We start from the raw sequence: 136,838 nt of genomic DNA on the forward strand, positions 1-136,838 counted from the left end.
CCACATCCCAGGAAGCATATCTTTGGCTCGCATTCTTTGCTTGCATCCTTGTCCTGTTATAGAAAAAAGTGATCCTTATATTTCCTTGGTTATTAAATAACTCACTATTTTTAAAGGTTTCAACAAATTGAGACAAATATGTCAGTGGACCCTGTGTCCTCTGTGCTTCGATGCTGTGGCACGCTGGTCATTTGAACATGCACGACAACAGGAGGCTGACTCTTGGCCTCCATCCCTGTGGCAATCATTTCATCTACTCCACAGTGTTGTCTACAAGAGAGTTGGTTACACGTGGACCTTTAAGGATGTGGTCTCACTGTACAAAACTGAACAATCTTTTCAACTTCCAATGCTTTATAAACAATATATGTGTAGATAGCTGAGCTTGCAAGAGGTGACTTCTCAGCGAGCTTTATTTTGATTTTATTTCACACGCAGGATAGCACACATCCTGATTTGTACCTTAGGAAGACATGTTTCAGGGGTGGCAGAAAATACCGGTAAATGTTAGAACAGATTGCTGTGCTGGTATCTGTAGATGCCCAAGGCTGAAGTTCCTTTTGTAATTATTTTTAAACGGCTTTGAATTCCCAACCTCCCATCATCCCCATATCTGGCAAGTTCTTAATGGTGCTGTTTCACAAGAAATCCATGATTGTGATGCCGTGTGTATTTGTGAGTGTGTTAGGAAAGGAAAGGAATATATAAAGACAAGAGAAACAACTTATCGTAAAAGATCTTTATTTGTTCTGAAACTATATTTGGGTATAAATAGAAGTAATACATCAATCTATTTTTCTTCCAATCAAAATGAATCATTCTTCCCTGTTGTTTACTGTACTTTATTAAACCTCTGTTATACTTACTATCTTAGTTGGATTTGAAATATTGTTGTGTGTGTGTCTTTCTTTCCAGCTCGCTGAACAGTGATTCCTTGGGAAGTAGGGACCAGGTTCTGTGTTTCCCCCTCTGCACCCGTGGGCTACTCACCGTGTACACAGTAGATGCTCAGCTATTGTCGCTTTAATTGAATCCAGCATTTCAGACCTTTTGGAGAAACCCAGCTGCTCGGTAAGACCATTTCATTTTGTTTCTCTATGAAGGGCTGCACTCAGGAAACTGAGATCAGAGCCACAGCGGGAAACTTTCTGTGTTTTGAGACATTTTTGTGTTCACAATGTAAATGAAACAACATGGTTGCAGCGGTCCTTTCACTCTCTGAGGACACATCAGAGAGGCATTTGATTTCTCTTCTAAACCCATGGTGACGCTCATCTCACAGGCACACCAGAGGCTGCCGTCAGCAGGTGGACCCTGCAGTGGCCACGGCCCCAGAACGGATTGCACAGGCTGAGGCTGTGGATGGAGGGAGGGGTGGGAGTGGAGAGGTAGAAACAGGTAAGGAGGAGGGCAGCCAAGGTGTTAAGTGTTCCCAATACTAACTCTTTCATTGTTGTGTCAAGTGGGGCTGCTGGCAATTGTTCCATAAATTCTAGTTTGTGAAATGGCTGGATGCAATGCTATATGGTAAACACATCTCATATGCTGAAGAGTCTTTAAGAAGTAATGTCTGGGGAATTCAACTACTCTCTTTAGAAGAGGGTCAACAGTGATTTGAAGTGTGGGGATATTTTCAAATCTGCACACCGTAGCCAGGCATCAAGAGTATGTGCTATAAGCTGTGACAAAAGCAAACCCCATCTGGAGATCGTATTGGTCATCCTTTTTGAGTGGAGCCCAGAGGCGGGAAAGCTTCTGAGCCAGACTTTCTCTGGAGTTTGCTCAGAACTCACTGTGGAGTGCTTTGGTGTTTCACTTCCTCACGTGGGTAGTGCTACGGGTCATCCTGATTCTTCGCCCCCTCCCCCCAAATGATAGCTCCCTGGAGCCATTAAGTAAAGCAGGGAAAGCCCACAGTGCAGTCAATCCAGGCTGCACCAGCATCCCGCGGGGAGCTTAAAACCCTGCACGCTGATGCCTGAGTTCCACCCCCAAGGGTTCTGATGAACTGGTCTGGGGTGGGGCCTGGACGTCTGTATTTTGTAAAAGCAATGCAGGTGATTCTAGCAGAGCTAAGGGGTCCAAGGTTGAGAAGCTCTATGCCAGAGGATTAAGAAGAACAGGAGAAGCTCAAGTGCATCGGTATAGCCGAGTGGGGCAGTGCAGACACCAGTGCGGGGGCATCTGTAACGACCACCACAGTCACCCCAACAGCAACAGAGGCAAAAATAGAGGAGCCACGCTGGGCTGGGAGAATGCCAGAAAAGGAAGAGGCCGCTCTCATATCCTAGCTCCGCCAGGCACTGAAGCATGCAATCACGCCAGCAGTGCACGCCACGCTCCCGGCACAGGGCTGGGGACCGCGCACACGGAGTGAACAAGACTCAGTCTGTGCCTTTGAGCAGGACAGACGGACATTACAGGTGCACGACGGAGTACCCAGGGGACGCAAAGTTGGGAGTCTCGTTCCACCTGGGGCGGGAGCTGTGTGACAGGAAGACAAAGCATTATCCTCGAGTCCATCAGGCTTGGGCGATCGGGTGTAGGGTGTGACAAGGTGATGATGGTGGTGGCCCGGGGGGTTGGCCTGGAGGCAGGAAGAACAGCTTGGTGTGTCGACAGAACTGCAAGCACTTAGCGTAATGAGGCTGGAGGGGGGTCGGGGCCAGGTGAGAAAGGGCCTGAGTGTCCCCTTCAGGAGCACCAGCTTTCCCAGTGTGCAGAGGGGCCACAGAAAAGGAATTCAGCGAGGGAGTCACATGGTCAGGGTTTTGTTCTGGAGAAATCATTCCGGTAGATCATTCTGGCAGCAGGATGGCACTGGGCAGGGAGGGGGGGGGGGCGTGATGGGAAGTTCGGGAGCAGCTGCAGTTGTCCGAATGAGAGAAAGCTAGTGTCTGAATAAAAGCAGGAACTGAAGGTCAGAGAGGAGGGAGATGGTCAGAGAGAAGACATCGAGCCCTTCCCTTTCCTAAGTGGCTTATCAACTCCTCACATTGTCCTGATGGCCAAGGTGCCTGTAAGTACACTTAACCCAATAAGCAAGGAACGGCAAAATGTTCTTCCTCCTTGTTTAATGGTCTTAATGTTCGTGAGTTAATCACTAAAAATGTACATAGAGCACAATCTCTACCCTCCACCAGTTATATCCCAGGATGTTATCATAGGCCACACCCCTAAATACCCAGTCACCCAGACTAAAGAATGCTATCCCCTCTCTCTGAAAACCAAGCATTGATTGGGTCAGATACAATATGGGGTCAGTTAGGATTAGATTATTTCCTGCAAAAATCCACACAGGAGATATAGAGTGCTGGATTAATTTCACTGCTCTACCCACTAAGTATATGGAGTGGGAAGCAGTGGGGGAGGGCACTAGATGGCGGGGCTTGGGGGCAGGTGGAAGATACGAAGGACTTTGCCAGATACCCACTCCTAGCTGTCTTCACTCTCCGGATCCCTCCAGGTGCTCTGGTTCCTGGGCTTCCTCATCTCAGTCCCAGCAGGTCTGTGTGCTGGCTCACAGAGGGCAGGCTCGCTGCAGAGGTATCTACCACCACCCGGAGGGCAGCGCCCACAGCGTGAGCTGTCCAGGCTCCAGCTGCCATGGTCTGGTTATTAGCAAAACCTCGGCTCCTTTCCAGAACTCCAATGCTCCCCTCCCCCTGCCAGGTCTAGGCACAGTGTAACCGTAGCCACCCTTTAAGAACATCCTTGGGATCTGAAACATTGTCAGGTATAAAGAAAACTATGGCTTGATTCTCTGAGTTGTTGTTTCCTCTCCAGGGGAAGGAGCAGTCAAGGTTGTATCATCAGCAGGATATCATTTCAGGAAAATCTTTCAATTTCGCAGGAGAAAAGATGTAGGAAAAAAAATGCTAGAGGGTATATAGGATAACTCTCATTTAGCAAGATAAAAGCCAGCCTGCTAAATGGAAAATAACACATTCTGAAGACCGCAAGGGACAGCACTGGATTTGGGCGATGGCTGTGAAAGGATGCGTTATCCTGGTGATGTTGTTCATGGCAGGAGAAGTGGCAATGGCTGGGTATTGAGCACAGATCTGGGAACCTGAGATGGGCGACTCTTACTGGACAAATGATTCATTCTATTAGACCACAATCTCGGTTTCTCTGCTTGTAAAAGTTATGTGGTACTTGCTTAGGAATAAACTTATGGACTATAGAATTAGAAATTATAAATATTTTTATCAAGTTTCTCCCAACCCCTTAACTTTTAGGGATCCACTGTTCCCTTTGAAAACCAGAAATGGTGGAATGAAGAAGTGCTGTGATTTTAATAGTACTTGTCTTTACCAACAATGTTAATTTCTCTCTAAGGAGCTGGGCAGTTTACATTGTATATATGTTTCCTGACTACAGTCTCTAAGCGGACCATTCAAACTGTTAGACTAAATTCATTACATTGTTGGAAATTTCCAACCAATCCATCATTCAGTAACCTTAGCTGGGTGGGTTCTTAATTTCCTGATCTTACACCACACCCTGAATACAGATTTAATGAGGGAATGAATGTAGCAATTCTTTTATTTGATTTAAAGCTTGTGTTTTGGTTTCCCTTGCAAGAGAAAATATTTTATCATACAGTGGAAACAAGTGATAACAATTTTGAGAGGGACAAGCTTAACACACAGAATATAGACTTCCTGTATTCATGTAGGGGAGATAGAAGTAGCTGAAGGTATGATTTCTAACGATAACCTGGTTTGATTTGTGATCTGACTGCATCAGTGGCAGTTCAAAGAGTGGTTTCCAGCACTTTGCATCCATACAGTAACTCTGGGATCTTGAAAAAACTCACATTTGCCATCTAAGACAGGAAAAGTCGAAGAATATGGATACCCCTAAGCTAAGTATATTCATTGTAAAAAATGAGTTGGCTCACTGCAGCATTGTTTGCTATAGGAAAAATTGGAAACAAAATATTTTAAATAGTTAAACAATGGTGTATTCATTCAATCCAATGTTATTCAGTATTTAAAAACTGAGGAAGTTTGAGGTATTGACTTAGAAAAATGTCCATGTTGTAGAGAGTGGGAATAACTACAGAATGATATGCAAATCATAATTTTACCTTGGTAAAAACAAACAACTCAATCTATGTATATACTGTATGTTAGTACATGTACACAGACATATATATGTCTACAAGGTGTGGCAGTGTGGTATGTGCATGTGTGCAGGGATGAGTAACTGTGGAAGTGGAACGTGGGAAGACAGGCATTGCATGTTTTTCTTTATTAATTTTTAAAATTTTTTACACAATTTTATTTATTTATTTATTTATTTATAATTTTTAATTTTTATTATTTATTTTTATTATTTATTAACTATATTATCGTTAACATACAATATTATGTTAGTTACACGTGTACCACAAGTGATTTGACATTACATACACAAAAAAATGATCTCTACAATGTCTAATAACCATCTGTCCCCATCAGAATTATTACAGCATTATTGATGATATTCCTTATGCTGTATAACACAGCCCATGACATTTATCTTCTAGCATGTTTTCTTTTCCTTCTTATATCACTGAAGAAATATATATATATATTAAAAAATAAACATCTAATGAAAACACTACCAACCTAATAGATGGGTTTCATCAAATTAAATGTGTTATATTTTAAAACCACCATCAAGTTAAGACCTTTTATTTAAGGCCACTATGAAAACATAACGTGTTTCTGAGTCAGGTCAGAGAGCCTGGCAATGATGACTTGCTGTTTTTAAGATCTTTGTGCTTGTAACTCCAGTTATTTTTAATCATTTAAAGGAATATACCTCAGCAATCTATCTGGGTGGTCTAGAGATTGAAGTAATGTATTGTAGCAGTCTGGAATAACTGTTATCAAGCAATCAGGATTTTGCAGACTATTACATTCTAAGCATGTTTTCATTGCCCTGTGTAAATATTTTGATGATTGCCTATGTGCACTAATAGCACTTTGCATAACAAAGAATAACAGGTGCAGCGGAAAGGGAATCAAGTTCGAGGATGCATTTTTAATTTATCGTGTGTGTCTTGACTTTTCTAAATGTATAATAATAATAATAGCAGCTATCGTGGTGTAATTAGTTGCTATGGATAACCTATGACAATGAAAACCTTCTTTTGGGGACTTCCCTGGTGGTCCAGCGGTTAAGACTCTGTGCTTCCACTGCAGGGGACATGGGTTCCATCCCTGATGATCCCTGGTCAGGGAACTAAGATCCTGCATACTGTGCTGTGTGGCTAAAAAATTTTGAAGAAGAAGAAAAAAAGAAACCTTCTTTTGGAGTAAAGTAAGAAATCTCCCCAGATGAGTTCAGAAGATCATGGAGAGGCACTCTGATCAAAACCTCTGCTTCCCAGGGGTGCAGCCCTCTCACCACCTGGGGTGATCATTCCCTGGGCTTTGTTGAGCCTGCGTGATTAATGGGCAGGAAGAAGTAAGGACAGTGTCAGGAAAACACAAACTCAGGTTTGTCCATCCAATGCTCAGAGGCAGTGATAACAAGCAGCTGAGCTCGCCACCACCCACGCAGATGGAGGAGATGTGAGCACTGGCTAATTTAGAAAGGATGAATAAGGCCTGCCGCCAGCCAGGGCCAAGGACCAGGCAAACTCTTTGTGGCAGGTAGAATTTTTTTCCTTTTAATGGATATATTTGGAAATCTAGTTTAACGTGCACTTGTGGTTAGAAGAAAAACTGTCAAACGGCTTTCCTACCGTGATAAAGTTTTTTGGAATTCAAGGAAGGTGAATTCCCCCTCCCTCCAGAATTGTCCGACTACAATTTCCTATATGTAAACTAAACCCATATATTTCATGCTATTCTCATCATGTGAAGTCAGCCTGAAAATAGAATTTAAAGAAAAATCAAGACTAATACAAAAAGGTACAATCCAAAGTCCTTTTCAGCTGTCTTGGCATTAAAATCATGGGCAGAAAGCAGCGTCTCTGTTGTAAAATGGAATAAAAATTGCTGGAAAATTAATACAATAATACTTCTGTGAATATCTACAGAGAAAAAAAATCCAAATTCATTCATCCAACATAAATTAAATACATTGGTTCTCCCTCCCCCAACTTTTGAGGTTACTTTTGGGGATGTTCGATTTACATAGTTTTATGAACATGAGATTAATATAGCTTTCTGATGAGATGCAGGCTTATGGTTCTCTCTCTGTCTCTGTCTCTCCCTCTCTGTTTCTCTCGCTCTTTCTCTCCCTCTTTCTTGGTATAAATCACTTTGTCTCAGTTACCCTAAATAAGAACTTTTTAATCTTCTCAAACACTAATTTTTAAATCCTAGTCTGAAACCAAGTGAAAAGCTGGCACTTTAAAAATACCTATCAATCTAATCTCTCTCCCTATGTAATTCTAGTTCATCTATACTGGAGAGTGCAAGGCAAGTTATTAAACACTAGTATTTCATTCATTCACTGAATCCTCTCTTATAATAGACATGAATGTTCTATTTCATGGCTTTCATTACTAGGTTCATAGGCTCTTATAATTGTTTAATAAAATTTTAAAGTGTAACACAGTTTGCTGTAAAAAATACCCCATATTTCTCCTGGCTGTTGGGTTATGGATCCTTAGCTCTGATTTAGACCACTCTCGCCCTTCAACATTCCTGTATTATTGGTGAAACAAGAGTAATGGAAACTCCAACAAGAAGATAAAATGGCAAACAGCATATCAGTGGCTGACTGAGAACACAGCACTACACATAGACTGAGTTCATTACATATTGAATTAATGGGGACAAGTATTTAGGGTTTTTGGATTTCAGTTCTATGGAGTGTGTACTCAGTTACACCAGGTTTAGTGAGGCTGAAAGAGAAGTCAGTTTCAGGGGAACTAAGTCATCTCTGTAATAAAGAGAGCAGTAGTATGTACCCATTTGGCAAGGAAGGTTACTATTAATACATTTCATCGATTTAAGAGAAATCTATTAATAAAACACTATGTTTCAGGCAAGTGAGGGCTTACAAAGTGAGTATGACATAGGCATTTTCCCCAAGCTGTTAACATCAAAAGAGGGAGACAGACTTCTGAATATCTTATCATAACACAACATAATCCGTGCTACAATCAAGGTCAAATTGAGGGATGGAGAGAGAAAATAATTCATCTTAGATTTATAAAAATTTTCCATTTTCAAAAACAAGATTCTTTCCTAGTCTAGCATATGTTAAATTTTTGGATAAAGTATATTTTTTAAAATGTTACTTTAATGCAATTTTTACTGGTAAGAAAATATGGGAATTCCTTGAAGGCCAGTAAAACATCTACAGGGTTATAGAAGTTGACTTTTGTGGGGTTATTGGCATGAAACTTACAGTTTTTAAACACACATGGGACATTTTTGGAAGTCAACTGGATACATTTGGCCTTAAAGATCTCAATTTTTTTTGAAAGATTGGTAACATACCTATCACATTTTCTTACTATAATGCAATAAAAAGATCACTGAAAATGTTCTATACACTCAGAAAGGTTAAAACACACTTCTAAACCAGTCAAGGAAGAATTAATTAATAGAAATTAGGCAATTCTTAGAAATGAATAATAAATAAAATACTATATGTCAAAACTTGTGGGATGTAGTAAGAGATAAATTTGTAGCCCTAAATGCTTATTTTAACAAAGAAGAAATGCAAAAAAAAAAAAAAATTGAGCTAAGCATCCAATTTAAGAAATCAGAGGGAAGAACAAACTCACTTAATAACCCAAAGAAAGTTGAAGAGACAGAAATAAATGAAACAGAAATCAAAGATACAAATGAGATTATCAAAAAAGTCTGCTTTTAAAAGAGTAATAAAAATGGCAACTACTGTCAGGCTTTGTCAAGGAAAAAAAAAAGAGAGAAAAGAACGTTACTATATACGTAACATTACACGATTAGATAAGTGAGAGAAGACAAGTTTATGCCCCCAAATTTAAAAACTTATAAGAAATAGATGTGTTCCTAGGAAAATAAAAATGATCAGAACTGACTCAAATAAAATAAAACCTGACATGTGCTATCACCATGAAAGGGATTGAATAAAAATTTAAAATCTTTCTGTCAGCAAAATCCTAGGCCCAGAGTATTTTTATTGATGAGTTCAAGGTGTTAGTAATTCCAAACTTAAACTCCTTCAGAGAAGAGAAAAAGATGAAGCACTCTTCAACTCATTTTTTAAGTCCATTACAACCTTGATACCAAAACCAGACAAGAATGGTATGAGAAAAGAAACTTATTAAAAGAAATTATTAAACATAGAGGCAATTTTCTGAAACAAAATACCAGCAACCAAAATTTAGCCATCGATTAGAAAAAAATCACAGCCAAGCTAACAAATCTAGGGCCAACTTAGTTAGCAGGTTAAGGGGGTGTGGGAGGGGAGAGAGGAATATGGTTACTTTTACAGTGGTAGAACAAACATTTGATAAAATTACACACCTAATCATGATTTAACAAGTAAGCAAATACAGCTTCTGGCAATAGGAAGATCATCACTACCTTAACTGGAAGAAGTGAATCTAAAAAATTGTATTTATTTTTCAGAGATCTGGAAGGTAACTAAAAATTAGCTTTCTCCCTCCATAGAAAGATGAGGAAAGGCTGTTAATATTTAAACCATTTTTTTGCCCCATTACATATATAAACGTGTGTGTATGTTTGTACAAATATAAATATACACAACCACACAGAGATTTATTGCATAGTAATTAAGAAGGTGAGTTCTGGAGGAAAATTGCTAAATTAAAATCCTAGGATTGTATATTTTGGGGCCAATTTTCTAACCTCCCTATGCCTCAGTTTTCTCATCTGTAAAATGGGTGAGGAAAACACCTCATTGGTTTGTTGTGAGAGTTAAATAAATAAATACATGTGAAGCATATAGGACAATGCCTGACAGATTGTAAGCACTCAGTATAAGTATTAGTGGCTATGGAGATTTTCTTTTTTGGTACTAAAATGTTTCCTTTATATTTTTTCTGTATTTTCCAAATATTCTACAATATTTTACTTTTGTAAAAAGAGCTATTTTAAACACACACACACACACACACACACACACACACACACACACACACCCCTATACTACTCACATACACCCCCTGCAAAAGCCCTTTGATCTGAGTTGCCTCATACGCTTCCCTGGAAGGTTGAGTTGTGGCGAAACATCACTTCTGAGGGCTCTGCCCTCACCTGTCAGGGCACCTCTATGTTCACTGTTTCTCCTAAGGCAGGATGGTTGAAGCACTGCTGTGACCACGTGTTACCAACCCCGTGACAGTCCACTGTGAGCCCTGGTGACTCCAGAGGCAAAGGAAAGGCTCTTTCTGATCATGCTGAGACAAAGATGCAGCAGAATCACCCATGGGACTTCCTAATCAAGGATGTTCACACTCTGCCCCTGAAGACTGTGATTTGGCAGGTCAGAGGGTACTTGCAGATTTATGACGCTGATGGGCACCTGGGTTGTGATCAGCTGCTTTATCCTGTTTTCACTCAACCTTTCCCCACATCCTGACACAGGCAACCCTGGGTTGGTGGGTTTGAATAGTATGCAGTACTTCCCAATGAATTTTAATTAATTTTCAGAATTGTTCAGGAAATATTCTAGATTAGAAAAAGGGGATGTGAAGGAGAAACTAACAACATTCCTCATTCTCAGAAGTTTAAATTTTCATATAGGAAGACAGAAGTAGACATATAGGATAATTGCAGAGCATAATAAGAGGTCTTAAAGGAGAAAATGAATGGGGTGATATGGCAGAGTGATGGGAGAGGGGCCTTGAGGCAGGTGCCCAGGGACGGCTGTGCTGAACAGGTGATGTTATAGTGGAGAGTTTGAGATGAGAGGGAGCAGGTTATGCTCAGAAGAGCAGTGAATGCTTTCTAGGCAGAGGCAACAACCACTGCAATAGGAAAGAACTCAGCATGTTCAAGGTTGGTGTCTGGAATATCATGTGTAGGAGGAGATGATGGGGAGGTCAGTGCATGGAGACTTGTTCAGGCCAAGGACTTTAGGTTTTATTCTAAGTGCAGTAGAAGAGCACAGGCTCTTCAATGGAGTATGGCGGAGGTGACGTAGGAAATCGATGTTTTCAAGGATTACACTGGTTTATATATGGAGATAGATTGGTGGAAAATAATAGCAGAAGCAAGGAAGCTTTCGGGAGACTATTGCAATAACCTAGGTGAGAGATGATGACGGCTTGGATTTGGGGGGGGTAGCAGAGGGATGGCGAGGGGTGAATCTAGTTGGGGTCTCTTTGGATGTAGATGGCAACTAGGGTATTTGTGGCAGATTCATGGTTCTGATTGGCTATATGACAGTTGGAGATCAGGCCATTGGGTCAAAAGCCACTGCAAGGCCTCCTTCCCATGAAGGTAAATGGAGAGAATGCTGACTGGTCTCACAGGTTCAAAATCCAAGTTCCCATTTGTCCTTTTGGACCATTAGAATAGTTACACTGTGGCTATTGTAAATGCCTTACTGTGTCAAAAGGGTGAGACGCTGCTTTTGCCGAGGGATCAGTTTTCAGCTGCAGAACTCCATATTCTGGGCAACATTTGGGGCTCACTCAATTACCCTCCTATGTCAGAGGTAGAATAAGTCTAGGCTTCAGTCCTAAGAGTACCAAGATGTAGGGCAGGCCCCAGGCATCTAGTTCCATGCTGCACCGAGGAATCCCTGAGGAGTTCCAACCTCATCTGAACCTTTGGGACCTCCCTCTTGAGAGGGCCGGAGCTTCTCGGAGGCTGATTCTGAGCTGGAGCCAGTCCAAGTGCAGGACAGCGTCCTCCCATTCTCTACACTCTCACGCAACGTGACTGTGGTCTCCGTGAGTTCACCCCAGCCCTGCTCAGCCCCTGGGCCGGCTCCAGAGAGTCTAAGGCTGCTCATGAATTGGGGGATGGGATGGGAAGGAAAGCGTTACTTGCTAGCCATTGTGGGCAAAAGCAGAAATGGAGTTAGCAAATGCCTTACTTCCCCATTTCCTATCATGAGAAAATGGTGAGATGTTGCAAAACCCACAATTCTCAGATGGGTTATGTACGTGTGACACGGTGGAACATTCCCAAAGACACAGCTTAAAGAAAATATAAATAAACCAGTGTGTAAGTCAAATGACACACTGATTGCCCTCAGCATGAGGAAAGAGTTTTGTATGCATATTAGCTACAGGTTACAAGGGTGTTCCCAAGAGTATGATCCAAATTCTTTATCTCATCCCCAAACAAATTTTATAAAGGACTTGGACCCTTATGTTTATGGCACTGTGTGAGGGGTCAGGAGTAAATTTAGAAGCAATTTGAAGACATGAGAGCTATAACCATATATTTTACAGCTTAAAAATAGCAAACAGTAATATGGATATAAATGCAGTAAGAGTGGTAAATATTGTGTCAAGAAATTATTTAGGTTCTCTTGAAAAACAAGTTTCAAAACAATACATCAAACATGAACCATTTAATTGAAAACTGAAAAACTGAGGGTTTCATTGAATCTAAGAAGCTATCAAAGGTAAGCCAGCTCAATTTCAGAAATGTTAATATGTGAGCACATACACATTTTAAAGTCAAAAAAGGTTTTTATAAATGCTTTTTATAATTGTTTTTAAATAAATGTTTTCAAAGGCATAAAGAGTGTCAGAACAATATATTCTAAAATGTTAACAGAGAAATATTATACTTTAAGATGTTCAAAATATACCTCTGGGGGAGGGGAGTGGGATAAAGGACCCTATATATTATTCTATACACTTTTACATTATTTGAACTTTTTATAATGAGTATGTATTGGAGAATGTGTGTGTGTGTGTGTGTGTGTGTGTGTGTGTGTGTATAAATGACACTGATTCATATGGGTAAAGCTACATGTAAATTTGCCAGTCAAAAAATTTTGTGTGTGGAGCAAGTAGGCTAATAGATCCTGATTTTATTAAGCATGGCAAACGCTCACATAATTCAGGGAAGGTCAAAGAAATTTTCTGTTTGTGCTTCAACTGCACATTCCTACCTGCTGTGAAATAAACCCAGCCTTCCTGCCAGGGTCTGTTGATTCAGCTTTGCCGTCTGGAGCAGTCTAGCATTCACAGTCTGAATGGAATAATGCTGCTTTGGTCAGAGGCTCTGCTGGGAGCAAAGTTTGCGGTAGGTGGTGTTAATTACATTCTTTCCATAAAATAGCAGGGCTCTAAGCATGGAGCCGGGTAGAAACTGTGGAGCACGTGTGGCAGCCGAGATTTAGGATATAGGCAAAGGTTTGTGGGTGAGAACACCAGGCAGGCAAGGCCATAAAGTCAGAGAAGTGGCTGCCTCATTATTCATGAGTCCTGTTGCTTCTGAGAACATTCTGTACCATGTGCACCGTAGGCTTAGGGCACATTCCAAAGCCATTTTTTATTATCGTTTAGAATCTCATTTTCAGAGTAGGTAGATAAATAAGCTGATAGTTAAACATTTGTAAACCAATACATTCCAACAGGATCTACCCGTTGACCATGGGACCAAAGGACATCACAGTGCTTTAGAGTCAGTGCAGAAAGCAACCTTCTCAGGTCTACTGGAAAAGAATATTCATTCATTTCTTCATTCATTCATTCATTCATTCAAGAAATGACTTGTTGAGTGCCTTCCACGTGCTGGAAATACACACTGATGAAAACAGAGTTCTTGCCCTTGTAGAGTTTACATTCTGGTGAAGGTGACAGATAACGAACAAACAAGACAGAAATAATTACAGAGGTGACAGTGCTATGAGGAGCATGAACAGAGTGACATGACAGAGAGTAAGTGGGAGTGAGAGTGAGTGAGGGGCTCTTCATACGGCTTAGGGTGCAAACGAGGCCTTGCTGGGGAGGCATCACTGGAACTTATTGCTGAAGGATGCAAAGGCAGCAGTCGAAGCTTCAAGAAGAATCCTTCCCTGAGCATCAGGAGACCTGAGTCTAGGTGGGCAATATATTCCTCAAGGAGCCGCCTGGCAGTGAATCTAAATAATCACCAAGCTGTTAACTGAAGAAGAATAATTTTTATGTGAAAATACTTTATAAACTGTAAAGAATGTTATAACATTACTTCCATTCAATGTTCATAATAGCTCTTCTAAGTAGGTCAGATAAGGATTAAAATTAGTTGGATGCTGGCAAGTCCAGCTACATAATTGGCAGTGCCCAGTGCAAAATAAAAAAGCAGGACCTCCTGTTCAAAAATGATTAAGAATTTCAAGGCGGCAACAGCAGAGCTTTAAACCATGAAACTTCTGAGTGCAGGACCCTGTGTGACTGAACAGGTTGCCTGCTAGTGAAGGGTTGCCCTGGACACTTTGCTGTCATCAGATTTGGTGGTGAAGGGGAGGGGAGGGGGTAATTTTTTGCTACATTTATATCCAGGGTTACATATATTTGCAAGATACTAAATTGTCAAATACTAGTTTTTATTTTTTTATTTTTATTTATTTATTTATTTTTTCTCCTTCAGTGCTTTTTTTTTTTTTTTTTTAATTTTATTTTATGGCTATGTTGGGTCTTCGTTTCTGTGCGAGGGCTTTCTCTAGTTGTGGCAAGCGGGGGCCACTCTTCATCGCGATGCGCGGGCCTCTCACCATCGAGGACTCTCTTGTTGCGGAGCACAGGCTCCAGATGCGCAGGCTCAGCAATTGTGGCTCACGGGCCTAGTTGCTCCGCGGCATGTGGGATCTTCCCAGACCAGGGCTCGAACCCGTGTCCCCTGCATTGGCAGGCAGATTCTCAACCACTGCGCCACCAGGGAAGCCCACTAGTTTTTATTAATGTAACTGTACCATTGAGCTTATTCCAAGAAATCTGGTCTGTTTCTTTATTTGATATTTTCTACCCTTTTCTTTCAATAATTTAAATATCTGAGAGAATGCTTAGAGGGCCAATATCTTTTCCAAAAATCTGTAGCAGTTGAGTTGTTTAGATGTAAGTTGTCTGGAGAAGAACGACTTTTGTGCAGTAAAGAGATCTTGGTTTGCAATAAGAATTCCTGAAGGTGAGCCCTGCTTCTGCCATTTAATGTTTATGTGAGCCTGAGTAAATTGCCTAGTCTCACTGAACTTTAGTTTCTTCTGCAAAATGGAAGAAATTTCCCTTTACAAATGAGTCCAAATTGTTGGTAAGGAGTCAGTGAGATCATGCTTGCTGACCTGCAACGCGTGGCTCCTAGAGAAAATGATCCTTCAGTGGTTTTCTGCTTGAAGGCCAAGAAGGGCTGACAGTCAGCTGGCTTGGACTAATTGTTAACGGGAGGTGTCATTTCTGATTGGGGGCGTGTGTTCCTTGCTGGTCATTAAATATCTTGAACATCACCCTTGTATGATAGGATGTGTGCCGTACTGATTTGCAGAAGAATGCTAAGTTTATAATTTTATTTCGTGTATTAATAATATCTCAATGGGAAGACATGCAATTTTTGAAAATTGAGGTCAAATTCACATAACATAAAGTTAACTATTTTAAAGTGAACGACTCAGTGGCAGTTAGTACATTTGTAATCTCATCTAATCATCATCTTTATCTAGTTCCCAAGCATCTTCATTGCCTTAAAAGGAAACCTGGTACTCATTAGCAGTCACTCCCCCATTTCTCCTTTCCCTTAGCCCCTGGCTACCATTAATATGTTTTCTGTTTCTATGGATTTACCTATTCTGGATGTTTTGTATAAATGGAGCTACACAATATGTGGCCTTTTGTGTCTGGTTTCTTTCACTTAGCGTGTGTTTTCAAGGTTCACTGTATTGTAGTGTGTAACAGTACTCACTTCTTTTTATGACTGAATAACATTCGACTCTGCATATATGTCACGGTTTGCTTATCCATTTATCTGTTGTTGGACATTGGGCTTTTTCCATGTTTTAGTTACTGGGGATAGTGCTGCTTTGAAAATGCAAGTGCATGTATTGATTTCAATACCTGTTTTCAGTTCTTTAGGTACATACCTAGGAGTGAAATTGCTGGGTCATATGGTAATTCTATGTTTAACTTTTTGAGGAACAAATCTTACAATTTAAAGCCAAATAGGTAATCAAACAGACTATTTATTATAAAATATAATAATAGAAAGAAAACACTTCCATTGCTTTTCTTGCTTTTCTATCCCAGCTGCTGGTTCTTAAACTACTGCTACCATGAGAATGACCAAAATTGAGGACTTGGATTCCAGAGCCCCTGCTTTTGACCGAGACACCTCCCAGGTAAGAGCTTGAATTAATAAGAATGTGTTAGATCTCGGTGCTAGAACATATGAGCCAAATTGCATTTCGTGTCTCCATCTTCCACTGTCTATTTTGTAAGCCTGTTGCTTTTAACAACACCTGAGTCAGTCTAGTGAAGAGAACTATTAGCCAAGGTTAATTATCTTCACTGAAATGTGAGTAAATGAAAGAAAGTGAGTCATGCACTAAGGTGATTTTATGGCAGTTTATGAGAGAAGGGTAAATCAAATGTTCAAATCTAAACTACTGGGAACATTTGAGTGGGGCTGAATCATACGTTTGAGTGGATATATATTTTATAGCACACGCCTGTAGATCCTTAAGGTGATTTTCCCACTGCTGTGGTCAGACTGTTCTCTTCCTGGAGGCCTAGCGGTGACCTCTCCAAACCCATCAAGTGAAGCCCAGAACGCCTCACATGGGGACCACCCATATTGGGCAAAAAGAAAACAGAAGGGGAAGAAAGAGAGCGGCAAAGTCACATTTCTTCTTCACAGTTTCATCAAGAGCTAGCTCTCATCCTGCAATTGTTTATTTCCCCTAAAATTCAGACATTTTAACAAATTTTAGCACAGCAGCCTAAGGAAAGTAGCACGCGGGGAGTACATGGGAATGAAATGACCAAAGAGAAAGGACTGTGTTTCTCCAGCCCCATCACCACCAATGTGTGTATCACAGATGCATTTTTGCTGTCTAAGCCTAGATGCCCTCATGCCTTCTTCACCTATTTGTTATTCATTTATTTAGTTAATGATTTGACTTCTAAGTCTGCCCCAGGCACTATTTTAAATGTTCTCTGGAATATATGCATGACTCAGAGTGAAATCTGCTCTCAGTAAGCTTGTGGGTAGAAGACAATGTTGGGCGTGGAAGCCTCCAGCCTTAACATGGTAGAAGGGGTGTAGGGGAGGGGTTAGAGCATGGACTGTGGTCCCAGCTCGCCTTGATTTGAATCCTGTTCCACCTGGGCAGAGTGGCCTCCTATCTCTGTCCCTTAGATCCCCATCTATAAAGTGAGGGTAATACTAGGACATGTCACACGGGCTTGTTTTGAGGAAAGCACTGGAACACTGTTGGCACTAGGTAAGTGCTACAAAAAAATAAGTGACAAATACACTAAGAGAGAAATGACTGAAGTGCCCTGGGATTCAGAGGCAGACATGTGCTGGGAGACTAAGAAGGCTAAGGGCAGAGACTGCATTTGATCTAGGCCTTGAAGGCTCAGCTGAATTCTCTATCTGATGTTCTTTATTTACCTGTCCATCTGAGTCAGTGCTCTCAGCATTAGATAAGCAGAACTTTGCTCAAATTTCTCTGTGCATATCTATTAGCATGTAATATACACCTGGCTCTTGAAACATGCTTTCTGAGGGCACTGAGAAAGCAAATTTTTTCCTACATAAGAGTTAGTTATTTGTCCTTCAAATAATCAGACCACTATTTGCTTGATTTTGAGTTAGTCATCTCACCTCTCTGGGACTCAGTTACCCCATTTGGAGTAGTAAAGGTCTAGACTCAGGAAGCACTATGGCTTTTAAAAAAAACTAACTCTAAATATTATGATTATTAACAATATTGTTGTGAGTTTTAGCCTTGTACCTCATTCACATTTTTTGTGAAGAGTTGACTACAAATCTTGTAAGCCCTGGGCCTGAGTTTTTTAGTGATTGATTTGTCTCTGAAGTTTTATATGACAGAATCTCCAAAACCACAAGACTGCCAAAAATTTTATTTGACTAACAAAATTTACAATGTTTACACCCATATTTATAAATTCCATCCTTATCCACCCCACCCCTCTCTCTGTTTCCCCTCATTTTACCTAGTTAAGGGAAACCAGCTAGCTTACTACTGCAATAAGGTCAGTGTTCTTCCTACAAATACAGAAATCTCTAGAAGGAATAGACTTGTTGTTTTTTTTTTTTTTTAGTTTGTGATGTAATTTCAATTAGACCTACTACCTAATTTCACTCTGCTTTGGTTTATTCATACTTGTTATAGATCCACGTACTGTATTGCCCAAGAGAACATAGAATTTTGGTTTGTCTTCTGTGGGCTAGAATCACTTTGGGGTGTAATGGTTTCCTATAGTCAGGATAGTTAACAGAATCCACTGGACCTAGTTTAAGAAAAAGGGACTTAATTCAAGGAATGGGAAGTCAGAAGCAGGTTCTAGACTGCACTTTCAGGAACCACCACTGAATTGGCCTACCTAAGTAGCTGCTGCCTTTAAAAGGAGAAGGAAGGAAATTTTAAAAACCTGAAGTTGTGACTGCTAGCTCTGGGAATAGTCCACTATGCTGTAAAGTGCATCATCAATATGGATGCACCCCTCTCCCCATTCCCTGACTCTCAACACCCACAAAACTAGGAACCAGACCGGGGATCTGTACTATTTTTCTACAGCTGCTATAACAAAGTGCCACAAACTGTTTGGCTTGAACAAGAGAAAGGTATTGTGTCACAGTTCTGACAGCTAGGAGTCCAAGAGCAAGCTGTCAGCGGTGCTGGCTCCTCCTGAGAGCTGTGAGGGAGAATCTGTGCCATGTCTCGCTCCTAATTTTTGGTGGTTTGCCAGCAACTTTTGACATTCCTTGGCTTGTAGATACATCAGTCTGATCTTTACTTTCATGTTCACATGCGTCTGTCTCTGTGCCCAATTTCCCCCTTTCATAAGAGCACTAATCATATTGGATTGGACGCACCCTAATGACCTCATCTTAATTGATTATCTGCAAAAACCCTATTTCCATATAAAGGTCACATTCACAGGTACTGGCGGCTAGGATTTCAACATTTTTCAGGAACACAATTCAACCTATGACAAGACCTCTGCAACTATTGTTGCAGAAAAGACAAGAAAACCAAATGCTACCACTGCAATGATGCTACTAGAAGTAGCAGGGGTGGCAGAATGGCCTCTGCCTTCCAAATCCTGAGTGGTTAGGTTTGCTTGGTGGAAGTTCGACCTTGGAAGGAAACTAGAGCTGTAAGGAAATCTGGCAAATGACAAAAGGTCTGTAGCTCTTCAGCCTCTGGGATGCTAAGTGGGGTGGAATGGAGATGGATGGGCTACAGTAGAGTTGGATGAGCCGATCTGCATTACCTTCCACTTAGGGAAGTGGAGACCTGTAAGAGACACTGTGTAGACTAATGAGGTGATGAGTGATGGAGTTAAACAATAGCATCATTCGTTAGTAGTGAATCACTACTTTCAGTCCCAGGACACGATTTATTAAATCTCTTTTTCAACCACTACAAGCTATTTATTCTTGGACTGGAAATTGTAAGTATTTAAAAAGGCAAGTGATTTATTTTCTTCTGACCAGCAGGATTATCTTTAGGCCCAATATCTTTGAAACCTGTCAGAGCCTAGGGGGCATGTAGTATATAAGTACAAAGGAAAGAACAAGGAACAAAGGAAAACTTTGACTTTTGCTGGGCTGGTTAATAATGTCTACCCACCTGTTCTTCTCAGTTAGAAATCTTAGGGACATCTTCATGCTTCCCTTTCTCTCACATCCTAACCCAATTTTTTCATTGCCGAATCCTAGAAATTTTGCCCTAAAATGAATTTCAAATTTGACCATCCCACTTCATTCCTGTGGCCACTCTCTGAATTTGGTCCCTCACCGCCTCCGGATGGATGTCTACAGTAACCTAGTATTCCCACCTCTATATTCTTTTCCATTCCTTCTTTCATGGTACTGTCAGAGTTATTCTTCCTAAAAAGAGTCTGGCTATGTCCAACCCATTTTTCAAGTCGCTGCTCTCCTAATGATTGTTATTAATAACTATAGTAGAAGCAACAAACTTGTTCTTTTGATTTTGTAATTTTCTTGAACTTTTCCATGAGCTACATTATATTTTTAACTGTTTGCTTGATAGCTCCCGCTGTATATCCTATGAGTGTCTCAAGCCCTGAAGTGACATGCTCTGAACTGAATTATCATCTACTAATCTCCTCTCTGGAGGTCAGGGTGCTAGCATGGTAGAGCTCTTGTGAAGGTCCTCTTCCATATTGCAGATGGCTGACTTCTCCCTGTGTTCTCACATGGTGGAAGGCGCTAGGGAGCTCTGTGGGGTCTCTTTTATAAAAACACTGATCCCATTCATGAAAGCTCCACCCTTGTGACCTAATCACTCCCCAAATGCCCCACCTCCTAATACCATAGCATTGGGCATAGGATTTCAACATGTGAGTTTTGTGGGGAGACAAACATTCAGACCATAGCAATAACACTGTAAGCCTATCCCAAAGGCTGGAAGCTTGAGGAGACCACAGGAGCTCCGGTTCACCTTGACCTGGCATCCTGTCATCTAGCATCTCTTCTAAAATCTGTATTCTTGTGTGAATCTCAGTGTAACGTGGCAAGTACTCATCCCCTTGTACTTGCTGGTCTAAATCTTTTTTTTCTTTTCTTCCAAAGCCCATACCGTCTCCCCCCTCTTCCAGATATCATTGTGAACATTACGCCTTCAATCTAGACCAGCTTCTTCACAATCTTGAGAGTTTCACTTTAGAATAAACTGATAACATTGGTCTTGTGTTGATTATAAAAAAACACAGGTAGTAGATGCAGGACCTTAAGTTTTATTTAGCCCAGAAGACCAAGGGAAGGGTTCAGAATCTGCTTGTGTATATGTCCGTGAGAATGCACATATCCTTGAGAAATGTGGAAAAACAAGCCCAATTCCTATTAATTGCCCCTGGTTTGGTTTTATTGTTTGGAATAGCATCTATATGTAATTTTTTATAACTAAGAAATATGAATTATTTTATTTCCTGGTTGCATAACATGCAGTAAAATAAGAAAAAAAACCCTGCAGGCTAGTCTTTTTGGTCTTTACTTTCAATGCTTCATTATGCATATATTCAAGGACTGAGTCCTCAAAGGGTCATTATTCTGATCTCTTGCTCACAGATAGCATGACCTTAAAAAGTAAAAGCTGAATTAAATTCTCTAGCTACTGAATGTGAGATGTGTTTTTAAAATTTTTTTCCTTCCCTTTTCTTTTCCTTTCCCTCCCTCCCTCCCTTTCTTTCTCTCTCTCTCTCTCTCTCCCTCCCTCCCTCTTTCTCTTTTTCCTTTCTTTCTTTCTTTCTTCCTTCCTTCCTTTCCTTCTTTCTTTCTCTCTCTCTTTCTCTCTCTCTTTCTTTCTTTCTTTCTCTCTTTCTTTCTTTCTTTCTTCTTTTTTTCTTTTCTTTTCTTTTCTTACTGGTGTCAGTGTCCAGACCACCATTCTTAAATTATAAGGCATGTGATACGAACTTAACACCTTCCTTGTAATTCTAGTTCATTTTCTTTACATGGTATCAGTAAAGATGAAAAGCCTTTATACTCTCGTAGGATAATAAATCATAAGTTTGAAGAATGATAATAATTTTTATCTACCTAAAGTTAGAGGAAAGAATGGAATTTGCAGTCCAACGTGCATTTCAGGCCATAGTTTAGAGGTTTTTATCATACTTCCCCCATCTCCACTTGCTGACATTCTACTTTTTTCAGCCTGTTTCAAATGCCTCAGTCTTCACAAAGGCTTGCCTGGTCCCAGGTAACCAGCCAGGATTGCTTTCTTTTCCCACCCTTTTCAGGTCTTTGTTTTGCTGTTATCACACTTTGATATTTTAATCTGTATTGTAGTTACTGGGGGCACACGTGGTATAAAAGGGAGAGCACAGACTCTGGAGGCGGACAGATGGAAGCTCGACTGTGTTTATGTCTCCTGGGCTGTCTGGCTCAGATATGTTGCCTCCCTCTCCGAGTCTCAGTCTCCTCGTCTTTAAAATGAGGCTGAGTAGCTGTTTTGCAGAACTGCCTTGAGAGTTAGAGAGAATGCCCTGCTGGGAGCCCTCCCCGCTGCGCCTGTGCGTGGTAGCGGTGGAGAGCCTGGCCTAACCTGCAGCGGCAGCACATTTGCCTCTCCTGTAAGTCACCGACTCTGTCCTCTTCTGTGGATACTTTGCAGGGGCTGGAAGCACCTGGAACACAGGGGCTGGAAGAATCTTTGTGGAATTGGGAAAAACTGGTCTTTTCTCCAAAACAAACATTATTCCAGCTTTTCCTGTAACTCCTTTTTTTTTTTTTAACTACACATTTATTTATTATGGCTATGTGCATTGAGCAGCATTGTTAATTATATTCTGAAATTTGAATATTTGGGATCATGAAATCAGATGATCAGTATCTTTTACAAGATACTTAAAAGTAAATCAAATCTGCAGATAGTTCGAAGCAGAATGTGTATGGTATGGTATGTATGAATATGTGTGGGTATTTCCGTGGGTATTTACCCAGAATTGGGAGAAAGTTTGCTGTCCCTTAGTCCTCAGGGTCTGAGTCTGCAGGCCGATGGCCTCTGAAACAGCCATGCAGAATAGAGTCTTGTAAACAAACTGTATAAAAGAATTTAAACTTTTCAGTGCTCATCCTACATGAAGATGAAGCCTCATCTACATAAATATGGGTTTCCCTGACTGTATATCTTCCCTGGGTATCTTTTGGTCAAATTTCTCTATAGGAGAAAGAAAACCAAAAACATTTGCTATGCTGTACTGTAAAGTATATGATTGGCTCTTTGTAAGTGGAAGGTCATGAGTCCTCCCCTCATACACCTCCTTTCCTCTTGGGAACCTACAGGCTCACTCATGCTTCTCTTCTGCTGTTTGAGTTACAAAACTGTGAAACGGGACAGATCCTTGTTCCCACCCAGCCTTCCTGGGCTCCCGCGCTCAGCATCAGTGCTTCACTGGCTGCTCTTTTCTCCCACAAGCGTGTCAACAGAGAATAAACACCAGCAGCAGATTTTTAGGAGGACACTGAGTACTATATTTAAGAATTCTTACTTGCCTTGAATTTTTCAAAAACAAAACCAGTAGAAATAAAAACAAAGACTCTTTGGTCAAGGTCCTGAGGGCCAGAGTGCCAAAGGGCAACATTAAGAGAGTTCAGAAACAAGGGGACCAGCCTTCTGAATAAAATCTAGGTTTCTGGAAGATTGTGGGTATTCTTTTATGGGCTCTGACTGTTACTAACACATTTTGGGGAAGGGGAAAATGTCAGAAAGCTGTACTGTGTGTTCAGCCATTTGTTTGTTCGTTCATTCAGAACATCTTCCTTTTTCTCTGCTAAGAATGTGACATATTTTCTAACAAAGGCCACAGGCCGTTATAAAACATTCATCATGTGACAAAGACCCACTACTATCACAGTAGTTCTCCTTCCATCTCACTGTCAAAACCACATAGTGAGAATTTACTGCTGGCTCTCTCCTTGATCCTTTGTTTTGGGAGTGCAGTATCTGATCCGGCAGTCCCTCATAGAAGGTGGGACCTATAGCTCTCAGCACTAGTGCCCTTCTATGCATATGCATGCAGTTATGCTTCATATAATCAAAGAATTTAGGACTGAAGGTCATGAGGTCCTTACCACCGAAGAAATTTTCAAATTTCTCAAAGCCACGAGGTCTAGGTTATTTCCTAGAACCTAAGTGTACCTTTTCATTGATCCCTATTAACATTTAGACCTATAATTTCAGCATTTCAAGATCTTTTTAAATCTTGATCTGTCTTTTGACATATTGTTTATTCTTCTTTGTCTCATGTGCAAATGTGATTAATCAATATTTATCAATTCTCTGTGAATTATTCAATTTATTATGAATTCACTAACTGCACTATCATGTAGCTGATTCTATGAAGATATTAAAGAAAAAGTTGCCAAGTACCTTTAGAAATGAATATATACCACATTTATAGCATTTCTAAACTTATACTCTAATAACTTCATCATGAAGCTAGTTGACCTTGACTTATTCTTGGTCAACCAATGGGAGCTCTCTTTGGTTGGCACTTCCTTCGGTAAGTTCTACATATCATCTGTTTAACCAACCTAACCTTTGTAGAACTTTGTTAAAGGTTGATGTCAAATATTCGTCAGTAATTTTTGGAAACTGCCTTTTAAAAAAATTGGGACATTTGTCTATCTCTAGGTTTCCAGCATTTCTTTAGTTTCTATAAATGCTGAAATTATAGAAATAGGCCATATGATCACGATATGGATCCTTTCAGAAACTCGAGGTAGTTCATCTGAGCCTGGGAACTTGACCCTGGATAAATAGGGCAGATTTTTAAATGCATTTATTATTTCCTCCACTATTTTGATCTCAAAGCCTTACTATGTTCTATACTTTCCAGTTGAAAGATACTCTCTTTCTAAGGCAGAAAGAAAATAGGAGAGAATTCGTTCATCCTTTCTTGTCTGTTAATTTTATGCCATCTGTCAAGCAGTGGGCCCACCTCTTCTCTGTTTTTAAAAAAGTCTTTACTTGCCCTTGGCAATTTGTGCAAGTGCTTCTGGGCTTTTAGCCTTTTATTTCAACCTATGCTGTATTTTCTCCTCTCCAACCTCCCCGCCACACCCCAACCCTTTCTATTTGACTTACTTGCACTTTTTTTCTTGTATATTACATACTTGTACTTTTAATACCAAACCCCTCAGCTTATTGTGAGGCTTGAGTGTGAGCAAAATTCCATTGCTAGCAAATCTTGTGACTGACTCGCTTGATCTCTCAGAGATTTGGTTCCTTCATCTGTAAAACTGCAAGATGAAAATATATGACTTACAAAATAGTTGTGAAGGTCAAGTAGAATGGTAACTTCAAAAGCTTTTGGTAAACTCTAAAGCACTATCAAAAATGTAAGGTTTTATAATCTAGGGAACCAAGTTGTATTATATAGAAACATATGTACATAGACTATTAATACTGGAAAGGACCTGGGAGTTCATCTAGTCCAACCCTCTCAATGAACAGATAAGGAAACAGATCAGGAGGGGCGATGGAACTCGCCAAAGCTCCCAGCTGGAGGCCGCATGGTAGAGAGTTTAGCCAACTGTGGATGGTGACTCATGATCTCAGATGCTGCTGTCCAAATCTGATGACCCTGGTTCTAGTTCTGGCTCTGTTGCTAAATAGTTCTGACTTCCTTAGAGCTGAACTTGAAATTACCCGGACTTATCCCCCACTCCCCATTGCATTCCATTACCTTACCTTTCTTCTCAACACAGACAGTCAAGACCAACCTTCCCAAGACAGCCTGGCCTGCTTTAGATTCTTCTTTTATTTTCTGCTGAGGCTCATTTGTTGTTCTATGGTCAGAGTGGTTTTTGTTGCTGTTTTGCTCTTTGCCGTTTAGTGGCAAACTGCTTCCAAAGATGTCAATGAAATTAATAAATAAAGCACGGGAAATGGAAGCTCTGGGGAAAAGCTGGCATAACGTCTTTGTTTTGAAGAAAATATATAATTAAACAAATTAACAAGTATTTATTTAGTGCCTGCTAGATATGAGGTCTGACAGTTTACACAAGGCAATATATTAAAACTCAAGCTCCAGGAGTTTAAAATATTCTAAAGGATATTTTATGTATCCATTATATAAATAATGCTGCTTTCCCCCAGGACTCCTGATAATAGCTACCACTTTTGAAGTATCTACAGGTTGTGTGTGGACTTGATGACATATTTTGTCTTATTTAGCACTGCAAAGAAGCACTATTATTCCCATTTTATGGATGAGGAGACTGAGACTCAGAGAGTTTAAGTTCCTTGCCCTGGGGCACATAGGCCAAATGACATAATCAAAATTTGAACTTACATTGTCCTGACTTTGTTTGTGCTTTTTATGAAAGTTTCAGAGATGTACTTCCTGTTGTAAATTACATGTCTGACTACACCCAGTATTATGAAGTCTGAGATGACATGCTTATTTTCAATCAAATTTGATTCATCCAAATAATTAGGGATAGAAGCAAGGAACACTTAATTTTAGAAAATAAGTCAATGGCCAGATGGAATTCTGCCAAGAACCATTTCTAGCCTGGCAGTTTCCTATCCCAGATCTGGGCCTTTCCGTCCTCAAAATATACAGATCAAACACTTGCTTTAAATGTACTTTTAAGGTACTAAAGAACAATAGAATAATTAACTAAACCAGAATCTATATAACTTTATTGAAAATTTACATATACAACTAGTTCCTACATTTCCTTTTTTTCTTGCCAGTCAACAGATGTAATTTATTTTATATGGAATGCACTGACTTGGCCAGATTTTCTGAACTAGGCACTCTTTATTCTGTCGTGCTTTAGCTATTAGTTCTTTTTTGAATAAAGGCCTCTCCCCTTAGGCCTTTTCCAGAAGTATTCAGATTGCAATATCATTGTAATTCTTTTAATGGGAACTGGGAGCAGTAGTATAAACATTCATCCCAAAGCTTAGTCTTGAGGTTGTACTGTCCTGACCTGTGTCCTAAAGAGGAGAAGGGGCCGGAAAACACTTAGAACATCCATCGTGTCCCTGAAGGCCAATAATGAAAGAAGATGTTAGTATGTGTGGGTGACCTGGGTTTAGTCTGAGAGGTTTGTTTGTTTACTTGTAGATAGTAGCATTCCATCGATGTTCTTTTACCGTCAGAGGAATTAGCAGATTTTTTTTCTTTAAAGAACTAGTATCCATTCACTGTTTATAAAGATAAAATTATTTCTGATGCTGCTAAATCTAAACAGCTGCTAACGTAGGATCTCCTCCAGTATCCCTGCCGCTTAAATCCAACACGTGCGAATTCATGTACCTCTGTTCAAACAAGTCAGGGGTTTTTAGTTGACTGTGTTGATCGAGCAAGTGATAATAAAACAAGACTGGGCATCCATTAGCCTCATCCTCTTTGTGGTTTTGTTCACAGACATACTATGAGAATTTGACCTTTGGATCTATTTACCTGTCTGAAAAATAACAATGATAGGCACTTTGGTACTACCTACTTGTCTCCTTTTTTGGTGTACTGAGGATTTAACAGTTAAGCTCCCTTAGTTATCCAAATGAAGGGTTTGGCATCATCACCAACTGTGATTAAGGAAATGAGTAAAGTGACAAGCATTCTACCACCAGAAGGTATTTCTGGAGTGAACTAATTTTACGCCTTGGTTCTCCATCATCAAATCCATACTGGGATATGATTTAATATAAAGCAGGTGGAATAAATTGCTTTTACTGTTCAGGCTCTACTGACAAGTTTTACTTAATTAGGATTTGGTTTGGAACAAGGGGGTAAAGAGGTATTATCAGTGATTACTTCTGACACTTTAAAATAGTTTTTTAGTTCTTAAAATGCACCTAATCCTGAATTTCAAGGAAGAGGAGGAATGATGGGGTAAAGGTAAATCAGAAGGGATTATGGTCTTCTTGTAATTGCAATGTATTGTGCTTTAATAAAACTCTTTACTCTTTCCCTGGCTCCTGAGTTAACTTTTAATCTTTTTATTGGAAAAAAAAATGCAAGTAAGATTTGTTTAATTTTTTCCTACTTGTTCATGGTATGTCAGAGGAGGGGTAATCCTAGGAAGTTTACACTAAAGTAAAACACTGTGGAAAATAAGGGGAAAAGATAGGGAGCACTTATAAATAAATGTTCCTCACAACGTTTCCTATGGAAGAATTTTGCACTAAGATGTATCTTTATGAAGAGCAACAATAATTGGTTCTTCAGCTCTAGTCCTCTGTAACTTTAATACAAGAAACATGGACCATCTACTTTGTGTAGACACTGAAAACACCATGTAGACACTCAGGAAACATGGAAATGAATAAGCCATAGACATTACCTTCAGTGTTCCTTCTGTCTAATGGAGGAGAGTGAGGTGTAAGCACTAAGTAGAAGATGGATTCAAGAGTCTGAACAGAAGTAGGACAAATGATATACATGGAGAGAATAGGGGAAGAAAAGATTAAATGTGACCTGGGTTGTCAGAGAGAGATTTCGAGACGGCTTTGCACTTGGTTGGAGTTTTGGGCAGATCTGGGGAGACAGCATTTCATGCTAAGTACCAACAAAGAAATGGGGACACAGAAGAGCCTGTTTGGGAAGTGATGAGAAGACTGATGGGGCTGGAGAGGAGGATGTAGTGGGAGAAGAATTTGGATGGTAGTTTGGGGTCAGGTTCTGGGGGAAGATGAATGCTCTTCTCTGACTACCAATTTCTTTTGGAACAAAATCTCACATGAAAGTGCAGAGACTCTTCTTCAATTGCCTTTCTTCAAATGCACCTGCTGTTTTGAACAAACAATACCTGTAAACTGTCTCGTCAAACAATGTTTTTATTTAAAAAAACAAAGAAACACAAACAGAAAACAAGATCTGTTAAGGCACCCAGGTGTTGCAAAGTCTGGGTCACTTAGCAATGGGTCATAGCTATGAAGTAGCAATTAAAGTTAGAAGCAGCCATAAAACTCACCTAGTGCAACCTTGTATTAGTTTCTTATGGTTGCTATAACAAATTACCACAAACTCAGTGGCTTTAAGCAACACAGATTTACTCTCTTACCGTTCTGTAGGCCAGAAGTCCAAAATCAGTTTCACTTTGCTAAAGTCAAGGTGGCCGTAGGGTTGGTTCATTCTGGAGAACATGAGGGGAGATTTCGTTTCTGCTTCTTTTCCAGCTTCTATTGGACACCTGTATTCATTGGCTTGTGAACACTTCCTTCATCTTCAAATCGCATCACTCCAATCTATGTTTCCATTATCACCTTGGCTTCTCCTCTGACTGACTCCTTCTGGGTCCCTTGGATAAGAACAGTTGTGATTATCTCAGGTCCACCTGTATAATGCAAGATAATCTCCCCATCTCAAGTTCTTTAACCATCACATCTGCAAAGTCCCTTTTGCCATATAAGGTAACACTCATAGGTTTCAGGGACTAAGATGTAGACATATTTGCAGGGGGAGGGGGCATTATTTAGCCTGCCACAAACCTCCACATTTTATAGATAAGAATGTTCAGACCCAGCTTGGTATAAGGCCATACAAGTAGCTGTTGACAGAGCTGAGCTTATAACTCATGGTGCTTGACTCCCAGTTCTTTCTATTGCACCATGATGTCAGTCTTTCATGCTCTCAGGGAGGAATTGCTGGTGCTTTTGGAAGGCAGAGACCCCAGCTAGCTGAGACTGGGACTGAACAGGAGTACCCAGAGTAGCTATTTAGGAGTGGAGAAGCCTCTTCATCCTGGGCAAGGACCAACTTGAGAAAAGAGTAAATGCTCTTTTTAGGACCAGAAAAGGCTGGGGAATTGTTCTTTCATTGAGTGGAGAAGAGATTGGGGGAAGGAAAAGAGAAATGTGCAAGGAAAGAGAAGAAAAGAGAGGGTGGTATGCAGAGAAAGAGAAGCTATATTTGAAGTGGAGTCAAAAGGAAAAGAGATCATCATGTGTATCCCATAATAAAGCCACCCTTCTGTGTATATGGTCTCTGAAACCAAGTGTATCCTGCAACACTTTCTCTTCATTAATGCCTAGAATTTATTTTCCATAACAACTGTATTATTTTGTTTATGTATTTTTTGCTCACAAATTATGTCCTTTACTGATTCATCCTCCTCAGTATTAGATTCTCTAGAGAATAGCAATAATTTCCATTTCTCTGTACACCACTGAGCACAAAAATGTGCTTTATAACAGCTTTAATCATTTTAATGATGATATACAGAGTACATCACACTAATGCTATCATAGCATTTTTCTTTGAAAAAGTTCTGGAAAAATTCCAAACTAATTTTGTACTTTAACTGAAAGAAGAGCTTGAGGCTAATATAAAGGGCATATTGTTTTTGAAACTAATAAAGAAAGTGAAGATTACCAAGAAATAGCAAAGACATATTGCAATAAAATTGGAAAAGCAATGCAAGAGATGAAATGAGACCTTTGAGAGGAAAGAGAAAGTTTAAAAATGATTTTTAACTATAAATGGGATGAGGAAATGAGAGTATAAAATGTTTCCCTGTTATTACAGGAGGAAGCATTGATGATTGATGATACTAAAATAAAAGCTTAAAAAATGTTCATCTTTATCCAAAAAGTGATCTACAAGAAGAGTCAGTCTACATGTTAATTAGCAGAGAGGTGCATCAAGTTGAAAGAATATGGAAGATTATCAATATATTTACTAATAAATATTGAGTATTTTTAAGTTAATGTTTCTATGTCTTATAATTTCCTAGCTTCCCCGAGGTAGACAAGTTTTATGCTATTGTTGTAATTTGTCCTATATCAGTTAATAGATTTCAATAGACAATGGGTACTTAGTAAATATGTGATAATGATTACTAATATGAATTAAAGCTGTTGACAATATCCAAAAACTTAAATATTTGACTTGGAATATTTATTTACGCTCATCAACACAGAATATATAAAAATGAAAATAAATCTAGTACGACATAATTTTTATTTTGAGCACTTTCTTTTGGGAAAATGCCTGAAAAACCTACTCAAATGCTCTTCACTCCTGCCCATGGAAATCTCACCTATTCTTCAAAGCCCAACTGAGTGACCACCTCCTTACAAGACTTTCCCTGGTCCCCTCTAAGTCATTTATGACTCTTTCAAATGTCTACAATACTTCAGGTGATTCACATTGTCCTCATAATTGCACTTTGACTTTAATTAAAATTCTTTCTGTTAAGTCTATATCATCTACTAAATAATAATTCTTCGGAGGCAAAGACTGTCTGTTCATATTTATATGCCTAGTGCACTGGTTATCTGCAAATGAACAATATAGATAAGTATGAATAAATCAATGAAAGGACTGTTCTATCATAGTAACTCAGAATTACCTTCATGAAATCCTATGTACTCTACCTATTGAGTCACTTCTTCTAGGCATGGGGGTGGGATCTTCAATTTTATTATTTTTAACAGACTGCCAAAGTTATTCACATATAGCCAGCTAGGCACCTGGCACCAGTAGCATTTAGGGATCATTCATCAATAATTCAGTCGGATAAAGTGCATCTTACTGTGTACCTCTGAGGTATGGTCACCATGAGTATGGGTAATTACCAGAGGATGGGCAAACTTTTTTGGAGGAGAGATAAGAGTAATGGAAGGTATCCAAAAGCAAGTAATGGAAGGTATCAACTGGAGGTGAGATGGGTTGGTAATTCAGGTAAAGCTAATCTTCTGAAGACAATCTGGGTTTGCTCTGCCTAGTTAGTCCAGTCCCATTCATACCCAATGGACAGTTAAATTAAGACCACTAACTAGGCTCTAGAATACTCTTTCCTGTTCTCCAAGAGCTATCAGAATGACTATGAGTCATTCTTTTACATCAAGACCTGTTACAATAACTTTATCTATATGTCTACTCATTTAATTTTACAGTAAATATAAAGGCTACCCTTCTAAGTACAAAGTCTTCACTTTTCATACTGTCAATAGTTACCTAAAGGGAGTTTTTATTAAAGATGACTACTTAAATTATTCTCAACTGCATAATAATATGCTAGTAAAGAGAAGACTACAAAGCCTCAAAGGCAAAGAAAACAGAAGAAAAATCAGGAGACGAAAGATCTCGACCTTTTTATGAGACACAAAGAAGATGAAGAAGTGATAAGTGGCTCAAAAGAGAGGAGGAAGCTATAACTTACAGGACCTCCAAAGTAAAGTACTAATGAAAAGTGAGCTTATTGCCGTCACAGAATCCCTAAGAGACTAGAACTAGAGTGACTGGACTCTTACATCTCTTTCTGCACCAAAGATAGCCTATGGTTAACCTACACTCTTGCCAGGGGCAGGAGATTTGAGATTTAGTCTCAAGCAGCATTGAATGGGGAAAACTTCAGGCATGGAGGCATGAAGAAGATGTATGAGACATGGGCTGATCATAGAGGGGTTGAAAGAGTCTGCATTTGAATAGTAGGACCCCTGTCCCTTTTCTGCTCTGTGTTTATCTTCCAGATATTTATTTCTCAGGCAGAAGACTCTTCTTTGAAGAAATGAATGTCACCTGAGAAGAGATTTCCACATCCCGATGTTTGAGAGTCTCACCCAAAGTATTTGACTTCCATCCTGATTATTTCACAATGAGTCTCATCAGTTGATAACCTCTGTGCCTGCACACAGAGCTTTCAGTGCCTTGTTCTTCAACGTTGATTGGTGGCCAAGGATCATCAGATGTTCTAGGAAAGCCTCCAACACAAAGGAGAGATCAAATATACTAACAGAAAAGAAGAAACTCAGATATTCAGATCGTTTAGGGTATGGCTTAATTTTTCCACTTCCTTTCATTTACTGAATTCCTCTGACTGCTATCCCTGCCCCAGTTCTAATAAATGGATTTTTGCCTCTTTTTTTTTTATGACCAAGCTCTCATCTTGTACCTCTTCTGGGGGTCCCTGCCTTGTTCCTATGCCCAAGACAGCCTTGATACCCCACCCAGTACTTATTCCTGCCCAGCCTTATGGTCTTCCCTGCTCTTATTCCTAGCCACTCAAAGGTCACTTCTCACCAGTGTACTCAACTCAGCGCTTGTAGGTTTAGTCTTGTTCCCAGCCCACCAGTCGTTTCTGACCTGCCCATCTGCTTGCCTGCTTGTGAGAGTTTAGACTTCCCATTGCCTTGCTCTGCCCACCTGCTGTAATACTTGAACTTCTCTGGCCCTGCTGATGTCTACTGGTTGCCTATGCCTTCCCCACTTTCCAGTCTCTAACCTGTGGGACAAACTGGTCTTCTCCCATTGCCTACAGCTGCATCTGCCCCCTAACAACCTAACCCACTTAGATGGATATGTGTTCTTTTCAATTCTTGGTCCCTCTAAGGCTGAGCCCTCCTAGTGAATCCTTAACTAAGTACCAAAATAGATTCGGCACTTAAGAGTCATCTACTGCACCCTAGCCCAGGGAGTAAGTTGGTCCAAAGTTGCCCATGAAAAGGACACTGTGCTTTGGTTGAAAGAAGAAGAAACCTCTATTATTCTTAATTCCTTTACTGGAAGCTGAAATCCTGATTGCTTGTGTCACTCTGTGACATAGATTAGCGGTGGTAGAGACCTGCCCTTACTATCTGCCTCTACCAAGTAAACTGTGCTCTACCATCCCAGCTTCCACAGCTGTAAAGCCCTGGCCACATGGGCTTTACCTGGTGCTGCCTTCTTCCAGCCCACCTGGGTGCTGAGTAAAAGTTCCAGAATTCCATAGTTGAATTGCTGCAGCTCTGAATACCCTCTAAACAAAGAAAGTTTTTTGGAGATGAATTTTTGAACTTGAAAAATCTCAGAATGATTTAAATGAAGGCTGATGCATGAAAATACACTCCCAAGAGATATCTTCAAGTAAGAGTCTTTAATTCTTTTTTAGGTTCTGGAGGAAATAAAGGAGGTAAAAAACACTTAATTTTTTATACTTCTTTCAGAAGTAAGCCTTCTATTTGATGCACCATTAAATGCCCAATAAGAGAAATGCTCTTAAGGTGTGAATTGAAATAGGGAAATCTTCTAAATTCACTTACATTTTTTCATTGTGCTTTCTTCCAAAGTCTTATTCAAGTGTAACTTGCTTTCTCATAAAATTGAGTTTCAGATTTTAGCTCCTGAATATTACCCACTTAGTCAAATATGATAAATCCTTCAAAAATGGTAAAGTATTGTCTTTAGCAAAATACATTGTAATCATGCAAAACACATGATCATAAACCAGAACACTGCTTTAAAAACTTTAATTTTAATCCACCAGTTAATTGTTTTAGTTATGGTTTTATTTCCCAAATGCAAGCTGGTGTCACTCATGGTATGGAGGTGATTTTCAGAGGGGCATAGTAACAAGGAATAGTATTAAGTGAATTACATAGAGGGAAGGCTATGTGTTATTAAAATTCTTTTCAGTCCTTCTCCTTAGTCTGGCATTTTTTTCAATTCTTTACTTTTGTTAATTGCCCATCTTGAAAAAAGAAAGCAGGCCTCAGAAACTGAGGCTTTCCTACATTCCAGGTAGAGTTACAATCACATTGTTATGTTTTATTGCTTTTTTAAAATAATTACCTCTTGTTTGTGACAAATGATGTTGGTATTAAATTTATGATTGTTTTATTCCAAGAATTATTAATTTTGCTACAATGTAGGCAGTACGCAGATATGGTACATGGGCAGTTGGTATGTGAACAATAGAATCTTAGGAAACATTGGTTTCTGGGAAGTTTGAGTGTTTCTCAAGCTTGATTAGTGGGTTGATTTTTTCATCACTGAATCAACCAAGTCAGTTGGTTGTTTGATGTAAGACAGACATAATCACTGGTGACTACAAACTTGCCACATATTAATAAAATGCAACTGTGTTTAGATCTAATGGTGGTTTTTAAAGGAGATCAATTCTTTCAGCACCCTCTGAAATAAACATCCGTTGGTAGCTCGTCTACCTTTAACTTGAGAGAAGTCTCTGAAAATTGAAATAGATTTGTTGACCTCAACAAGATCACAAACACAGTGCCATTGAGAGCAAGGAATCTTGTGATAAGACTTGGTAAAAAAAAAAAAAATCATAAGCACTAAGGATGTCTGTATATTTTCAAAAGTCATAAACACCAAGGATGTTTGTATATTATCTAAAAACTATTTTCAAAAATTCTTATAGAACTTCTAGAGCTAACCACAGAATACGTACAAGATCCCCCTTCACCTAGGATATTTGAGAAATATTTGGCTTCTCAAACACATTTGTTTAACTATTTTTTTTCTAACTAACTTCCTACTCTCTAAAGCTAAGAATCCACAAATAATATGACCCTAAAGCTGAAATGAAAGAGAAACAACTAATTATATACATACACATACTAGCAAAGCACACTGGGATTTGGTGCCACACTGTGAATTGGAACAGAGCCACAGAATAGTGAAACACAGGCTTTACCAAAGGAGCCCACAGGCTAGTTGGGCAGAGAGGGCCGTAGAGGGCAACAGTAAGACAAGACAGGATATGAATGACTTAATTGCACAAATCAAAGTTATGGGGATTTGAATGAAGGAAACTTCTCATCAGTAGGGAATAACAACAAAGCCCTAGAAGAGATAGACCCTGAAGAGTGAGCAGAATTCAGACAGAGTGGGTATTCTAGATAGATCACCCTCCAACTTTTATTGAGAATATTCTCTGTACTAGGGCTGAGAGCACAAAGAATAATATAATAATGATGTTGATGATGATGATGATAATAATAATAATCTATTATAGAAAAACACCTCAGTGGAAGACATGGGTGCAAATTTTTACCACACAGTGTATTAACTAATGTAATAGAACTCTTTAGAAGCAACCAGGGAGGAAGAAATTATTTCTACCTGGGGAATTGAGAAAGCATTTATAAAGGAAATGAACTTTAATCTGGGCTTTGAATGATGAGTGGAGATTTACCAGATGGAAAAAGATGAGAAATATATTCCAGACAATGAGCACAACATATGATAAACCATGAAGGCATAAAAGAACATAATGTGTTTGGGAAGGGTGAGACCTCCTATGTGGTTAGAGTGTCAGGGGAGGGGGTGAGGATGGACATAGTGATTAATAGAGAAAGTACCTGGAAAGACATGTAGAATCTAGTTTGTGAAAGGCTATGTATGCCATGCAATGGAATTTAAACGTCATTAAGACATTGTTTTAAGTAAGACAGTGTAGTTCAGATCTCTGTTTTTAGAAGTATCATTTTGGGGACAGGATAGAGGTGATACAGGAGAAGTGGTGCAGGGGAGGTAAGAGGAGGTGCCCTGAAAAGACAGAGTCTTGCATGGGAATATGGCCTAAGAGTAGGGGAGTTTGGAGTGAATTGTAGAGTGTCTTGGAGGCCATATTGAGGTGTTGGCACTGAGTTCTGTAACAACAGAAAACCGCCAATGCTGTACTTTATGAAGACTGATCTGGAAAGTGTCTATGGAACCTATTACCATGGAGAGACTTGAGGGCCCAGCTCGGGCATAAGATGTGGCACATACCACTGGTTGCTGATCGAGCACCTGTTCTGTCCCTGCTTCTTCCTTCCTAACTGAATCCTGGTTTTGTTCCATTATCTTCTCTCCTCTTCCTAGCCATGGTCTTCAGAAGATGAGGCCCTATTCCCTGCCCAGAGGATGAATCTGCTCTAGGATCAGACTATGGAGTCCATTTCTAGCCAATGACATGGGAAGAAAATCCTCTAGGGGCCCCTAGGAAATGTCTTCTTTTTTTGAAAAAGGGAAACACAGGAAGAGACAGTCTCTTTTGCTGAAAGTTGTCTCCATGTGGCACTTGGAACTGCCAGGCCACCATTTTGCTGTGATAAGAGGAACTAGTCCATGGACAAAGCAAATATTCAAGGAACCTGATTCCTTGATGATGTTAAGAGCCACTGATTTAAACAAACTTGGAACTGCCTTCCCTTCAGACATCTTAAAAGATGAGCTGATTTAAGAAAAAAGCTAATAAGCCAGATTTTATACATTCATATTGAGCGTGAGGTGAAGATGTCTACAGAGGAAGTTCAAGGTTGGCATGTTGGGGAAAGAAACCAAAAGCCAAATACAGTTCTTTCCCTTGCCATAGGCCTGGAAGAATTATAAATACTTACTCCTTGCTACATTGTCTACTATTAATTATTTCTGTCTTCATAAGTATAATTAATGCAATTTATATCAATAGCAGTAATGGATAACACATAATGTACTGAACAATTTCCTATTTGGGAAATTCCATTAGTGCTTTCACAACACTAATGTTGGTGAAAGGCTTCTGCTATTACTTCAATTCACAGGAATATGTACGTGTGCAGTGTGGCAGAAAGGAAGGAACATATATCTGGGCTCAAATAGCTGCTCCTCCACTACGTTACCATCTGGCCCTGGCCAAATGGTTTAATTACCGTAAACCTCAATTTGATTTCATTTTAAATAGATTTCATAAAACTTACTTTGCAGGGTTTGTGCTTAGTAATGGTGATACAGTATGCACCCACATTTTCAAAATTGCATTTTTAAAAATTGAAGTACAGTTGTTTTAGAATGTTGTATTAATTTCTGCTATACAGCAAAGTGATTCAGTTATACATATAGATACATTCTTTTTTAAATTGCATTTCCCTTTGTTCTTAAAATTCTTAAAACTGTCAGTTATAGATTATGATCACCTATTCTTGATTTCCATTTTAGTTTTCCCCCTATCAAGGTCACTGCTAGTTCAAGAACCCTCAGGTCCCAGGAAGGAGGAGTTACATATCTGTTTGTGGAACTCAAGGACACAGATGCAGGCATGCCAATTGTCTGGCAGGATCACTGCGTCAAAAGTGCAGGCCCAGTCATTTTGCTTCCTCTCTTATTGTAGCATGAACTTTCAGCACTCAGGAGAACTCATCTCCTTGGACTCCACAGTCAGCCTGTGGAAAGACTGGGATTTAGAAGTGGAGCTGGGCTCATGGCGGGCTTGAGCCTACAACATGGGCTCCAGTTCAGCCGGACAGAGAGGCCATTATTGGGATATGAGGATCTCTTGCAACTAATATTAAATATGTATTTTTATTGTTCACTTGTCCTTGTTCCTTGTATGCATAGCTCTCTCGGGAACCACAGTAAGAGTGGATCAGGCCAACCCAGGATTTAGATATTTTTATTGTTGTCAGCCACTGGCGGGGTTTAATGCGTTTTGACTAAGCACCAATCTTGACAGTGTCCCTGGATAATCTGAACACTTGGGTTCATTCCTTTTTAATTTAGTGACCACTTAGCCCTAGTTAGGACATGTTCTTCTTTACCTTTTATTGTGTGTGTGAGAGTTACCTGATAATTATGGATGTCAGTTTCCCTTTGATAATTGGGAACAAAAATGTTTCCACTTCACTTGTGAAACTCAGACGTTTGCTTTTATGGCAATACATTCATTATATAAACTCCAAAATCCATCAGAAATATTTGGTCATTAAATGATTCACTACTTTTTTTTTTATAACCACTCCCCCAGGGGCAGGACTTGGGGAGGGGAGAACATAGTTTATTTTCCTCTTCCTGGGAGTAGCCCAGTAAAAAAAATATATGTAGTGGACACACTCATGTATAATGAAGGAAAAAAAAACTTCATTGTTTATCTCCCAAGCTGCACTTTGTACTTTCTAGGTGAACTTGAGTTTGCCTGCCTTCCCTATTACACATACAATCGGAGTTCGAACTTGAGTAAAGTAGAAGAAGATGAAACTGAGATATACATCTGATTTATATGAGTTCATTCTCTGTCCACCTGTGTTCCTCCCCCTTATAAAAAACCTATATATAAACACCACAGCTACTATATGAAAGTAAACAAGTTTAATAAATGCATATCCCATTAGCATAGAGATATTCTGAGCTGAGTGGGATTCTTTGCATTTTTTAAGCTAGGGTTTCATAATGAATGTTGATATTTTGGAGCAGTGCCTGGAAAACTGCACAGAAGCAAATCTGCTCCGATATTTTATAGAAAATTTGTATTTCTATAAAATCCTAAATTCTTCCTCTAGTCTACAAGGTCCTGTATGAGCAGGCCTAGCATCTCCCACTCACTCTTTTCTCCAGGCACACTGGCTTTCTGCCTTTCTTTTCTAACTCACCAAACTGGTTTCCACCTCAGGTTCTCTGCATTCCCTTTGCCCCACCAGACCTTCACATGACCTTCAACCGCTACGTGTATTATCACCTCCTTAGACAGCCTTCCCTGCCCACGTTGTTGACACGGGGCTGCCCAGTAGACACATCAGGTGAGACAAATGGGAGTCAGACATGTAATTGTACAATTCCTAGTAGCTACATTAAACAAATTAAAAAGAGGTAAAATTAATTTTAATAGTGTTTTGATTTAATCCAGTATCTCTAACATATCATCATTTCAACATACAATTTGTATAAAAAATTAATGAGATATTTTATATTCTTTTTCTCATACTACATCTTTGAAATCTGGCACTTTTCTTCAGAACATCTCAATTTGGACCAGCTACATTGTGACCGGTGGCTACTGTATTGGACCACACAGACTTAAAATAACACCCCACCTCCAGCCACTCTCTACAACATTACTCTGATTTATCATTATTGGAAGATTTTTTTTTTAATGTTTATTTATTTATTTATTTATTTATTTATTTATTTTTGGCTGTGTTGGGTCTTCGTTTCTGTGCGAGGGCTTTCTCTAGTTGCGGCAAGCGGGGGCCACGCTTCATCGCGGTGCGCGGGCCTCTCACTATTGCGGCCTCTCTAGTTGCGGAGCACAGGCTCCAGACGCGCAGGCTCAGTAGTTGTGGCACACGGGCTTAGTTGCTCCATGGCATGTGGGATCTTCCCAGACCAGGGCTCGAACCCGAGTCCCCTGCATTGGCAGGCAGATTCTCAACCACTGCGCCACCAGGGAAGCCCCTGGAAGATTTATTTGTGTTTGAAATCATCCTCTTTGTTTATTTACTTGTATATTATCTCTCCCTCCATCCCTTATGAACACCCTGCCCTGAAATGAAAAGTCTAAAGGACCAGGGGCTTCTTTTTATTCTTCGCTGTATCCACAGAGCTTAGTATATTGCCAGTTTTCAGTAAGTATTTGTTGGAAGTTTGATGAATAAGAAACTGATGTGCTGTTAAAACAATGAGTCCGTGTGGCTTTTGCTTTTTGAGTCTTCCCTCCCTCGTGCTAGGTTTCAGGTCAGTGGAATAAATAATGACCACACCTTGCTGTCCCTTTTCCCCTTCCCCATCCATGTCCTCCTGTAACTATCCTGTGTTGTCTGTATCCCACCAATTTTCTGATACAGGACTGTTTCCTTAAGAGAAAGCACTTTCCAGTCCACCGTTAAAGCTGCTCTCAAGTTAGCATTCAACTCATACTAAGCAGGAGAAAAAAAAAAGCAAACATCTGGACTTTCTCTTCTTTCCCCTACTAACCATTACAAGATTTTCTCAGAAGGTAGTCAGGCTGTAACTTGTATTTATTATACTTTTAGTCAATGGGAGGAAACCCTGGATCTGTGATTAGCTGTAGGCCTTGTGGAAACTGCCCTGAGGCCCGGAGTTCTGGAGGTTTCCTTCCACTGCTCCTCTAGATGTGACCCAGTCTTGCCTGTGTGACAGTGGTCAAGGGCTCCAGATTTGCCTGTGCTCATTTCCTCCATCTGTCAAAGGAAAGTCATAATCATTGCTTATTTCCAGTATAAGATAATAGAGAAAAATCAATTAAAAAAAAATTTTTTTAAAAGGCTATAGAGAAAAAAACCAGAAAGTATATTATGCCCAGTAATGAAAAGCATTGTTGCTGTTCATACAAGGTAATGGGCACTGACCTGGTACCTAGGATTCTGTTCTAAACGCAGGTATCACAATAAAAATGGCTAGAGTCTTAGAGACTGGGTCAGTATGTGAGGTAAATGGTAAAATGGAAGTGGGGTTTGAAAAGCATTCTTACCCTTTCTACAATTAGAGAAGGTCGTGGAAAGAGAAAAGTTTCTGCAAGCTTGTTTTGGCATTTAATTACCTTGGCATACTTAAATGCCAAAACAAGCTTGCAGAAACTTTTCTCTTGGCATACAACTACTCCTGGGTGAAACATAATGAAGAGAAAGTTGACCCAATTCAGCCCATCCTCTACACACCTTTTTCTCTCTCCCTCCCCTGGGTTATTGAAATTGTGCTCCGGAATAAACTTGGCTATGGTTTATTCACAAAACCTAAATAAGTGTTGTCGCATTTAAGAATGTTGAGTTCTCAATTCAGAATTCACTCATTCATTTTAAAAAATATATACTGTGCACCTACTATGTATAAAAAAAAGTTGAAATGCAAACATAAATAAGACCCTCAGGGGGCTTCCATTTTAGCAGATAATACATTCATTAAACAGCAATTTCTGCAATTAATTATTCAATTGCAATCATAATGAGTACCTTGAAGGTGGTGTGAGAAGATTTAATGGAGTCCTGATTTAGTCTTCCCCCAAAGTGTCTGGTCAGATAAGTCCTGAGAGGAGGGTTTAGCGGGCGAAGGGGGTTAGGGAGATTTTCAGGCGGAGGGAGCAGCAGGTGTCAATGTACTGAGGTAGGAGGAACCTGGCAGAGGCACCAGAATAAGCAATGGCCAGCTTATTAATAAGCAATGCTCCCCCAAAGGGCTCCCCAGTGAGGGGCTAAGAGAGCAGCAAGGCCCAGAGCCCAGAGTCTCTTCTGTTCTCCCCAGCAGGGCTGACTATAACCGATTGAGTGATCCTCTCTATTCATTGACCTGATACTTAGCTTTTTAGCACCTTCCTCTTATGTTAAGCCCTCAAAGGTTGTGGCTTTCCCATGCGCCATGAGCAGATGTACAAATCCCTCTATACTCCTGTCTGGAGGATTCCTGTGCTGAGTCATCTGCTGCAGTAGCAGACGAGAAGCACCAGGGCACAGAAAGCCTTCTCCTCTGTTTGCTTTGGTAGAACACAGCATGATGAAAATGTACACTAATTTGATCTAAAGTGTTGAATGAATTAGCAAGTGTGGCTACTACCAGGTTCTGAGCTCACTGCCTCTCTAATCTTGGCTGAGCATCACACAAACAAACAAGCAAAATTATTAGTGAGTTTACTGAGTATGATTTAATTTGCTCAGAATTAAGCCAGGAAGCTTAACTAACATGTCTTAATGACACTGTGGCAGACAGATGATGATGGTGAAAAAACAAACAATCAAAGGCCATTTGAGGGGACTTCTCAAAACCTGATACCAGGAAGCAAAAAAGGTCAGTTTTCAGCTCTCTTTCAAGACTGCTTCTACATCGGAATTAGGGTTGGGAGGAGACCTTAAGAGAGATGTAGAAGGTTTTAAATGTGCAATTGGTTGGGCCATTGCAATTCGAGAGTTGCTATGCTGTTAATAGGAACACAATGCACCTTCCACTGGATGGAAGTTATATTCAATCTCACCAGGTTTATGCTAAACTTCTGGCAGCTATGTTTCCAACACATGATACCTATGGGGAAAACAGAAAAATAGACAAGGGTACTCATCACTACAAATAGGTCATGGACTGGGTAGCATTAGCCTCACGCTGATCATGTCTTCCTGATTGCTGCAGATGGAAGTCTCATGCCAGCCACGAGTCAAACCAAATAATTAGCAGATATCACCAATGGTAATCTCTTGATGTTTAAAAATGGAACAAGTGAATCAGCAAAATATTTAGGAAGGGAAGCCCACGTCAACCATTCCATCCTCAAAAGTCTTGTATGGATGAGACGGTCTCTGTATAATCAAGGCTCCTCAGCATGACCATGGAAAAGAAAATGGAAACCTATAGCTCAAGCATAACTATAAACGCTGACTGTGTTATAGATAACATATTATGTAGAGAGTAAAAAAAAAACCCTCAAAACAATATTTAAAACTAATCACTAGGGCAATTCCTCCCTGTTATTATTATCATTGCCAGTTATTCAAAAGCAAACGGCACTGTTGAAAGTGAGGCATGATCTCTTTTCTCTGGAAGAACACACTTTGGTAATAGAATACTAATATGCATGGATCTAAGAAACATACCACAAGTATGTTTATACATGCAACTAATATGGAAAAGCCTAACACTGGCACAATTGAAATTAGAAAGAATAGTATGATTTAGGGAAAGTTAATAGACATGCTTAGTATGTGACAGACATTGTCCTGGGCACCTGTTAAGCATTACAATGTGTATACTTCAAACTAACCCTGTTGTGTTGGGTTTACTATTATCTCCATTCTTATAAGAGATTTGGGGGAGGGAAGTAGTTCTCTTCACAAGGAACAGGGTCAGGTGTGGAAACAGCTCTGTCGAATCTGTGGTGGACCTTTGTTGATGGATTACCCAGCATCCATCCCCTCTTCCTATCAGCATCTCTGTTTCCTTTGGGGGATTTACTTCCCACCCATAGTGGGTCATCTTGTTAGGTCAGAAAATTCAGATAAGCTCTTCTTTAATGGAGGCAAAGAGGTTCCAGAAACATCCTTTGGCCACATTCTTCCTCTGGGAAGGATTTGAAGGGAAGGCCTTCTAAGATCTAAGCCTGGTCAGCTGGACTTCCTCTCTTTGATTTTTCTTTTAGCCTCACTTTGCGGCATGCGGAACTTCCCTGACCAGGGATTGAACCCATGCCCCCTGCAGTGGAAGCACAAAGTCTTAAGCACTGGACCACGAGGGAAGTCCTCTCTCTTCGATTCTGATGCAAAGAGGGAAGAAACTGCCCCTGCCAGGAGGCCCTCCTGATTTCTGTCCCATCTCTAAACCTGCTTCTTCAGACTTCCGTCAGCTTGGTCCGTTGTGCTCACCAATATCCTTATAATAAATTGAACCAGAGTTGGCATTTGTTGCCTGTAACCAAAGAACCTAACTAATGCCTCAAGGAAAGTGCACTTGTAATTCCTCCAACCCCCAACTCTGTCAAGAAAATACAGTTTTATCTTTATTTCAAGTACTGAAATAACTTCACAAATAAAAGATTAGGTAGAAGTTCTTATCATAAATAGAATAATATGCAAATCAAAACAATGTTGACTTTTATTTTTATTCCAATTGGTATTTATACATAAATTCAACATACGGAATTCGTTATCTCTATGTAAACGCAGCTCACCTTCTGGGTAGATTAGAATTATATTCTTTTTTTAAAAAATTTATTTATTTTATTTATTTATTTTTGGCTGCATTAGGTCTTTGTTGCTGCACGCGGGCTTTCTCTAGTTGCAGCGAGCAGGGTCTACTCTTTGTTGTAGTGCTCAAGCTTCTCATTGCAGTGGCTTCTCTTGTTGTGGAGCACAGGCTCTAGGCACGCAGGCTTCAGTAGTTGTGGCTCGTGGGCTCAGTAGTTGTGGCTCACAGGCTCTAGAGCGCAGGCTCAGTAGTTGTGGCACACAGGCTTAGTTGCTCCGTGGTATGTGGGATCTTCCCAGACCAGGGCTCGAACCCGTGTCCCCTGCATTGGCAGGCAGATTCTTAACCACTGAGCCACCAGGGAAGCCCCTAGAATTATATTCTTACATTGCCATTTGAACTCTTTTCTAGCAAGACCACTTCCCTTTGTCACATAAAAGTAAACTCCAGCTGATGTGCCCAGATCAGGTGAATTTTGAATTTGTGGGTAATGCACAGTAATTATGCTTATTAACTGGATCCTTACCAAGTGCTGTGAACTCCGCTCAACTCTTTACAAGGAGTAATTGTGTGCGGTAAAGGTTATCATTCCCATCTCACAAATGAAGAAGCCACGGTGTGGAGAAATGAAGTGAAGTTCAAACAGCAACATATCTAAGAAACCACGAAACCAGCCCTTGAACTTGGTCTGCCTGAGGCCAAAGCTTCACATATTCCTGCTAGGGGAGACTTCTCCACTGCTCAGTGGAAAGCCCGGGTCCCTCCTCCTCCCCCTAACCCTTCAAGGTGGCCTTCTTTGTCACCAAGTCACAGAGAAGGAAACTGAGACTAAGAGAAATTAAGTGCCTGCCATAGTTCACAGAGAAGAGGGCTTTGTCATTCTAAAGCCATCACTGCCCTGAGCTACCCCCTGGGAGGCTTCATGGTGTATAGCTTAAGGAAAAGCAGAGTCACCACATGTTTATAAAATGAGTACAATTCTCCCAGTGCATTGTGTGTTTCCAAGAATGCAAAGCACTTTTACCAACCACCTGGATTCTCTTAAACCAGTAGGACTTAATAGCAGATAGTTTGAGAAATCTGTGCTGAGTCACTGGAGCCAACCTGTTAAAACATTAGTCCTCATCCAATGATTTTTGGCAAAACACAGAATCCTGGAGTGGAAAGGGAATTAAGAAGTGACTTAGCCTAATTTATTTTATCTCAGTGGGGAATCTGAGGGCTAAATAAGTTCAGAGACCTGCCCTCAGGCCCAGAGTTTCTGTGCTGCAAACTGGAAACTAGGGAGCTGGTCTCTAGATGCCCAGGGGAGTGTTCTTTCCACGATGAGCTATTTCCTCCCCTGGGTACTATTTAAAGGTAAAGTACAAACTAGCTTAAGAGAACATCAAGAGCCTGATTAGATAGTCAAGTTTCCATTCTTTAAAAACCTTTTCCATGCTTGGGCATTTGCCTACGGAACAGATCCTAGCTAGATGGAACCAGATGTATTTTCGTTAGCCTAATTCGGAACATGAATGCTTCACGGTGAAATAATGGATTTTTGCAGGCAAGGAGATAGTGTGGTGGTAGGTGCAGAAGAAATGCAGGCTGCCCACTCACACTTCCACCTCTCAACATTCTCTAAAACTGCAAGATATTCCCCTAGTGCTCAGCGCGCTAAGTGCTCGCCCCCTCTCCTCTCCCTCTTCCTGCTGAATCATCTGAAGGAGATTTCGATTGGCAGCTTGCTCCAGTCTTCCCACACAGTATGTGGGGCTCCCACCTCCAGCCCTAAAATACAGTCGCTCAGCTCTTGTGTTCAATATCTCTTATTTTTCATTGCTTGCTCCCACTGAGATAGGAGTTTTGTCAATTCCGAAAGGTCCGTGTCTTTGTTCTCTTCCTTGTACAACATCTAAACATTGTGACAATCAGAAGCTGAGGATGAAGGGAAAGCAGCAGGACACAGGCCCATACAACAGCCTAAGCATCAAAATTCAGTCTTCACTTTTGAAAATGTGACTACCGTTAAATATGTCAGGTAACATGGAAGGACTACCTGTTATTTTCTTTCTCCCTAACATTTTTTTCCAAAGTGGGAGGCCCGTGAAATGCAGTCCGTAACCCACTGCAGGATGGATGGGGACTTGGACTGGCCAGATACAGGCTGCGTGTGCTCTTTAGACCTGGGACACGCACACAGCAGCTGGATGGGGAACTCCCTGGATGACAGCCAGCTGGTTATTTTTGCTGATGCTATCGGTAACGCGGACCCTCGTGAGTGCCTGTCCTTGTGTTTTCCTGCCCTTTCTTCCCTGCCCATTTTGGAATTAAGATACAGTCTTTGGCTATTCTGGCTCTTCCTTCCTTACTTTTCTCAACCATCACATAGGATATAATGACAATCAGATGGCACTGGCTCGCCACCTATGTAGAATTGCCTCTGGCTTTATGCCCAGACCAAGAGAACCTTAGAACTGGAATTTGGGGATGATGGTTGTTGTTCTGTGCTGCCCAATAGCACTCACTAGAGACTAGAGACAGATGGTTTGCAACTTAGCACTGCAAGCAAAAGTTGCCTGGTTTTGCATTTTGGCCATTGACTATCAGGGCTTGGGTTGAGCCAAGAATTCTGAGCTGGCTGTTGGGGCTGATTTGGTTCTCAGAGGTCTCCTAATAACTGTGGAGCTATGGACTCAACTTCAATGACTAAGTCCTGGAAAAGTGGCCCCCAATTCCCAAGTTCTGCAGTGGGAGAGGGGGAAATGCTCATCACACCAATCTTCGATGCAATGTTAATTAATTGTTTTGCATCCAGATGTTTTCGTTCTCAACGCCAGAGGTGAAGAGTCCTGAGCGATCGTGTTACGGATGTTAAGGAATTGTCCAAGTTCATATAGCAAGTGAGTAGCAGAGCGGGAGATTACTGCCACATCCAAGCTCTACTCACTATACCACTTTCATTCCACTCCTTTCAAAAAATAAATATCAACTAGCCAACTCTGTTCCCAGCATGAAAACACTAATCTTTTCATGTGATTAGATCTTATGTCCCCAGTTAGATTATCGGCCCTCTGGTAGGTAGTAAGTCTAATATTTTGTTCTCATTCTTGCAAACAATAAATACTCCAGGAATAATTGCTGATTAATATTAACAGTAAAGTGGTTTTAAGGATATGTTTTCATCCCCGGCCACCTTGTAACTTTTTTCTTTATTTTTTCTACTTTAAAAAATGACTTGACTAAGGCAATACCTGCTCATGGTAAAAAGATACGGTATATAAAATAATCACTTCCCCATCTCAACTCCATTTCATTTATCTGAAATAATCAATATTGTTAAGTAGGTAGCCTTTCCCATCTATTTCCACGCACATATAAACACATGCAAACATATGGACAGACATACCGTTTTCCTCTTCCTTATCTTTAAAGCAAAATAGCATTGTTATCCTATATATTACTCTGCAGCCTTGTTTTTTCAGTTAAGTGTATATCACAAATATCTTCCCAAATCAGTAAATATAAAGCTTACTCATTCATTCTAATAGCTGCACAATAGTCCCTCTAATGAGTGGATCATAATTTACTCATGGTTATTCAAGTTCCCACTGTCTCCTAAATAGCTTCCAATCTGACCACTGTGCTGTGTGGCATCTCACGCTCACGCTCCTGATTTTATAGCTGAGGTCAATTCATGTCTAAAATTACGTCATTTACTCCTTGGGCAAATGCCTCCAAAGCTCTAGAGAATTTGTTTTCTATGAATTAAAATAACCATATTAAGGTATCCCTTCTGTTCCATAATTGAGGGGAGAGTATGCCTTTTCCATACACTATTATTTAGGTAATGTATAGTATATAGAGAATATATGATTCCCATTAGAAAATGGAATATTTTGAGTTTACAAAAGAATCTTACATCTTTTGTGATAGCTTCAAATATACATGTGTTTGTAGCATATAATTTCTACTCCACTTTAGTTGTAACAGCAGCAACAAAAAGGCTTTGAGGCTGTTTTCTTGACTTTTAAAAATTGTTAGTCTATCGAAATGTAAGCTCCACAAGAAAGAAACTAAACAAAACGTAGAGTCCAATGTATCCACAGTGTGTAGTGTGACGCCTGATGCACAGAGCAGGGACTGTTTCTGCATTAGTTGAATGAATGAAAATCTGTTTTAAATTTCACACACTCTGAATCACCCTCTGTTTGGTCAGAAAAAAAAGTCATGTTCTAACTCATGCTGTAGTTTTCCTTTTCCAAAGGACGACAGGGTACTTAGGTCCCTGAGCTCTATTACTTTCTGACTCAATTAACTACCAGAAGTTGACTCCTGGAGACTGTGAGTTGGCCGGGGGCAGAAGCACACATTCAGACACCAGCTGAGAATACAATTTCCAAGACAACTTAGAAGGGGAAAGGTGGTTTAAAAGCTCAAGCTCTAAAGGCATTATTTATCCTGTATATCCATACATATATGCCTCTATTGGTTAAATAAATCATAATACAGGGGAGTACTGTGCTGTCATTAGAAATAACCATGTAGGAGAACACTGAATGCCATGGGGAAATGGGATATATAACATCAAAGAGAGTATGATCCCATTTTAGCTAAAGAAAATATAGCCAGAAAGAATACAGCCACCCTGAGAGACCATTTCTGATAGCTGACATCCTGCTAGAGTGGCCCTAACTGCATCCTTTGGGCGTGGTATAAAGAACACTGGGGCCTGCACAGCTGCACTGAGATGAACACCAGCACCGAGAAGAGGAAGAGTGACCACACCGACGCCAAGGTGACCACCAGAGGGCTATCGGTTACCAGGGTGTAGTAATTCTCTACAGATGGCTTCAGGACGAAGGGGAGATCATCTTGGATGGAGCACACCGCCTTTGCATTCTTCCCTGAATCTCTGTCTCAGATCCTAAAAACAGCTGACTGTCTCAGATACATATAGATTTTTCCTTCTTTTTTTGTGAGTGTGTGTGTGTATGCTTCTTTGAGTGATTTTGTCTGTATAGCTTTGCTTTAACCATTTGTCCTAAGGTTCTGTGTCTGTTTTTGTTTGTTTGTTTGTTTGTTTTTAGTATAGTTTTTAGCACTTGTTGTCACTGGTGGATTTGTTTATTGGTTTGGTTGCTCTCTTCTTTCTATTTTTATGACTTTTAATTTTTTTTATTTTTAATAATATATATTTTTTACTTTAATAACTATTTTATTATTATTTTTTTCTTTCTTTCTTTTCCTCCCTTTTCTTCTGAGCTGTGTGGCTGACAGGGTCTTGGTGCTCCAGCCAGTGTCAGACCTGTGCCTCTGAGATGGGAGAGCCTAGTTCAGGACGTTGGTCCATCAGAGACCTCCCAGCTCCATGTAATATCAAACAGCGAAAGCTCTCCCAGAGATCTCCATCTCAACACTAAGACCCAGCTCCACTCAACGACCAGCAAGCTATAGTGCTGGACACCCTATGCCAAACAACTGGCAGGACAGGAACACACCCCCACCCATTAGCAGAGAGGCTGCCTAAAATCATAATAAGGTCACGGACACCCCAGAACACACCACCGGATCCGGTCCTGCCCACCAGAAAGACAAGATCCAGCCTCATCCACCAGAACACAGGCACCAGTCCCCTCCACCAGGAAGACTGCACAACCCACTAAAACAACCTTAGCCACTGGGGGCAGACACCAAAAACAAGTGGAACTACAAACCTGCAGCCTGAGAAAGGAGACCCCAAAAACAGTAAGTTAAGCAAAGTGAGAAGACAGAAAAATACACAGAAGATGAAGGAGCAAGGTAAAAACCCATCAGACCAAACAAATGAAGAGGAAATAGGCAGTCTACCTGAAAAAGAATTCAGAGAAATGATAGTAAAGATGATCCAAAATCTTGGAAATAGAATGGAGAAAATAAAAGAAATGTTTAACAAGGACCTAGAAGAACTAAAGAGCAAACAGTGATGAACAACACAATAAATGAAATTAAAAATTCTCTAGAAGGAATCAAGAGCAGAATAACTGACGCAGAAGAACGGATAAATGACCTGGAAGATAAAATAGTGGAAATAACTACTACAGAGCAGAATAAAGAAAAAAGAATGAGAAGAATTGAGGACAGTCTCAGAGACCTATGGAGCAGCATTAAACACACCAGCATTCGAATTATAGGGGTCCCAGAAGAAGAAGAGAAAAACAAGGGGACTGAGAAAATATTTGAAGAGATTACAGTTGAAAACTTCCCTAATATGGGAAGGAAATAGTCAGTCAAGTCCAGGAAGCTCAGAGAGTCCCATACAGGATAAATCCAAGGAGAAACATGCCAAGACACATATTAATCAAACTATCAAAAATTAAATACAAAGAAAAAGTATTAAAAGCAGCAAGGGAAAAACAGCAAATAGTATACAAGGGAATCCCCATGAGGTTAACAGCTGATCTTTCAGCAGAAACTCTGCAAGCCAGAAGGGAGTGGCAGGACATATTTAAGGCGATGAAAGGGAAAAACCTACAACCAAGATTACTCTAGCCAGCAAGGATCTCATTCAGATTCGACAGAGAAATTAAAAGCTTTACAGACAAGCAAAAGCTAAGAGAATTCAGCACCACCAAACCAGCTTTACAACAAATGCTAAAGGAACTTCTCTAGGCAGGAAACACAAGAAAAGGAAAAGACCTACAATAACAAACCCAAATCAATTAAGAAAATGGTAATAGGAACATACATATCAATAACTACCTTAAATGTAAATGGATTAAATGCTCCAACTAAAAGACATAGATTGGCTGAATGGATACAAAAACAAGACCCATATATATGCTGTCTACAAGAGACCCACTTCAGACCTAGGGACATATACAGACTGAAAGTGAGGGGATGGAAAAAGATATTCCATGCAAGTGGAAATCAAAAGAAAGCTGGAGTAACAATTCTCATATCAGACAAAATAGACTTTAAAATAAAGACTATTACAAGAGACAAAGGAGGGCACTACATAATGATCAAGGGATCAATCCAAGAAAAAGATATAACAATTGTAAATAGTTATGCATCCAACATAGGAGCACCTCAATATATAAGGCAAATGCTAACAGCCATAAAAGGGGAAATCGACAGTAACACAATCATAGTAGGGGACTTTAACACCCCCAATTTCACCAATGGACAGATCATCCAAAATGAAAATAAATAAGGAAACACAAGCTTTAAATGATACATTAAACAAAATGGACTTAATTGATATTTATAGGGCATTCCATCCAAAAAAACAGAATACACTTTCTTCTCAAGTGCTCATGGAACATTCTCCCGGGTAGATTATATCTTGGGTCACAAATCAAGCCTTGGTAAATTTAAGAAAATTGAAATCTCAAGTATCTTTTCTAACCACAGTGCTATGAGACTAGATATCAATTACAGGAAAATATCTGTAAAAAATATAAACACATGGAGGCTAAACAATAAACTACGAAATAACCAAGAGATCACTGAAGAAATCAAAGAGGAAATCAAAAGATACCTAGAAACAAAAGACAATGAAAACACGACAACCCAAAACCTATGGGATGCAGCAAAAGCAGTTCTAAGAGGGAAGTTTATAGCAATACAATCCTACCTCAAGAAGCAAGAAACATCTCAAATAAACAACCTAACCTTACACCTAAAGCAATTAGAGAAAGAAGAACAAAAAACCCCCAAAGTTAGCAGAAGGAAAGAAATCATAAAGATCAGATCAGAAGTAAAGGAAAAAGAAATGAAGGAAACAATAGCAAAGATCAATAAAACTAAAAGCCAGTTCTTTGAGAAGATAAACAAGATTGATAAATCATTAACCAGACTCATCAAGAAAAAAAGGGAGAAGACTCAAATCAATAGAATTAGAAATGAAAAAGGAGAAGTAACAACTGACATGGCAGAAATACAAAGGATCATAAGAAATTACTACAAGCAACTCTATGCCAATAAAATGGACAATCTGGAAGAAATGGACAAATTCTTAGAAAAGCACAACCTTCTGAGACTGAACCAGGAAGAAATAGAAAATATAAACAGACCAATCACAAGCACTGAAATTGAGACAGCGATTAAAAATCTTCCAACAAACAAAAGCCCAGGACCAGATATCTTCACAGGCAAATTCTATCAAACATTTAGAGAAGAGCTAACACCTATCCTTCTCAAACTCTTCCAAAATATAGAAGAGGGAAGAACACTCCCAAACTCATTCTATGAGGCCACCATCACCCTGATACCAAAACCAGACAAAGATGTCACAAAGAAAGAAAACGACAGGCCAATAACACTGATGAACATAGATGCAAAAATCCTCAACAAAATACTAGCAAACACAATCCAACAGCACATTAAAAGGATCATACACCATGATCAAGTGGGGTTTATCCCAGCAATGCAAGAATTCTTCAATATATGCAGATCAATCAATGTGATAAGCCATATTAACAAATTGAAGGAGAAAAACCATATGATCATCTCTGCGTCTTAGAAGCAGAAGAACTTTTGACAAAATTCAATACCCATTTATGATAAACACCCTCCAGAAAGTAGGCATAGAGGGAACTTTCCTCAACATAATAAAGGCCATATATGACAAACCCACAGCCAACATCGTCCTCAATGGTGAAAAAATGAAACCATTTCCTCTAAGATCAGGAACAAGACAAGGTTGTCCATTCTCACTACTATTATTCAACATAGTTTTGGAAGTTTTAACCACAGCAATCAGAGAAGAAAAAGAAATAAAAGGAATCCAAATTGGAAAAGAAGAAATAAAGCTGTCACTGTTTGCAGATGACATGATACTATACATAGAGAATCCTAAAACTGCTACCAGAAAGCTACTAGAGCTAATCAATGAATTTGGTAAAGCAGCAGGACAAAAAATTAATGCACAGAAATCTCTTGCTTTCCTATACACTAATGGCAAAAAATCTGAAAGAGAAATTAAGGAAACACTCCCATTTACCACTGCAACAAAAGGAATAAAATACCTAGGAATAAACCTACCTAAGGAGACAAAAGACCTGTATGCAGAAAACTATAAGACACTGATGAAAGAAATTAAAGATGATACAAACAGATGGAGAGATATACCATGTTCTTGGATTGGAAGAATCAACATTGTGAAAATGACTATACTACCCAAAGCAATCTACAGATTAAATGCAATCCTTATCAAACTACCAATGGCATTTTTCACAGAACTAGAACAAAAAATTGCACAAATTGTATGGAAACACAAAAGACCCTGAATAGCCAAAGCAATCTTGAGAAAGAAAAACAGAGCTGGAGGAATCAAGCTCCCAGACTTCAGACTATACTACAAAGCTACGGTAATCAAGACAGTATGGTACTGGCACAAATACAGAAATATAGATCAATGGAACAGGATAGAAAGCCCAGAGATAAACTCATGCACATATGGTCACCTTATTTGATAAAGGAGGCAAGAATATACAATGGGGAAAAGACAGCCTCTTCAATAGTGGTGCTGGGAAAACTGGACAGCTACATGTAAAAGAATGAAATTAGAACACTCCCTAACACCATACACAAAAATAAACTCAAAATGGATTAAAGGCCTAAATGTAAGGCCAGACAGTATGAAACTCTTAGAGGAAAACATAGGCAGAACACTCTATGACATAAATCACAGCAAGATCCTCTTTGACCCACCTCCTAGATAAATGCAAATAAAAACAAAAATAAACAAATGGCACCTAATGAAATTTAAGAGCTTTTGCACAGCAAAGGAATCCATAAAAAAGACGAAAAGACAACCCTCAGAATGGGAGAAAATATTTGCAAATGAAGCAACTGACAAAGGATTAATCTCCAAAATTTACAAGCAGCTCATGTAGCTCAATATCAAAAAAACGAACAACCCAATCCAACAATGGGCGGAAGACCTAAATAGACATTTCTCCAAAGAAGATATACAGATTGCCAACAAACACATGAAAGGATGCTCAACATCACTAATCATTAGAGAAATGCAAATCAAAAGTACAATGAGGTATCACCTCACACCAGTCAAAATGGCCATCATCAAAAAATTTACAAACAATAAATGCTGGAGAGGGTGTGGAGGAAAGGGAACACTCTTGCACTGTTGGTGGGAATGTAAATTGTTACAGCCACTATGGAGAACAGTATGGTGGTTCCTTAAAAAACTAAAAATAGAACTACCATATGACCCAGCAATCCCACTACTGGGCATATACCCTGAGAAAACCATAATTCAAAAAGAGTCATGCACCACAATGTACATTGCAGCTCTATTTACAATAGGCAGGACATGGAAGCAACCTAAGTGTCCATCGGCAGATTAATGGATAAAGAAGATGTGGCACATATATACAATGGTATGTTACTCAGCCATAAAAAGAAACGAAATTGAGTTATTTGTAGTGAGGTGGATGGACCTAGAGTGTGTCATATAGAGTGAAGTAAGTCAAAAAGAGAAAAACAAATTCCGTATGCTAACACATAGATATGGAATCTAACAACAACAACAAAAAAAGTTTCTGAAGAACCTAGGGACAGGACAGGAATAAAGACGCCAATGTAGAGAATGGACTTGAGGACACGGGGAGGGGGAAGGGTAAGCTGGGACGAAGTGGGAGAGTGGCGTGGACATATATACACTACCAAATGTAAAATAGATAGCTAGTGGGAAGCAGCAGCATAGCACAGGGAGATCAGCTCAGAGCTCTGTGTCCACCTACAGGGCTGGGATAGGGAGGGTGGGAGGGAGACGCAAGAGGGAGGGGATATGGGGATATATGTATACATGTAGCTGATTCACTTTGTTATGAAGCAAAAACTAACACACCACTGTAAAGCAATTATACTCCAATAAAGATGTTAAAAAAAAAAAGAGAAAATATATAGATATCTATTTGTACATGTACGGAACCAGAGGATATACACTAAAGTGCTAGCAGTATCTCTAGGTGAAGTGATTATGAATATATTTTAAAAATTTTCTTCTCTTTGCTTATTTTTTTGTCAAAAAATATTTAAAAGATAAACAAGAATTGGAAGAATTGTTTCTGTGAATATTACGTAACTCTTATTTGCCATCTTATCAAATCAAAGCAGTTGTTTTCCTTTAACTAAAACTTTTTCTACAACACAATGCTTTAAAAAAAAGAGGGAAGGGGTAATCTATGTTCCCAAAGCCAGAGAACTAGCAAACAAGACTCTCATTACCAAAGGAACTAGAAAAATAAACCAGGTAGATTTTCTCTCCGTGAAAATGTTGAAAACTGGGATCTACCTGGCTATTATGCTGACAAGCTCTAGTTGCAGAGAAATAGGTGTAATTATAAGAATTTTTGACAATTGTAGTTTCCTTCACAGAACTGACCAGTTTTGTGTAGAAATATTTTACTTTGCTTAGAAATCTCCGGCTGGTATAGAGGAGTAGCTGCATATTGCATGAGCATTTAGATCAGGGACAAGCAACATGGGAACGAATTTTGCAGCATTGAAATCACACGTATCTTAAACTGGTCACGCGTACTTTAAGTTGCTTTCCTAGGAGCAGCAAAATACAGTTTGCTGAAGTGCTTCATGGTCTGCCGTTCTTACTGCTTTGTAAAAGTAACTAAACTTTTAGTTGTTACTTCTGGCTCCTGATCATTACAAATTATGAAGAATTATAGTCTGGAACTTCTGGTTTGGTGTAAAGGGTCAGATTTGCCCCAAAGGGTGACATTTAATTGGAAATAGCAGGAGAGGAGCTAGAAAATGACTGGGTTTTTGCAGCTCTAGCTTAGGAGACCACGTGCAATTAGTGACTTGAGAAAAATCCACGTCCCTAGCACAGAATTGGCAGCTGGACATAGCACAATCCCAGCACAAAAAAGTTCCCAGTAAATATTTGTTAAATGAGTGAATTTGTTGTATAGATGTCCAGACAGAGGACCACACTGCAAACTCACACTTTCAATCTCCCCTAGCCCATTTGCTTCATGTAAATTAACTAAAATTAAGCCATCTTTCCAGGTAGTTTCTATATAGTTCTGCCGAAGATAAGTCTCAAGTTTCTGTTGATCTCTAGAAAAATGCCTAAGAATTTAGTCTCCAGATATTATTTCCTTAATTCTAGTAGCAAAATAAAAACGAATACACAACAGTCGACACAGCACACATGCACACAATCTTTTGCAGTTAAACAGCTTAAGAGCATAATTCTTGTAAAAAGGTACACACACGCTTAAGAGCATAATTCTTGTAAAAAGGTACACACACACACACACACACACACACACACACACACACAGCATCTGAGCATAAATAGCAAACCTCTAGAGTCTGTAATAACCTGTCATGTCTTTGGGGATTTTTAAATTATGTCTGAACTTACTAAAATAATTTTCTTTGTTCTCCTCCTCCTCTGCTTTCTCACTATTTTTAAGCAACTACTAAATAAAACTTATACCTAGAGAAGGTGGTAAAAGAGGGCAAGTAGAAAGAACCTATTATTAAACATCTCTTGTGTGCCAGACATTACTTTAGGCATTTTACATATAATATTTCTTTTAATCCTCAAAAAGCCCTTGCCAAGTAGATATCATTAACACTATTTTATGCGACAGGAAACATATTCAGACAGAATAAGAGACTTGCACAAACGCAAGCAACTAATAAATGATTGAGCCAGCCTGGAACTCAAGTCTTTCTGTCTGACAGGCTTTTGGAGTTTTCCCTGCACCACTGTCAATAGTATGGAAATATTCCTGCTCCCTAACAGAAGATTACTGATGACTTGGAAGGCCAAAGGTAGTAGTCATTTTAACCTGTGATGTCTTCCCCAGCCTCCTCCTATTTGACTGTGGTGTCTAATTTTGAGCAAGTGACCCCCGGAGCTTGAACAAGAAAAGGACTGTGGTGTGGAAATCGCACTGGTTGACTCAACCCTTGTCTGGGGCAGCATTCTTATTTAGTTCCCTTCCTCTTCTCAGTTTCAGGTCCCAGCCTGTGTCTGTGTCCTTTGCACAAGGAATAGGTGGCCTTCCATGCTTTCATGAGATGACAGTCCACGATGTTTATGGTGATTCGTCTCACGCTGTCCAGTACATTTTTTATTGCACCAGAGATCAACAGGAACTTGAGTTTTACACACAGAGGTGAAAGATCTCTCTGACAAGAGCTGGGCACACTCTCAGCATTTCCTTTTACCTGGTTGCTTTTTTATTTGTGCTCCTAATAGATGTCCTGGATTTAAATAACTTGTTTATTTTTCAGTTAAACTTCACAATAGTTAACATTGTTCCTATGGTACAGAATTAATTTTGATGAGGTGATGATATCAGGAGGACATCGAGCTCTTCTTTGATTGACTCCCTTTTGTAAAGTTCATAAAAATGAACTTTGATTCACCTATTTACTCTGGGAGTTAAGAAGGTGACACTTACTGATATATTTTGATATCTGTAAAAAATATACAGCCTTTCTGATACTCATGTTCCTGGTTTTCAGGGTTCACAGAGTCAGGAAATGGAAATGGGATGCCTCTAATGGTTCATTATCATCACCACATTTGTCCAGTTTAGCCAAACAAACTGTCTACTTCAGGGCCCATCCTTCAGGGGTATGTAAGATGTAATCATATTTTCTCTATCATATCCATGTTTATATATGGATGTTACAAAATTTACATTATTCAGTGTACCATTCTATATCTCACATTATTCTCTTAAATGTATTTCATAACTATTTCCCCCAAGTCAATAAATATTTTCCTGAAGCATAATTTTTCTAGGATGTGTTCTATTCCTTTTCAGTATGTGACATAATTTATTCAACTAATCCCCTGTCATTAATTTTTTTGTTTGTTTCCAATTTGTCTTTGCTATGAAAAAGGTTTAAAAAAGATTTTTGTGTGTGGATTTTTGAACATAGCCCATATCTTATTGTAAATTTCTATGAATGTGGAATTACTGAGTAAAGGTACAAACTCATTCTGAAAAATGAGTGAAAAAACTCATTCTTTTTCATTCTGAAAAATTGTGATGATGCCAGTTTTATATGCTCCACCAGTTTTACTTCCTCTCTTTCTCTCTTGCTTCGTCATTTCTCTGTTGACCTTAAATCTCAGCACATGATTTGGGTTCCTTTAGAAGCTGGGAGCGTGTTGTGTTCATTTTCCCCACTCTGCTTACTCTGCTGAACACCTACTTTTGTAAGTTCCTTAAAATAAGCATTTGTGGAGTCGTAAAATGACTGTGTATCTTTCATTTGACATATGAAATATCTGTGTCAAAAGTCAGGCAATCCCTTTCTGAATTATAGTTTTCTCCAGATATATGCTCCAGAGTGGGATTACAGGATCATATATGATAGTTCTATTTTTAGTTTTTTAAGTTTTTATCCCACTCCTGGTCATATATCCAGAGAAAACCATAATTTGAAAAGATACAAGCACCCCAATGTTCATTGCAGCACTCTTTACAATAGCCAAGACATGGAAGCAACCTAATGTCTATTGACAGATGAATGGATAAAGAAGATGTGGTACATATATACAATGGAATATTACTCAGCCATAAAAAAGAATGATATAATGCCATTTGAAGCAACATGGATGGACCTAGAGATTATCATACTAAGTGAAGTAAGCCAGACAGAGAAAGACAAACGTCATATGATATCGTTTATATGTGGAATCTAAAAAAAAAAAAAAATGATACAAATGAACGTATATAGAAAACAAAAATAGACCCACAGACATAGAAAACAAACTTATGGTTACCAAAGGGGAAAGGTGGGGAGGAGGAGGGATAAATTAGGAGTTTGGGAGTAACATATACACACTACTATATATAAAACAGATAACCAACAAGGACCTACTGTATAGCAAACTATACTCAATATTTTGTAATAACCCATAAGAAAAAGAATCTGAAAAAAGTTGATATATATGTGTGTGTATAATTGAATCACTTTGCTGTACACCTGAAGCTAACACTATATATATATATATATATATATATATATATATTTTTTTTTTTTTTTTGAAAGCAGTAAAAGACACCTGTCTGGATGCATTTTATTTAATTATTTCTTTTTTTTTTTTAATTCAAACAGAAAATCACAAAAATTATAATCATCCTCATCAGTTCACTCAGTCCCATGTAATTAATTTTTTTTTTAACTTGATCTTTTGTTAGCACTTTTATGAGTTCATCAGTTTTCCATTAGAGTTCTGAAAATGCTTATTCATTCAGTTCAGCAGTATAGTCATTTACCAGAAACCTGTACTTGTCAGAGTCTTTTCCATGAATTCCTTGAAGATGAAACCTTTTTATAGGAACATTTTTCCAAAAGCATCAGAGTACACCCAGAACTGTCTGTAAATGACAAAAGGCTTAAAAATGACCATGGTTAAAGATTTGATGAAAGGTCATAATAATGCAATTGACAAGGAAATTTAGTTATTTCTGAGATATACATTTTAAAGTAATAACAAGAATTATGACTTATAACATTATACCAGAACATATAATATTTTTAGAAATTTCATGTAATGTCTGAAACATTTATATTAACATATTTCCATACAAATAACCCAAAGAAAGTTTAGTATTAACTGTTTTTGTTTGTTTGTTTTTTATACTGCAGGTTCTTATTAGTCATCAATTTTATACACATTAGTGTATACATGTCAATCCCAATTGCCCAGTTCAGCACACCACCATAACACAATATTTTAAATCAACTATAGCTCAATTTTAAAAATGTTAGACAATCCCACATGTGTCAAATTGGTTATTTATAGCTCTTTGCAAAGCTCAGTAATGTGCCAGAAAGATTCTGTGGTTGATCATAGATAAAATTTCTCTTCCAAGGAAATTTCTCATCCTTCTATAACATGAATGTTGTACTTTTCTTCAGATAAAATTGATTAAACAAAACATATAGAAGTATAATTTTGGATATGTGTTCAAGATTCATTAGTAATAGTTTTAAACTTGTTTTTTCACCTGAAAATGTACTGGTCTTATATCCATTTATCAGCTGGGATAGCTGTGCATTTAAATACAATACTAGTTCATTTCTTTGTCTTGGAATTTCTGTATTTCTTGGGCAAGTTAAAGGAGTTCAGATAGTATTTGTATTGGAAATATACAAGTGTGCTAGCCACCAAGTTAACTATAAACACATAGGTCTTGGCATTGGACTAAGAAAATAAGTCCTTTCATTTGGTGTATACACAATGTTCTGAACAACTATTATGATTAATTAACTTTTCCATGTTTATGTGTGGAGTTCTACTAGCTCTTAGAAAACTAGCTCCGACTAGCTTGTCATCTGATCACATACAGAGAACAAGTCAGGTGAAAATGGAAAAAGCCAAGCAACTAATCCTTTAAGAGGCAACGATGATTTTTCAAAAAGTCATCTCAGTCTAGTTAATAAATTGTTACCTCTCTCCCTGAAAGGAATCTTATTTTACAGTAGAATTAAACATTTGAATATCAACTTTTAATATGCTGTGTTTTGCTACTGTCTGTTCATATGTTGCAATCTCGGCCTCAGACAACCCCTTCTTTGAGCTCTTTATGGAGGGTCTGACTTGGGAGATATTTGCTTCTAGCCATGCCATTGCGTGAGAGCAAAACTTAATTAAACAGAGCTTGTTTTTTCACTCAGTTAAAAACCTTGATACCTATTCAGTGATGATTGATGCTAGCAGCTTGAGTTGGAGTTTCAAAGCTATAAACACTTCCATGTTTCAAGCACTTATTATGAGCTAATACTTTACATTTGCTATTTAATTCTTATGACAGTCCTGCAAACTATTTGACAGATGGTAAAACAGGCTTAAAGTTCCTAAGTCTCTTAGTCAGGGTCCTACAACTAGTAGGTGGCAGTTGGGATATTCAAACTCAGCTCCTTTTTACTCCAGAGCTGTGTCTTTTCCATTGTCAGACACTTCTGAATGTTTTCATGCATCTGTATGTACTACTGGTATGTGAGACACAACAGAAGAAATCTCAGGGGAGGAAGGGAATTTGGGGTTCGTGTAGCTGCTGCCTCACACCATGCTTCTGGAAACACACGCTGGCCAAGAAATGTCAGCCTTTGATAACATAACTGATCCTCCCCTTCTCAAACCAACACTGAAGAAGGAGCAGAGCCTGAACGTAGGGAAACTTTGCTTTTTATTCCACACAGGTACCTTTTGGTCAGCATTCCTGAGATATAATATATAGAAAACTGAGAAACTACAGGGAAATTAAAAATAGCACAAACACTAATTCTCACATGTGCACGCCTCACAAGCACACATGGAAAACACATTTGTCTTGTGTGGCACAGTTAATGGGAGTAGGGACAATAAATAAGAATAGTTTTTTTAAAAATTCAGACAATCTAAAATTTACCTGTGGTTTCTTCAGAATGTTGGGAATGTCATGTGGCCTCATAGGTTGAATAATGGCAAAAACATATGGGCCTTCAGAAGAACATTTTTTTTAGCCACTGACTTTCTTTAACATTCCAGGGGAATTGCTCATTTCTATATATTTTAAAATAGTTTGGTGAAGCATTGCAAAGACTATTTTTCAGGTAAATATTTAATATCAGTCATAATTTTTTGGTAACTGCTGGTTCTCAGTTGCCTGTCCCCAGCAAGAGCTATTTTAGATACAGTATTGCCTAAAGAAGTCAGGATGGGCTAGACTATTCCAAGTTTCCCTAAGATGATAGCACAGGGCTAAGTACTTCTATTTTCACCCTCTTGAGGCAGGTAACATTATTGCACCCAGTTTTCAGATGAGAAAACTGAGACCCAAAGGATATTAACTAACTTGCCCACTAACATGGTAGACAGATAGTAGAGTTAGGATTCAAACCCTGGTGCTTTTGTGCCAGCATCCGGGTACTTCATCTCCAGGCTCTACAACTCAGAGAGAGCCAGGCTAGTCATTGGGAAGTTAATCTTTCAATGATTACTGCTCTGTGTTCATTCAAGGTTGGAGAAAGGGCTCTAACCAAAGCTTTATCAGATCACCTTGAGCAATACATCGGATAATAAACCAAAGAAAGAAAAGGAAGGAAACTGCTTAGGATTCAGGCCTGGGGATCTGTGAACTCCTAAAGACCTTAGGGGATTGAGTGCCCCTCAGAGGGCATCATTTCTGACACAGAGCCAAGGAAAGAGATGAAAAACACATCTCTGGGTGGAAAGTTTATTTAGATGTCATGAAAGGGTCATCCTGTCCTAAGGGAAGACTGGTGCTCATTGCTTGGTCTGGAGCACATGCCTAGGGTTTGAAACGATTCTTGACTTTGGCCCCTGGCATATGCAGAGCAAAGCAGCAAACGCTGGTTACCCCCAGCATGGATCTATCTCACACGCTGTGCTGCCCCTGTGGGCACATCCACGTGGACCTCCGGAGCTTTTTCTTTTAAAAACATGTAGGACTTCACAATTCCTTTGCCTTTCTTGGCCCATCCCCTGGGTGGGGCTGTTTGCTTCTCAAAGCAAAATGGCTTCTACCTTTGGGAGGTGCATCTAAAACAGGCAAAGCTACTTTATTTATAGGCTAATCATAAGGCCATAATTGGATTGGGTCTATCTGCCAGTCACCCTGAGATATTTATGGCATGTACTTTCTCCAAGTCTGTCCCTTTCCATTGTCCAGATCAGAGGGAAAGTGAGAGAGGAAGGAGGTTAAGTTACGGGGTATTGCTTAGAGGTGATTCACCAAGGGTGTATTTTAGCCCTGGGTTAGACATATAGAGTGTTTGCAAAAAGAAAAAAGAGAAAAGAAAAAAGAAAAGAGTAGCATTTTGTGATGGGAATCAGGTACAATTAATCCTTCCTACCTTGCTATTTCTTCTGAGTATATTCAGACTAGTTTAAGGATTCTCTGGATTATGTATTGCAGTTTTTTTAAAATTTTATTGTTTTAATTTGGGGTTTATTTGTTTTAGTTTATGGTTATTTTATTGTTTATTTCATAGGCTTGTTTTTACTTAGAGGAACCACCTTGGACAAAGAAAAAACTTTAGAATAAGTGTTATGTGTTGGGATAAGATAAGAAGAGAAAGGGTGACCTAAATCCAAGTCCTGGCTGTCAAGCAGCGTGATTCTGGATGAGCCATATAGCTTTTCCATTTGTAAAAGGTTTTGGGTCATATCAGTGATTCCCAAGCATAACTGTCCATCACAGTCACCTAAAGAGTGTTTTAGAATGAGATGACTGCTATAAAGCATGCGGGGACTTTTTGGGGTGATAGAATTTTTCTATATCTTGATTATAATGGTAGTTGCATGCCTGAATACATTTGTCAAAATCTGAGAATTGTACAGTAAAAAGGATGAATTTTACTGTAGCAAATTATCTTAATTTTAAAATTTAAAAATATTTTTAATATTTCCCGTATATTGATATATTGAAAAAAAAAATGCCTGGGTCCCATTCCAAACCAGCTATCTACTGAAGGGTATCTATTCTTTTTTTTTTTTTTTTAATTTTATTTATTTATTTATGGCTGTGTTGCGTCTTCGTTTCTGTGCGAGGGCTTTCTCTAGTTGTGGCAAGCAGGGGCCACTCTTCATTGCGGTGCACAGGCCTCTCACTATCGCGGCCTCTCTTGTTGCAGAGCACAGGCTCCAGACGCGCAGGCTCAGTAATTGTGGCTCACGGGCCCAGCTGCTCCGCGGCATGTGGGATCTTCCCAGACCAGGGCTCGAACCCGTGTCCCCTACATTGGCAGGCAGATTCTCAACCACTGCGCCACCAGGGAAGCCCGGGTATCTATTCTTTTAACCATCTCTGTACTTGTGAATCTGATGGGAATCAACTCAAACATTCTAAGTTTTCATGATCCCAGGTTTAGGTGTTGGTCAGCTGTGGCCATGAAGTCAAGAGTTGCATAGGTGGCAAAGAACAGCATGGTGACTACAGTCTCAGTGTGTCCGGACAGGCCATTTAAATCACATGGGGAATGGAGGGAAAATGTGTGGCTAAGCTCTTGAGTCTACTGCTCAGTTAGAGCAACCTTCATGATCAATGAGCCAAAAAGGTGGGAGCAGCCCGGTACTGATTGATATTAGAAACCAGTGTGAAGATGGAGGATGTTGAACTTAGAACCGTATGTTAATAAAAGCTATTATTTTCCCCCTAGCATTACAAAGGAAAGAAACAGTGCTTTGGGATGAGTCTGACCCCAGTCACATGATGATAGCATGTAAGTGTCCAGCAGAAACAGGCTCGTTGATTTGGACCATGTGGATTTTAAGAAGGAAGAGAATGCATCCTCAGGTCTGACAGATATTTTGGGCCCAGCATCAACCTCTGAGAGTATTCCACCTTAACACTAAAAAAGATACATAAGACCCTCAAAATTAAACGTGTTTGCTGATAGCGTTAACAATACACTGGGCTTCTAATAGGAAAATGGGAAGTTGAAAATAGCTTTGTTTAAAGTTCCTGAAAGAATGTAGTAGGTAGGTTATGCGGTGCGTCTCTTTCAAAGTACACTTCCTTAGGATCATCCCTCCCAAAAACCCTTCTGAAGCTGGAGGATTAGGTGACTACACGCCTACAGTGTAGCCACAATCTCTGGCTATAGCTGATGGAACAGTAGCGGGCACCAATGGCAGCACGACTGGGGATACTGCATATAGCAAGACCAAGATGGTTCTCTGGGGAAACCAGAATGAAAGGTCACTGAGGAAGTGGGTTGCAGTTGTGCGTGGGAAGCCAAAGCCACAGGCAAGCTAGCATGAGAGGGAAGCAGTAACTGCAAGTAGTAACAACAATTACAACAACAAGAATAGTAGCTAACACTTAACGAAATGCTTCCGTGTGCCAAGCACCAGGCGAGAATTCTATCAGGCAGGTAACATCACCATCTTGATTATAAAGCGAGGGAACCAAGATTTGGATGTGATGACTTTCCTAAGGTCACACAGCTGGTAAGAGGCAGAGCTGGGAGGCAACCCAGGTAAGGCCGTTCTTAAGCGAGTTCACACAGTCTCTGTAAGCATTGGTCTGCCTCTTAGGAAGCCCAGGAGGCAGCTGCAGTGAGGACAATGGAAGGGATGTGCAGGAGAAGCAGACCCACGAGACAAGGCAGTGCAGGGGGAAAGGGCAGAGCAGCGGCCCCGTTCCTGAGGGCTCCTGTGGTCCCAGCTCCAGTCTGCACATGACCTTGCTGTGCTTGGCGGAAGGTGTTCTGTTTTAGGACCTTTGCCCTGATTTCTTTTTCTTTTTTTTTTTAATATTTAAGGGTGAAGGGGCTTGATGTTTATTTATTTATTTATTTTTGGCTGTGTTGGGTCTTCGTTTCTGTGCGAGAGCTTTCTCTAGTTGTGGCGAGCGGGGGCCACTCTTCATCGCGGTGCGCGGGCCTCTCACTATCGTGGCCTCTCTTGTTGTGGAGCACAGGCTCCAGACGCGCAGGCTCAGCAATTGTGGCTCACGGGCCTAGTTGCTCCGCAGCATGTGGGATCTTCCCAGACCAGGGCTCGAACCCGTGTCCCCCTGCATTGGCAGGCAGATTCTCAACCACTGCGCCACCAGGGAAGCCCCTGCCCTGATTTCTTTAATGGAATTACTTGTCCATTTTTTAAAGGTTTTACCCACCACTTGGTTCCTCACCCCACTCGTCACCCTTCTCTGATGAAAGGCACCATTTATAAGGACGCCCACAATCCTGAAGAATAACGAGTTGGCATCCTAAACAATGGGCTGGGGTCCTCAGTATATTTTCATGAGGAAGCTGTCCTATTGTGGAAACAAAATGAGCTGACAAGCTCCCTCAGTCCCTTGGGTTTGCCAGGGAGGATCAGACTGAGGGATCGTCTAGGAGCCCAGGAGCAGGTGTGCTAGGAGAGTTTTTCTCTCAAAAGCCTCTGATGGAGGTCAGCAGGGCAGACACAGAAACTCCCAGGAAGAGAGGATGCTCAAACTAAATGACAAACTGGCCACTGTGCAAATTTCAGAGCTGTGGACTCATGGGGACCAGGCTGTAGTTTTCAGCATCTGGAGAGATGGTTGCATTTTTTTCAATTACACTGAAACACACCAGCAAGGGAAAGATCTCCTCTGTCTCGCCTGTTTGTTTATTCTGCTCTCCTGTGACTTCCCAAAGGTTTTCTTAATACTGTATGACTTCAGCTCTTTGACCCCCTGAAGAGAAGTTCGGGAACTGATGACCTTTCTCTCTAATCTTACCTTAGTGTTCTTTCTGAACTGAGCCACTGAGGACTTCCTGTTTGAGGCTGAAATATAGTTAAGCAAGCAGCTCCAGCCGGTTTGATGCAACATCAGAGCTGTTGCTAGGCAGGGCATTTTAATCTCACGAGCACCAGCCTGGGTTGCCAGGTTGGCACAAAGTCACAGGTGACCTCACCTGTCTTCCTAGTTAATCTTGTTATCCTAATGGGGGTGATTTCCCCGCTGTGGAGACTTGATGCTCTTGGCACCTGGACAGCGCCCAAGGCTTGACTCAGAGGTGAATAAGAACTTGTCGAGGACTCAGCTGTTGTCAGCAGAGGCTGCAGGTGCTCCCTGACCCACGAGTGGTCCCAGACTGACAGGAATGTGCACACTAGTAGATCGTGAAAGACTTGCTCCAGGAAAGCAGCCTTGGATGAAAGGAAAGGACTTGGAATCCTTTGGTCCTCAGAACATACTTCACGTTCTTTATGGCATTGTGGCCTCTTTTCCTTTCCCAAGGGAAGCGTGCACTTTTACATTGGTGTGGTGCCCTGCATGTGGCATCCTAGCTGAAGCATCATTACATTCCTGTCTGTCTGAAGAAGCTTGCTCTGTAACAGGAACTTGCTTCGTGAAACACTTAGGGAACTCCTAGTCTCAGCAGTGCATTATGGGAGAGGGCTGGAGAGCTAGATTTAGGTCACTCCTCAGTCACGTGGATGGAGCAGCCCCCAGTTACCCCAAAAGGCATTTATTAATTTTCCTGCTGCCTGGGTGGGTCGTCTGTATCTTTAAAGAGTGGTGGGCCTCATCTGGCAACTCCACATTGCCTGGAAAACCTGGGGATTTGCCATTCCATCTTTGTAGAGGTGTTCTACCAAGTACAGGAAGAATCCATTATTATTATTCTTGGCTTCATTTTTTTTTTTATAAATTTATTTATTTATTTATTTATTTTTGGCTGTGTAGGGTCTTCGTTTCTGTGCGAGGGCTTTCTCTAGTTGCGGCAAGCGTGGTCCACTCTTCATCGCGGTGCGCGGGCCTCTCACTATCGCGGCCTCTCTTGTTGCGGAGCACAGGCTACAGACGCGCAGGCTCAGTAATTGTGGCTCACGGGCCTAGTTGCTCCGCGGCATGCGGGATCTTCCCAGACCAGGGCTCGAACCCGTGTCCCCTGCATTGGCAGGCAGATTCTCAACTACTGCGCCACCAGGGAAGGCCTTGGCTTCATTTTTAATCCACAAAGTACCTGGGAGACAACTTGCCTGTTAATAAAGTTTCATTTTCTGATTTAGGGAAACAAAATGAATCAAGAAGCTTTGAAGCACATTTTTGAATTGTGTTGACAAAGTCATTTCCAAACCTTTGAAAAGGGATTCTGCTAGACCAAAAAATAAAATAGAATAAAATAAAATAAAAGAAGCTAAAAGAAGCAGAGTTCTTTTTGTAAACTAGCTAAAGGACTTATTCTTTGAGAGGTGGGTTAGAATCCTAACTCCATCTCTTTCTAGCTGAGAGACCTTGGGTAATTTACTCAGGCTCAAAAAAGCTTCTTCACAGGATTGGGTGCAGACTAAATGAGACACATCTGTACACTGGCCAGCCCAGTCTGGCACATAGGAGGCCTACATAGAGCATACGGATTCCTGTCCAGGCTTTGTGTTAGAAGTTATTAGCCATTCTTCCGAAAGAGGCATCACAGAATCAGAGTGTGGATTGCTTTTCCATAAGAGCCACTTCAAACCATAAGAGAATAAGAGAGAGTCAAGAAAAGACCTTCCAACCCTTTACATTAGGGATACTTAAAAAAAGCCAGCCTACTAAAACCTCTTGTCACTTATTTTGCCCATTATGGGCTCTAATATCCAAAGCTTTGGGAGCTATATCAGGATAAAGACACACACTCAAAGTCCTGGAACTTGTTGCCCCCCTAAAACGTCTTTGAGGAAGGAAATTGTGGGAAGCCTGCATGGATGGCCGTGGTCACGGACTCATGATGTCACTGAACGAGAATAGTTGTCATTCTGGGCCATGCTCAAGTTAGGGGGAAGCACCACTCCTGTCATATTTCGGGTAGCAGCCATTTAGCTAGGGCACAAATGATTAATATATTCACACAGATGGAAATGTGTACTTCTATTATTATAAAATGTTTGGGCCACCTATTTTTGTTTAAAAATATATATATTTTTAATAAAAGCAGCTCTCATACATATGAAGCAGACGCAAAACAGAAATAGACTCACAGACATAGAAAACACACTTATGGTTACCAAAAGGGATAGTGTGTATGGTGGGGGGAGGTGAGATAAATTAGGAGTTTGGGATTAATGTATACCCACTACTATATATAAAATAGGTAAACAACAAGGACCTACTCTATAGCACAGGGTACTATACTCAATATCCTATAATAACCTATAAAGAAAATAATCTAAAAAAGAATATATGTATTGTAAATTAACTACACTTCAATAAATTAATTAATAAAATAAAATAAAAGCAACTCACATCTGTGTTCCCTGGGCTACCTGAGCATGCCCTCGAAGTAGCATGAATCACCCAGGACTCTCACCCTGTTTCTAATGTGTTTCCCTGCTAGACTCTGAGCTGATCAAGAACCCTGCGTTCAACTCTTAGTTATTTCTATTACTAGATGTCCGAGCTTGGCATTATTTACCCACCTTAGCCTCTGTTTCATCTCTGAAATGGTGGTAATAATAGTATTGATAGTCTGTCATCTTTTTTGTTTGTTTGTTTGTTTTTTCTGAAGATTAAATGAGAGCAGAGACCTTAACTGAGTGCTTGACACATATTAAGAGTTCTATAATTGTTATTATTATTGTTGTTGTTACTATTGGGATGCCACTTCCAGCACTCACTCACATGAGACTAGAAGAGTTTTTAAAAACTGATTTATTGTAGCTAAACCATAGTCCTGCTCATCTAGCTTTGGGCTTTGACCTACAGGGCTGGATGTGGTTGGAGAGGAATGGCAACAGTGTTGACTGGCTTCACGTTAAATTCCTGACTGTTGATCTCAAGTGGGCACCTAACGCTGCCCAGTAATCACACAGTATTTCTCTGATCTAATAATCTTTTCACTCTCTAAGGTGAGGAGTTCATACTCTCTTCAGTCTCAAACCTCCCATTCTTACTCTTAGCTAACGATCATGCTTCTATTTCAATAACAAAAGGAAAAAGATGCAATCAGAAGAGATAGCTCCCATCACCTCCACATCTTCTTACCACCCTGTCTAGAAGTCTGTGTAACATTCTGTATTCTTCCTGTAACCACGCGTGGACTGCTGTGCCCTTGGCTAAACCACGCCCTCCTCCCAGGCACTACAATCCGTCCCCTCTTGCCCACTCAAGGTCATTGTTGTAGCATTCTCCCCTCTTGGCATCCTTGATTTTTCTCTTTCTACTGATCATCCCCATTAGCATGCAAACATAGAACTTTCTCTCCCACCTTTAAAAATCTGATTTTGACCTTTTTCCTCCTTCAGTGATACCCCCATTTCTCTCCTTCCCTTTAGGATTAAGTTCTTTGAAAGAGTTGACCATCATATCATCCATCTCCAATATCTCTTCTCCCGTTCTCCCTTGAGTCCATTCTAATTAAGTGTGGCCCCTGTCACTCCACTGCGGTTCTTGCCAAGTCACCAGTGACTTAGGCACTGCTAATTCCAATGGTCAGCTCTCAGTCCTCATCTTATGTGACCTGTCAGAAGCACTGGAGGAGTTGATCACTTCCTCTTTCTTCCAGGACCACACAAATACCTAGTTTGTATTAATTTTCTTCATTTTTATTTTTTCTTTATTTTTAATTTTTAAATATGTTTAATATTTATTTTTTTTCATACCTAGTTTTTAACTTACCTTCTGGCTGTTTCTCCTCAGTCTCCTTTGCCCAACCTCTAAATATTGGAGAGACCCAGGATTCAGAGCACGTATCTCTTTTCTTCACCCCTATGTCCTTCCTACTCAGTGTTGGGAACCAGCAACTTGACTTGGTAGAGTGTTAGAAATGCCCCACACCCACACCCCCAGACTTGCTGAATCAGAATCTGTATGTTAGCAAAATCCCTAGTAATCCATTTGCATATTAATATTTATGATCACCATAAGTGATCCTATCTAATTTCAGGGCTTTAAGGCTACCTATTTGCTGAGTTGACTACCAAATTTATATTTCTAGCCAAGAATCTCCAGTGAAATATAAACTCATTCATCCAACCGCTAGCAGCTTTCCTACGTGGATGTTTTATAGTCATTCCCAACTTAACCATCCAAAACTGGGCTCCTGATGTTCCCACTCAACCTGCTTCTCCAGTGTCCTTCCCTCTCTTCATTAATAACAACTCCATCCTTCCATTGCTCAGGCCAAACCCTTGGCATCATCCTTGCCTCTTTCCCATGTTTGGTCTGTCAACAACCCTGTCAGCTCTACGTTTGCGATGTAGTTAGAATTTAATTGTTTTCATCACCCCCACTATCTCGGACCAACTCTGCTTCCATTCTTTCCCTTATTCCATTCTCTAAATATCAGCCAGAATAAGTTTTGATAGATCTTGCCACTCCTCTGTTCAAAGTCTCCCAGCATTCCCACCTTACTTAAGATGTGACCCACAAGATTTCACCTGGCCTGTTTCCTTCTTCCATTACCTCTTTGATTCTTCTGCTGTTTCTTCTTTCATTACTGTGCTCCAGCCTCACTTCCTTTCTCACTGTTCCACAACACCCCCCTTCCCTCCACTTCATAACTCCCTTTCCCTTATTTATTTATTCATTTATTTATTAGCAAATCTAACATTCTCTCCTTTTTCTCTCTCTCTGTATTAGTCAGTGTTCCCCAGAGAAACAGAACCAAAAGGATATGTAGAGATTTATAGAAAGTGACTTATTATGAGAGATTGGCTCCCGCTATTATGAAGACTGAAAAAGCCTGCGATCTGCCATCTGCAAGCTGGAAACCCAAGAAAGCTGGTGGTGTAGGTCCAGTCCAAGCCTGAAGGCCTGAGAACTAGGGGAATCAATGGTGTAACTAGGGGAATCAGTGGTGTAAGTCCCAGTCCCAGTCTAAAGGCCCAAGAGCCAGGAGCTCCAATGTCTGAGGGCAGGAGGAGATGGATGTCCCAGCTCAAGCAAAGAGAGCACATTTGCCATTCTTCTGCCTTTTTGTTCTATTCAGACCCTCAACAGATTGGATGATGCCAACCCACACTGATGACAGTAAGCTTTACTCAGTCTACTAATTCAAACTTTAATCTCTTCTGGAAACATCTTCACAGACACACCCAGAAATAATGTGTTAACAGCTATCTGGGTATCCCTTATCCCAGACAAGCTGATGCATAAAATTAACCAACCTTCACATGACTAGTACCTACTCAGATGAACGGCACTCCCTCCAAGAAGACTTCCCTAAAACCCCTAGACAGGTTCAGGCATCCCCTGAACTTGTCCGTAGCTCCCCACATTTGTCTACTCAAACACTTAGCAGCTGCACCATAACAGTCTATTCACTTGCCTAGGATCACAACTAGATTAGAATCTTGTTCACTGTTTAACTCTATAGAACAGGTGATCTGCTTACTATCAAGGAATTTGTATATGTGCCAAATATCAAGTGTATTATACTAAATTGCCAGGACCCCGAAGATCCATTTATAATAATATATAACCACATGTATTATTTGGATTAAAACCAATTGTCCCACCATGCTGCCTAATGGAATCTTTTATATTATATATTACTTTTTAAGGCAGCATTTCTCTAATTGTGTAATGAAAAAAGACACAAGGGATGAATATGTGTACATGATCAAATTGTCCTGATCCTGTACCCTCATACTTAGCTTATAGGATCTAGTCTCTTGGTATCTGGAAACTTTCTTGTCCAGGCCCTTTTTTAAAATTATCTTACACCTTTATGATTGTGGTGTAGGGCTGGCCAATTACCCGGCCAATATGTTCTGTCTTAAACAATCTAATAATTCGGACAAAAAGGTCTTTTTCCTTAAGACCAAGTATTTTTTTACCTCAGTATCTACATATCAAATTCTTTACTTAACAATGCTTATGTTATGATTGTTCAAAAGGATGTTATATAATATTGTTATGAGCTGAATGTTTGCCCTCCCCCCAAGTTCATATGTTGAAGACCTAAACCCCCAAATGTGATAGTATTTGGAGTTGGGGTTTTTAGGAGGTAATTAGGTTTAGATGAGGTCATGAGGGTGGGACTTTCATGATGGGATTAGTGCCCTTATAAGAAGAGGATTACAGAGCGCTCTCTTTCTCTCTCTCCCTCTCTCCCTCCACTCACAAGTACAAAAGAAAGGCCATTTGAGCACAGCTAGAAGGTGGCTGTCTACAAGCCAGGAAGAGGGCTCTTCATAGAACCTGACCATGCCAGCACCTTGATCTTGGCCTTCCCAGCCTCCAGAACTGTGAGAAATAAAATCTATTGTTTTTAAGCCACCCAGTCTATACTATTTTGTTATAGTAGCCTGAGATGACTAAGACACATATATTCTTCAAAATGCTTAAAAATTCTATGTAATGTGCCCCTTAATATTGCTAGAAAAATGTACCTAATGTAACTATTTGAGAAATTATATGGACATACTGAAGATCTCATCAGTAATTGAAGAAGGTTTTATTCACTTGAGTGTTCCAGTATTTACCATTCTTGACCACAAACATAATTTCCTTATATGGCAATAGGTCAAAAGGTGAAGTGTTGTAGTGATACAGATTGAGACTGATCTTATAGGGCTTTTATTTAACATAATATACATGAAATATTGGATGGAAACTCTTAGAAAAACCCATTTTAACATGAATTACTAGCATTCTACAAGCTTTTCAGGACTAGTATTGCCCAAAGTTACCTTGAATAATAAAAAATTGACAACAGCAACTTGTCATAAAAGGATGATATTTAATAAATATATAGAGATAATGAAGAAATATATTAAAATTATTTTCTTATAACTTTTCTTATACCTACTCCTACCACCACCAAGGAACCAAATGTTTCCTTTATCCTTCAAACAATCTTATACATTTAAGTGGTGTCTTGAAGACTTTATGTCCTGTTGATAGCCCAAAAGATATTCAAACGAGGTTTCAAGTATACTGTATATTTGGCTTAAGTATTATAATTGAAATTGAAATAATTTTAAACTGACAAATGATCTCCCCTTCATTGACTGTGACAACAGGAAGACGAAGTCTTCAGCTTCCACTTCTGGGACTGGTATGTAAGACACTGGAAGTATATACATCAGCAGTGTTTAGTTAACTTATTTGAGATCGTTAACTTTCAGATGTTACTTATTAGACACAAGGGGCCTCAGAACCAGAGGATACATACTCTTACACTCTCTGGAATTTTGTTGCAGTTGTATCAGGATGGACTTAGTAATATGATAACAAGAAAAAAAATTCAATGACTCTACATAGTGAACATTTATTTCTCCCCCATATTCATGTCTAATGCACATCAGCAGAGAGTTCTGCTCCCTACGGTAATCCAGGGACTAGAACCAAAGAAAAAGAAAGAGAACTTGGTAAATGATTGCTCTTAATACTTTCTTGAAGAAGCTACACATGTCACTTCTCTTCACATTTCATTGGCCAAAGGAAGAAAAAGGACCATACTTTACTTTAGTTTAAAGGATAAAGAGACATGGAAGTTCAATTCTACAATGTGTCCAGAAGGGCATGACATATATTTGCAAAAGTTCATATATAGAATTACAACAGTGTTAAGAAAAACTCTCCTGTTTTCCTTCATTATACTCACAGCACTACTCTGTACTGCAAATGTGTGGGAGTGTTCCCCACACCAAGCAATTCTCAGGTTTTACAGACACCAGCTGGGTATTCTATAATTTAACTCAATTCTGATGCTACATACCTGGAGATAGTGTCAGATCTCACAGATCCTACAGGGTAAGGGCTCAGTCCCATAAGACTGGAACCACCCCCCTCCACCACCACCAATTGCAAGTCCAGGTTGTTACCTGTGTTTCTGACCAATTGCAAGTCCAGGTTGTTACCTGTGTTTCTGACCAATCAGCTCTCAATTGGAGGTTCCTATGACCCTCTCCTGGGGTTTGATTAATTTGCTAGAGAGGTTCACAGGACTCAGGAAAACACTTTACTCACTAGATTACTTATTTTTTGTAAAAGGATAATACTCAGGAACGGCCAGATGGAAAAAATACATAGGGCAAGGTATGTGGGATGGAGTGCAGAGCTTCCATGCCCTCTCGGGGCACACTACTGTTCCAGCACCTCCACATATTCACCAACCTGGAAGCTCTTTGAACCTGCAGTTCAGGGATTTTTATGGAGGATTCATTATGTAAGCATAATTGATTGAATCATTGGCCATTGGTGACTGATTCAACCTCTAACCCCTTTCTTTTCCCTGGAGGTCGGGAGGTGGGGCTGACAGTTCCAACCCTCTAATCAGATGGTTGATTGGTGTTCCCCTGGCAACCAGCCCCCATCCTTAGGGGCTTTTCAAAAGTCCCCTCATTAACATAAACTCAGAGGTGATTGAAAAGGACTTCTTATGAATAACAACAACAAAAACACCTGTTTCACCTTTATCACTCTGGAGCTATTTCAGGAATTGAGAACAAAACCAAATATTATAACAAAAGGTGCCCCTGTTGCTCTAATTTCTTAGGAAATTACAAGGGTTTGGGGAGCTCTGAGCCAGGAACACAGACAAAAACCAAATATATATTTCTTATCATAAATCATAACATCACAAACAGTAACAGAAAGTTAGAACCAACGTACAGAATACAACTATGTCAATTAGAAATTTGAAAATGTAGCCATAAAAAGAGCCATAAATCAGGTTATTTGTTTTTAAAGCTTCATTCTGCTGAATTTGTGGAGATAAGTCTTAGATTCTGGGGGACCCACAGCAGAGCATTTGGAAGAAGTTGAGTAGCAGGTGGAAGTGGAATCCTGTGGAACACCGATGTTTGGATGAGCAAAGAAGGTGATGAGAGAGACTGAGGAGAAAATGTAAGTGCTTGAGAAGAACCAGAAGAGTCTTAAGCCAAGAAAGTAGAAAATTTGCGGAGATAAGTAGTTAACCATGCCAAGTGCAGCAAAGCCCTCCAGTAACAGACTGAAAAGAGACCATGGAAGTGGGCATTGTGGAGATGTTAGTGGCATATCCACATAGAACCCCAATGCACCTCAAATTCAAAGTCACAATTCCAAGTTCATCATCCTTCTCTCCAATCACACTCTTCCTCCTGCATTTTCTATTTTAATTTTTGACGTCTAGACACCAAAGCTAGAAAGCTGAGAATAATTATATGCTCCTAGAACACCCACATCCACTCAATTTCATGCAGATTTCTATTCCGGAATATTTCTCAGATCCTCCTCTCCTATCCATCTGTACCCCACAGCTGTAATTTGGGCCCTTGTTAGCATTTGCCTTGACTGTTTTATGACCTCCTGACCAGTCTCCTTGCCTCTGGTCTTGTTCCTGTAAATCTGTACTAGTTATCTATGTCTGCATAACAAATTATCTTATACTTGTAACTTAAAACAACAATAAAAACGTATTATCTCTCACTGTTCCTGTGGGCCAGGAATTCGGGGAAAGCTCAGCTGTGTGGTTCTGTAGTGAAGTTGTTGTCAAGATATTGGCTGGAGCTGCAATTGACTGAACCCTTGACCAGGGCTGGAGGATCCACTTCCAAGATGGCTCCCATGCATGGTTTGTAAATTGCTGTAGTTGTTGGTGGAAGGCCTCAGTTCCTCCTTGGGAGTCTTGCTTGGTAGTCCTCCTCACAGAATGGCTTGAATCACCTCATGGCCTGGTAACCTAGCTTCTACCACAGCAAGTGATCCAAGATGCCAAGACAGAGGCTGCAATTCCTTTTATGACTTAGCCTCAGGACTCATCTGCACCATAGCCTGTTGATCATGCAAAGTCTGTCGGAGAGAGGAGACCACATAAGTGCATGAATAGCAGAAGGTGTCAAGAGTAGAGCCAAGCTACTCCATGGTGTTGCTGCCTTAGCATCCATTTTGTTTGGCCAAGTGGCCTGCAGGGACCTTAAACTGACACTAGCCCCCTCATGCAAGCACATACCGCAGATAGCAGCCCTCAGAGTCACAAGCAAACGTAAGTTCCTGACATGACTTGCCTAACAGCCCTCATGATCAAAGTCTCCCTTGCCTTCCAGCACCTGTATACTTTATGCACCCCTTAATAAGACTCCCGTGGGGCTTACCTGTGCTGCAGGTCCTGCCCCTCTCTTTCTGTCTGCACTCTGCCTTGACCTTCCCATGTGATCACTTGAGGTGTGCCCTGTACTTCTTCTAGGACCTGTGAGCAATAAACTTTTCTATTTCAATTTCTTCTGTTGTCTGTGGTTGAACTTCAGCTTACCATCCAGCATTCTGTGCTCCACTTAACAGATGTTAATTTAACAAAGTTATAACAGAAGGCCAGGATCACCCAGATCATCTTGGAGGCTGGCTACCTAGACATTCTCTTCACTGCTATTAGAGTACTCTTTTAAACTTGTACGTACCAATTTGAAGTGCAAGTGGTGAATGTACAGTGTGGGTAGGGAGACTGCACAGAATGATAAAGGTTTGGCCCAGTTGCAGAGAATGGGAGAGGAAGCAGTAGATTACGGTGGACAAGAAAAGAGATGTGTTGAATGGCATTGAGAGTTTGGCTGAAGATCATGAATCTGTAGTGGCACCAACCTGATTGTTCAGAACATTTTCTTTGCAGTGCTAAATGTTCTAGCCGTAGAAAAATAGAGCACAGATTTTGGTTGTGATGCAGTGCTGGGACTTGAACAGGAACATGGAGTGCAAGAAGGGGAGTGCCTGGACATTGTGTTGCTGGTGAAGAATTCTAGTCATTAAGCACGACACCCAGATTGAGTAGGAAAGTAAATGGATTTAGGAAGAAGCTGATAAGTTGAGAAAAAATGGGGTTATCAGGAGAAAATGGAGCAATGGGGGACCTGAAAGAGACATAGAACAGTATGGGCAGATTTAAAGGCATCAGTGGATGTGAAAATCTTCAAAATACAGGAGAAAGATCAGAGTGGGTATTGGAGTTCAGGGTGTTACAGGAGGGAGTATTCTGGCTTATAGCATGTCTGTGATGTGGCCATGGGTGTAGGAAGCTGGAGTTCAGAAGTTCAAGAAACTGGGGAAGCTAGAGTTTTGGAAAAGTCATCCACTTGGACATTGAAAGGTGTCAGTATTATTCAACATAATAGAAGGACATGGGATAGAAAAGTGAGGTACCAAGGTCTAGGATAAATGTCAAGTGGCTGGTAGGGGACAGCAATCTGGAGGGTAGAAGGCAGAATAGCCAGATGCCATGGGGGTCTTTATGCAAAGATGAAGGAACAAGAGTTTGGAAGAGGCATTGAGGAGCTGTGAGAATACTGATACTGTCTTGTGGCCTCACACTTGGTGGATGGTACTGTTATTTGGCTGGGTTCTGCTGATGGGGAACAGGGAAGAATTAACATCTTCCACTAAATGTTTTCTAGGGAGACGGTGACTTTGTAAAGAAGTCATCTTTTTTTTTATATATATTTATTTATTTTATTTTATTTATTTATTTATTTAATTATTATGGCTGTGTTGGGTCTTAGTTGTGGTGCATGGGATCTTCATTGAGCACGCAGGATCTTTCGTTGTGGCACACAGGCTCTACGTTGTGGTGCATGGGCTTCTCTCTAGTTGTGGCATGTGGGTTTTTCTCTGCTGTAGTTGTGGCATACAGGCTCCAGAACGCGTGTGCTCTTGTAGTTTGCGGCACAGCCTCTCTAGTTGAGGCCCTCGGGCTCAGTAGTTGTGGCACTTGGGATTAGTTGCCCCGCGGCATGTGGGATCTTAGTTCTCCGACCAGGGATTGAAACCGAGTCCCCTGCATTGGAAGGCAGATTCTTTACCACTGGACCACCAGGGAAGTCCCAAGAAGTCTACTCTTATTTAAGATAAGAAGATGAAGTTATCATTCTGTGAAGACGTGTTTAGGATGTGTGTGTGTGTGTGTGTTTGTGTGTGTGTGTGTGTAAGGGATTTAATTACCATGAAACAGGAATTTCAGAGAGTACACTTGAAAAATTTGGAGAAAGGAAGGAGTGGAAAGGTGGGCAGGTGAAAAGGACACAACACAGAGGTATCTGAGGATGAGAGTATGGAAAAACAGATGAGAAAAAGTGTGTGTTTCAGACAGTGACATGTGGGGACAGGATTTGAGGCAAGGTGGAAATAACTGTCCTTGTGGTTTCAAATGAAATCTGGCAGGAAGTTTTGGCAGAGACCCAGCAGAACTGGCTTTGAGATGGTGAGTTTGTGACAGCAACATTTGAGTAGAATCTCCTTGATCAGGGGTCTCTGAAATGTTCCAGGTGAGTCTTAGGGGCCTTAGCTTTACGTTTCCAAAGAAGGAAAACTCTTTTCTACCTAGAAAGGGCCTGGAAGTTTAGGGAGCTAAGGACAATTTCAATCAATGGGCAAAAAGTGTGGGTTTATATATAAAATAGATAAACAACAAGGATTTACTGTATAGCACAGGGAACTATATTCAATATCTTTTTTTTCTTTTTGATGTGGACCATTTTTAAAATCTTTATTGAATTTGTTACAATATTGCTTCTGCTTTATGTTTTGGTTTTTTGGCCTTGAGGCATGTGGGATCTTAGCTCCCCGACCAGGGATTGAACCTGCACCCCCTGCACTGGAAGGCAAAGTTTTAACCAGTGGACCACCAGGGAAGTCCCTTCAATATCTTATAATAAAGTATAATGGAAAAGAATAGAAAAAAAATATAGATATCTACATATATATGTACATGTATAATCAAATCACTTTGCTGTAGACATGAAACTAACACAATATTGTACATCAACTATACTTTAAAAAAATTTTTTTTGAACTTTTTAAATGTGGGTTTAAATTTGAATCTGGTCTGTAGTCTAGTTAATGATATTGTACAATTTTAACTTCCTGGCTTTGGTATTGTACTATATTACATAAGATTTTACCATTGAAGGAAGCTGAGTGAAGGGGACACAGGACTCACTGTATTATTTTTGTAATTTTCTGTGAGTTGATAATGATTTCAAAATAAAAGTTAAACAAAGAAGAAGGATATAAGACATAATCTGAAGGGACCTAAGTCCCAAGAGGGAGGAAATGAAGAGTAATGCACATTGTGAGACGGAATGGGAGGGTGTGTGTGGTTCAGGGAGATGGTCCATGACTGTTTCCAAGTGACTGGGGCCTTGAGGGCTGTCCTTCAGATCTCTGTGGACGTAGTGCATAGGAAGCTTACTCTGTGAAGTTCATTAAATGTAGAACCAAAGCTCCTTGTGGACAGCAACTTTTTGCCTGCTTGGATGACTGCTGAATCTTCAGCATTTAGGACATTCAATATTTGGTGCATATAGGTTCTCTTTGGTTGAATGAATGAATGAATGATATCTCAGGGACTAATACCATAGATAGGTTTGAAAGGGTTATTTATCTACTTATTCCTCAGCTTATTTTTCAGGAACTCAAACTTACCCAATATGACCATTATTCTCTCAAGAAAGATGAATAAATGACTTCTGGAGGCCATCCTCAATGTTTTAGAGAAAGAATAGAAAATAATTTTTGTGGGGGAATAAGAGTTTGCTTAGGAAGTAAAAGAGATGCCCTATTTTTAATGGGGCTCTAGTGTTCCTAAAAAGCTCTCTAATAAAACTTTTTTAAAAAAATTATTTATTTATTTATTTATTTATGGCTGCACTGGGTCTTCGTTGCTGCGCATGGGCTTTCTCTAGTTGTGGTGAGCAGGGGCTACTCTTCGTTGCAGCACACGGGATTCTCATTGCAGTGGCTTCTCTTGTTGTGGAGCATGGGCTCTAGGCATGTGGGCTTCAGTAGTTGTGGCACGCGGGTTCCTCATTGCAGTGGCTTCTCTTGTTGTGGAGCATGGGCTCTAGGCATGTGGGCTTCAGTAGTTGTGGCACGTGTGCTCAGTAGTTGTGGCTCGCGGGCTCTGGAGCAGAGGCTCAGTAGTTGTGGTGCACAGGCTTAGTGGCTCCGTGGCATGTGGGATCTTCCCGGACCAGGGCTCGAACCCATGTCCCCTGCATTGGAAGGCGGATATTTAACCACTGCACCACCAGGGAAGTCCCTCTAATAAAACTTTGATTTCCTATTTAAAAGAGAAAGCCACACAACTCTATCTAGAAACATCTTAGCTCTTTACTGGGGGGGATAAAATAATAGCTACCATTTATTGAGCACTTGTGTGGCCTGGCATTGTGATAAACAATTACATACATCATTTTATTTAATTTTCCCAACAACCCTCTGCAGTTATTAGCTCTGTTTTACAAGTTAAGAAAATTAGACACAGAAAGGTTATGCAAACTCTGGTCACATGGCTGAAATGTTGAGGAGCCAAGTTTAGGTGCAGTCTGATTCCAAAGCCTGGACTGTAAAAAAAAATTGTTTTCTATTAAAGAGTAATTTACATACAGAATAATTCATCACTTTTAGTGCCAAGTTCTGTGAATTTGGACTAATACATGCAGTAGGATAACTACCACCACAATCAAAACGTAGAATATTTCCATCACTCCAGAAAGTTCTCTCATGTCCCTTTGTAGTCAACCCCTCCTCACACACCTAGCCTCTGGCAACCACTGATCTTGCCTCTATAATTTTGCCTTTTCCCGAATGTCATAGAAATGGAATCATAGAGTATTTACCTTCTGAAGCCTGGCTTCTTTTACTTACTATAATGCATCTGTGAGCTTCATCCATGTTGTCTCATGTGTCATAGTTCCTTCTATTGCTGAATAGTACCCATTGTATAGATGTATTAGAGTTTGTGTGTCCATTCACTAGCTAAAGGACATTCGGGTTATTTCTATAATTTAGCACTTATAAACAAAGCTGCTAAAAACACTCACATTTAGGTTTTTGTGTGAACATAGTTTTTGTTTTTCTAGGTTAGGCTTAGGAGTAGATTGCTGGCTCAAATGGTAAATGTATGTTTTATTTTATAAGAAATCCTGCACTTATGACCACTGTAGTGGTTCAAGTCATTCTCCTATAACCGTTTTGGAAGGAGCTAATCAGACCAGTAATTGACAAGTTGGAGGCAGATAGATTAAATGCTGAACTCCAGAAACCTGGCTATAAATCTTATATCTTATTATATTGTGCCTTCTTCAAAGGAGTAATAATAAAAGAATCAATCCCTGTGGGTGCTTTGTAGATGAAAATGAAAAATATATTGATGAAGTTTCCTAAATGATGCATCTCTATTGACCCCCAGCCCCCCGGTGCTGGTTTTTTTTTTTAGAAATAAACATTTAATATTCTACGGACTAGTTTACCTTAGAGTACATCAGCATGGGAAGAAAAATCATGTAGTCATTTTAAAAGATTATCATGAATACTATAGAAACACGGGAAAATGCTTTTGACATGTTAAGTGAAAAACAGCAGAACCCAAAGCAATGTGTGTACCATTATCTAGAGCTTGGTGTGAGAGGGCGCACAGGCTTGGAACACACAGTACCCAGTTCTAGCGCCGCCTGCAACTTAGGAGCTGTGAGACCACAGGCAGGCTTTACCTCTGTTTTTGGTTTGGGTTTTTTTTGTTTGTTTGTTTGTTTTAAGATAAAAGGGAGACAATAAAATTGACCTTACAGGGTGACTAAAAGTTTTCAAATACCTGACACAGAGCTGAAGTTCAACTCCCCCCCAACACTCCCACCATGTATGCAGGGTGAACCATAACTCTGGATGAAATTAGGTTTCTTCAACAGAAAAAAAAAGCACCCTCAAGACTTAAGATGAGCTTCTTGAAGGCAGAGACTGTGTCTTGCTGACTGCTGTGCAGACCTCAATAGAAGCAGGATGAAGGTGATGGGTTGTTTATTACTACCACCGTCTACAGTTGTTAAAAAGGCAGTCCAGTGAATAATCGGTCCAGTGAATAAATTTATATTATGTAACTGCTCATGAGGGGGTTGGCTGGCACAGGACAGGAGGAAAGAGTGGCATTCCTGCAGGACCGGTCTCTTTACAAGAGATGCTACAGGGCTATGTTTATAGTTGTTCTCTTTTCAAAGTTATTTCTTTCCTGTTCTTGAATAAATTATGAAAAATAATAAATTAGAAGTGATGTATAAAGCAATGAAAATCCAAAGAAAACTAAAAGAAAGATGATAATGAAAAATCAAATACTAGGATAAAATGAGAAAGAGGAAATAAAAATGTAAAGTGCTAGAAAACTAGAAAAAATAACCTAGAAGGAAAATAAACAATAATTCAAGGGTACAATGAACACACATTATTGTTCTAAATAGGAAAATAGATAAGTTATTTTTAGGGACTCTGGGAGGTTAAGGAATAAAGCCAGATTTAATTTTTATTGCAATAAGGAAGCAGACCAAGCTGAAAGTTTACCACACTTGTATTATTTTGGCATTTTGCCATACTTACCTTCTCCATGGCTTGGGGTTCCCTACACATACTACTTGGGCAGGGCTCCTCCAGACTGAGCTCAGGGCACAGGAGAGACCCCTGAGCTCTCCCAGAAGATTCTGTTCACCTTTAGTATTTCTCTCATTTTAAGGTATTTGTGTTGCAGATAATATGCTGTGTCCACTTAGCATTTGTTAAATTAGGCAGCATATCTCACCTATTTGGACCCTGTGAGCTTTCACATTCATTTGGGAATATAATCACAACATATCAGGAGCAGTATGTCTAGACATAGTGCTCCTTGGTCCAAACGGAAGGCTGTGAGAGTCCTGGACTTTTGAGTCAGATAAGTGTGGATTTAAAGTATAGCTCCACTGCTAACTGCACTGTAATTTGGAGCTGGAGCTTGGTAATATGGAGCAGAGATCCACCCAGGCTAGCTCAAGTCAAGAGCATTTATAGTAGATTTGTATCGAAGTGAATCTCAGGGGAAAACCAGGGGCATAAACCACATGGTGCTGGGTCTTGTTGAACCTGAAACTGGAGCTGTGTTGGATTGGTGTAGCTCAAGAGACCCCTGTGGCTTGTGGACCTGTTACCTTATAGTTAATGTGACTCTGGTCCATTTCCCAAGTCTGCTCTAAGTACAATACGTCTCTGACTTCTCATTGATTAAGATTATCCCCATTCCCTTCCAGTTTTTCTAAAAGGAATGATCAGGTTGGCCCAGGTCATTTTGTGTTTCATAGCAGTCCATAAGCCAGGGGTTGTTGGCCAGTCTGTGGCTGCTTTTTCCCTTTATCCATCCTTGGTCTAATCATCCATGGCCAGACAAAGAGGGTCAGGGGGAAGCAAGATCATGTGACACAAAATACGGCCCCACAGCCTGCAACAGCTCTGGGACTGGTTGATAGAAGGGTCTGTGGCCACACAGTTAATACAATATGTCTGGCACTTTGAGTCTCAGTTTCCTCATCTGGAAAATCAACATACTGACTTCTGGTTTCTGTTGTGTCATAGGAGGAGCTTGGAAGTTGCCGCTCTGTTGTAACAAGTAAAAAGCTGAACAAACTGAAAGGTCTACAACTCTTCTCAGATCCGTAACAGAAATGAGGTCACAGGGCAAACTTCTGCCCGCCACACTGGAGGTACAGACAGGTAGATACAGAGAACCACAACTTATCTGAGCAGAAACCCAGAGCAGACAGGTCACAGACTAGGAGAACATATTTGCAAAAGACATATTTGATAACGGGTTGTTATCCAAAATATACAAAGAATTCTTAAAATTCAAAAGTAAGAAAACAACCAATCTGATTGAGAATTAGACTAAAGACCTTAACAGATACCTCACCAAAGAAGATATAGAAAGATGAAAAATTAGCGTATGAAAAAATTCTCCACATCATATGTCATCAGGAAGAAATGCAAATTAAAACAACGAGATACCACTCCATGCCTATTAGAATGGCTAAAATCCAGAACACTGGCAATACCAAATGCTGGTGGGATGTGGAGCAACAGGAACTCTCATTTGTTACTGGTGGGAATGCAAAATCGTGTATCCACTTTGAAAGACAGTTTGCTAGTGTCTTACAAGACTGAGCATACTCTTACCATATGATCCAGCAATAACACTCCTTGGTATTTACTAAAAGGGATTGAAAACTTATGTATACCCAAAATCCTGCTCTTGGATATTTATTGCAGCTTTATTCATAATTGTCAAAACTTGGAAGCAACCAAGATGTCCTTCAGTAGGTGAAAGGATAAATAAACTGTGCTACATCCAGACCATGGAATATTATTCTGTGCTAAAAAAGAAATGAGCTATCAAGCCATGAATAGGCATAGAGGAAACTTAAATGCATATTACTGAATAAAAGAAGCCATTCTGAAAAGGCTACATACTGTATGAGTCCAACTATATGACATCCTGGAAAAGGCAAAACTAAGGCAACAGTAAAAAGATCAGTGGTTTCCAGGGGTTAGGGAGGAAAGAAGGATGATTAGGCAGAGCACAGAGGAATCTTAGGGCAGTAAAACTATTCTTTATGATACTATAATAGTGGATACATATCATTATACATTTGTACAAACCCACAGAATATACAACACCAAGAGTGAACCTTAAGGTAAACTATGGCCTTGAGGCAATAATGATGTGTCAATGTAGGTTCGTCAGTTGTAACGAAAGTACCATTCTGGTGGGGATGTTGATAATGTGGGAGGCTATTCATGTGTGGGGCAGGGGATATATGGGAAATTTATGTACCTTCCACTAAATTTGCTATGAACCTAAAACTACTCAAAAAAAACAATAAAATTCTATTTGAAAAGTAACACTAGCAGATCAGAAAACTATATATAATTCCACTATTCAAGAGGCAGTAGACCTTCATGGATAAGAGCAAAGTCTCTTGCACCAGATTATCTGGATTTGGCCTTGACTGTGCAGTTTACTGGATGCAAAACATTGGGCACTTTCCTAACTTCTCTCTACTTCGGCTTCCTCATTTATAAAACAGGGTACTAAAAATATTGTTGTTGGTTATTATTGAGTGAATATATATGAACTGCTTAGAATAATGCCATTTAAAGTTTGGCTGTTATTGTTATTTCCTTTCAGAATCATTGTGAAGATTAAATGACACATAATAAGCAAAAGCACCCAGGATACAGTAAGTGCGCAGTAGAGGTTCACGTCCAAATAAACTGCCTGCCTGCAAAGCTTTGTCTTAGGCTCTGCTTTCAAGGGAATCCAGATTCAACCAAGCACCTACTACGTGCCATCACTGTGCTTTCATGAAAGAGAAGCTAAAGAAATGACAACCTAATAGAAACACGCAGTGCTCTACTCCAAAGACCTTGACTCCAGAATAAAGTGTTGTCTTAATCACAGCTTTAGTTCTTCAAACCTTGACTTTAGGATTAATAGCTCACAGCTCTATGTTCAGAGAAATATGGTACATCCACCATTAATAAAGTGAAGCTTCCTTTGGCACAATTATTTGGAAAGTCCCAAATATAGTTGATGTGGATAGATGTCACTACACTGGCAAATGGGAACCCATCAAGTATCTACAAATAAAAGGTATGACAGGCAAAGTGGGAGAATGAGGGAATGCTGACTTCTCTCCTTCAAAAACCCAGGACTTCGGCAAATTCCCAAATCAGTGGCACTTGCTCAGTAAACTCTGCAGACTTGAATTTAATCTGAGAGTATTTCCACTTCTGCACGCCGTATTATTCTGTGCGTGTGTGTGTATTTACATAATATTCTTATTTTAATTGAAGTATGGTTGATTTACAATGTTGTGTTACTTTCAGGTGTACAGCAAAGTGATTCAGTTATATACATGGGAAAAGAGTCTAAAAAAGAGTGGATATATGTATGGGATGTATGGCTGATTCACTTTGCTGTACAGCAGAATCTAACACAACATTGTAAATCAACTGTACTCCAATAAAAATTAATTAAAAAAAACAAAATCCAGTGAGAAAAAAATGTTAACTATATATATATATATATATATATATATATATTCTTTTTCAGATTCTTTTCTCCTATAGGTTATTACAAAATATGGAGTATAATTCCCTGTGCTATACAGTAGGTCCTTGTTGCTTATCTATTTTATATATACTAGTGTGTATATGTTAATCCCAAACTCCTAAATTATCCCTCCCCTCCCCTTTCCCTTTGGTAACCATAAATTTGTTTTCTACCTCTGGGGTCTATTTCTGTTTTGTAATTAAGTTCATTTGTGTTTCCTGTTTCGTAATTAAGTTCATTTGTATCTTTTTCTTTAGATTCCACATATAAGTGACATACTAAGTGAAGTAAGCCAGACAGAAAAAGACAAATATCACATGATAACGCCATATTTTTTTTTCTCCTCTGTCAAGTGACCAGTGGTGAATCGATGTGTTGTCACTCTCAACAGCTAACGGAAGTGTCTGTCAACTCCCCACGCCAAACAACTCAAAAATAGTCAAGGGCTTAGCACAGGCTCTAAACGCAGAGGCCTGTGCTAGGATGGTCGGCACTGGGCAGGCAGTACGTCACTCAGTCTTGGAGCTCCTTCTTGCTCAGCAGTACAGTCACAATCAGAGGAGTCCCCAGGGGTGCTACAAGATGAATTACCGTCAGAAGCCCTCTGGCTTCCCAAGCAAACTGACCTGTGTGTCAGGCTGAAGGCACGGATCGGGAACTGAGCTGGAGGTTTCACTTCCAGGATACCCCGCTCCTCAGAGTCAAATTCACAAGCTGCCCATGCAATGCCATCAACCCCACTGCTTTCTACTTCATGCTACAGAATGAGCCCACATAAGATGCCTGTCCTTGGGAGAGCAAGTAGTTTCCCAGCCTGAAGAGGGGCTGCCAGAAAACCACCCAGCAGTAAAGGAGGGAAGACCCATGTCTGATAGGGCACGCGCTGACATCTGTCTTTCCTGGCCCACGTGGGGTGAGGCCTCTGTGTCCCAGTAGAACTAAGGGTCTCCTGTACTTGCCTTCAGTGCTGCCCTTGGGACCACGTGGTAGTCTAGAAAGACAGAGTGCTGGTCCAGCAGGCTCAGGAGTATCCCTCTGTGGTAGCTCCTGTGGGGTGGACTCATTTATTAAGTGACACTCAAAACACTTGGGTAAGCTGAGCAGGGTCCCTAGTCTGCCATCACTGCTTGACCTTCCACCTACCTGACCTTCTAGTCTTTGATTGCCTGGAGCAATGTTACCCTACTTCTCACACACTCTACCACGAGACCTGGCTGGTCTCTCACATACGATTGTGTTGTTGAACACTGTGTAAAGAGGCCCTACAGAAAGGACACACGGGGCTAAAACCCAGCCCCAGAGTTCCCAGCCAAGACTGCTTCCACCCGGCGACATTGTCACCTTCCAAAGGCTTCATGGCCATGGGGTTCTTCATGTATTCAGGCAACACCTTTACCTCTGCTTTGCCTGGCCCGTCAAGCCCTGCCCTCCTCACCAGCCCCCACTCCTGACCCAGACAGCCAGAGACAGGGAGTCAGGTCTGTGGTAGGAGTACCACTCTCCCCCATAACCACAGCCAGCCCCTCCACGGCACAGGAGAGAGGGTGACATGAGAACCCCCCTTCAAGAAAATTGTGTTGGATTTCTACTTTTAGCCTATATTCACATTCCAACTTTGTCTCCTTTTCTTTTTCTAACTTATTCAACACTATATTTTTCCACTTTATTCAACACTACTGAACCCATGTTACAGACAAAGATCTCAGTGGGGCCCTATGTGTAACACAAAGATGGAGAAAGTAGATGCAGTGCCCTAGGAACTCACCAACTGATATTTCTGAAAAGTTAAATAAAAATGCATCTTTTTCCACATCACTAAACCTGATTTGGAAGCTGATTTATTCGAATGGACTAGAGTTTGAGGTCAGCTATGAATCAAGCAGGTTCTTGAACACCTGAATTGATTTTCTATGAAGAAAGAGAAATCTTGGCACTACAAGGCCAACTGAACTACACAGAATAAATTTTAAGTTGTCTGATTTTTATTCATCTAAACATAGCAAAATGTTACCAGAATTTTGAAAGGGTGGAATAACCTGGAAACAGGAAAATATGCAAAGGACAAAAAATTAAAAGGGGAAAAGGGATGCGTGGGATTTTCAGGACTTCTATTCTCCTGTGATAAAGGTCTATTGACATACAAATGAATCCTACCTAAGTAAGGTAGGATTAACAGCTTAACAAAAACAAAAAAGATAAGTATGATGTTTAACTATAAAAGCCCCAGTATATTATAGGACCCCTCACCCTGAAATGTTTTCCGTTTCAGACCACAGGCAGCGCCAAGCGGTCTGCCCTTCCACATCACACGTATCCCTGCTGTGCGCATCTTGGCTCACAGTCACCGAGCTGGATCAGAGCTGACTGATGTGACATTATCTGCTTCATCTCAGATTTTAGGGCGCTTACATTCTCTCTTGGGATGAGCAATGGGCTCTATGTGTTGATTTCAGTTTGCAAAGAAAGGAACCTCCTGTGTCTGCATGCTGGGCCTGACCTCACAGATGTTTACTCATGAGTTTACTCAGGAGGTCAGCAGGCCTCCAGCCTCCTCCTACTGCTTGTTTGTATGGGACCATCCAGAATGTCCTTTTTTAAAAAAAATTTAATTTAATTTATTTTTTTTATACAGCAGGTTCTTACTAGTTATCCATTTTATACATATTAGTGTATATATGTCAATCCCAATCTCCCTATTCATCCTACCACCCCCCCCACCAAAGAATGTCCTTTTTTGACCAGAACATCACTCATCGTGTTTCATCTTCCCAACGTAAATTCTGCCAATTTAGTGATCATGTGTATGAGTTGGTGCGGAACACTCCTACGTATTTTGGCACCACTCCCATAGTCTCCTGTGCCTGTTGCCACAGAACAGTTTTTAAATTAATGATGTATCTGCTGCCCCTCCTTTCTTTACCTGTAGCAAGACCAAACTTGAGCTAGTACTTTTGAAGTAAAATTCGGAAGAATAACAGGTCTCATTTAATTGCGTTTGATTTAAATACACACACACATACACACACACACACACACACACACACACACACACACACACACACACACGCAGAAGCCAGGTGTGTCTAGCATTTATCTCTCTGGAGTTGACAGGTTTCAGTAATGCTCTCAGTCTGAGGACATCTCACAAATAACACATTACCTCCACCTTCCGGATACCCTGCAGCTTTGTGATTTATTATCTAGCCTTGCCTTTCTCACCTGTTCCAATCCCTCTTTTGAGTCCTGTCCATGAAGAGATATCATTGTTAGGATATGTGATGCATAAAATTAAGAGCAGCAACTCTCATCTTCTCTTTTATGAGCAGGTTTGGTGGTACTTAAATGCCCAAGGCCAGATACCTTTGATTTTAGAGGGAGGCATAGTGATAACTAGAAAGGGAAAGGGGAGACCTAGCGGAGTGCCTGGAGCTGCAGGGTTTCTGCTCTGCACCCTGAAGACTGCTGCTCAGGGCTCTGTACACCTCCTCCCTGGGCCCCAGCAGGAGGCACAGGTCAAGAGTTCAGACACTGCATGTTTTTCCCAAGGACTAAATACACCGCAGTCATCATCTCAACTTCCAGCTGAAGGATAGGGGGAGTTGATTTTTCCATGGTAGAAATGGTTCTTTGAAATGTCAGCAGTGGGGAATTGATCGACTAAATTGTGGTATATCCACCTGATGGACTACTATGCAGGCTTTGAAAATGAAAATTTTAAGACTATGAAGTCACCTGGGAAATGTTTATGATAAAATGTTAGTATAAAAATAAAAATGCCTAATTTCATCAACACTGTGATTGCAGCCAGTAGGAAGGAATATGGAAAAGACATTTTTTTTTAATTAATTAATTTATTTATTTATTTTTGGCTGTGTTGGGTCTTCGTTTCTGTACGAGGGCTTTCTCTAGTTGTGGCGAGCGGGGGCCACTCTTCATCGCAGTGCGCGGGCCTCTCACTATCGCGGCCTCTCGTTGTGGAGCATAGGCTCCAGACGCGCAGGCTCAGTAGTTGTGGCTCACGGGCCCAGTTGCTCTGCGGCATGTGGGATCTTCCCAGACCAGGGCTCGAAACCGTGTCCCCTGCATTGGCAGGCAGATTCTCAACCACTGCACCACCAGGGAAGCCCGAAAAGACAATTTTTTAATGGGCAATTTGTTATATGGGTGGAACTGGGGATTTGTTTCTTTTAATATATTTTCAATTTTTGATCTAATATGATTGCATTGCTTTTAAAAATGGAACCTAGTCATGAATGATTTTGAGCCTAGTCTTTAATGATTATATCATTAAATACTTCTTTTTTCCAATAATGCTGTGTATTGGATGGAAGGGTAAGATCCCTGAGTAATGTAACCCCTTTCCATTCCCTGTTTTTCTCTCTCTTCTTTTTAATCTCCAGAACCTTTAAACAAGATGAGCTAATGAAGTATCATAGCTCCAGAGAATTTACAAGAGAATCTTTGAAGTGTAAACATAGCAGATCAGAACTATCATATTAAAATTTCTTGTAAAAGTAAACAAACAGAACTTTTTTGTGTTCTTTCAAGTAGTGTTGACTTTTTAAATAAATTTTATTTGTTTAGAACAGCATCAGATTTATAGAAAAATTGGAAAAATAGGATATAGAGTTCTAATATACTCTGTAACCAGTTTTCCCTGTTATTAACATCTTACATTAGCATGGTATATGGCATATTTGAATTATTGAACCAATATTGTTAGATCATTATTAACGAAAGTCCATACTTTATTTGTATTTCCTTAGTTTTTACCTGTTGTCCTTTTTCTGTTCCAGGATTCCATCCAGGACACCACATTACATTTAGTTGTCATGTCTCCTTAGGCTCTCATGGCTGTGACACTTTCTCAGACTTCCCTTGTTTTTGATGACCTTGGCTGTTTTGAGGAATATTGGTCAGGTATTTCCTAGAATGTTCCTCCATGGTGATGAATTGTCTGTTGTCTCTCTTGTCATTAGTCTAGGGTTATGAGTTTTGGGGAAAGACTACAAAGATAAAGTGTCATTGTCACCATATCATCATATGAAGGGTACAGACTATTAACATGACTTATTCTGTTGATGTTGACCTTGACCACCTAGCTGAGAAAGTGAAAGATGTTTTTAAAGCATTTACCAACTTGAGTATCTGCCAAGGAAAAGAGTTAAAGTAAACATGGCAAAAAACCCCAGAACAAAACCATAAACAACAAACAAACAAACATGACAAGGCTTTGTTGACTACCAGGATTTATTAAGAAAACATCACTCTTGGGCTTCCCTGGTGGCGCAGTGGTTGAAAGTCTGTCTGCCGATGCAGGGGACACAGGTTCGAGCCCTGGTCTGGGAAGATCCCACATGCCGCGGAGCAACTAGGCCCGTGAGCCACAACTACTGAGCCTGCGCGTCTGGAGCCTGTGCTCCGCAACAAGAGAGGCCGCGACAGTGAGAGGCCCGCGCACCGCGATGAAGAGTGGCCCCCGCTCGCCGCAACTGGAGAAAGCCCTCGCACAGAAACGAAGACCCAACACAGCCAAAAATAAATAAATAAATAAATAAATAAAAATAAATTTATAAAAAAAAAAGTATCTAGAAAAGAAAACATCACTCTTCACATGAGCCTATTTTCTCTTCCCCATCTGCTCCAGCCCTCCCTGCCTTGGCACCTATATGTGCTTTTATTTATATCTTAGCGAGATATTCATATTTATATCATTTCAGAGGTTAAAATGCCACAGACCCTACAGAAGGCTCTCGTGTAGAGTTTTGTGCCATGAAGACATAAGCCTACTTTTATGTAAAGGGGGAGATTGTACACATAAAGACATCTTTCTTTCATGCTGACAAAATGACTACATTTCATAGAGTTGTCAAATCAAAAATGTGCTACTGTGTTGAGGGCCAACCGCCTGAACCTCTGTAGATCTGGGGCAGGTGAGGGGGGTAGGGGTAAGATTTGCAGTGAAGGGAGCTACTGGGGAGCAAAGGCTTTTAAGTAGCCTCACTTTCCACCTCACATTGTCATTTTCCCCTATAGCTGACTCATTGAAGTTACTTAATAAAGATGTTGAATGAATAACTGAATATTTGAATAAAGAGCTGAGAGGATATAAAAAGTGAAGTGTCCCAGAGATATGGGTCACTGACAGCATGACGGCAGGCCTTTCTAAGGAATGCATTCCATCCATGGCCTTTGCTCCATGAAGTCTTTGCTCATTCTGTCAACTGCACCCACGCCTCCACTCCAACACACACACAGAGATTGGACAAGCCTGACCCAAGAGTCTTTCCCTTGGAAATTCAGAATAAGAAAAAAAAGGAGTGAATTGCCAGCAAGAAATTTTACTGGAGTTGTCAAATTGCCACAGGCTTGAGAAAGCCAAAGCCATGTGCAAGATGAAATTATGAAGTGGCCTGAAGAAGAGAGAAAAAGCTGGTCGGGAAAGAATGACCTTGAGAGAATCTGAGTCAGAGAGAGGCCAGGAAAAGGGACATGAAAGGGACCAAGGGAAAAAGATCAGTGCTTAAAACCAGGTAATATCCAGGGCCTTGTGGCTGCGATCCATTCTAATTTGTGTGAAAACTTCAAATAATACCCACGTCTCTTCCCTAAAGTCAAGTGAGTCTCTGTTCCTTAGGGTTCAAAGAGCATTGATGAAAACAGTATTCTGTAGACCCCTGGTCCAGTAACAACCTATTAGGAGATTTTTCAAATTTGTACAATTTTCCTTGCCAAGAAAACCCTCCATTTTTAATGTCTTATAACTGTGTATCTTACGGTCAAAATTCCCAGTTTACTGTTTCCTAAAAGGTTTATTTAGACATAGTGCAGGAAAGAGGAAGAAGATGGAAAGCAAACAATGGCCACACCCCGCCTTTCCCAAAGCTAACCTAGAGCTCTTTTCCCAGGTCACACCCACATTCTTCCACCTCCTTCTGGATGGAGCCCATTGCAAACCTTTGAAGTCCAATTTGCAAATACACCTGGGTGATGCAAAAATCTGCTTGCTCCGGGAAGTTACTGGGCTGCTACCTTTAGTCATAGTAAAGACATGCATCTTTCCCATTGTTGATGATGTTTTTATGAGATTGGTTATGTTATGCACTTGTTGAGTAATAATAACACTGCATTTGTTATTTTATAACATGACTGAAGAGTGTATTAAAACATGCCACGAGTGTTATGTACAGCAACAGATTTATGAAACATTATTTAAAAGATGATTGTTATTTAGACCAACAAAATCTTTAAATAAAAATATTTCAATAATTATGCTTCCCTTGAATGTAGTCTCTGCTTCTTTTCCATAGTAATTAATTTGTTCCCTTTAAAGTACATTTATTGATACTTTCTTGGAGTTCAACTTTCTAATTTAGGAACCGTTTTTAAAAAAGCAACATTTAAAAGTATAATTGTGATGTCTTCAATTAATTTTTAAAAAACAACAGTTCTTTTTAGTAATGGACAAAATTTGGTACTTTCTGTGCTTCATGAATTTGCTGAGTATGAAAATTTGAAAAGATTTTATTACTACAGTTGATCCTCGAAAAACAGGGGGGTTAATCTGAATATAACTTATAGTCACCCTCCTTATGCAAGATTCTTTCACATCCACAGATTCAATGCTAAGTATTTACCATTGAAAAATAGCCATATATAAATGGAACCCCGCAGTTCAAATGCCTATTGTTCAAAGGTCAGCTGTACATCTAAAAGAACAGAACATCTACATGCCTTACCAGGATGACTCCTGGAATGGCCTGTAGTGTTGAATAGAACGTTCACTCGATATTGCACATGGATTTGAAAATGTAGGGGGAGTAGGGTGGCAGCAAAAGAAAATAGGGCCAGGTTTGTGGACTTTGCAAACCATCAAAGTCAACAGCCACTTTTTTTTTTTCTTTCTTTCTTTTTTTTTTAATTAATTTTTTAAATTGGAGTATACTTGATTTACAATGTTGTGTTAGCTTCTGCTGTACAACAAAGTGAGTCAGTTATACACATACACATATCCACTCTTTTTTAGATTCTATTCCCATATAGGTCATTACAGTGTATTGAACAGAGTTCCCTGTGCTATACAGTAGGTTCTTATTAGCTATCTATCTTATATATAGTAGTGTGTGAGTCAGTCCCAATCTCCCAATTTATCCCCCACCCCTTTTCCCCCTTGGTAACTGTAAGTTTGTTTTCTACATCTGTGACTCAATTTCTGTTTTGTAAATAGGTTCATTTGTACCCTTTTTATAGATTCCACATATAAACGATATCATATGATATTTGTCTTTCTCTGTCTGACTTACTTCACTCAGTATGGCAATCTCTAGGTCCAACCATGTCACGGCAAATGGCATTATTTTGTTCTTTTTTATGGCTGAGTAATATTCCATTGTATATATGTACCACATCTTCTTTATCCATTCCTCCATTGATGGACATTTAGGTTGCTTCCATGTCCTGGTTATTGTAAATAGTGCTACAATGAACACTGGGGTGCATGTAACCTTTTGAATTATGATTTTCTCTGGATATATGACCAGGAGTGGGATTGCTGGATCATATGGTAGCTCTATTTTTAGTTTTTTAAGGAACCTCCATACTGTTCTCCATAGTGGCTGTACCAATTTACATTTCCACCAACAATGTAGGAGGGTTCCCTATTCTCCACGCTCTCTCCAGCATTTATCGTTTGTAGATTTTTTGATGATAGCCATTCTGACCAGTGTGAGGTGATACCTCATTGTAGTTCTGATTTGCATTTCTCTAATAATTGGTGATGTTGAGCATCTTTTCATGTGCCTCTTGGACATCTGTATGTCTTCTTTGGAGAAATGTCTATTTAGGTCTTCCACCCATTTTTTGACTGGGTTGTTTTTTTTTTTGATATTGAGCTGCATGAGCTATTTGTATATTTTGGAGATTAATGCCTTGTCGATTGCTTCATTTGCAAATATTTTCTCCCATTCTGTAGATTTTCTTTTCATTTTGTTGATGGTGTCCTTTGCTGTGCAACAGCTTTTAAGTTTAATTAGGTCTTATTTGTTTATTTTTGTTTTTATTTTCGTTACCCTCAGAGGTGGATCAAAAAAGATCTTGCTGCGATTTATGTCAGAAAGTGTTCTGCCTATGTTTTCCCCTAAGAGTTTTATAGTGTCCAGTCTTACATTTAGGTCTTTAATCCATTTTGAGTTTATTTTTGTGTATAGTGTTAGAGAACATTCTAATTCCATTTTTTTACATGCAGCTGTCCAGTTTTCCCAGCACCACTTGTTGAAGAGCCTGTTTTTTCTCCATTGTATATCTTTGCCTCCTTTGTTATGGATTAGGTGACCATAGGTGTGGTGCATGGGTTTATCTCTGGGCTTTCTATCCTCAACAGCCACTTTGTATTAAATACTTTAATTATGTATTCAATGGATCCCTTACACGGGGATTGTGAAAATTGAACTTGAGTTATTCCTGTGACCTATAACAGTAGTTCCAACTCCTTTCATCCAGATAATGTCTTAGTCTGTACTTGCTTGGCTACACAAAGATTGACAGACACTTTATTTACAGGAGGCATGCATAAGCCTACCTATTTGAATTGGTGAGGGTTACACATATTGGACATTGAAGTCCTAAATGAATAGATCCAGACCCTATAGCTCCTTTCTTAGACACACACACACACACACACACACACACACACGTGTGTGTGTGTGTGTGTGTGTGTATGTATGTGAGAAAAAAATATACACATATTTTCTTGGAAGATGCTAATGGGTTAAAAGCATGTCTTCTCCTTTCCTTGGAAGCTACCCACAGTGCCCGAGGTAATGTCGTATCTACAGGCATGCTTCAATGAACATTGTGGTCCCCAAGAGATGATTACACTATTTCTACCCCTATAAGAATATGGAAAGAATAACCAACTTTCTTTTATTTGTTTCAAATCACGAGGTTGTGTGTTTGTTTCTGTTCCAACTTTTTATAAAATGCATATTTTTGGCTCTCACATCGGGAGCTCCTTCTTTTATTTTCACCTTTTAATTCTTCTGACCATTGCCCTCAAATTATAAAAGTAATGAAGAGTGTTATGAATATTTCTGTGGAAAACAAGATTAAAAAGTCTTGTGAAGCTTTACTTTCACACAAATGGCACTTGTGTTTTCTTCTTTGGTGCTTTGTAGAATTTTCCACCAAAGTAGCTCCAAATGGCAGAAGGTCATGAACACAAACCCAGAAATCCCCAGTCTTCAGCTAAAACTTGAAGCAAGCTCCTATAAACTTAATATTTCTTGGATGTCTCCTATTTTTTCTTATTCATTTTTCTTTTTGCCTTATAATAGATGTTCACATTTGAGTTAATATATCAATAATGTCCTCCAAATCTGTATATAAAAGTAGATAATGCCTAGAGATATATCTTGTACTTCCTGTGAGTTGGCTACACATTCACATTGGTGTGTACACTCAAGTTTAATATGCACTAAGAATAGAAGATGAATTCTTTTGCTATGATTTAAAGAATAAGCTACTTCATTTATGATTTAAAGCATTAATTACATGTAATATAAGTATACAAACAGAATTATCAAGTTTATGGCATCCTATAATGAAAGATTATGACTGAATTTTTGTTAAGAAATATGTGATGATCTGTTTTTGTAAGTTTGCCTAAAGATTTATTAGAAATAATAATAATAAGGTTTTTTTAATGCAGTTGTCTTGATTTTCCTCCTTGACAGGAAAGAAACGGCTAATAACATTTTATAGGCCTCAACTGGCTGTCTGATAAAGTCACCTCCGGCAAGATCTAACAGTATTTTGTGTATCTTCCAAAGGCCACCTGGTGAACTTTGCTAAGTAAGCTGGAAGTAGTAAATGTATCCATTAACCACAAATTTCTCTAGTTGGCCACTCAGGGTTCTTTGCTTTTTCTGGAATCAGGGAATCCATCTCTGGAAAGATGCTCTCTTCACTTTATAAGAATGCAAATCTGATTTGTTCTCTGCAGAACCATGGTCCAAGCCTCCCTTTTCCAGGACCAAAACCAGAAATAATAATAATTTTAAAATCATCATAAAGGCAGTACTATGAGTAGTGAAGGGCAGTCTCTGGGGTCAGGTTTGAGTCCTGGCTTTACTCGCCTACCATGTGACCTGTGCATGTCACTTCACCTCCTGTGCTCAGTTTCCTCACCTATAAAATGGAAACATTACTACTTACAATGTCAGGTTGCAAGAATAATTAAATTAGTAAATATATGTAAAGCGCTGTGAACGTCAACTGGTGTTACAAAACAATTGTATAAAATTTATATACATAAATAAAGTTGATCACATATTGAGATTTATTTTATTAAAGGAGTGGCATCAATGCAGGGTTAATTTTAGAGGGTGGAACTCAGGCCCTGCACTCCTATGTGAGTTAGAACAGCAAACATTGACCTGTCATCTGCCACCCCCATCCCCATCTAACTGTGACAACAGTTCACAGCCTGCTATCTCCCCTAACTCTCTGTCCCAAAAGATAAGCCATGAAGCCATTGGAAAGAGGCCATCCATCATGACATCACTTGATATAATTATTCTTTAGAAACTCAGTTGTTAGCCTGAGGTGGAAGTGTGCTGGGCAGGGCTGTCAGGAAACAGCTGAACAGGCTTTGTCTTTCTGGCGCTGTCTTGTCTCTGCAGAGTATTGTTCCAGCGTATACATTCTTTTGTTTGTTCCCACATCTGGACTGGCAAACTTTAACCTTTATTAAAGACAATGATGAAGATGCTTATTGACATTGACCTCAGAGACCAGCTCTTAATGGAACCACTGACAATTAATTTTTTTTCCATCACCTTGGTCCCTTATTATCTTTTGATGATAAACCCGATGTGGATATTTTTCTTTGTGCTGATAGCTTAGCAACCAGACTTTGGGAACCCATGTTTATATTGTTTACAATAAATCCAGTTAGCTTAGCAACCAGACTTTGGGAACCCATGTTTATATTGTTTACAATAAACCCAGTTTTCAGTTGAATCTACTCCCAGTATGGCACGGAGATAATACTTAAGAATGAAAAGGGACTCATTGTGGTTGTAAGAATATGCAACAGAAATAGGTTTCATAAACAAGAACAAAATACAGGTACCGTGTATGTAAAAGAACAATGAGAACAAAGCTCTCTTGATGATGTTGACACACATTGAACCTCTAAAGAGTGAGAAGAATCAGGAACATTCAGAGTTCAAAGAGCCTATTTGGCACGAGAATGGGATTCCCATCTGAGCAGGAGGTCACCATGTGACTGTTTCTGTCCACTGGCTGATTACCTGTCCAAGGTCTGGAAACTGTAAGCATAGAGAGGTCTTCTCTTAGAGTACTTAAAGCACTTGTTCTTTTCCCACTGAGCTCAGACAGGTAGAAGTGTAACAGAGAATTTATAAAATGGTGGCTGAATGACCCATCTATTAAAAAGAGAGATGAATGTGCATTCTTTACAGCAGAGGATCAATGGTTATTCACATTATCAAACACAAATTTATACTGAGCTCCTTGAAGTGTTAGGTCTCTATTATCAAAAGTTAAAGTACATTGGGGGCAATGAGAGGGAAAGGAGCTGCTGAAATCTGAATATTGGAACTTAGGGACTGAGGAGGCAGGTATTTCAAGAGAGTGGTAAAACTAGTATGTGGCAATGAGTACAACTATGGGCTTCATTTCCAGACAGACCAGGGTTCAAATCCTAGCTCTCCTACTTAATGTGTAAGATTTTTCTAGCTTCTTCCAGTCTTGATGTTATCCTGCATAAAATAAAAAACTTTAGACGATTGTTGTAATGTTTTAAAAAATAACATATGCAAGGTTCTTGCATGATAGATTTTGAATAAATGATGGTTATTATTTAACTGTTAATTGAAGAGGATGTAAGAATAATATACTTTGTGATTTGGTTTAGTAGCTATAGATATAGGTTACATTTGGTACAACTCTCCTGAATCAATCAGTTAAGAAAGCATTTCTAAAACTTCTCCTATGTGCCATATCCTTCGTGGGTATTGCAGCAGAGGAAGGAAGAAGCAACAACAAGCAAAGTTAAAACTTATTAGCCTGTGTTCTCATGGGGTTGTATCTGATTTATTTTCAAACTTAAAGATCCTAACATGTAGTGGAGATTTATGAATATTTATGAATAAGTAAATGAGCCAATGAATTTATAATTTAAGAAATGGTTTCTGCTCTGAAAGAAGCATACAGTTCAGGAGAGGGAGATACATGTACACAAGTAACAGTAGGGAGAAAGACAGGGAAGGGCATTGTACCCCATCTCCAAGATTTCAACCAAAATGTTGTTTTAAAAGCCTAACCCAGTGTAGTGATAATGCTTGTGAATCCTTCAGGGAAAGCCTGCTAAAATATCAAACCAACATACCTTTATTGATGTCTGCTACAGCCTAAGCCTAGAGCTAGGCTAAGAAACACAGAAATGAATAATGTTTAATTGGGGCTCTTGAGGAACTCATAATGTACTAGAGCTGATACTGCTAAAGTCTTCATATTGTTACACTGAGCTAGACATAAGCTTTACTGGATAGAGGGCTTGCTTTGTATATTTCCAAGTGTAAACAAAATCATGTCATATACCAAAATATGCTTAATGAGTGTGGTTGATAAAAACTAACTTTAGGAAGGTATCATATCAGGATAATACCCAGATAAATATATGCTAATAGAGTTATATTTAATAACATTGAAATTGCATCTTTTCACATTTTTAATCATAATGAAGTCTACATGTTTGAGATTAAATAAAAAGAGACACTTTCAATCTTTTTCCCCCTGAAAATTATTTTCTTTTCTAACTTGTTACTAACACAACCCATTCACCATGATTCAGAACTCATCCAGCTACCATCTTCCTTCTGGTTATTTTGTTGGGTTCCAGCACCTTTAGCACAAGTTTATAATAAAAGGAAGCTGAAGAAAAACTCAAATCAGTGATTTGTCATGTCAATTTTCTGTTATCCTGAAAGGTTATATACAGGATAGAAAAATGAAATTGTTAATTATTTTGATTGTATTTTGAATAATCAGAATTTGAACTTCCTTGACTATTTGGGGATCTAACTATTCCCACCGTAGGCCATGTGACTCCACACTCCCCTTAAACAGTGACGACAAGCCTAAACCAGTCCATGCATCTCAACCTCCCTGAACTCAGTTTTTATTTCAGGGATTGGCACATAACCCAGTTAAAGCCAATGAGATTTTTCTAGGTCTTCTGGGAAAGGTGTCCTAGACCTTCTTCATTGAATGGATCTAAGAGGATAAAGCAAAAGATTCCACTGCTGCTATTTTGTAATTTAGCTGAGACTACAGTAATACAGCTGAAGGCAGAGCTGAGGTTTCTATGGTATCATTTTGGGCCTGAATGCAGACATGCTGAAGCCATCCTCTAATCCTGAAAATCACAGTAATAATAACAGTATCTTTTCTCCTAAGCCATTTTAGCTGGATTTTGTGTCACTTTCAAAGAAGGGTCTGCACACATTCTGATTTTCCAGAACAGTTCTAATTTTAGGTAACTTTCTTCTTTTCAATTAAGACAATTAGTTAAGTGTCAGTTAGCTGTAAAACCCAGCATGCCTTCATTTTAATACTACTGTAAGAATTTTTATATAAAGGACTGCAACAAAGCCCCCTGCCTTTTTGCAAAATTTTGCTCTCTTTTTGGTACAGAAAATATTTCTTTATCTGTGGCTATCAAAGACGATTCTTACAATCTTGTTATTTCCCGAAGTTGGAATTATCAAAGTAAGACATTCAAGAAAAACAGAACACCAGATAGGAATTCCCTGAATGTCTCCCTACCAAACCACCAATCTAATTACATCTGTATGCATCACCTCTGTTTTTCCTGTTGAGAAAAGACACAACCCTTTCTATGAAAGGCCAATTTCTCTGCGCATGCATTGGTTTTCAACCTTTCTTTCCTTCAACACAAAGGCTTTCTCCTCTAAAAAAAGGAAACAGAAAAGACAACTGCCCTCCTATAACTGTATCTAATCAATAAATGAATGAATGAATGAGTGAGTGGATGGATGAATAAAACCTCTCTCTCAGTTTAACTTACCCTCATCATCCTGCTTTTCTTTCAAACTTCTCAAAAAAAAATATCTTTACTTATCTCCATGTCTTAATTTTTTCATTCATTATCCACTCCAAGCTGACTTTTACCCTCTTCCTTCCACCAAATTCCACTCATCAAGATTATTAAGATCTCATCATCAAGAAATCCTGTGGTCATTTTTCAGTTCTAGTCTTCCTTGTCTTTTCTGTAGCGTTCACTTTTGGATACCCATTCCTTTTGAAATACCCTATGCCCTTAATCTTCACTACATCACAAGTACTTGGGTTTTTTCTAACATATTTGATCACTTCTCCATTTTCCTTTTTCAGGCTGAACTTTCTCTACACAGACATCAAATGTCAGAATTCCTCAAAGCTCAAGCCTACAACTAAAATATATCCTCGCCCAAAGCCATTACATAAATTTGCTTTTTCATTTTGAATACAGGAATAATTTGCTGTCAGGGAGTAATATGATAGTTAATGAAAAAAAGGAATATTTTGAGTTCCCAAGATAAATTTGTTTTCCAAAGAACTTGGAGTACTTTCCAGATATTTCTACCTTTCATGACTTACCTAGGGGGAAAAAAGCTGATGGAGTTTGTGTAAGGTCAAGGAATAAACTAGTAAGAAGGACAAAAAGAAAAAAAAAGAAGAAGAAGAAGAGAGAAGAGAGGTAGGAGAAGAGAAGTGATGGAAATGAGAGTGAAAAAAGTTTTCTGATAAATGTCCAAAGTTCTAAAACCTTTGACTGGGTCTTACAAAACAGATCCAAATGAGTGAGCTTTTCATTTCTCTCCTTTTTCGACTAGATAGTGGGTATGCTGAGGATTTGAGAATGGTCATATTCTAAAGTGTTCCTGATAAGGAAGCTTCTGGTGAATGTGTAAATCAAACCCCTGCAACAATCCAGTCTCTCTCCAGTGTCTCCTATTAATGCCATTTCTATAGGTCAATGCAGAATACCTCAATGCTTGAATGAGAGGGAAAAAAATGATCTCAATCCCTTAATATATTCCTAGTAGATCACTATCATTATCTGCAAAAGTTTTATGTATAATTAGAGGGTTTATTTTTGCATTACAAAACTACCCCTAATTATGTGTTATTTGCAAATTGCTGCAGATCTATATTCATCTTCATGATGAAATGAGGGTCTTGCTCCTCACTGTATTAATATCATTTCTACATTCTTTTTTCTCCTACCCCAAATCTTCTGATTTAGTGACAGGTCATGTTAAAAATCTTTTTTAAAAGCATTCACCTATCTTTCCATACGTGTGCTGTGTCAAAACATCTATTCATCACTTGTCTGTCCTCTAGCAGAAGCAGGTGGAGATAAGTCACAATAGACAAAAGCAGACACTAGAACAGGCTTTTATACAAATGTTGTGTTTGCTATGTCGAAGTTCTGATACAGATGCTTACTCTAAGTATTTTCTTGTTTCTTTGTTTAAAAGTGTTCAGCAAAGTTATAATAAGGGATATCCTTTTGGGGTGGACCTCCTTCTAAGGAAAAGAGATTCTTTTTACACTAAACAAATTGGTCAAGGCTATCCTGTGACTGAGTAGAGACAGGATAATGGAAAAGAAGTTGATTGTTTCTTCAAACTTTTAGCACACCTAAGGATTCATGAACCCAGGAGGCGAAAGAATATTTTTTCAAACAGGAGCAAACAGTTTAGAAAGCCAAGGAATATGCAATTGAGCAAATGATTTCACAGTCTTCAAAATTTATTTCAATAATTGACTAAGTTATTGCCAGAAAATTGTTCTATAGGCTAAATTGAAGTCCTTTATTTTATATCTCCTAACATATAAATCTACAAAATTCTACCAGCACTGCTAGACTCTGCTCACTAGCAAATGAAAGGAAATTCAAGGGGTTAAAAATGTGTCCTTATGATTATACAAGGATTATGGACATCAAGAATTAGTAAGTTCCAAACATTTGCAAATATTAAGAAAACCATTTTCATTTTCAAATTTAAGGTCAGTTTGAACATTGAGGATGAGTTGTGCAAAAAAGACCAGAATTTAAATTTCTATTCTGATGCTTATTTTCATTAGAAATAGATGGCTCAATAGCAATAAAATCAGTTCTTCATGTTAGTATCCATTATTTAACATTTACTTGTAAAATATGTTTATTAAAACAATAATGTAGATTATCTTGTCTCTAGATTATTTCTCCCATTTTCAGCGATGTAAAAAATCCAGTGTAGTTGAAAATATTACGAAGAAACATCATAGTATGGCATTAAATGATGACTTAGTGAAGGAGTCCATCAGGATACCTGAGGACACAAGTTTTCATCCTCAATATTATTACCAAAAATATTTATTAAGAGCTTCTCTGCACTTCTATTCTTTGTGTTAGGAAATCTAGTACTCCTTAAAGAACCCAGTATGGGTTCAAATATTTTTCAACCTCTTCTAATCCGTTACCTTAATCTGCCACTCATATTTGGGATTCTCCAGGATTTAGTATTTGGCCCATATATGTGACACCTTCTTAAGTAATCTCACTCCCTTTGCCACTATTAATTAGTCTCAACAAGTATTATAGTAATCTGAGAGCTAGAATAGCATAATGGTTAAGAACACATACTCTGGCCATGAACTTAGGCTGCCTAAATTCAAATCTCATCTCTCACACTCACAAACCTATTTGAGTCTCAGTTTTTCAATCTGCAAAATGCAAGGAATAACAATACCTACTTGATAGAGGTGTGATGTTTGTATGTGTTAATGTTATCAAGTGCTTAGAGCAGTTTGTCACGTTGCAAATAGTTGGTTGTTATTATCTTTGTGTCATTGATTCCCAAATCTCTATCTCTAACCAGTAACCAAAACTCTAGATCTAAACAAATTCCCTAAAAAAAGAAAGTCTTAATAGCCTGCACCAGTATCACCTGGGATGCATATTCAAAATGCAGATTCTCAATTCTCATCCCGTATTTCATCAATTAGAATATCTGGGGATGAGACTCAGGAATCTGTACTTTAACAAATGTCCAGACATTCTGATACAAAATATCATTTATAACCACTTTTTTAGGTTTATATTTATTTTCTCTGAGTTATCTCTACTGGGCTGACCCTCAATCACCTAGAGCTGAACTTGTCCCAAACTGGCTTAATCATCTCACCCTCAGAAGACATCGCTTCGTAGTCATTGGCATCACCTGCCCAACACTCAACATGACATCCCGGAGATATCCTTGACCTCTGACTCTGTCAGTCCCCATTTGATCCCTATGATTTCCATGTTTTCTAAATATATCCTCCCTCTCTCCATTCCTATTGTAACTGACTTTATTCATTCATTCAAAAATTAATTATTGAACACCTACTGTGTGGCAAGCAAGGGATACGGACATGTATATGTTGAGATTTCAATTTAGTGTAGCTCAGGCCCGTATCATCTCTCTCCTGGACTATAATAACTGCCCACTGACTGGTTTTTTGTGTCTTTAGTCTTGAGTGCTTTTCGAATAAGCCTTTCATTTTAGTTAGCAGTGCTTCACACTGCTAACTAAAATGAAGTCTAACCATGTCAGTCTTGTGTTTAAAGCTCTCACTTCTAAAATAAGGTTAATCTCCACGGTGTTGAAAACCACCTTTACCAAGATGTGCTGACATCTCTACCACTCTCCATGTTACTCTTTCCATCTAGGACCTTTGCTCCAAGAACACTAAGAAATTTGAAGGTCCCTCTCCTACACCACAACTGTGTCAATTAAACACACTTGTATTCAGCTGCTACTCTTTCCCAGATTTGTGTGCAGAACTTTTTTCGATGTATGACAGCAGAGGTGGAGGGCCTTTAGCCCAGCCTTGCAGGGTAAGAAAGTTTCCTGTTTCATGTCTCAGTACCTTTCCTAGTAGTGCTCTTTCTCGAAACCTCTGCAATCCCCCTGTCCCCCTCACCCTCATTCCCTCTTTTCTAGTTTACTTTATTCATCCTGCAAGATTCATCCTTCCCAGTTAATCCCTACATCTTCATGCCAGGCTGGTCTAAGTGACCCTCCTCTGGTATCTCAAAGAATTCTAAATATTATGTACACCATGTTGGACTAACATTACTGATTTATGTATCCGTCTTTCTGACCAGACTGAAAACTCCTTGAGAGCAAAAATCTTTATCATCCTTGAATTCTTGGCAGCCCAGGGTTAAGGCAACCATAGGAATAGAGGCATGGTCCCAGCCTGACCCTCTCCCCTTCTCTTCTTACCTCCAGTTCCCTCATTCTTTATGAGAGTACATCCAAACTCTGTGCAAAATTCCTCCTCCTCCCTCTCACTCGGCAGTCACTCCTTGGCTGTCCTTTGGACCTAAGAGCCAGCATTTCCAGAGTGGCTTCCAGTCTATGGAAGACAGACCTGGGAGAGGCTACAGCATCTCTGGGAGGAGGGTCAGGTCATTAGGGCAGGGAATTCTGGGTCCCAAGTAATTGGAGCATGGTCTGGTTTGGAGGTGGGACCAGGGCAGACATGTTCCCTTTACCTCACGGGGAGGGATGAGGCGGGAGGAGGGTGTCTCTAAGGGGAAGGACCCTGGCTATCTAGATCTAAAGGCAGGACCAACCCTGGGTCTAAAAGCTGAACACAGAGTAATGCCAGGTACACAAGTGAGACTCAAAATGGAACCTTGAATAATTGTCTGACTCAGCATTTCCCAATCTGCCAAACACAATGTCATGACAAACTCCCATGCTGCCATCAACTGTAACCTGGGTGCCAAGAAAATTTGGGAATTCTCTTTTTTAATAAACAAATGAACACAAATTTAGAGTTGTCACTCTCATGATATCACTCCCACTCGTAACCTGAGCTGCTTTGTGGTAGGAGAGGAAGCGGTGGTGTGAGGGTGGAGGGCTGCTGGGGTGCTGCTCAGCCCATGCAGCCTTTTCATACCTACTCGGGAGAGATTTTACTTCTAAAGGTTGTAAATTGTACTTATACTTTCCCACAATTTTATTTTGGTGAGGGGCTCATCCAAAATTTTAGTTTTCACATGAACTAGACCCCCTAAAATATAAAAGCACTTAAAAATACTGATGGCTTCAAGTTTTAAACACTTTAAAGATAGCAGATGCAAACTAGTATGTATAGGATGGATAAACAACAAGGTCCTACTGTATAGCACAGGGAACTATATTCAGTATCCTGTGATAAACCGTAACAGAAAAGAATACAAAAAAGAATATATATATGTATAACTGAATCACTTTGCAGTACAGCAGAAATTAACACAACATTGTAAATCAACTATACTTCAATAAAATATTTTAAAAAACAGTTTATAGAGAGATGAATTGCTCTTTTTTTTAATTTAATTTTATTTTTTTATACAGCAGGTTCTTATTAGTCATCCATTTTATACACATCAGTGTATACATGTCAATCTCAATCTCCCAATTAAAGAGAGATGAATTGCTCTTAATTGGAGATATACATAGTGAAATGTCATGGACGTTGACGTTTCAGATGTCGGTTCCAATCCGAACTCTAACACATAAGTGGTGTTTCCTTGAAAAAATAACTTCAGCTTTCTGGAATTTAGTCTTTCCACAAAATAAAGGGCTAGAGCTTCCCTGGTGGCACAGTGGTTGAGAATCCACCTGCCAATGCAGGGGACACAGGTTCGAGCCCTGGTCCAGGAAGAACTCACATGCTGCGGAGCAACTAAGCCCATGTTCCACAACTACTGAGCTTGTGCTCTAGAGCCCGCGAGCCACAACTACTGAGCCCGTGTGTCACAACTACTGAAGCCGCACGCCTAGAGCCCGTGCTGCAACAAGAGAAGCCACTGCAATGAGAAGCCTATGCACTGCAACGAAGAGTAGCCCCCACTTGCTGCAACTAGAGAAAGCCCGCGTGCAGCAACGAAGACCCAACACAGCCAAAAATAAATAAATAAATACATAAATTTAAAGAAAAATACTATTAAAAAAAAAGAAGAGCTGATATGTAAATTGCTGGGACTCTGCCTGACGTGGGCTCTGATCGGCATGGGAAGGGTGACATGTGATAGACTTTATTTTCATCTGGTATATCTGTATCAGGACATGGGATGAAGAAGCAGTAAAACCAAACACAGACAGAACTAGGTGAAAAAAAGAGAAAGTTGGTCTGCAACAGAACCCAAATCAGAGACATTGTTTTGACCATTCCTGATAGATAAAACAAAACAGAATAAAAAGCCAAAACAACAACTAAATTCTTCTTCTATCTGCCTTTTTCAGAATTCTTCAGTGAATCAGAGAACAGGCAGAAGGAGAGCCATTACCTGCACCCAAGGGAAGGGGGCGGCCAGGTAAGGAGGAGCAACTTGGGCATAATCACCGTGGACACAGCCAGGTCAGACATTCCCGGGTGAGGGAGCAGGTGTCATGAGCCTCTGGGAGCCCAGTCACAAAGACAGAGCCAGGTCTCAGGAAGAAGGAGGGCTTGTCAGGAACTTGAGAGAGTAACTCCAAATGGATCCAGTCATATAAAGGTGCCTATAGGATGGGAGATCTGCTGTGAAGGAGCCCAGCGGTCAGCAGTGTCCCGGGTCAAGGTCAGCCTGGCAGATAGGGGAGCTGAGACTGCAAATAAGAGCTGAAATTCACTTCCCGGGTCTAAAGGAGTCGTTTACAAGTAAGATCTAGGAGTATAGGTGGAATTGAAGATTCTCCTGGGAGACTGAAGAGGCAGAGAAGCAAAGGAGTGAAGCAGAAGTGTCAGCTGGCAGCTGATTTGCGTATATTCTGATGTACATCAGTTTGCTGAATTATTTTCCCTTAACTAAGCTTACTAAACTCAGCCTCCTTCATTTCTTGTGGAGTTAGTTTTCCTACTCACTTTTTTGCTGTTCTTCCAGAATCCTTTGGAGATTGGTAAGTAAAAGTACCAGTCATCTCTGCAGACTCTTTCCTTCTGCCCTTGTAGGTTAATATCTCCATTACAATATGGTGTCCAAACAGAGACTGTTTCGATACTGGTGGACAAATATCAGAACGGAAGTGCAGTTAAAGACCATCTTGTCCACTGATTTGGAAACTTTTCTTAGCCATAGGCAAACACAGTTTATACAGAGGTACAATATATAAAAAAAGACACAAGCAAGCTGCTTTGGGTGAAGAAAGAGGATGTTTGCTGGGCATGGGAGCTGAGAGTCTGGGGCTCTGCTAGACAGCTTCTCTTCCTCGCCAGCATCCATTCTCTGCTCAGAGAGCAGAGTTTGAAAAATGTCAATCTGGTCCAGGTACCAATTCCTTATCCTCTTCTTTCGGACTCATGTCACATAGCTGCTCACCTGCAAGGGGAAAAACCCGCTCACTCTCTGAAGCAGCACATTCTGCAATATCTTTGGTCAGTTCTTCCCTTTTCTGTACCACCAAGTTTGGTCTTTCTGGAATGTCCACACATCAGCACCCTTTGGTACCATGTTAAGAAATTTCATCCTGAAATTTTGTGATTTAAATCAAAGGATTTCACAAAACTCCTAACCTATATCTTTAGAATATATCTATGCTTCCTTCCTTACTGCCAACAGCATCATACAGAAAACAGAAAAAAGAATACTATTTTTAGAAAAGGGAAGGTCTGCCAGGAAGCAATCTCAACAAGATGTGGGAAATAAAAAACATGTAAATTAACCATGTGTATATATAAACAAAAGCACAATCCCTAAGATGAAGTATCTAATCAATGTTTCAATGTCAAAATGAAAACAATTGACTAATAAAATTGTCAGTAATAAAATCTTCTTGATTAAAGGGGAAAAAGCCAACCAAATTCAAGTCACAAAAGCATAATGAAGGCATATTTATAAAAAAAGAAGTAATACACTGCTGACCTACAAAATAGTGCAAACAGCAGGCAACATTTTTGACTTATCGTTTCAAGGTAATATGCATCATTTAACCTCAAAAATAAGGTAACGACTAAAGTGAATGGTGTGATTTTCCTTTGCATATCGTGAATTATACGTAGCACAGGTTCTGTATTCGGAAGCTGTCAATATTTAACTTATGATTGAAAATAACTCTATCAGGTTGGCATTAGGCTACAGCAAGTTTCATTGTTATAAACGAATGAGCTTCCCGGTTGTAGCTGATCAAGCTTCATTGTTATAAACGAATGAGCTTCCCGGTTGTAGCTGATCAAGCTTCATTGTTATAAACGAATGAGCTTCCCGGTTGTAGCTGATCAAGCTTCATTGTTATAAACGAATGAGCTTCCCGGTTGTAGCTGATCAAGCTTCATTGTTATAAACGAATGAGCTTCCCGGTTGTAGCTGATCAAGCTTCATTGTTATAAACGAATGAGCTTCCCGGTTGTAGCTGATCAAGCTTCATTGTTATAAACGAATGAGCTTCCCGGTTGTAGCTGATCAAGCTTCATTGTTATAAACGAATGAGCTTCCCGGTTGTAGCTGATCAAGCTTCATTGTTATAAACGAATGAGCTTCCCGGTTGTAGCTGATCAAGCTTCATTGTTATAAACGAATGAACTTCCCGGTTGTAGCTGATCAAGCTTCATTGTTATAAACGAATGAGCTTCCCGGTTGTAGCTGATCAAGCTTCATTGTTATAAACGAATGAGCTTCCCGGTTGTAGCTGATACGTTCATTAAGCACCACAGAATGAACGTAGCCACCAAAAAGGTTAACATGATTTCAAACTGGAAATAGAAATATAGCTCTGGACAGCAAAATCGAGGCTTGATATTTAAGACTAAGGATTGGAATCCCAATCACACAGCTGGGATATCTTAAAACGGTGTGTATTCTAAAATGAGTGGACAGAATAGAAACTATATCATACAAAGAATAAAGAATGCGGGAATATCCAATTTAGAGAAGAGACGACTCATGAGAGATTTGATCATCATTCCCAGGATCTAGAAGGCTGTCATAGAAATAGCAGAAACACAGACCTACTTCCACACACAGAAATATTCAGAAATAAAATAGACAGTTACAGAAGAATTTAGATTCCTGTGGTATGGGCGTTCACGCAAGGACATTTGGTGGAGACGTTGTAGTCAAGTGTTTTTCAAATGTGATTCAAGACCTATTTGAGAGTTATAAAATGAAACCAACTTAGTGGATCATTACAGTTTCTTGTGAATTGCAGTCCAAAAAAGTGTGAAAGTCAGTGTTCTAGTTATTATCTTCCTAATTCCCAGAAGAAAATCAGGAGCCAGACACATCTGAACTAGCATCTCAGTCACAAAACTTTCATTTAACCTCTTTGTGATTCAGTTCCCCATTTGAAAAGTGGAGAAAATCATGACAGCTACCCCTGGAGTTTCTTATACATATATTACATTTTAAAAAGATATATCTAAATGCTTAATGCTTTTTAAAGATTAAGTTATCATTTCTGCCCTTAACTTCTTCAAAATTACTTCAAAGAAAATCAGAGGTTCTTGTGTGTGTTTTTTTTAACCTCATTCCTTGTTTTCTTCCATCATTGACACTGACATGTACAGATACAGGTGGCTCTGACAAGATAAATCAATAGGGCAACATCCCTGGGAACAGGTTATAGGGGCGGGAAAGGGTAACAGAGCATGTGCCCAGCAATTTAATACAATAACATGATTCATTCCCAGACACCCAGATGTAGTTCTGTTGCTTTCTGCAAAGACTTTGGAGGGAAAGGGAACCCTTCCATTTTTTTTCAATGGCTCTTTTGCAACTGTTAACTTTGGCTGTTGGTGTCTCCCCAGCTGGGACATTCATGTTATCAGAGAACTGGTCCCTAGTGTGTAAGCCCCATTGTGTGACCAAGGCTTCTGTGCTGGATGCTGTACCATTCGTGTTTATTGCTCCTTGGGTAACAGGAAGAAACCTGGTACTTTTGTACTGTTCAAACACTCATTCTATTCATGGCCACTGTTTATGCCAGAGAAAAATGTTCTCACAGAGAGACCAATAATTTAGAAAATATTTGAATGGGAGGTTGAATAGTTTCTATTGGTGTCTTTATTAGTAATCTCGATTTCTGAATACAATGGAACTGTGTTAGAAAGTGTTCTCTATCACAGATTTGGTTTATTGGAAGCCAAATCTGTTCCCCATGTACAGGGTATAATCTCTATAGCCACAAGACAATAAGCCTATAATATGCATAATTCTTATTCCAGACTTCTGGGATAATAGGATGATTTGTAATCAAATATATGTATGTACGCAGTGCTCATTTTAGAAGATGAACAAACTAAATAAAATAAAACATGAGATGTCATTGCAGATATTTTAGAAAGTACAAAGCTGCTACTATTCATTTAAACATTTAAAAGTTTTCCAAATTAGAGTACTGAACTGGGTCGATGTAAGAGAGATGTAGACTCTAAGGAATATCTAGAGGTTTGTGAGCTGCTGACTTGTCTCTCCCACTTTTTATTAAACTAGTACAACTGAGGAAGACCCAATTCTTTGAAATTTTTTTTATGGCGTATAATGGGTTATAAGTCCTCAAAGTCAATTGTGCAGAGATAACAACTTTATTTATCTATAAATTAATCTAATGTCTGGAAGTTCATACCTCTTAATCCCCTTCACCTATTTCACTCTTCCCTACCCCCCACCTCGGCAACCACTAGTTTGTTCTCTGTATCTATGACTCTGTTTCTGTTTTATGTTTATTTACATATTTATTTAGATTCCACATGAAATTGAAATCATGTGGTATTTGTCTTTCTCTTTCTGACTTATTTCACTTATCATAATACCCTCTAGGTCCAACCATGTTGTTGCAAATGGCAAGATTTAATTCTTTTTTACTGTTGAGTAATATTCCTTTGTGTGTGTGTGTGTGTGTGTGTGTGTGTATATATACACACACACACACACACACATATATACCACATATTCTTTATCCATTCATCTATTGATGGACACTTAGATTGCTTTTATATTCTTGGCTTTTGTAAATAATACTGCAATGAACATTAGGGTGTATGCATCTAATGTTTTCGTTTTCTTAAATATTTGCACGTGGAGTTATTGGATTGTATGGTAGTTCTATTTTTAATCTTTTGAGAAATCTCCATATGGCTTCCATAGTGGTTGCACAAACTTACATTCCCACCAACAGTGCACGAGAGTTCCCTTTTCTCCACATTCTCACCAACACCTGTTATTTGCTGTCTTTTTGATGATAGCCATCTGACAGGTGTGAGGTGATATCTCATTGTGGTTTTGATTTGCATTTCCTGATGATTAGTGATGTTGAGCATCTTTTCATGTGTCTGTTGGCCATTTGTATGTCTTCTTTGGAAAAATGTCTATCCTGGTCCTCTGTCCATTTTTAATAAGATTTTTTGCTTTTTTGATATTGAGTTATATGAGTTATTTCTGTATTTTGGAAATTAATCCCTTAGCGAACATATCATTTGCAAATATCTTCTCCAATTCAGTAGGTTGCCTTTTCATTTTGTTGATGGTTTCCTTTGCTGTGCAAAAGATTTCTAGTTTAGTGTAAACCCATTTGTTTATTTTTGCTTCTGTTTTCCTTGCCTGAGTAGATAGATCCAATCCAAAAAATTATTGTTAAGACCAATGTCAAAGAGTTTACTGTCTATATTTTCCTCTAGAAGTTTTATGGTTTCATGTCTTACATTAAAGCCTTTAATTTATTTTGAGTTTGCTTTTGTACATGGTGTAAGAAAGTGGTCTAGTTTCATTCTTGAGGCTGTCTTTTCCCCACTGTGTATTCTTGCTCCTTTGTCATAGATTAACTGACCATCTAAACCTGGGTTTATTTCTGGGTTCTTTATTCTGTTCCATTGATCTATGTGTCTGTTTTTGTGCCAATTCCATGCTGTTTGGATCAGTATAGTTTTATAGCATAGTTTGAAACCAGGGAGCTTGATACCTCCAGCTTTGTTCTCTTTCTCAAGATTGCTTTGGCTATTCAAGGTCTTTTGTGTATCCATAAAAATTTTAGCATCATTTATTCTAGTTCTGTGAAAAACACCATTGGTATTTTAATAGGGATTGCATGAAATCTATAGATGGCTTTGGGTAGTATGGACAATTTAACAATATCATTTCCTACAGTCCATGAGCACAGTGTATCTTTCCATTTATTTGTGTCATCTTCAATTTCTTTCATCAGTGTCTTATAGTTTTCAGAGCACAAGTCTTTCACCTCTGTGGTTAAGTTTATTCCTAGGTATTTTATTCTTTTTGATGCAATTGTAAGTGGTATTGTTTTCCAAATTTTTCTTTTTGATAATTCATTAGTAGTGTATAGAAATGCAACAGATTTCTATACATTAACTTTGTATACTGCAATTTTACTGAATTCACTTATTAGTTCTAATAGTTTTTGGTGGAATCTTTAGGGTTTTCTATACATAGAATCATGTCATCTGCAAACAGTGACAGTTTTACTTCTTCCTTTCCAATGTGGATTTCTTTCATTTCTTTCTTTCTTTTTTTTCTTTCCTGATTGCTGTGGGTAGGACTTCCAAGATTATGCTGAATAAAAGACAAGCATCCTTGTCTTGTTCTTGACCTTAGAGGAAAAGCTTTCAGCTTTTTACCATTGAGTATGATGTTAGCTGTGTGTTTGTCATATATGGCCTTTTCTATGTTGAGGTATATGTTCCCTCTATACCTACTTTTTTGAGAGTTTTTAATCATAAATAGATGCTGAATTTTGTCAAATACTTTTTCTGCATCTATGGAGACGATCATATAATTTTTAGCCTTCTTGTTGTTAATGTGGTATATCACATTGATTGATTTGCAGATGTTGAGCCATTCTTGCATTCCTGGAATAAATTCTACTTAATCATGATGTATGAAACTTTTAATGTGCTGTTGAATTTGGTTTGTAATATTTTGTTGAAGATTTATGTTCATCAGGGATATTGGCCTATAATTTTCTCTCTCTCTCTCTTTTTTCTTTCTTTTTTTTTGTTGTTGTGTCTTTGCCTGGTTTTGGTATTAGGGTCATGCTAACCTGATAGAATGAGCTTGGAAGCATTCCTTCCTTTTCAATTTTTGGAACAGTTTGAGAAAGATAGGTATTATCTCTTTACATGTTTGGTAGAATTCACCTGTGAAGCCATCTGGTCCTGAACTTTTGTTTGTTGGGAGTTTTTTGATTATTGATTTATTACTAGTAATCGATCTGTTCAGATTTTCTGTTTCTTCCTGATTCAGTTTTGGAAGACTGTATATTTCCAGGAGTGTATCCATTTCTTCTAGGTTGTTCAATTTGTTGGTATATGTTTGTAGTAGTCTCTTATGATTGTACTTCTGTGGTATCAGTTGTAACTTCTCTTCCATTTCTGATTTTATTTATTTGTGCCCTCTCTTTTTCTTGATGAGTCTGGCCAAAGCTTTATCAATATCTTTTCAAAGAACCAGCTCATGGTTTCATTGATCTTTTCTTTTCTTTTTCTTTTTTCTTTTGTTTCTATTTCATTTATTTCTATTCTGATTTTTATTATTTCCTTCCTTCTACCACCTTTGGGCTTTGTTTGTCCCTCTTTTTCTAGTTCCTTTAGGTGTAAAGTTACATTGTTTATTTGAGGTTTTTCTTGTTTCTTGAGGTAGAGCTGTATCACTATGAACTTTCCTCTTAGAACGGTTTTTGCTGTGGCCCAGAGATTTTGGAAAGTTATGTTTCCTTTTTCATTTGTTTCCAGGTATTTTAAAATTTCCTCTTTTATTTCTTCATTGGCCCATTGGTTGTTTAGCAGCATGTTGTTTCATCTCCATGTGTCTGTGTGTTTTTTCCAATTTTTTTTTTTCAGTTAACTTCTATTTTCATTTGTGGTTGGAGAAGATGCTTGATATGATTTCAGTCTTCTTAAATTTATTGAGACTAGTTTTGTGGCCTAACTTGTGATGTATTCTGGAGAATGTTCCATATGTGCTTAAAAAGAATGTATATTCTTCAGCTTTTGGATAGAATATTCTGTATATATCTTTTATATGTCTTATTTACCTATTATTCTAGGCTAATATATTCCAAATTCTTATTATTATGTAAAGTAGAATCTTATTTCAATTCTAATCAGCTTCAAGAATTACCTCTAATATGAAGGAATTAGAGAAATAAGCCCCTAGTTATATCTGTAGAAACTAATCATCCTCTTGCCCACTTTTGTGATTTGGATCTTTTAAAGTTCTGTTATATTTTTCTGGAAGTATAGGGAAGAGAATTCCACACAGTAAAATTCTAGGTATGGATGCAATATAATTTTATAACAAGTAGACTTTCCAGTATCCTTCCTAATGAAGCCAGAATGGATAGATCATTTTTATTGTTGTTGTTTCCAGAAAGATATAGGACTGTATACACACACAGTTTGTGTTATTTCTAAAATACTTTCCTGAGTATAACTGAGTCTACCTGTTCAGAGAACCACTTGGACAATGTTTGTCACAATCTTAACTTAGAAATTTGAAATACATCTGTGGCTTTCTTGTTTACTCACAAAACTCTGAGATCAGGTAGGGCATTGTAGAAGAAAGATGATGAGATTTGGAGCCAGAGGTCTGAGTTCTAATAACATCTTTATCCTTACTAACTGTATTATTTGTAAAATATTTCACTTCTCTGAGTCTTAATTTTCTCAGGTATTAAAAACAATTAATAATATACTTAAGTCTCATTTTTGAAGGTAAAGAATTCTCCTGCAATGAGTGAAATGTAAAGATTGTTATATATGTCATCTGGAAGCTATTGACTCTTTGAGGTAGCCAGGGAAAACCAATCCATTCACCCCTGCTCTAAATGAAGTTTCTTTAAGCCCAGGTAATATCAAATGGGGTTGTGTTTAATGACACATACTAGAGGCACAGAGCAGTATCCTCTGTGCAGAGGTCAGGCTGGGCAGTTGAAAGATTTTCACAAGAACCTGTGTATGACTATGCAGACTTACAGGAATTCTACTAATTCATTCATTTACCTGTACATCCAGTAAGTTTTTACTGAGCACTTACTATGTACCAAGCATTGTGTTCAGCATTGAGGACAAGTTTGAATAAGATATGATCCTTAGTTTCATAGTCTAGTTGGAAGTGAAGGTGGACAGAAATATAAATTGATAATTATAATTTAAAAATGTAAGTTCCATTTTAGAGGTATGTCTGAAGAACTAAGAAAGCACAGAGGAGGGAGTTACAAAGTCTGACTGTGGCAGTGAGGCAAGGTTTCACAAACAGTGATCTCAGCTCTTTTCGCCAAGGAAGATTGAAAAAATGGGATGTGTGTGTATGGGTGTGTGGAGGGGTGTGTGTGCGTGCACTAGGGTGTGGTGGAGAGGGACATGAAGTTTCAGTGTATCTTAATTTGTTAGAGTAAATTTGGCCATAAATGATCCTATTTCTATAAAATGCAATAAGCACCTCTGACTCCCTAAATCCCTTATACCTTCTCTATTCAGATGTAGTCATTCTCTTAATGGACAGTATAGTCTTAGAAGGGATTCATCAAGTTGATTAATGGAAGGCTACTTAACATATCCAGAGATCTATTTCAATAACTTTAGTCCTGTTTTTGACACGAATTAATCATTTTTCCCCTTGAGGTTCTCTCTCACACAGTTCAGTTCTCTCTACTCATTCTGATAAGGGTTTTTATAGTGGTAATTATCTGAGATTGTGACAGATTTTCTCTGAGGTAGCTTGCCTCTCCAAAGTGGTCTAAAGGGAACGCAAAAAATTCAAAAAGCTATGTTCTCATGTGAAAAAGTGAAGAGGGAGACAAAATGAGATGAACTGAAAAACTTCACTTTGTGGTGCTAAAAAATTTGTGGATACTCAGTGGCTTTGGGACTAGTACTAAATATGTTTCACCCCTCCATTTCCCAATGTTCTCTAAAATGACACCTACCAAAGCAGGTTTCATAGCAGTTAACTGTTTCCAGAATCTATATGAACAACCAAAGAAGGTTCTTCTTCTAAGAAGAACATTGGGAATCAAATAAAAACATCTAAATTCATCAATATATTTTGATAAGAATTTTTAAAAATATTTATCCCTTTAAAGTTCAGGAGGATGTAGTAAGCTAAGAATTGCATTCTGAGTGCCACAAGCCAGTCTATTTTTTAAAGAATATAAAAAAAGTAGACACATACAGATATTCTGAAACAGATGAAACAAAAAGGAGGCTAATGACTCAACGTTTTTGACACTTACCAGTGGGCTGACTTGGTTTTAGTTCCAGGCACAGGCAAAGGTTCAAGTTGGAACTCATTTTATTCCAACTGGTTTTCCCACCATCTTTAGTTACATCGTGACAGAACTCCCACCTCTATGCCTCAAATACCAAACACTTTGCCAACACTTTTATTGGATTAAAGAAAGAGCTCAAGTAAACATGCTGTGATACCCCCCAAGAGCACATATCTTTTTTTCACTAGCTCCCCTCGTTCCCTGTTTTTGCTAGACACTTTCACTGATGTGAGGCTGAATTCAGGCAAGACCACACCTCTTTGCTGCCAGCTATTTTTGTAGAGAAGTAATCTGTAAGCACAAATGCACTCAGTTCATTGCCCAGCCAGCTTCCAACTAGACCCAAACCCTTTTAGCTGCAAATCCAATATCATTATTTTGTACAAAACTTCTAAACACTGTCCTTTAAAGTAGACTGTAATCCTTAAAATTTACACAATCCAAGAAATGCCTGTTTATCTGTCATATAAAGGAAGAAAAGTGGCTTCGTCTTGTCTGAGAGCCCTAAGATATCCTATAAAGCCTTCTAGATCTACCAGGCAGTGATGCTGATAGATTAAAGCCATGAACTGCTCTTACCTCCCACAGTAACATGTATGTCATCCTATAAGGTTTATGCAAACCACATAAAACAAACTAGGTTTGTTCCCATGATTTCAGGTCTCTGGGCTTAGTTTTTGATTTGCAAAAGCCCACTTGCACAGGAAAATACAAAATGTGCCTGTTACCAAAATACTTTGGAGAATATTAACTTTTGCCTCAAGAGTGTCTTAAAGTTTCACCTCACTCCCCACCACTGTTACCCACTTCTATGCTTAGTGTGAACCGCTCCTTCAAAATGTAAGGACTTATATTCTCTTTTCCATCTCTTTTCCATAGCATCAATTGACTTGAACAAACCATGGTTCTTTTTTTTTAAATTGAAGTATGGTTGATTTACAATGTTTCAGGTGTACAGCAAAGTGATTCAGTTATACATACATATATATTCAGTTATTTATATATATATATATATATATAACTATTCTTTTTCAGATTCTTTTCCATTATAGGTTATTACAAGATATTGAATATGGTTCCCTGTGCTATACAGTAGGTCCTTGTTGTTTATCTATTTTATATATAATTGTGTGTATCTGTTAATCCCAAACTCGTTATTTATCCCTTTCCCTACCTTTCTTTCTTTGGTAATCATAAGTTTGTTTTCTATGTCTATGAATCTGTTTCTGTTTTGTAAACAAGTTCATTTGTATCATTTTTTTAGATTCCACATATAAGTGATATGATATTTGTCTTTGTCTGTCTTACTTCACTTAGTATGATAATGTCTAGGTCCATCCGTGTTGCTGCAAATGGCATTATTTTGTTCTTTTTTTATGGCTGAGTAATATTCCACTGTAAATATATACCATATCTTCTTTATCCATTCATCTGTCGATGGACATTTAGATTGCTTCCATGTCTTGGCTATTGTATTTAAATAGTGCCGCAGTAAACGTTGGAGTACATGTATCTTTTTGAATTAGTATTTTCGTCTTTTCCAGATATATGCCCAGGAGTGGGATTGCTGGATTATATAGTAACTCTATTTTTAGTTTTTTAAGGAACCTCCATACCCATGGTTCTTTCTTCTGTCAATAGTAGCTTACTTCCCCAAGGATGCCTTCACACAGTTACTTAAAAGTTTTCCACGTTTGAATTGTTCTCAGGCTAGAATAACTTAAGAGTCAATGGTAAAGGGCAGGAACAAAGAGATCCCAGGACAATTGGTACACTTGATGGAAAAGAAGGAGTCCTACTCTGGGCCAGAAATGACTGTTTATGCTTGGAACACAATAAGTACTATGGCAAGTTATTAGCAATGCATCTCAGTTAAGACCAAAGGCCTGATTATAATTACAAAAAGTGCAGAGATTTGAAAAAAAGAACACACAATACTTTAGATAATTATGATAGTTTATTACCAAATACTACTCTGAACAAAATTAATCCAGTAAAGCAAACATGACACAGAGGGCTCAATCAGTGATCAGTTATAATTATTTTCTGTGTACGGTCTAGGAAGGCAAGAAATAGGATTCTGCCATTAGCATGTCATTTCCTGCCCAGTCATGCTGAAAAGGCCAAATGGGTTTATGTGTTCGTGGAAGAATATGAGTTTGGTCTGATGATGGGCTTTAGTTTAAGAATGAGGATCAATTACATAAAGCTGTTCCCTTCTAAATAAGCATTCTGGAGATTATTACATTACTTAACAGTGAAGTGTTGCAATATGCTAGCTTCATAGTATTGAATCTTGCCAAAATCTGGAGAGGTTGTACAAACAATGTTCTTATTGGCTTGTTTATGACCCATAGCTTGTCTGACTTCAGTCCTCATCTGTATCATGACCACGGTGTTACATAGATAGTAGTTGTCTCTGTATGCAAGACATAGGGCTATACCTTTGGTTAAGTTAAAATGCCAGAGAAGAGATTATGGAAAATTATATATACATGAAGGTAGAGGTGGGTGGGAGGTGGAGGAGTGGGAGGAAGGGAATGTTCCCTAGTAAAGTCAATTCACACTTTAAGTACATAAGAAAACCATCTAAGAAATATTCTGATCATTGCTTTAATTAGCCCTTGGTTCAAGAGTTTCTGTCTTCAAGACAATGCATTTGCTATGGACCACTTACATGGCAATAAGAGTGACAGAACCATCATTATGTCTATCAGTCAATCACATTACCTTCCAGTATATCCTTTGCTGACCAGACTGTGAAAAGTCTTATTCAGAGCAGTAATTCTGGAACAGTTCTTCTCTCACAAAAGGGGATATAAACGAAATGCTATAATGTTGATGAACCTTCAAGGAAATATTAGAGCTGTTCTATTGACATTTTCATAAAAAGGACAAAGAGAGACTGTGTTACAGTTGAAATGTCCCAAGAAGAAAGGTATTCTAACAAGAAATGTCAATGAAAATACTGCAAAGAAAATTCAACAATATATTACCTAAATTAGCTATAAAATGTCTGTTCTAATCACTGCCTCCCTAGCCCCCAAAACATTTTTTCTGGTATAGGAATATAATAAACAATAAAGCAGTGTAATTATTTAATGAGGTAAAAGCATAAAATAATATACAAAGCAATTATCAAAAATCTTTAGTAAATAAAAATCTATTTGAAAGATTTTGAAAGTTATTTCATTGCCGCACAGAATACTGTTGGAAAGGGAAGGAGTAAATACCAATAATGAGTAACAATATGTGGGGAGGTCAAGATAGGCACATTGCATGTTCTTTCCTAGTATGAAAGAATCAAAGCAAATGGAATAATTTACCAACAATACAAAGCATTGAAATTCAAATTGCTCTCAAATCCAGAGACATTCTTTCCATATTATCTGGATGAAAGGTTGAAAATTGAGTTGGTTATTTGAAATGATTTAGCTACTTGACATCAAATATCTAGGACCAGGTGCACAGACAAGAACTAAAATTCAGTCAGGGACCCACAGGAAAGGTGATTCCAAGGCTCCTTCACCTGCTACCGTGTATATTCAGGTTTTCTGATTTCTAGATAACTAAATATAAAAAGAAGTTTCTACTTCATATTTTTCAAGTAGAAAAAAAAAGGAACCCAGGAATATGGACAGACTATTAGTGTTATCCTTGCTAGATATCACCCTTCTTTTCATTCAGCCAAGAATTTTTAAATCATATGGAAATTATTCCACTAAGGTGATCTGAAATAAGAACACTCCCACATAAATGGCTAAAACCTAAAGACTCAGCTGAAAAATATATTTGGGAAAAGAACATTCCAATAAAATCAAGGGCAAAGGTTAACATGACCAAAAGTCAAACCAACCTTTCTGGAAACATGGAGTCTTCTTAATTGATTTGGAGGACAATAATTTTATTTACTTGTCTTGTGTAGGAACCATTCCTAACCCCTTCTAGAGGGGTAAACTTAACATTGTCAAAGAAAGGAAACTCAGCACCTTTCTTAGGGACCTGAAAGGAAACTCAGCACCTTTCTTAGAGACCTGCTCCAAAATTACTTCGCATTCTACATAGTGGCCTATTAGTGATAGACTTTGAATCTTCTTTATGCTGAGAACCATGGTGAGGGTTATTGTGTCCAAAGTATTGATTGTGACCTTAGAGTGATGAGAAAAATACCTGAAGACCCTCATCTGTGCCAAGTGAGAACGTACTTCTCTGTCTGCTTTCTGGATACAAAATCTCAGCTACAGTACAAACACTGGGAAAAAGTGAAATCTTTCTAGAGGGAATCCTTAATATCACATTCTAGAACATTAAATCAGCATGTTAAAAGCCAGATATCTTTGTTTCTTCATGTAAATAAAAGATAATAAAAGCTATGCTTGACAGATTTTCTGACATTCCTTGTTGTATGTGACACAGGCCCCCCAAAAATGAATTGGAAAAGTTTTCTTTAGTTCTATACCTGTGCTGTCTGATATGGTAGCTACTAGCCACATGTGGCTATTTAAATTTAAATTATTTTAAAATCTATAAAATTAAAAATTCTGTTCCTCAGTTGTGCTAACCATATTTCAAATGCTTGATAGCCCCACGTGGTAGTGGTCATCATGTTGAATAGCAAAACTATAAAACATTTCTATCATTGACAAAGTTCTATTGAACAGTGCTGCTCTATAGCATACATTACTATTTCTATTGTATTACATTTGCATTGAGCAATCTCATCAGTAGGTTGGTATCACTATTCATATTTTATAAGCCAAAAAAATGTGATTCAAAAAGGTTAAATGACTTGTCAAGATGACATAGTGAGTGGGGACTTGCAAAAAGCTGAGACGCTCATCTAGTTTTAAGCCTTGTCATCTGAATTCTGTCAAGTGCACTTTAATAGAAACTTCACAGTGATGAACACTTAAAGCAGATCACCAATAAGTTGGTCCCTAACCTCAGTCCCTAAAATAATCTAAATTTCCCATTTAGGATTTCTTAAATGAGATTTTCAGACTTAAAAAAGACTATCATGTGGTTATAAGAATCCATCAAATTCCCTTCTCCTTGCTTCTAAATTGTGTTGTACCTTGTCCTCTGTTTCTTATTTCATATTTTGGATCCTTCTAATTGTGTCACAACTCTACCAACCCTTTATCTTTCATTTTAATTTATCTTAATTAATATTTTACCCAGATGCTCTAGGCCCTTTTCTGGATCTGACTTGTGTTCATAAACTATGACCTACAGAACTTGAATATTTCTCTCAGTCCCAGACTCTAAAGGCAATAGATTACCATGGCTGGGGAAAACAGTTGCTAATGTCCAGGATCACTTGACTCAGATTTTTTTTTTAATTGAAGTATACTTGATTTATATTGGCTCAGATTCTGATCTTGCAAACACTATAGGCAAAGAGATGGTCATAAAGTTATAAAATAGCCTATGTGAGAGGTCACTGCAGGCTCAATAAGTTTTGGATTTCTGATCATCAATATGGTCACAAAAATCCATGCTAATTTAAAAAAGATGTGTAGCAACAAATAGTATAAACGGTTTGAACACATCTCTATTTTGCTAACTTCTTCATGGACACAGTTAACACATGTATATTTAATAAGAACATCATCCTAAAAATATGCAATTTTAGATATTTTATTCAATAACCTAAACTTCTTTATTCTTCCTGACTTTCTGTCTACTTGTTCTATCAATTATCGAGAGGTTGGTGTTGAAATCTCTTACTATATCATGGATTTGTCTATTTCTCTTTACAGATCTATCAGTTTGCTTCGTGTATTTTGAAGCTCTGTTATTGGGTCCATAAATATTTACAATTGATATGTCCTTCTGATTAATTGATGCCTTTATCATAATAAAACGACCTCCATTATTTCTAGTAATATAATTTGCTCTCAAACTTACTTTTTCTATTAATATCAGCTCCAACTTTCTTTGGACAAGTTTTAGCAGGGCATATCTTTTTTTATCTTTTTACTTTGAACCTATTTGTTTCTTTATACTTAAAGTAGATTTTTTTTGAGCACCTTGGGTCTTGGTTTTTACCCAGTATGACACTCTGCCTTTTAAATGGTTTGTTTGCACTATTTATATTAAATGTTATTACTGATATGACTGAATTTAAATATACCATCTTGTTCTTTGTTTTGTTTCTTATCAAAACTTTTTATTTTTCACAAGTATTTTCTCAAATGAATTTTTTGCATCCAAAGTAACTACTATTAAAAGTTCCTTGGAAGCTTTGTCTGGCCTTCTGAATATTCCAGAATGTAAATGTATTCTTTTTTTTTTTTTTTAAACATCTCTGAACTTTTAATTTAGTGCTATTTTTTATTTATTTATTTATTTATTTATTTATTTTTGTCTGTGTTGGGTCTTCGTTTCTGTGCGAGGGCTTTCTCCAGTTGTGGCAAGTGGGGGCCACCTCTCATCGCGGTGCATGGGCCTCTCACCATCGCGGCCTCTCTTGTTGCGGAGCACAGGCTCCAGACGTGCAGGCTCAGTAATTGTGGCTCACGGGCCTAGTTGCTCCACGGCATGTGGGATCCTCCCAGACCAGGGCTCGAACCCGTGTCCCCTGCACTGGTAGGCAGATTCTCAACCACTGCGCCACCAGGGAAGCCCCTGTAAATGTATTCTTTTAAAAACTTTTTTTGTACAGACTTTCAGTTAAGCATAGTAATGATTTCTCTCTATTCTCTGCTGAAATCCTTTGGAAGTGACACAAAGAAGTTTTTTAAAAACTTTTTATTTTGAAATAATTCTAGATTCACATTATTTGTAAGACGTAATACAGAAATCTCACCCAGTTTCTCCCTATGATAACATCTTACACAACTGAAATTGACATTGATGTAATGCACTGACCTTTTCCATGTTCACCAGTTTCAGATACACTCATTTGTGTGTGTGTATTTAGCTCGATGCAATTTTGTCACCTGTGAAGATTTGTGTGACTACCACCACAGTGAAGATCAGAAAATTTTCATTACAAGGATTCCCCGTGTTATCCTCCTTTAGTCACCGCTACCTGCTGACCCCCAGTCTCTGACAACCATTGATCTATTCTCCATCTCTACAATTTTGTCATTTCAAGAATGTCATTATTGGGCTTCCCTGGTGGCGCAGTGGTTGAGAATCTGCCTGCTAATGCAGGGGACACGGGTTCGAGCCCTGGTCTGGGAAGATCCCACATGCCGTGGAGCAACTGGGCCCATGAGCCACAACTGCTGAGCCTGCGCGTCTGGAGCCTGTGCCCCGCAACAGGAGGGGCCGTGATAGTGAGAGGCCCGCGCACCGCGATGAAGAGTGGCCCCTGCACCACGATGAAGAGTGGCCCCCGCTTGCTGCAACTAGAGAAAGCCCTTGCACGAAACGAAGACCCAACACAGCTAAAAATAAATAAATAAATAAATAAATAAATAAATAAATAAATAGAGTAGCTATTAATTAAAAAAATACAAAAAAACCCCAAGATTATTTAAAAAAAAAAAAATGTCATTATAAATGAAATTATAGTCTTTAACTTTTTGAGATTGGCTTTTTCACTCACCATAATTCTCTTGCGATCCATTCCAGTCTTTACATGTATCAATAGTTCATTTTTTTAAATGCTGAGTAGAATTCATGGCATATATGTACCACAGTTGGTTTAATTATTCTTCCAATGGAAAATATTTGGGTTATTTCCAGAAGAACAAAAGCAACAACAAAAAATTTTCTCTGCTAAAGACTCTATGAAAAGAATAAAGAGACAAACTACAGACCTATAGAAAATATTTGCAAACCACATAACCAACAAAAGACTTGTATCTAAAACATATGAAGAACTCTCAAAACTCAACAGTAAAAAGCAAAAACTACAATTAAAATATGGGCAAAAGACATGAAAAGACATTTCACTGAAGAAGATATACAGGTAGCAAATGAATACATAAAAAGATGTTCAACATCATTAGTCATTAGGGAAATGCAAATTAAAAACATAATGAGATACTACATATCTTACAGAAGGGCTAAAATTAAAAAACGGTAATAATAGCAAATGCTGGTGAGGATGTGGAGAAACTGGACCACCCATTCATCATTGATGGGAATGCAAAATGGTATAGTTACTCTGGAAAAGATATGGCTGTTACTTCCAAAACTAAACATGTGCTTGCCATATGTTGTAGCAATTGTACCCTTGGGCATTTATCCCAGAGAAATAAAAACTTAAGTTCACACAAAATCCAGTACATGACTGTTTATGGCAGCTTTATTTATAATAGCCAAAAATAAAGGGATTTTTAAAGGGCATAAACCCAAAGGACAAAAACGCACTGGTGGGTTTACTGTGAAGCTAATGAAGCATAAGCTTCAGGGCTTCTCTCTGTTTGCATGGGTGCCTTCCCAGGCTCTGGGAGGTACTCTGGCAATGTGTTCACATTTTCATATATTTTTGTAAGATTTGCAAAGGTAAGCCTTTTGCTTTTGTTTAATTAATTAAAATTGCTGTGTATTTCTACTCTGACTTCTCCTTCACCAGAGTGTGCCTTGCATTAGATGGTGACTATGGTCATTTTTAAGATCTGGCCAAGGAAGTTTATTTGGTTATACATTGAATTTTGGTTTAGAAAGATATATTTATGCTGCATGCAATCACTTCTGTGTATAGATATGTTATTGCAAGTCATCTTATTGTGGGTCTGGTTCCAGAAATACTTCTGCTACCCAGTTTATCTACACAGTAGGCATCACAATGCAAATACTCAGGGTCAGAGATGTTTCATGGTATGATTGTTTCCTGTGGCACCAGTGTATCCAAGTAGAGCAGGAGAAGTAAGAGTTAAAATATGCAAAGCCAGAAACTGATGTCTGAAAATTGTTCTGGATACCAGGTAAATAATAAGTAAATAATTTGGTGTCACAAACCATGTATTTTTTCCTTTCTGATGAGAATTTTCCCAACTAGGATTTATAAGATTTCTTGTGTTTGTAGAACACAGCCCAATATTTTCATGCCTATAGTATAAAATGTCAACTATACCTATGTGTTAAGTCACATCCCAACTCTTGGGGGGGGGGGGGGGAAACAACTTAGCCATGCTAGAGAAAAGATTGAAATACTTTCCCACTTTCTCCAAAGAAAGTGATGTTAAAAAATTGTTCTTATATGGAGGTAATCAAAGTATATGTAGCCAGAAAAATTATGGGAAAAACTATTATAGAGTCACGTTAGGCCATTAATCAATACAAATATTAGGCTTTTTAAAATTTTGTGGTATTTGTAAACCTTTTTTGGTTGTTATTTTATGACTTATTTTCTTAGTCCAAATAAGTGTTTTTGCATCAAATTTTGTATTCATAATTTTGTCCTCATTTTCTTAAAGAGAGAACTCCAAATTGCATAAACTTTAGTCCTCATTTAACTTAGATTTGTCCTCAGACAAGAGAACAGAATCAGGAATAAAATTTGGAAGTTGGAATGCAGGAGGATGAGTGGTTGCTAACTTAGCAAACCAGGTGCCCAAGCAAACAGTAAGGGTCCAAAAGCTTACGCTAAAACCTAAGATGGCGGTGATGCATAGAAGCATATATAGAACCCCAGAAAGGCTAAGGTCATCCGAAAACAGGAGCTTATCAAGCTAAAGCCAGAGAGACTGATTAAAGTCTGTTTAAGAACAACTAAGTGTTCATATTATATAACCATTGAATGTTAATTTCATGAACAATTGTCACATTCCCTCAATTCATTGAGAAAACGAAGGAAATGAAGTTATGCATGAAGAGTGGGATAAGGGTGTAAGAAAGTTAAATTCTCATCATCCATAGTATGAAAGTAATGAAAATATCTAAAACTGAAAAATCAAGAAAGAGAAGCATAAACATGTTATTTTTTTAATAGAGGGAAATAGCAAAAAAAGCTATAAAAAAGTTGGAAATTGTTGTATCTCAGGGACAGAGTAAGTGATAATATGGAACTGTTATTGTTTGCAATAAGCCTTGTCCAATATTTAAATTTAAAATTAAAGAGTTTAAATGTACTCAAATGGGACCTTAACAATGCATTCTGTTCTTCACCTTGCCTTTTCACTTACTATGACTTGGCATTCTTCCTAAAGCAGTACATATAGATCTACTTCTTTCTCTTTTTCTTAATGACTGCATAATCATCTGTTTTATTGATATGATGCAATTTATTTAACCAAGCTTATACTAATGAACACTCAGTTTGGTGTCAGATTTTTTAAAATAAAAAGCCTTAGTGGCAAATCTCTCATGGCATATTTTTGCTTGTATATGTTTAGTATAAACTGCTAGCAGTGCATTTTTTAATAGATTATTTGAAAAAGAGTTTTGTTTCATGTTTTGCATTTTTTAAAAATAAACTTTTTATTTTGGACTAGTTCATTTTTTTAATAAAAAATGTGAAGGTAGTACAGAAAGTTCTCATATACTGCACATTGAGTTTCCCATTTTAGTGTGGCCCATTTTACATTAATGCACCAATATTGATAAATTATAATTAACTAAATTGCAAACTTTATTCAGATTTCCTTAGTTTTTAACTAATGTCCTTTTTCTATTCCAAGATGTGTGTTTTTTGGTATTTATCCTGCATTTTTTTTTTTTTTTTTTTTTTGGTTTTATCAGTTTCCTGGATCTGAGGCTTGGTGTTAGTCATTAATTTTGGAAAATCGTTCGCCATTATTATTTCAAATATTTCTTCTGATCCATTCTCTTTTTCTTCACCTTCTGATATTTTAATTACATGTATGTTACACTTTTTAAAAAATTATATTACATTTCTTAGATGTTATGCTCTGTTTTTTTTTTTTTTCACTCTTTTGTTTCTTTGCATTTCAGTTTGGGAAGTTTCTATTGATCTAACATTAAGCTAATCGATTCTTTTCTCAGCCCTGTCCAGTCTACTAATAAGCCTCTCAAAGTCATTCTTTATTTTCTATCACAGTGGTTTTTGTTTTCAGCATTTCATTTTTAGCCTTTCTTAGAGAGTTTACACTCTCCACTTACATTACCCATCTCTCCTTGCATGACAGTTCTTTCAATATCTGTGTCATATCTGAATCTGCTTCTGATGTTTGCTTTGTCTCTCCAGAGTGTGTTTTCCTGCATTTGGCCTGCCTTATAATTTTTTGTTGAAAACCAGACATGTTATATTGGGTAATAAATAAGAACTGGGGTATATTGGCCTCTAGTGTGAGCTTTTATGTTAATTTGCTAGGAGTTGGGCTGTGTTTAATGTCTGAAGTAGCAATAGGTGCCAGTGACTTTGAATTTCTCTGGTTTTCTTGTTTCTGATTTCCCTCTTGAGTGATGGCTCCCTGCAAACTCCCCACTCAGAGAGAGTTTGCAGATTTCAGCTCTAACTCTGCAGCTCCCAGAACTTTCTCTATTTCAGGCTAGACCACACTCAGACTCCAGCAATGTGTCAAAATTGCCCTGTAAGTGTTCCTACCAGAGTGGCACCTGCTTCTGATAAGCAGATGTGACTCTCTGAATTCTAGATTTTGGGGTGCCAATTTGTTCTGTGACCTCAGTTCTCCAATGAGTCTAAGAAAAGTCATTGATTTTCAGTTTGTTCAGCTTTATCTTGTTGTAAGAAAGGGAGTGACCACTTCCAAGGTCTTTACACATCAGAGCTGAAACTGGAAATCTCCTAGCACAGGAGATACTTGGATAGATATTGACAAGTTGCTCTCCAAAAAAATTTTACCAATTTACATTTTCATCAACATAACTTAAACTTATTTTTAAATAGCTTGACATCCACACTTGCTTGTATTTGACCTTGAGACTGTGAGACAAACCCTATGAGAGCAGATATTGGAGAAAGTCTTAAAAATAACTTACATCAAAATGTAAATGTATTTTTGTTATGCATTCACATATCTTATTAAATTTTATTACAATGGTGGTTGTTGTCTATTTTGATTTCCAAAGGGACTCATTAGTTTGACCTAAAGAAGGATAAAGTAGCGTGAGGTGGGTTGTATTCAAATGTATTATAAGTTAACAGTTCCTCCAGTTATGTTCCTTCTTTATAGGTAATAGGCAAGTTATAGGCAAAAACATTGATTTTGCTAACAAATTGATAGGTTTACATGTATCTGGACTTCCACATACAAACTGTGTCACAATTTTCCATAAGTTAGGAATCAAAACTGAAATTTCTGACCTTGGTCTGGCTTCAGGAGAGAGCATAGCTCAGCTATTGTGTGTATGCAGCTGACTTTTACACAGGAATTAATCCTCAATAGTTTCAAACCCTATCTCTTCTTTCTCTTTTTTTTTTTTTTTAATTAATTAATTTATTTTTTATATTTATTTTTGGCTGTGTTGGGTCTTCGTTTCTGTGCTAGGGCTTCCTCTAGTTGCGGCAAGTGGGGGCCACTCTTCATCGCAGTGCGCTGGCCTCTCACTATCACGGCCTCTCTTGTTGCGGAGCACAGGCTCCAGACGCGCAGGCTCAGTAGTTGTGGCTCACGGGCCTAGTTGCTCCGCGGCATGTGGGATCTTCCCAGACCAGGGCTCGAACCTGTGTCCCCTGCATTGGCAGGCAGATTCTCAACCACTGCGCCACCAGGGAAGCCCCTTCTTTCTCTTTTAAAACAGAAATATCCTTCACTAGAATTTCTCTGTTTCCTTGATTATTTGCCAGGAAAATAATGAGTGCTTTTTCCCTATCTATCCTTCTGTGCAGAGATGATGAAGCAGCAATGAGTAGATTTTTCTCTTTTCCCACATGAATGTTATTTTTCCATAAATATTTTTTCTGTAAGTGGAAAATACACTTCAAAATCCAATAAATGCTTTTTCAGTCAGCAAATGGCAAAATTCTAGCAAACCAATGTTGTTTTTTCTGTTGAACACAACCTTTCAACAATGATTTCACCTCACTGAATATTTTATCCTGAAAATAGGTATTCTTTGCTGTAAGGGAAAATGGATGAAAGAAAGTTGTAATATATATTTCAGAGTCAAAATGAAAAAAATTGAGTCAAATAGTTTTGAATAACCAAGCCATCTTAACTCAAGCTTAATTTACTCCAAAAGTGAAAGAAGTGAAGACAATAAAAGGGCTACTTAACTATTGTTAAGAATCACAGTGTCATTTGTTCACTCACTTTAGTATAAATGTCTACAAATAATAAATTAATTCTATATTCCAAGGAATGTCAAAAGGCTCTCCATCCTTGTAAATAATAAGTTATGGAAAGGAAATGAGATATGAAGCAAAGCCAAAGATTTTACTGCAGCTTTGTTTTGTTAAGCTCTATACTCATAAGAGCCACAGTGAAATGTGACTTTACAAAATGTTATCATTTAATGTCATAAAAAATGAAAAAATAAAACAAGTCATACTAGATGCTGAGGGTGGGACAAACTGAAGAAGTTTCCGCATTTATATGATAATGCTACTATAAACAGTGTTGAAAACTGTCCAATATTCAAGTTTTTAAAGAATAATTCAGGTTCAAAGCCCTCTAACCATAGATGTATATCTATTTTGTAGTTTAATCCATCACCCATCTGGATACCTATCCAATTCTTTTAGACATTCACCATCTTTTACTAAAACCAATTTTAGGACCTAAAGATTTGAGGTAAATATGAATTATGTTTTTTAAAAGAGGTCATGCTGCCAGTAAAAGTGAAATTACCAAAATGAAAGCTTACTATCTGAACATAAGGCTTTTCACTCCCAAATCCCTCTGCTTCTGTTTTAACAGAGTTTCTGAGTGGGAGAATGTACAGAAATCGCCCATTTACAGCTCACTTTCTAAACCAGCAGCCTAGAATTAGAGGAATTTCATCCATGTACAGATAGGCAACAATAGTTAGAATATCTTCTACATTCAGGCATCAGGAATTTCCCTTGCTCTATTATTTTTCCTCAAGTCAAAAAAAAATTTCTCAAAAGATTCTCATGCTACTAAATTATGCTTCAATGTTTGTTTATGTCACCAAAATTGTGGCACCTATAATTTATGTGTCTTTTCTTTTTCTTGGTTTGGATAGAAAATATCATTCCAGAGAAAGCGCTCAATCCTAAAAACTTTTTTATCATGAGAGGAACAATACCAAGAATGATGGTGTCATTTAGATGTGTAGCCCTGCCAAATAAACACTAACCCTAACCTTCTGACAAGAGTCTTGCTGATGAGACTAATCAATTTCATGATGGTTTGGGGGTTAAAATTTAGTTTATGAACTTATAGAGTGGAGACTAACTACTTTCAATAAGTGGAATGTCAACTCTTTATCTGTGGGCTAGATCAGAGATTCATTTTATTCTGAGCAGGCTAGGAACAATGGTAGGAAATGAGAAAGAATGGAGAGAGAGAAGTGGGAAATACAGTTGACTTTTTACTGTTGGAAAATCGGGCATTTCATATTGGTGATCTACTCTCAGATGCAAGAGTGAGAAAGTGCTTGCAGTAACAACCAACCCATGTGCCAGTAAAAGTCATGCTAGTGCCATGTCAAGCACATGTGTAGTAAGCTACCAACTCTTTTTGGAGACCCATTACCTCCTCTCTTTTTTCTCCATCAATCTAACTACGTTTCACCTTCTCCAAAAATGTGTTATTGTTCAGAACCAATGGTTTGTTTTCTTTGCCCTCTTTTTACTGGTTTTGCCTTTTTGAGCTCTGATAGCAGCATCCTGCAACAATTTGGACCTAAAAAAGTCTATACAGTTCAGTAATCTGTTTGTTGAAAATGTATTATTCCTAGCTTGTGTGATGCTACCAAATACAGCATCTTCTGGTGCAATGAAGTAGGAGTCAATGTAGAATAATGAGTAAGAGCTCAAGCCCCAACGTGAGAAAGTGTGGGGCTGTGTCCAATTTCCATCACTTTATAGATGAGTGTTCTTAGCAAAGTACATTTATTCACTGAGTCCTTGTTTACTCATTGGCAAGTGAGTGTGAAAATAAAAACTTGCTTTGTGGGTTTTGAGTCAATATTAAATGAGCTCCTCGCTGAATATCACTTAACATAGAGCATGGGATATAATAGACACTCAGTAAATGTTACCATACACAAAAGTTTCAGCAAATGACATAAATCTACTCTAACTGGAAAGAAATTGAATACAGTATCCATACCTTGTTTAAAGCGATTCCTTGGAAATGTGGTGAGGAGTTTAAGGTTGATGGGTATGCATCTTAGAATCATGTGCTGAGCGTGCAGCTTTCTGGATTCAAGACACAACTTAGAGGGCATAGAACAGTAGCCGACTGATTCTGATAGGCGACAGAGCCTAAACGTAATCCATTACACCTAAGGCGTCAAATCTGTGGTATTCTTAACATCAGTCATTCCTAATTCATTTAGATATTAAAGCAAGATTGCATCACAGGGAGAGTTCCTGCCACTCAAGTAAGGTCCGAAGGCTTTTATCAAACAAGGTCCAAAAATAGACAGTCCATTTTATGAAGCTGTTCCTTATAGGATGACTTAAAATACAGTGTAGACCTTTAAGAAGCTTCCCTTCTAGAATCACTGAGACTTGACCTTTTAGTTACACATCATGATTCAGACACAGACATGATACATAGTAGGGACACAGATGTAGAGAACAAATGTATGGACACCAAGCGGGGAAAGGGGGGGTGGGATGAATTGGGAGATTGGGATTGACATACATACACTAATATGTATAAAATAGATAACTAATGAGACCCTGCTGTACAGCACAGGGAACTCTACTTAGTGCTCTGTGGTGATCTAAATGGGAAAGAAATCCAAAAAAGAAGGGATATATGTATACATATGGCTGATTCACTTTGCTGTACAGTAGAAACTAACACAGCATTGTAAAACAACTATACCCCAATAAAAATTAAAAAAAAAAAAGAATCTCCGATTATTTCCTAGCCAATTACTTCTTCCTAATTTTGAGTGAATTCACATTTCTATAATAATGTATGACTTGGAATTTAAAAGCTATGTGCTAAGTGATATAAGTGTTCCTCCAAACAATAGGCTCAGTGCTCCAGTTTTGTTCTTTGTGAGCTCCTATAGTTGTATGATATAGTCATGTAGAGTCCAAGTAAATTAGTCATTTTTTTCATAGCAATGTGCAATAGTCATTTGCTTGTTATCCTTTGTTTGTTTATGGCTACCCAACAATGCTCTGATCCAGTCTTTGACATTTATTCCTGCAGGTCAGCAGATGACATAAAAAGAAATTAAACACTGAGTTGTCAATTGACTCTTTGTTAGTAAGTCTGGTGGAAATTTTGATAGAAAAGTGACAGTCAAAAACAACTGTTTAAAATAAAGTTTGTGAATGATGCATGGTTTCCAATAATCTATTCTTTCCTTTTTCTCTTTTACCACTGATAATCAAGATTTGGCTATAAATACCTCTCCAGATGCAGAGGCTAAAACAGCCAATCAACATTCTCTGCAGTGTCTTTTATGAGTTCCTGGATGAGTGCCTTCCCATTTTTTTTTTTTTTTTTTCTGGTAAGGAAATGTGTCCAGCATGCCTTATGCAGGGTACTTCAATATTAGCTCTTTTTCCTCAGGACATTCTAGTTTAACATACACAAAGTCATAGATGCTAGCTGACATATACAAAAAGGCCATGTAAGATATTGATGTTATCACCAAGAAATTTCTTTAAAGTGAGCCACATTCTAAGGCAGTGTTCCTCAAAATGATACCACTGCAACTCAAAGGAGGCAAAAGAAGCAATCTTTACATACCTTTATGATCTCCTAGGAAAAGCCCTGCAGTGTCCTGGTGTCTTATACCCCATATTGAGGAATCCTAAGGTAACATTTAGCCTATTTCCTCTTGCTTCTTGGTTGACGAGGGAGCCCTATGGGCTCAGACTTCCTCTGCCCAAAATGAAAAACAGACAATGCTCTAGCTAAAAGGGTCATTGTTGTAGGATCTTGAGTGAGTGAGGTTAAAATTGGTAATAGTCATTAAGATATTAGAGCAAATCATTTCAATCTTCATCTCTAATTTAATAAAAAGTCTTTGACTCAGGTAAGTAAAGTATTTCTCCATGTGTGTTTCCCTGCAATTGGTCTTACTGCCTAGTTTCTATGAGGTTGAGTTATAGATTGCACTGCTGTTAGTCTTGCTGCCTTGTCTCTATGGAGTAGGGTTATAAACTGGAGGAGACTTTGCTGATCCCAGAAGATTTTCTGAAATAGCTCTGTGGTCAAAATAAGAAATAATTATTGGGAAGAAGCAGTTTCTCTACACAATGGTTTAAAAAGCTTTAGGAGTATTTGTCCATTGCCCCCAGGGCTGGCTTCATGGGCATGCAAAGTGCTCAGGAGAGCCTTGGGCTTGGTTTAATGCTCTGCTATTGCCAATTTAAGATTCTTAACTTTGTTCTTGAACTTGTGTTTTTTAAGTGAAACCAACAGAACAATGGAACACGTGCATGAGCAGAGAAGATACATACACTATGCATGATTGCTATGATTCCTTTTGCTCCATCCTCATCGAGTGTTCATGATGATCCCTGAGCACAGCAAAGGAATTCACAGCATAGGAATTCATTGAGACTTGAATAAAGTACAAGCAAGCGAGTTAGGTCTATGACGAAGTAAGGGGGGGAGGGGCAGTCTGGCAACCATGAGAGGCCATGTTTTCCTTTTGAATGAGAACTTGCTTCAAACGTAGATAGAAAACAATGGAGTTCTAAGAAACCTGAACAACTAAGGAACTCTATCATGTCCTTTCTTATTCATGTTTACTTCCCTGATTTAGTCGATCGCATGTGCTAGAAATCATGACATAAAGGAAAGAGAAAGATAGTGATCCATTATTACCTTTCCTTTTAGTCCTTCCTTACCCATCTGTAAGTTGAAGGTAGAGAGTGTTAGTAGAATGTAATGAATATTGAGAAGTGAAATAAAAATAGTTGAGTTTGTATGCTGTAGTATTTCTACTCTTCCACAAAATATATATTCATGTATGAGCTACAAAATACAAATTATGTAATTCTGATGATTCTACATATGAGTTAAGTGCTTTTATATTTGTTTTTAAGACTGGCATGCACAACATAAAGATGAGTGGTAAAATTCATGATAAGAATTTAAAATTTTATCTTTTCTCTATTTATAATGGCATTAAATTAAAAATTAATAAAACACCATAAATCAAGGGAAAGACTATGGAAGAAAGGAAAAAGCTTTATATCTAATATTTCTGATAGCACATTGTCTTCTGCTTTTTGAATAAGGGGTTCTGCATTTTCGTTTTGATCTGGGCCCTGCAAATTATATAGCTGGCCCTGGTTGCTCCAGAGCTGCCTCTTCTTGATTTTGCTAAGTCATTAAGAGATGGGGTTTGGGAAGAATGGAAGGGGAGGTGAGGCACTGAGGAATCCCTCAAACCTCTTCTCTCCTGAGGCCCTGTGGACTTTATTGTTTTAATGAAGGTCTTTCTTGCCTTATTCTGAAATTATTTTAATAGTAGTAGTTTCTATCAGTTTCCCAACCAAAGAGTGTTCTCAATATTCCTCATTTCTGACTTTCTAAACACACACAAACTTAAGTCATCTTTGCTTTCATTACTTCCCATAGGGCATGTTCAAGAGGTTGTATTCAATCATCTACCTTCAAAACCATTTCCTTTTCATTCCATTTTTAATCTCATAATTTGAGGTCACTAAAAATATGCTGTACATATCCTGCAGAGTTTGATCCTCTCCTTTCCCCTTTTTGTTTGTGTTCCAATTTCTTTCTCATTTATTCTTAGGTGCAAAGAACTGCAGTCAGGACCTAGGCCTTTGTAGATGCTGTGTTGGTTTCTAAGGAAGAAAAAAAATGAGTCATGTTGCTAATGCTCTTTAAAGTTCTCCTAAGAGGTCATAACCAACTGACTAAGATGTCAGTAATGTTTTAACCCTGTCTTCAATTCTAGTTGCCTTTCATAACCTTAAAGTAAATTTTTTGATCTTAGCATAGCCTCAGTCTTGCCTTTTCAGTTGCTTTGATCCCAAACCTCACACTGTCTAATTCCTGGAGTCTTAGTATCAGAAAGTGCTAAGAACTAAATTGTCTTCTGATTTCTTTTATCCATATCCTAACAGAAACTTTAAAATCTCAGAACAGTCTTCATACCTGGCCCCTACAGATGTACCCTGCCCCATTTCTGCCTTATTGTCAACATTCCAGAAATACCAAGTTATGATAGTTTTTCAAATGTGCCTAGCGTATCAGGTCTCCTTACTTTTCTCATATTAGTCCTTCTATTTAGAATTTCCTTCCCTACCTTCTTCACCTAGATAATTATGTTTCAAGCCTTGAGTGTCATCTCAGGCATTACCTCCTTTAGAAGAATTTCCTGTTCCTTAGTAAGGTGAGTTAGGGTCCCAGTTAAGGCCCATGCTAACCTGGGTATCACTCCACTCAGCACATGCTATATTATACCAAAATCATCTGTTTATATGATTGCCTTCGGACCACACTGTGATGTCCTTGAGGGCAGAGATTTATCTTTTTATTTTCTAAAAGTTATAGAGTCCTGGGCACACAGCAGGT

The 136,838-nt window shown here is 38.8% G+C and overlaps 1 long non-coding RNA gene across 2 annotated transcripts; it reads left to right on the forward strand.

Annotated features, from left to right (window-relative positions):
* The first annotated feature begins 933 nt into the window (after positions 1–933).
* Positions 934–107,423, forward strand: LOC103016943 (uncharacterized). 2 transcript variants are annotated; one of them, XR_451823.1, is made up of 3 exons: positions 934–1,071; positions 16,148–16,239; positions 107,353–107,423. It is a non-coding gene; the product is annotated as an uncharacterized LOC103016943 (long non-coding RNA). The 2 variants fall into 2 exon arrangements; XR_003624169.1 differs by lacking the exon at positions 934–1,071 and adding an exon at positions 13,101–13,175.
* The last annotated feature ends 29,415 nt before the right edge of the window (positions 107,424–136,838 follow it).

The sequence above is a fragment of the Balaenoptera acutorostrata genome, chromosome 14, assembly GCF_949987535.1.
Source record: "Balaenoptera acutorostrata chromosome 14, mBalAcu1.1, whole genome shotgun sequence".
NCBI lineage: Eukaryota > Metazoa > Chordata > Mammalia > Artiodactyla > Balaenopteridae > Balaenoptera > Balaenoptera acutorostrata.